This window comes from Ictidomys tridecemlineatus, chromosome 4 (genome assembly GCF_052094955.1).
Source record: "Ictidomys tridecemlineatus isolate mIctTri1 chromosome 4, mIctTri1.hap1, whole genome shotgun sequence".
In the NCBI taxonomy this organism is placed as follows: Eukaryota; Metazoa; Chordata; class Mammalia; order Rodentia; family Sciuridae; genus Ictidomys; species Ictidomys tridecemlineatus.
The window spans coordinates 147,447,986-147,592,164 of record NC_135480.1 but is presented as its reverse complement, the minus strand read 5'-3'; the positions used below and the strand labels follow the sequence as shown (position 1 = coordinate 147,592,164).

Sequence of the window (144,179 nt, the reverse complement as noted above, 5' to 3'; positions counted from 1 at the left end):
ATACTGATAAACTCATTTACTAATAAAAGTTTTATGTACCTTCTATATGGAATTAAAATAAACACTTTAAAACTACAAACAAAATATAATCACAAATTATCAGACTAACAATGTGATCTTTTTAATGAGCAAATAAGTGTATTTAAATTGTTGATTCATGGTAATTTAAAAAATCATGTAAAAGTGGAAAAGTTGAAATAATTAGACCTCTGTATCCATCACTCTTTTCAAATAGCCATTAATATTTCATCTATTCCCTACTTTTTTCCAGGAGTATTTTAAAGCAAATTCCAGACAACATACCATCTCCAGTATGTACATCAATGGATAACATTTTTTCACCACCACATAATGTTGTTTTTGTTTTTTTTTTTAAGAGAGAGAGAAAGAGAATTTTTTTATTATTTAACTTTTAGTTTTCGGAGGACACAACATCTTTGTATGTGGTGCTGAGGATGGAACCCGGGCCGCACGCATGCCAGGTGAGCGCGCTACCGCCTGAGCCACATCCCCAGCCCACCACCTAATGTTAACATATGTAACACAACCAATAAGAATTTCTTCATATCTAATGCTCAGACCATATCCAAATTTTGTGGATTATCTCAAAAGTATATTTTTATAATAGATTTGTTTGAATAAAAGTCTAACAAATGGTCTTCAAATTGCATTTGATTATTTTGTCTCTTGAGATTCTCATTCTGTAACAGTCCACTTAACTATTCTATTTAAAATTCAGGAGATTTTAATATTCATAGAGTTGTATAGCCACTACCACCTCGATTTTAGAATATTTTCACCACTCTCCCACTTCCAAAGTAAACTCTGGGCTTCCAAACCGTCACTATTCACTTTGACATTGGTTTTAACATTAATTTCCAAACATGTTGCTTAGTTCCATAAGAGTTGCAAATCAGGGGCTGGGATTGTGGCTCAGTGGTAGAGCGCTCTCTTAGCAAGGGCAGAACCAGGTTTGATTCTCAGCACCATAAAAATAAAGGCATTGTGTTGTGTCCATCAACAAAAAAAAAAAAGAGGAAAAAAGGTTCTCTCTCTCTCTCTCTCTCTCTCTCTCTCTCTCTCTCTCTCTCTCTCTCTCCTTTAAAAAAAAAGAGTTGCAAATCAGTGATTTTCCCTTTCTACCATTCTTTCTGCATTAGTTGGACTACTTCGTAAAGAACTTCTGTCAATTGTTTGGTTACCCTGAAATATTTATAAATAAATATAAAAGGTAGGATAATGTTTGATTATTTCTTTTTGTTTATTAAAGGTAAGTTAATCCCTTAGCTACCTTCAGTGGTAACTAAAGAAGTTTGTTATGTTTTGCCTTAGTATGAAATTTTACATATCTGATGTGAGTCAATGAACTACAGTTATTGTTCTTTTTCTGATGTCTCTACGTTCCCCATTAGTCTTGGATACCTTGCTTATTTGGGGGGTATGCTTATTTTCAGGCATTTCCTACCCTGAAAGTACAGTCAAGAGCCTGGTTCCAAGGAATGAGGGTTCTGTTTAATTGGAAGTAGAAACCATTTGGATACTAGAGTACTTATTGCTGCTGCATTGTTAAATGTTTTTATATCTTTTCATTGGGCAGGGTTAGAAAACACATACTACAGGAAAAAAACAAAATTACATTGATATTTCCATTTTAAAGTTAAGAGTAGAGGGCATTTACTTCTCTGGTTTAAGTGTGTCTCTTTTCTCCTAAGCTGGAAATATAGGTTTCTAACATTAACAGAATTGTTTCTTTCTTTTGATATAGCTATAACGGTTTTAAAAAAGCAATGTCAATATTATTTAATGTTTTAGACTACTAAATACAATATTGTATTTCTTTGAGGGTTTTCATTCTGGGGTCAACAAAATACTACATTTTAAGATTGGTTCAAGTAATAATTTCTTTATGTGATTTTGATATCACTTGATACACAGTTTTGTTATTTGTTTTCAATTTTTAGAGATTTATCTTTAATGAATCAATTTTTTTTGGTTGTAGATGGACACAATACCTTTATTTTATTTATTTATTTTTATATGGTGCTGAGAATCAAACCTATGCTTCACACATGCCAGGAGCTGGGGTTGTGGCTAGTGAGAGAGTACTTGCTCTCCCACTAGCCACAACCCCAGCTCCTAATTTAATTCTTTAATTTTTGTTTGTTTTTGGTACTGGGGATTGAATTCAGGGGCATTTGGCCACCAAGCCACATCTCCAGCCCTATTTTGTATTTTATTTAGAGACAGGGTCTCACTGAGTTGCTCAGTGTCTCGCTTTTGCTGAGGCTGGCTTTGAACTCTCCATCCTCCGGCCTCAGCCTCCTGAGCCACTGGAATAAAAGGCATTCACCACCACACCCAGCTTAATTTATTTTTTTGTGTAAAACACTTACATGACTCTAAAGCCAAAACTACACAATAAAATTTGGCTTAAGTCTTGGTTCATCCCCATCCATTCCCTCAAACCTTGTTCCTCCCCATAGATATCCAATTTTATTAGCTTTTGACCTATACTTTCAGTGTTTTGAAAGTAGAAATTATATGTATCTATGCCCTCCACACAGTTTCAGAAAGACAGAGTTGTATAAATAGTACTGTGCATCTTTTTTTTTAATATTTTTTTTAAGAGAGAGTGAGAGAGGGGAGAGAGAGAATTTTTAATATTTATTTTTTAGTTCTCGGTGGATACAACATCTTTGTTGGTATGTGGTGCTGAGGATCGAACCCGGGCCGCACGCATGCCAGGCGAGCGCGCTACCGCTTGAGCCACATCCCCAGCCCAGTACTGTGCATCTTATTTTTTTCACTTTAAATATGTCCTAGAGGTAACGCCATATAATGCATAGAAATCTTCCTCAGTCATTTGTACATTTGCATGGTTAGAAAATATTTTATTAAAGCAAAATCCACACTTGCAATTGATCAGCTAAAAAGCTTTTTAAAGTTATTCCATTGTACTCTATAGAACCTAAACTCCTGACTTTAGTTCTCAAAGCCTTATCTTATCTGGACTTGCAAATAGCTCCAAACTGACATCATTCTCTGCTCCCTCTGGCCCAGTGTTTCTCAACCTTATCTGTCATCTTGGCTGCTTAAAAATTTGAGGGAGCTAGGGCTGTAGCTCAGAGATAGAACACTTGCATGTGCAAGTCCCTGGGCTTAATGTCTAGCACTACAACAACAACAACAAAAAATTATTTTTAGCCTCACTCTAGAACAATTAAATCAGAATTTCACGAAGGCAACATAAATTTTTGAAGAGTAGTTCTTGAAGTTTAACATTCATTGGAATAATCTGAAGAGCTAGTAAAACCTAGGTTCTACCCTTAGAGATTCTGATTCAGCAAGTCTGAGCAAGGTTCTGAGAATCACACTTTTAAAAGCTCCTCCCAGAACTGACTCAGCTTACTATCTTCTACTCTACCGTATTTGTTTCTTTTTAAACTATTAATTACAAATTTTGCTAATCTGTCATTCCATGTGTAAGGAACCCGTGTTTATGCTATTTACTGTTCCATGCCCAGCACAGCTCTTTCATAAAGAGCCATAACTACTGAATTATAAAAGAAGATCTGAAGAAGCCTCTTGACAATTTAATAACTCACACAGTCAAAAATGAATAAGACCACTTCATTCACATTCGGATGGCTACAATCAAAGAAACAGAAAATAAGTGTAGAAGTGGAGAAATCAGAACCCACAGACATTGCTGGTAGGAATGTAAAATGGTTCAGGCACTTTGGAAAATAGTTGGGCAATTCCTCAAGACAATTAACAGAATTACCAGATGAAAGCAATTTCACTCTCAAGTATTGTGATGGTTAATTTTATGTGTCAACTTGGCTGGGCCACAGTGCCCATGTATTTGGTCAAACATTATTCTGGATGCTTCTGTAACAGTGTTTGGGGATGACATCAACATTTAAACGGATCACTTGCCTTAACTTTGGGTGGGCCTCATCTAATCAGTCAAATGCCTTAGTAGAACAAAGACTGGCCTGCCCTGACGGGTAGGGGGGAATCTGTTAACACACTGCCTTTGGACTCAAACTATAATTCTTCCTGGGGTATCCAGTTTACTGACCTGGCCTGCAGATTTTGGACTTATCAATTCTCCATAATCATGTTAACTATCTTTCTCTGAAGAACCCTAATGATCACAGAAATGAAAACAGATATCCACATAAGGGCTTGTACACAAGTTTATTATTCGCAATAGCAAAAAAAAAAAAAAAGTGGAAAAGAATGTCAACTTAAGAATAAATAAATAAATGCTGTATATATGCACATTTATACATATATGCATACATATACACACATATATAGTATAAATGTATATATATAAATATATATACTATATGTGTATGTATACACACACACATATACTATAGTATTCTATAGAATTATTCAGCTGTAAAAAGGAATGAAATACTGATACATACCACAGTGTGGATGAACCCGGAAGAAAAAGCAATGGAAATTATCCAATTTGTCAGAAAATATTGGGAAAAAATCCCTCTATTACATGAAGGAATATATCTAGCAGAATAATATAAAACTAAGTCATCATTGAAAAAAACAAAATAAAACAAAAACCACACACACACACACACACACACACACATACACATAACAAAAACTGAGGATTATATAAAAAACCCATTGCAAAAAGACTGTCACTGCAAAAACAAATGTTAAAAGAAGCTCTTCAGGTTGGAAGAAAATGGTATCAGATGGAAAGGTTCACCAGTGGAATTTACCTGAAATAATATCTATGTGGGTACATATAAAAGATGATTATTTTTCCTTCTTTTAAATATTGTAAAAAGGCTAGGGGTACAGTTCGGAGGTAGAGCATTTGCCTAGTATGCACAAGGCCCTGTGTTTGATCCCCAACACTAGGGGAAAAAAAGTTCTATGAAGATAACAGATAATTTGAAGCAGAAATGATGACATTACGTTATAGAATTTATTCCATTAATACATGTAAAATAAATGGCAACAATGGCTCAAAGACTAGGAAATCACTTTTGTAAGAGTCTTACTTTTTAGGTGAAATGGTATCATATTGCTATGATTAAGTTAAAGATGCATCTTTTAATACCTAGAACAATCATTTTAAAAAATGATACAAAGAGCAATAGCTAAAAAGGAATTATAGGAATTCACTATAGGAATTAAGATGGAAAAATAATTTCTTCTAAAGCTAAACAGAGCTGCAAAGTTCCACTTTTAGCTATTTACTCAAGAGAAATTAAAACATATGTCCATCAAAAGATTAGTTTTAAAAATGGCAATAGTTACTTTAATGAATCCTGGAAATAATCTAAAGGACTATCAAAAGGAGAATAGAAAAATGAATTATAGTAAACACGTACAATGGAATTCAGTTTTAACAGACTATTGATATGCAATAACTTGATTGAATCTCAAAAACATTATATTGAACAATAAAATCCAGGTACCAAACATCGTATTATCTCACTTATATGAAACTTAAGTGGTAAAATATCATAACAGGGATGCCAATGGGGATAGAAATTATCCAGAAGGGAATACAAAGGAATTTTTCTGGACAATGGAAATGTTTTTTTTTATCTTGAATTGTATACATTTACAAAACACTTTTGGGTATAAATTTAACATCTGCACATTTCATTGTTCATAAATTTTACCTCAAAATGTCCTTTTAAAATCTACAAAATTCAGCTGGGCATGGTGGCCCATGCCTGTAATCCCAGAGGCTTGGGAGGCTGTGACAGGAGGATCATGAGTTCAAAGCCAGCCTCAGGAAAAAAGCAAAGTGCTAAGCAACTCAGTGAGACCCTGTCTCTAAATAAAATACAAAATAGGGCTAGGGACATGGCTCAGTAGCCTAGTGCTCTTCAGTTCAATCCCTGGTACCCTCCATCCCCCCAAAAAATCTACAAAATTCAATGAATGTAATCCACTATATCAACAAGCTGAAGAAGAAATGTCACATGATCATACCAATTGATGGAGAAAAAAATTTCAGAAGTGGAATTTCCATGATTTGATAAATAATATCTACAAATCTCCTACATCTTTTTTTTTTTGGAGGGGTTGGTTCTTTATTTCAAAAAAACACTTGTCAATATTCAGTATCAAAACAGTTGCACTATTGTTTGTCTTTCTCCCAACTGGCCCCAAAGAGACGACAACAAAGGGGAATACATATTAAGCCAATAAGCTGCAGGATGTACACCTAACAGACCTCACGAAACCTCACCTAAAAAAGTGGGGATTGGGCTGGGAAAGAAACTTTGAAAGATCAGCACACTGCCAGCCCAGACTGCAGGACTCTCACAGCCAGACGAGGTGGCCAGGTACCCCACCCCAAAGATGCAGTTTCAAAATAATATAAAATTCTAAAAGTTGTGTACATAAGCTATTCAAGATTCTCCAGCACTGACTGATAACAAAGCACAATGAGATGGCACTTTTAGATACAGCAGCTTCGGACCCAGAAAAGGGTGATGAGATGAGTTCATATGGCTAAATCAGTGGCCAAAACATAATTTTCTTTCTTTCTTTCTTTCTTTCTTTCTTTCTTTCTTTCTTTCTTTCTTTCTTTCTTTCTTTCTTTCTTTCTTTCTTTCTTTCTTTCTTTCTTTTTTTTTTTCAAGCAAGCAGGAGAGCAATTAAGTGGTCACGCAAGATTAAGGGGCCCAGATCCATTCTGTGAACACTTGGGAAGTGGGTAGAGATGGGAGAAAAATTTGGTCTCAGGGCTAAGAATATGGCTAAGTGGTAGAGCATTTGCCGAACAAGCACGAGGCCCTGGGTTCAATCCCCAGCACCTGAAAAACAAAAAGTCTCAGAGGTCTCACCATGTTAATTTGGTCATTTCTGATGAAACAAAGTAAAAAATAAGAATACAGTTGTCTAAAGATACCTTAAAGCTAAAAATAAAACAAAACCTGAATAGCAAGGTTTTTGTTTTTTTGGCTAACTCCTCTTGGAATCACCTTTCTGGTTTGGCTAGTACTTTGCACAGAGCAATGAGGTTTGCCAGAGTCGAGTCTTTCCCTGGGCTCTGTTTGGCTCTCAGTAAGGCAGGCCCATTCCTCTTTTCCTCCTCTATGGAGAGGGCAATAGGGATTAGGCTGGAAAGTTACCTTCCAAAAGTGAGAAGGGAATTAGATTGCTGCTTCAGAGCTATGAAATTATTTGGAATGTTTTACAAATGGTTACTGTAACAACAAAAAAAGTAATTACAAAATGTGTACATCATAACATGCTTTTAAAGACACTTTGCGTTGTGCTCACATTCCCTTAAATGCTGTTCCCAAAGGTGCTCAGCCTCTAGCCCAGCTGGAATCTCTGGGAAGAAGCAGAGACAGTTTGGTGAAAAAGACAAGGGGGTAGGGGGTTGAGGGGGTGTTGAAAGGAGAAAGCAGCCTTCCAGTTAAGATCAGCCCTGAGTTTCAAGGTCAGCTTCGGGCTGGCTGGCCTCAGGCGGAGTCAGGGTCAGAGGGAGGAGCAGCAGCAGGGCGGGACTGGGGAGCTCTACATCTCATTCAGGTCAAGCAGAGTCCGGTCCAGCATCCTTTGTGTACAGAGGTGCTCCTCTTTGGTGCATTTCAGCTTATCTTCCAAATCATCAATTGTCTTTTCCAGTTTGGCTACCAATCTCTGGGCAAACTCAGCGCTGGTCTCTGCCTCCTTGAGTTTATCAGTGAGAATCTTTATTTCTTCCTCATATTTGTCTTCTTTTTGAGAGTACTTTCCTTCAGCAGCATTCAGACACTTCAGGTTCTAGTCCATCAGTCTGATCTGCTCATCCATCTCTCGGCAACGGGACTCTGCCTGCTCAGCTCGTTCCTCTGTGCGTTCCAAGTCGCCTTCAATAATCACTAACTTAGGAGCCACCTCTTCATACTTCCTATCTGCTTCTTCTGCAATGTGCTTAGCTTCTTTGAGTTGGATTTCCTGGAGTTCCATCTTTTCTTCATCTTTTAGGGCCCGGTTTTCAATAACCTTCATACCTCTCTCACTCTCATCAGCAGCTTTTTCTGCTTCCTCCAGCTTTTGCAGGGCAGTAGCAAGGCGCTGCTGAGCACGGTCCAGCTCCTCTTCAACCAGTTGGATCCTTCGGTTCAAGGAGGCTATCTCAGCCTCAGCCTGTTCCCGGGCCCGCCTTTCTCCCTCAACTTCCCGCTGGAGGTGCTCAGCCCTCTCCTCGGCATCATCCACTTGCTGCTGCAGAACCTGGATGTTGCGCTTCACCGCCTCCACGGTGGTGATCCCCGCCATGGTGCCCACCCAGCGGCTTCTCGTTATCTGCCTACTGCCTCCTCTCAGCGCTGCAGCCGCTTCTCCAAATCCCCTACATCTTAACATCATATTTGTGTTAGTTTTCCATCACTATAACAAAATATCTGATATTATTAACTTATATAGAGAAAAAGTTTCATTTTGACTCACTGATTTAGTTTCCAGTCTATCATGAGGCAAATCCATTGCTTGGGCCCTGGAACAAGGCATTACATGATGGTGGCTATTTAACAAAACTAAACAAGAATAATTTCTGGAGACAGAAAATTATAGACAAATCTAACTTGTGAATATAGATATAAGAATACTTACTAATACTTACTAAGAGACTAGAAAATTGAATCTACTAAAATATTAAAAGAATAACAGAATATTACAACATAAGTAAATTTTATCCTTTTATTAATATATTTTATCCTAAAGTTATTATATTAACAGATTAAAGGAGAAAAAGTACTTTATCATTTCAAAATTTTCCAGCATGTTTTTATAATTTACAACCTCCATACATAATATTTTTTAGTGTTCTCAGTAAGTTAGAGAGAGAATGATATTTCCTTATTTGGTAAAGAGAATCAATCCTATTTAATGTTGAGTCATTAAAAACATGTCTGCTAGAAATGTATCACCACCAATATCTCTCAACATTGTAGGCAATGGAATAAGACAAGAAAATGAAAGCTAAGTATATTATAAGATAAATCCATGATTATTTGCAAATATTTAACTTTTAAAAACTCAGAGAATCAACTAAAAACCCATATGCATTGATAAAATAATTAAGTGACATGACAAATGCTGTGGTTTGTATAAGTGTCCTCCAAAGGCCCATGTGTTAAAAACTTGAACTCTGGAGGCTTAGGATGGAGGCTTACAAGTTTGATGCCAGCCTGTCTCAAAAAATAAAAAGGACTGAGGATGTAGCTCAGTGGCAGAGCACATTTGGGGTTCAATTCCCAGTACCACCAAAAAAGAAAAAGCTTAGCTTTCTGCCCCTGGAGCTATTGAGAGTGGCAGAACCTTTAAGAGGTGGTCCTAGTAGAAGATCTAGGTAATTGGGGGCATGCCTTCAAAGGGGTATGTGTAAATGTATTCATTCATTCCCTGTTTCCCAAGCAGGACATGGGCAGTTTTGCTGTCCCACAGGCTCCCATCATTATAATATGCTGCCACAGGCCTAAACCAACACCACCAACCAATCATGGAATGAAAGTTCTAAAACTATAAGACAAATTAAATCTTTTCCCTTTATAACTTGATTATCTCAGGTATTTGTTATAGTGATGGAAAGCTGGCTAACACAGCAAGATTTAAGACAAACAATGCAGAAATTAATCGTTCTCCTATACAAGCAATAACCAATCAGATTTTAAAAAATAATACCAATTCTCAGAATTCAGAATTGGCCACAGGAAAACAAATAGTGTGAAAATATGGATTTTGAAAATTAATGTTTGAAATGGAGGCACAGAAACCTCTACTTACCTTACCACCACCCACAAAGTCTTTCCCACCTGCCACATTTGTCATCAGAAACTCATGTGAATTAGTTTATTAGATCAGTTTCCCCTTTGATAGAGGGAGATACTTAATAATATCTGTTTGTACCATTATTTCTTGTATCAGATTTATCTATGTATGTATCTTTTTTCCTCCACAATATAAGTAACTTCCTCTTTTTTTAAGAGAGAGAGAGAGAGAGAGAGAAGTTTTTTTAAATATATATATATATATATATATATATATATATAGTTCTCAGCGGACACAACATCTTTTGTTTGTATGTAATGGAACCCGGGCCGCACACATGCCAGGCGAACGCGCTACCGCTTGAGCCACATCCCCAGCCCCATAAGTAACTTCCTCTTTATATTTTATCTCACAGTCTTTGGGCACAGTAAATACACAGTAACTGATCAGCAAGAAGAATAAAGAGGGAAACAGTCATGTGTCAGAAAAGACTGAAGGAGACAAGTTAGTGAGACTCTCTCTTAGTCTTTGCATGAGTAAATTCTCATATGAATACCTTCAATTTCAAAGTGGTAAAAATTCTAAAGAAGAATATTAAGTATCTCAAGAATTTCCAGTGAAAAGACTGAAAGCATCCCCCATATAAAACAACTTAAGTGTGGTGAGTCTTCTGGATTTTTTTTTTGCAGGATTTTTATTTATTCTTTCTATTTCTTTTCCCATAAATTATCCCAAATACCCACTTCTCTTTCCTTAGCCTCATTTCTATTTGTTTCATTTTGGTTTTCCTCTTCTGTTTTCCTCCTCTCCTTCCTTCTTTCTCTCCTAAAACTAGAAGGTCTTTCCTTTCTCTTCAGTTAAATTTTTGCTGGGTTTTATGTCTAACTCAGCCATTGTCCTCTGTGATGTGGGAATGACAGGTTCAGATGTTCAGACATGTACAGAGTATATTCCATATATGTGAAGAGTGAAAATTTCGGAATTAAATAGAACTGGGAGAGGCTCCACATTTCCTTGCCTCATTACTCTCATCAGGAAGATGAGGACAATGGCAGCAGTTACCATAGTGCACTATTATGCAGATTAAATAAGATATTGCTTGTACAATGCCTAATTCAGAGTAGGCACTCAGCAAACAATACTTACTAGGGAACTATGTTTGAAAAGCAAGGAAGGAAGTAGAAAGGCTTACTCCAGCTTTCTCTCCCATTTTCTTCCCCTTTAGCCTAAAATCAGAGAGAGGAAAGATAAGCCTGGGAAGGGCTTGTGGACAAAGCAATACTATATTGTAATTTAAATCTTAATACCCAATTTAGCTAGCAGATTAAAATCAGGGACATTGACATAAGTTTTTCTTTCATATGCCTAACTATAATTTCTTGCAGAAAAAATATCTATGCAACATTGAATTTGGAATAAGAAATTTCACAAGAGAAAAATTTTCAGGGAAAATGTTCTAAGACCAAGACTTCAGTGAAACAGACACATCAAGATTAATCTCTGACTGCTTAAGTTAGGCAAAAATTAAGATATAGTTTCTTCCCTTGCCCACCCTAATATCAATATACTTCCAAGCTCTCAAAAGTTAAGACAAGCTCTTGTGTTTCATACAATAAGTAAATAACAACCCCCCAAAACTCATGGAGATACTGTGGAAGAGGGGGAAGGAAGAGTTTCATCTAATTAGTCGATATTCTGAATATTTGTATCTATTATACATAAAAAACAGAAATGCCTATTGTACACAATTTATTCCTGGTGATAATAAATTATAACTCATTTGCAAAGTGTCTTCAAAGCAGGTAGACACATTTTTTTCAGAATCACAGTCATGTTCATAAGTATTGCTACACTTACACTCATTTCTGATTTTTAAAAAAGGTTCAAAATGGACAAGTTTCAACCATAGTCCTCTAAGAACACGCTTCACTATCCTCTGTGTGCTCTTCGGCCCTGGCCATATCTGATTTCAGTGTAAATGAATCTACTGCACTTTAAGTAATAAAGAACACATTCCAGTTACCACTGAAAAGATATTTCACCAGTCTTCCTGTTAGTATGAGTCACAGCAGAGAATTTGATGATTTGGGAGAAGAAACCACAGTCCACTAATAAGCACTCAAAACATTTATGCAAAAGGGAGTAGAATCAGCAACAAATATTATTCTCAATTTTTCTTTGAGTACCTACTATGTAGTAGCACTAGTTCGGGTTTTGTGGTACTACTTTAAAAAGCATAGGATATAATGCCTGACCTTAAGGAGTGTTTAATCTGTAATTTTCTTTAAAAAGGAGTCAGCATTTTTTTATAGGTACTCTGCTGTTGAGACTTGAAAAAGCAATCCAAAATAGCTTAGTCTTAGAACCAACACAAATGACATTAACATTAATACTCAAATTTTACCAAGTCCAAGCCTCCCACTTTGCTTGACCATAGGAAGTCCAAGTTTTCAGAATATCTCTTTCAAAGCTATTTCCTGGAACCTGCAGAGGTACCTACAAATGCCCACACAAAAGAGCTGCAGAACCCATTCTTGGGTAGAAAAGTTGTTTGAGCCTGGAAGTGCTAAGTGGTTAGTCTAGATAGTTCTTTCATTTGCCTCCTTATTAAGCAGTTTATATACTGACAACATGCAGGGGTCACAACATTCTGTCAATGATGGACATTTAGTTGCCCCCAAAATGACTTTGAAAAATGACAGGTATGTTGCCTGAACCCAGGAGTAGTCAAGATCCAAATCTCCTATTCCAAGAGTCTCCTTGACCACCTTGCAAATCAGTGCCTATGTCATCAGAATCACCTAAGCCCAGCTCTAACCCAGCAAAGTGCTGTTACATCAACCAACCAACACTGGGAATGTAACTACCACTCAATACGAGGTGAGTGGTCATATAATGATGAACCAATGTGACCATAAGCCTGCTGAAAATATAAAAAGTCTTCTTGAAGCAAATTGATATTTTCACTTGTCTGTTACTCAATTAAGGTAGGATGGAAGTTATGTGACCAAAAGACTATTTAAAGTGATCAGCACAAGAGAAAAGTCATATTTGAAGTCTACAAAAAATTAATGTATACATGCAGCTTTTCTTTTCTCAAAAAATTTTTCATTTTAGCATCTTATGTGCCCAGAGTCAGAAACCAGCAGCAATTAACTGGAAATAACCTGCTTAAGGGATTTTAAAGATTGAACATAGCAATTTGAACACAATTTAGTTCTGAAAGGGATGAAATCCTGTAACAATGGAGGAACATTAAAAGGAACATTTTATGAGCAAATGCAATGTGACAAATACTGAGCTGCTTGCTGTGCATGTCTTGTCTCACAGGATCAAACAATGCTGGGAGGTAGGTACTATAATGACCTCCACTCTACAGATGTGAACACAAGGCATCTAAGGCTCACCACCACCCAGGGGGCTTCATCTGGGATTTGACTTCTTTTGAATTTGACCAGTTCTGTTCTTAGAAGATTATTTAACCTTACTACCTTGTCTGTAAAATGGGAAAATGAAACCTACTTCCCAGGATGTGGTGAGGATTCTCCAAGATTTACAAGAGTCCAATACAGTGCTGTCATCCTGTGAGGAGGAGGATCTGTTTGCTGCAGCTTCCATCTCTGGGGCATTGTGGGCAGTGCCACATATGAAGAAGGCCAGTATCTTTATCAGTGATCACATGATTTGGGCATGAAAAGAGTAGGACATCATCACTGACTTCTGAAAAGAAGGTTTGCACAATTAAATTTATTTTAATTACTACCTAGACCATTTTTGCCTTTGTCCAAAATTGGAAAATAATGATTATCTACTGGTTTTCTCTCTCTCCCTCCCTTCCTTCCTTCTTTTTCCCCCCTTGTCATTAGATTATCTCAATAACAGATGCATCCTTCCTTCTTATCATGGTTTCCTGGAACATGTTTTTTCTCTTTGATTCTTTAGTATTGTCATATTCTATCTTTTAATATATTCAAAAAAGTGACTTCTATTCCTTTCTATGCTCAACCTGATTCCATGTATGATAAGAAAACCAACATAATGTATAAACTCACGATATCCACTCTACATGTCATAATTTGTTACTATTTAGGCAAAAATCCTCATGAAATACTTGGTATATGCCTCTGAATCTATTTACTTCATAGCTACATTTTTCTTGTTTGCTCCAATATGACCATTCTGTTTAAAAATCTAATAGCAATCCAGTATCCTAAGTAAACTACCACATCCACCTCTTGATTCATCCATCTCTGTACATTGCTCTGAGGGAAAACTCCATTTCTTTTGGAGCAAGTACCAGACCAGTGTCCTAAGTACAGAGGTCATAGAATTCCAATAGGGTAGGCTGCCAATGGCTTTCTCTAAATAACACTATAATAAATGGATAATGCATTACTGATCTCTAAAAAGATTCCTCTTCAGTGGAAAGGCAGAGGTGAGGTCTTAGGAAGGAGAGAGAAAATGTTGCTTTCCCCAGAGCAGTGTCCAAATGTACCAGAATTCTTGGGGGATCTTGTAAAACATAGAGTCCTGAGCCCCTTAAGTAAATTTTTATATCAGATAGCTATTCTAATTTGGTAGGTCAGAACAGGTTTAAAAATCTATATATCCTTAAGGCTAATTTTAATGATAGTATGCATATAGTTCTAGTAGGATTTTTAATAGCCCCTAGTTGGTAATAACTAAATGTTCATCAATAGACCAGCAATGAGAATGAATAAACTTCACATATAGTGACAACATAAATTTCATGAACATAATGCTGAGCAAAGAAAGTCAAAGTATTATATTGTATAATTATTAGCTTACTGAATGAAGAGTTTCCAAAAGTAATCATACCCAGAAAACTAATAAGATCAAGAAACAGTATGAGCACCCCCCAAATTCCTTTCATATTCTTCTTCCACAGTTTCTTCCCTCAAAGTTAGTCAATATCTTGACTGTTTATAGTATAGACTAATGTTGCTTTAAAAACTTTATATAGGGGCTATTAAAAATAGTGGTGCAATTAACATTCTAGTATTCATTTTGTTCATGTCTTTTGTTCACATATATATGCCTGACCACTGGGTACATATCTAGGAATAAAATTGCTGTGTCAAATAGTAGGCAAATGATTAGTTTTAGTATATCCTGCCAAATGAGTTTCCTTGGTGGTCATATCAAATCCATCTTTGACTCCATGTTGATTCAGATGCCAGGTCTGGTAACCACTAAACTAAAGCAATTTGAAGGTAGCCACCATGTTAGCCTCTTTCTGTTGCTCCCAGTGTATTATTGGTATCTTACACATGGGAAGATATCAACAAATATCTGTTGCATTACGATCAGATTAAATTTTTCACATCTACTCATAAGTGAGAAACAACAAAGTTGTCACTTCATTTTTTTATCACCTTGCAGTTATATAGAATAGAATCCCAAAGGAGATAATGAAGATGAGGCATAAACCCAACCAAACTACTCATCTGTTCTCACTTCATAGAGACCACTTCCCAAATCCCTCAGATCCATTCACAGAAAAATCCTACTAGAACTAATTCTGGCTCAACAACAACAACAATAACAACAACAACACACATACACACACTGAAATTTAACAAGCATTTATTGAGCTTACTGGGTTTGGATATTTTTTTGATAATTTTAACTAGTTCTAAAAGAAAACTGAAGTTGGCTTTCAGAGAGATACCTTAGCACACTGTTTCAAAGCATTTGCTCACTGGTTTCCAGAGAAAGAGACTTCTGACCTTTGCCCTCTTCAGGGAGACAAACCCTTCAGAGCTATGGTTAGGTTGTTCCAAATTCACAAGTTCCAATACCCCAGCATTGGCACTAATACTGGTTTAAAAAGGCAAGGGCTCCCTCAAAAGAAGAATGATTCTCTATAAAAGGCTGAAAATTAGGACTAAATTATCTTTTCAAGGGGAAAAAATTATGTTTATGGCTAAAATTTTCCCAAAAAATAGACAGTATAATCCCAATATTTAAAAAATATACTTATGTATTTGTGATTATACTTACATACACTCAGACCTATTCGTAAGAAAAGAAAAACCACAGAGTCTGAATGACTAAAGGGGAAAGTCTCATATATATCAGTAGGACTGTAAATTGCTTAAGGCTTTATAGAAGGCAGTTTGACAATGGCTGTTATGATTTAGGTATTAGGTGTCCCTCAAAAGTTCACATGTGAGACAATGAAAGAAAGTTTAGAGGTGAAATATTTGGCTTTTGAGAATTTTAACCTAATTAGTGCATTAATCCCCTGATAGGAATTAACTGGGTGATAACTCCAGGCAGGTAGGATGTGACTCCAGGAGCCAGGTTGATGGGAGAGTACCTTTGGGGCTTATATTTTGTCTGTCATGAGGACAGCTCTTTCTCTGCTTCCTGGTGCCATGTCCTGAGCTGCTTTCCTCCACCACACTCTTCTCCTTTGTTCTGCCTTGCCTCGTGCCCCAAAGAATGGAGTCAGCCCTCTATAGACTAAGTCCTCTAAAACCACGAGCCCCTAATAAACTTTTCCTCCTCTAATTGTTCTTGTCAAGTCTTTGGGTCACAGCAGTGAAAAAGTTGAGTAAAACAATGGCTTTCCCATTTTAAACATAAGTGCTCTCTGACCTATAAATTCCACTTCTGTGATGATTAATCTTAAAGATGTTAGTATAGGAGCCCAAGCACAAATGTACAAAGATGCTTATTATAGCATCATTGGTCATATAAAAAATGAAAACATTCTAAATGCTCATGGAGAAAGGAATGGTTAAAAAAAATCATTACATTCATACAATGGAAACCTATGCAGTCTTCAGTAAGAACAAAATAGGTGTTTTATTTTGATTTTATAGGTATTGAAATCTATGATTCACTGTTAAATGAAAAAAGCAAGTCATTTTAGCAATATTTAGAGAATGATCCCACCTGTGTTAACAAGGTAACTCCGTACATAGGACTGTGTACAAAATCATAAGAGGTAAGTCTGGAAGGACAGAGTTGGTATGGTTACCCCTGGGAAAGTAGGATAGAGGACAAAGTATACCGTTTGCTAGGGCTGCCATAAAAGATACAATAGGCTAGGTGGCTTAAATGACAAAAATTTATTTTCTCAGTCTGGAGGCTGGAGTTCAAGATCAAGATGCCCATAGCTTTGGTTTCTTATGAAGCCTCTCTCCTTAGCTTGCAGGTGGCTGCCTTTTCACAATGTCCTCATATGCTTTTTCCTGAGTACACATGCCTAGTGCCTCTTTGTGTACCCAAATTTCTCCTTTTCATAAAGACACCAGTAAGATTAGACTGGATCTATACTAAGAGCCTCGTTTTAACTTAATTACATCCTAAGGTTCTAGGAGTTAGACCTTTAATATGTAAGTTTTAAGGGGATCTGAGTTAGCCCATAACAGGGTGACCTCTACATTTTGTTCTACATTATCACAGTTTTTCATAATGAGCATATGTTTCTTTTGCATTTTTAAAAACAATAAAACAGAAAAATAATTGACTAGAAATCAGAAGTAAACGGTGAAATGTTAACATGAGTTAACCCTAACTAGTATAGGTGAGCCTTACTTTTTCCCCCTGCGTTTTTCAGTTTATTCTCTAATACTTTTCTTTTTTTAAAAAATTATGCATGGACACAGTATCTTTATTTCATTTATTTATTTTTATGTGGTGCTAAGGCTCGAACCAGTGCCTCACATGTGTGAGACAGGCGCTCTGCCACTGAGCCACAACCCCAGCCCCAGTTTATTCTCTAATACTTTTCAATGAACATATATTACTTTTGAATTAGGAAGGAGAATAAATGTTACTCTTTAATTAAATAAATAAATCCAACAGCTCCCTCTACAGCCTAGAAATTAGACACAGTTCCAAGCCTGAAACTTTTGGAGTTGACTAATGATCTTTAACAATCTATAATGATTCCTCCACTTAGAGTAAAGCTATTTAAAATATGCTATCATTCAGAGATGGTGTATGATTCTTAGGGTCTGAAAAATCAATATATCTTCTCTTAGTTTTCCAAGTTAAAATAGTTAAGTGAATCCACTCTTAAGTTAGTAGCCTTTTTAAACAATGTTTCAAACTAAAGATTTTTTTTCAAACAAGGTCTACATTATGCCTATGCTGCTAATTAATTCTGTGAATTGCACTTTTTCTTTATTAACTCAGTTCCATTAAGTAATAAGTTTTAATCCTAATACCAGTAATAATATCCTATATATTAATGGACTATTTCTTCAAGAGATGTACAATATAGTCACTAATGCCATCATATTATGAAATCACTGTGAAGAAATGTGTTAGAATAAGAAAATAAACAGCTTATAACTTTAATACTTACCTACTTGGCCGCAGAGTTAGAACTCAATTGGAAATACCCACGGATTCACGGATTCCTAGGTTCTACAATTCTACCTTGGGGCTCATTTGAGTAAAGTACTATGAGGTGATAGTTTTCAGTTTAACTCTCAGAAGAGTTCTTATCAGTGTGGAGAAACACAGGATGCTTCAAATGTCCTCATAAGAAAATTATTTCACACTGCCCAACTGGTTACTGGAAGGATGGAGATGATTTTTTCCAAACTGGATCTTCTTTTTTCCCCCTATCTTTGGAAATGGCCCTTAGTGCTGGTAAGTGTGGATTTCCCAGAGTTGGAAAGAAGTCTAAAGTAACAAATACTGGAAATTTTGAAATTTTCCTTTCTGTGGTCAGTATTCCCAACAATTTTCTTCTCATTGGAGGAGCCACTCATAACTCCTGATTATTCATGAACCCACTAGACTGCAACAGATTTCAAAATCCCACCTCTTTATCATGCCAAGTCTTATCAATGAAGGTAGTTCGAATTTACCACTGCTTTGAGAAAAAAGAAGGGTCCTTTTCACATTTTTAGTTGTAATAAACCAAAACAAACATTTGGAGAATTACTATGTATAGATGATTGTAGAGGAGTAAACAGCTTCCAGTATTATATCACTGAATGTGATATTCCACAAACTCTTTGGCAATAGCAATACTGTATTCACAAATATTTTCTTCCCATAAATTTTAAACTACATCTTGCACAACTGTATGCAAGCTGCAAAGGTTAACCTTATTTGTTTACCTGCTGGGAAAAGGGTGGGAAAGAGGAAGGAAGAATCAACTGTCAAGTGATTGAGAGCACTGTGTTTGGGGGGGTTTTGTTTTGTTTTATTCAATTCTCTTTCATCTTTCAGGTGTGAAACCTATGCCCTTTTCCCCCAAGAATAAGAAATCAGGTTGTTTGGTCTGACTTCTGAGGAGGCACCTAATTAGCTAGGATGGTTCCAGGTGGCCAAATGATGAGCAACAGTTTAAATGAGAAGGACCCAAAGAGATGGATGAAGAAGAATGAGGAGGCTGCTGGGCTCCTGTTCTTCCCTGGCTCTACCCTGGCAAGAAGTGGGTGAACACCTGCTCACGAACACTGGTGACTCCTTTATGGTTTTCCAAGCACTTGTATGTTCAAATGATTCATTTGGCTTTCTCAACACTTCTTAGGAAGAAATGGCAGGTGTATTCAGTAAGCATTATTTTGTATCAAGTCTTGTTTGATTTTCACACTTTGGGGTCATACCACTGGTATTCAGATCTTAATCACTTCCTGCCTGTATAAACTTAAGTAAAATAATTAACTGCCATGTGCCTCATGTTTCTTATTTAATAATAATAATAACAATAATAATAATAATACCTTTTTCATAGAATTAAAAACAAAATTAGATAACTCAAGTCCTCAAAACATGACCTAGCACTAATCATTTCTCAATTGATGTTAGCTACTATTTTTTTTTCAGATGATGATGGACTTTTATTCATTTATTTATATGCTGTGCTGAGAATCGAACCCAATGTCTCCCAAATGCTAGGCAAGTTCTCTACTACTGAGCCATAACTGTAGCCCTGTTAGGTACCATTTAAAACCAATTTTTTAAAATAGTTTCTTTGTTTGGTACCATCTCTCCCTAAGATTACTTATTTGCTCATATTTCCTCCTAATGTCTTGTACTTTACATTTCAATATTTTATCTACTTGGAATTTATTTGGATATATGGAATAAGGAAGGGGGCTTCGTTTTCTTATTTATTTATTGTTGTTTTTCCAGCTGGCTACAGGGCATAGTACTTTAAACAAAAAAAAAAAAATCACGTAAAGTACACAATGCCCCACAAGAGTCAGGACTAATTCTTTCATAATAAGATAAAGTTCAATTTTAACTTTTTTTTTCATTATGGTATATTCTTTTCTTCTCTAACATATATATATATATATATATAAATATATATATACACACACACATATACATATACATATAGTTATAGGTGTACACAATATCTTTATTTTTATTTTTTGTGGTGCTGAGGATTGAACCTAGTACTTCATTCATGCTAAGTGAGTGCTCTACCTCTGAGACGCAACCCCAGCACTGTGGTATATTCTTTATTTTAATATTTTTTAATTGTTTAATTGTCAATGGACCTTTATTGTATTTATTTATTTGTTTATATGTGGTGCTGAGACTCGAACCCACTGCCTCACACATGCCTGGTGAGCACTCTACCACTGAACCATCATTGTGATACATTCTTTTTTAAATGTTTTTATTAGAGCATTATAGTTATATGTAATAATGGCATTTATTTTGAAATAATCATACGTGCATGGAATATAATTTACTCCACTTCAGTCCCTAGTACTTCCTCCTTCCTTTCCCTCTTCTTTCTCCTGTTCTTCTTCTACCCTACGGTCTATTTATTTATTGTTTTTTAATTGGTACTTCATAGATATACAGAAAGGTGGAATTCACTGTGGTATGCTCATCTATTACACAGGATAATTTGGTCAATTTCATGCTGCAGTTCATCCCTTTTCATGTCCTTCCTCCCTTCCCCTCAATTGCTTTCCTCTAAAATAAAATAAAAATAAACAAATAAATATAAAAATGAAAAAAAAATTCTATAAGGGGTGTTTTTCTCAAAGGCTATGAAATTACTATAGTTCTTCTTGGTTTCTGTCATAAAAAATCACAAAAATTATTTTGTCCTCTCAAATTATAGGGAAAGAATATTCCAAAAGGGTTATTCTTTGGAAATAAGAGAAATAATGGCATGTTGGTTGTACCAAATAACTTCTGTTCACTTATGGCAGGAAGGTGATGTAAGTAATCCACACTTCTATACACTTAACAAAGTAACAGGGAAGGGAGGACGCATACAAAAAGCAGAATATTTATATTTTATTTGCTCATACTTAATTTTTGAATTAATATAGTTTAATGAAACATATAAAAGAATAAATTAGAAATAGACAATTAAAATGAGGCAAAAGAAAAAATAAGAGTAAAACTATAAATAGGAAGTAAGAATAAAGTTAATCTATGGGCTGCAGTTGTGGCTCAGAGGTACAGCGATTGCCTAGAGTGAGGCACTGAGTTCGATTCTCACCATCACATAAAATAAAATAAAGGCATTGTGTCCACATATTTTTTTAAAAAGTCCTTAAAAAAAAGAATAAAGCTAATCTAAAAATACTTACCACTGAATTCTGAGCATTTTCTAAAAATGGGACACAGATTTATCTCTGAGCTTTCAACTATCAATGCAGAGTTAAACATAATCTCACTTATAAAATGCCAACTATCTGTAAGGAAAAAAGAAAGCAATTTCTCAGAAGCTACCGTTGAAGAATAATACACAAAGGTGAATATTATTTATTGTATTCCCAGAATCCATCCTCCCCTTCATCCTAACAGTCTCAGTTTTAGTTTTGCTCAGGTATCTACTCTTTCTTCATGCAGCATTTGTGATTGAAGGGAGTTGATCCCAAATGTGATCAGCTGATTTGTATAAACTTATTATACCGTTAGTATGAGCCAAGCAGTGATTGGTTTAAGAATGAACATATGACTCAACAGCAGCCAATAGGATACAAGGAGGTGGTTGCTGAAGAACTTCTGGGAACATTTTCTTGGCTTTGAGAGATACTAATAAGAATCCAATGTCTCTTACCTGATGTATGTGAAAAGAAGCTGTAATTGCTACTGAAATCCATATGGGAATCATGAGGGAAACTAGATTGAGGACAAACAAAACATACAAGAAGGGAAGAGCCAAACAACTGAAGAGAAATGAATTCTTTTCACTGTACCAGAAGTTATTACTACTGCTAGGCATCCACCCATTTAACATCATTATTTACTGATTTGATTCCAATGTCTGATATCTGTAGTCTCCAAAATGCTGAAGCATATACCTTCCAATGTATAAAAGCATGATCTCTCTCCCAAACTTAACATCTAAGTAAGTATAACTGTATAACACACCCTCTCTTATTCAACTGCACATATCACAAATATTACCTTGAACTTATCTCACATGGCAGTGTACTGTGCAAAGTTCTGGGAATGTAGTGATGTGATGATGATGTAATAAGTGATATGAAAAAGTACTTCATGCCATAGGAAAGAGATATGATCTATTCTGTGACGCAAGCAGGAGGCTTTCTAGGAAGATCCATTTAAATTGAGATAGGAAGGATTAAAATTCAGGAGTCAGTTGCCAGGAGGAAGAAATAAAGGAGGAAGAATATTCTCGGCAAAGGAAACAGCATTTATCTCAGACATAGTGGAACTGAAGTTAATTCAGGAGAGCTGGAACTGAGATAATAAAGTAGAAAATAGGATGAAATGAAGCTGAGGGACAGGCAAGTGCCCCCTAAGCAACATGAAGGATTTGGAGCTTTATCTTCATGATAAAGCTTTATCTTCATGATACCCTAGATGTATTTTAAGCAGGGGTGAGATAACATTTTCAAAAGACTATTCTGACATGGAATGAAAAGGGTCCAAAGTGGATATGGAAAGCCACTTTAGGAGGCTCATGTGGTAATCAATGTGACAGATGATGATGGCTTCGATAGATGGTAGCTACAAGATGAAGACATGCATAGACCAGACAATGTAATTTCCAAGATTTGTTGATAATGTGGATGTGTAGAATGAAGTAAAGAGAGAGGTAAAAAAACAAGCACCAGGTTTGTGTAAGTAAAAGATTAAATGAAGTGCCATTCATTTAATGAATGGTACTTAGTGATGAATGGCATTTAGTCTACAGCAAATAGCAGTAGACTAAAGAGGAGGCTTGAAGGTTGTAGGAAGTAATGAGTTGGATTGGTTAATTTTTTCTAACATTTTATTACTAAAAATGTTCAAGCATACAAAAAAAGCTCAAAGAACTGCATAATTTACTTCCATGTACTCAACATCTAGATTCTATAATTAAGGTTTTACTGAATTTTCTTTATCACATCAAATATTAATCCATTTTATTTATTTATGTATGAATTTCAAAATTGCAGGAGTCAGCACATTTCATCCACTAGACACCTCAGCATACATATCATTAACTATATATTAAATATTAGCTTTTGACTTCTTTTTTATTCCTCTTTAAGGTAAGATTTATATGCACATATCTTGTGTATAATTCTGTCAGTTTTGGCAAGTACAGTCATGCATTTCTTAATTGTGGGGTTACATTCTGAGAAATGTGCTATTAGATAATTTTATCATTATATAAGCATCGAAGCATGTATTTACAAAAACCTGGACAAAAGAACGTACTACACACCTATACTACATGGATCAACCTATTGCTCCTAGGCCACAAAACTGTATAGCATGCTACTGTACTGAATACTATGGCAATTATAATACAAGTGAGTATCAAAACATATCTAAACATAGAAAGGGTATAGCAAAAACATAGTATAAAAGATTAAAACGGTATACCTGTCTAAGGCACTTACCATGGAGCTTGAGAACTGGAGTTGCTTTGGGTAAGTCAATTAATGAATGTGAAGGCCTAGGATATTAACTGTATGCTACTAATAGACTTTACAGATACTTGACACTATAGATACTAATTTTATTTAAAATTCTTCTTCAATAAAATATTAACTTCAGTTTACTGTAACTTTTTTACTTCATAAGCTTTAAATCTTTTGACTCAATAACAGCTTATATATACAGTGTACAGCTATATAAAATATTTTTATCTCTTTTTTCTATAAGCTTTTTTCTATTTTTATAAGTTTTTATTTATTCTTTTTTTTTTTACTTATTTTGTTTAAAACTAAGACATGGGGCTGGGGGTGTAGCTCAGTGATACTGTGCTTGCCTAGCATGCAAGGCTCTGGGTTCAATACCTGGCACTGTAGAAAACAAAAGAAAAGAAACATAAGAAAACAAACACATTCATTATCCTAAGCCCACACAGGGTCAGGAGTGTCAGTACCACTATCTTCCACCTCCACACTTTGTCCCACAGAAAGATCTTGGGGGCAATGACATGCATGGAGCTGTCACCTCTGATAACAGGGCTCCTGGAATCCTGAAGGGCCTGCCTGAGGTTCATTTTGAGGAGGTAGAATTCTTTTCAGAAATATGTCCGTGGTAGTTTGCTTTTTAAAAATTTTCACCATACATTTGCTTGTAACTAGATAATGCATTATGAATATTGCTGTCTATTATTGAAAAAACCTCTTTGTGTCGGTGGGTGGGTGTGTGTTTTTAACCTTTTCAAGGTGCTTGTTTAGGTTTGCAAGAGCTTCGGCTAAGCCCTTCACTGAATTTTTTCTTTTTCTTCTGCAATTTCCTTTTCTTTTGACTTTTCTTCAGCTATGTGTTCACTAGTAATGTTTCAGCTCCATTATAATCTTGGAGGACCTCCATCATATATGCAGTTCTTATTGACCAAAACATCATAATGTAGCACATGACTATATATTCACCTGTGTAACCCAAGCCCCTATTGTGATTAAACATTACCATTCACCTAGAAATTTTCCCAGTGCTAGCTTGTTCCCAATAAATTAACTCCCCAGCACCCAAGAGGAAATCACTTGTGATTTTTTTTCCTATAGTTTGGCTTTTGGTCTTCTAAATTTCCATTTTAAAAAGTGGAATGACTTGCATTTACTCTCCTACGTCTAGCTTCCTTCACTCAGCATGTTCTTGAGACTCATTCAGGTTGGTGAATACCTCAGCACTTCATTCCTCTCCATTGCTAAGTATCATTCCATCATAGGACTATTGCCATTTTATTTTCTGTTTACTCCTTCAGTTTATTATGCCTCTTTTCCTCCATTCCCATCCTCTTTCATGTTAACAAAATTATTTGTAGAATTCCTTTATAATTCATGTGTTGGTGTGTATATGTCTATATTATCAGTTGGTATGTCCCCTCACCTTCCTCCTTGTCCTTAATATCACCATTATCAAATCTTCATCTAAGTTGACAGTTTTCAATTGACACTTTAAAGATATCACTAGCCAAACAGTTTCTGATGAGATGTTCACAGTCATTTGAATCATTTTTTTTATCTGTACATAAAATTCTGTTTTCCTCTGGATGCTTTCAAATTTTTCTCTTCATTGATTTTCAGAACTTTATGCCTAGACAAAGTTTTATTTGTATTTACCCTTGGTAGGGTTCTTCCTGAACCTAGAAATATGTCTTTTACCAAATTTGAGAAAATTTTGGCCATCTGTTTCTTTTTTAAAAAAATTTTATTGGGACATTATGATTATACATAATAGTAGGATTTATTGACATTCATATATGTACATATTATAATTTGATCAACTTAATTCCCCAGGATATCTGTTTCATTAAATAAATTTTATGCCTTGTTTTCTCTTTTCTGTCCTTCTGGAACTCAATTATATGTATTTTAGACCTTTTGGTATTGTTGTATAAGTTCCTGGGAATGTGCTTATTTAAAAAATCTTTTTCCTTTCTTTTCTTCAAATTGGAAAATTTTGATTGCTCTGTTTCAAGTTCACTGGCTCCTATGTTTTTTATGCTATTAAGATCCACAGTAAATTTTTATTTAAAATACTGTATTTTTTAGTTCTAGAATTTCTATTTTGTTCTATTTTATTATTTCTATTTTTCTGTTAAGAGTTACCATTTGTTCTTTTAGTTTGCGCATATTTCCTCATCTTCATAAATTGTTATAATACCTATGAAATCTTTATCTACTAAAATATTTACCTTCTAAATTTACTACCTAAGGAATCTTAAGGTTAGTTTCCATTGATTGCCACCCTTCCTTTGAATATAGAATCACATGTTCAATTTTTTTATGCTTAGAAATTTTGGATTCTGTGTGGACATTGTGAATGATAAATGACAGTGGCTCTTGATTGTTATATTTCCCTAAAGAGCGTTGATTTTTTCTGTTTATTTGCTTATTTTATTCAGTAACTTGGCTGAACTCATTTAAACTCTGCCTCTCTTGGATGGTAGCTGAAGCCTCTGTTAAATACTAGTCTCAGCAGGGCTACTTGGAGTCTGCCCCAAGCAAAAATGTCCAGTGTGTGGTTAGCTAGATACATATATTTGAATTTTGGGAAAGAGATTTGAACTAGAGATAAAGAGATTTTGAGGAATCAGCATATAGACGGCAGATAAAGTCAGTGGAGTAGGTGAAGTCACTGAAGAATAAAGTGAGAAAAAAGGATATTATATTAATTTTCCAGGGCTACTATAATATAGGACCACAGAATAGGTGGTTTAAACATTAAAATTTTATTTTTTTCATAATTCTGGGAGCTTAAAGTCTAAGATCAAGGTGTCAACAGGTTGGTTTCTTCTAAGAATTCATCTTGTTAGTTTTGCATCATTGTGACCAAATACTTGACAAGAACAACTTTGAGACATGTATTGGTAAGCTTTTTCACTGCTGTGACTAAAGGATTTGACCAGCACAACTATAGGGGAGGAAGAGTTTATTTGAAGACTCATGGTTTCAGAGGTCTTCATCCAGAGAAGGCTAGCTCCATTCCTTGGTGCTTGAGGTGAGGCTGAACATCATGGTGGGAGAGGATGGCAGAGGAAAGCAACTCACATCATGGTGATCAAGAAGCAGAGAGACAGACTCCAGTTCCAAATACAAAATATATACTTCATAGCCACGCCCCCAATTAACCACTTCCTCCAGCCACACTCCACTCGCCTCTAGTTACCATCCATCAGGGATTGATTTGCTGATCAAGTTAAGACTCTCACAATCCAATCATTTCTCCTCTGAAACTTCCTGCATTGTCTCACACGTGAGCTTTTGGAGGACACCTCATATCCAAACCATAATAAAGAAGCAAAGTTTATTTTGGCTCACAGTTTCAAGATGTTAGTCCATGGTGAGCTGACTTCTAGCTCAGGGTCCAAAGTGAGGCAGAACATTATGGAAAAAGGGCATGATGAAGGATTGCTGCTCTGTTGTTCATGGCAGCCAGGAAAAAGCAAGGCAGGGCAGTCACTGGAAAGGTGAACCCTTCCAGGGCACACACCAGTTACCCATTATCTCCAGCCATGCCCTACCTGCTTACAGTTACCATCCAGTTAGTCCACTCAAACTAGGATGGACTGATTAGGTTACAGCTATCAATTTTTTTTTTACCTCCTGTATTAATACAGGAGCTTTTAGAGGACATATTATATCCAAATCATAGCACCTTGGCTTACCCATCTTATAAGGACATCAGTCATTTTAGATTAGAGCCCACCCCTAATAATCTCTTGTTAGCTTTACTAGCTCCTTAAAGACTCTAGCCCCCAGGCTGGGGTTGTGGCTCAGAGGTAGAGCACTTGCCTAGCATGCCTGAAGCACTGGGTTCAATCTTCAGCACAAAGTAAAAAATACACAAAGTAAAAAAATAAACACACGTGTCCACCTATAACTAAAAAATAAATACTTAAGACTCAAGCCCCCAAATACAGTCATATTCTGAAGTTCTGGGTATTAGGACTTCAATATATAAATTTGGGGGAGGGAGAAAAATTCAGTCCACAAGAGAAAGCATAAATTAACCAAAGGAACTCTAGCATTTAGGGTCAGAAAGTGAAAGAGAGGCCAGCAAAGGAGGCTTAAAAAAATATGTCATAGAGGGACAGCCAGGAGAACATTCTAGGTGCCAAAGGAAGAATGAGCTCCCAAGAGGAAAAAGTCTACAATGCCAAATGTTCCTGTGAAGTTAAATATGATAAAGACTAAAAGATATCCAATAGGTTTAATGAAAGGAAAATCATTGGTGATCTTGATGAGAATTATTAAAGTGATGATGGGAATTAAACTCTAACTGATAGATTGAGCAGTTAGAAAGAAGGAAATAGAGGCATTTAACTCCCCTGGAGTTGGAAACTAAAAGAAGGCAATAAGAAACAAGTCAGGCAACATTGCAGCACTTACTGTAGATTATTTCATTCAACCCTCACTTCAACCACCTTCACTGTGGTGTACTCACTACTTAATTGAATTTAATACTTGTTAAATGCCTACTATGTGTCACACATTATTTCAAGAGCTTGGAACAAAACAAATATTCCTGCTTTTGTGAAGTTTAATTCTTGTTGAAAGAAACAAAACTATAATCATTAACAACAACAACAATAATAATAACAATAATAATAAATTTTTATTATATAAACAGTAAGCTATAAAATTATATAGCCTATTAGAAGGGATAAGTACTATGAAAAAAAAATAAAAGAAAGAATAAAGAAAATGAGAATTATAGGAAATGGGGAGGGGGAAAAGCTGCAGCATCAAATATTGGGTATAAAATTAATGAAAATATGCAATATTTCTACACTTACAACTACCAAACTAAAAAATTTTAAGAGATCAAATACATGGAAAGATGTACTATATTCATGGATGCCTCTATACAGTTAGTCTATCAGTCCTCTTCAAATTGGTTAATATATTAAAATATTTTTATAGGAATTGGTGATTTAATTTTAAATATATAAAAATTTAAAAATCCTTTTTAAAAATCCCAAGAAAATCTTGAAGAAGAAAAAGTTGGAGGTCTTCAGTACTGATTTTCAGAATATAGTATACAGCAACAGAAACATCCTATCTGCTGGCTTTCCTTGTGTGCAACTAAGATCTGAATACCTGCCCAAGAATCTTTTATGCAGTAAAAGCACATCACAAAATAATCTAAGTTAATTCAAAGTCTTCCCAAAGATATAAATGAACTAAATATACTCCAATGTTAACATTTTGTAATGTTGTCCATGGCAGAGAAAATAGGCAAAGCATTAAGAAAACTCTTTTATCTCAAAAGAAAATTATTAGCTCACTGGAGATTTATTTTCAATTCTGTTTGCCCTAATCCAAAATTTCCCAAAGTTTATGACTTGGTAATGTTATTTTATGAGAATGAAGGGGAATGATTCTTGATCACATAGGGTTGTGCTGAGTTCAACAAACTTTTCTACAGTGATTCTATTGATGCAAAACTTCCCAAAACTTTTAATATGTTAGTATGCTTTATAAGTATCCAAGATAGCAGAGAACAGATATCTGCATTTCAAACCTTCATAAAGTAACTAGTGTTCAATGAAACAACACACTTTCAGAAATTCTACCTTAGGTCAATGAAAAAATGCTGCAAATATTAACTAAATTTTTTCCAACTCAGGAAGAAATAGCTAATCTTAATGCTTATTAGAGAAAATCTTGTATTGTATGAGATATAAGGCATCTACTTTTTTCCAAAAGAACATAGGATTAGAAATCAGGAGATGTGCTCTTGCTGTTGATAAGGTAGAAATTTGGTGATACAGAAAAAGAAAGACTGAATCTCAAAAGAAAAGTACCCAAGAGCCTTTGGAATGCAGGAAACACTTGTGAGTCCAAATGCAAAACAAGCATTCCTGAGCAACCCAGCCTGTGCCCTTGGTTAGTGCCTCTGACCCATGCCCTTTCCTGCAAAAACATTAGGGCAAGAGGCAAACTGGCATGAAATTGTTTAACTACACCCTGACTCCATCTCTATTTTAACCCCTAGCTACTATAAATATTAACACCAGAGACAAGGGGTTTTCTATCTTTTCCTTTGGAGACAGCCTTCTTTCACTTGCCTATTATTTTATATTTAATTGGTTCTTCATGTAATCTATGTTTCCCTCCCACTTTCCTTTCTTTTACTCTAGCTTCCACATATAAGAGAAGACATTTGACCTTTGAGTTTCTGAATTTGGTTAATTTCACTTAACATGATATTCTCTATTTCCATCCATTTACTGGCAAATGCCATGATTTCATTGTTTTTAATGGCTGAGTAGAACTCCATTGTATATATAGCTCAATTTCTTAATCCATTCATCTGTTGACAGGTATCTAGATTGATATAATTTAGCTATTTTGAATTGTGCTACTATAAACATTGCTGTGGTTGTGTCACTGTAGTATGCTGATTTGTGATCTTGTTGAGAAAATATCCAGGAATGGGATGGCTGGGTCATAAGGTGGTCCCATCCCCAATTTTTTTTAAGGAATCTCATACTGCTTTCCAGGGTGGTAATACTACTCTGCAGGCCCACCAACAATGTAAAAGTGTTCCTTTCTCCCCATTACCTTGCCAGCATTTATTATTTGTATTCTTGATCTTTGCCATTCTGACAAGAATGACATGGAATCTTTGTGTAGTTTTGATTTGCATTTTCCTGATTTCTAGAGATGTTGACCATTTTTTTCCTGGGGCAAGACAAATTGATGAAAACAGAATAATACCTCTGAGTGAGAGATGGGAAGGAATGACTGGAAAGGGGCATCATGGAAATGTTCTATATGTTGAACGGGGTGCAGATTGCATGAACACATGCATTTGCAAAACTCATCAAATTGCATGCTTAAAATCTGCATTTTATATGAAAATTATATCACAATTTTTAAAAAGAGATTACAAAAAGCATAAAGAGTTGCTTCTGCCCTCTATGATGGATACTTATATAGGTTCCTTCAAACTATTTCATGTCCTCTGTGGAGAAGTTGGAAATCTGAGCGTATTCTTCCCTACAGTCAGGCTTCTGCATCTGAATTGGATTTGCCAATTAGTATGTCTGTTCAAGACTTGGATAGTGGAAAGAAAGCAACATCACCTTGCCATTTCCATGGATCTTTGGGCAACAAGTAGACTCTGACAAATGATAGTGCTGGCAGTGGTCAGACCCCACACTGCTATAGAGCAGCTGACAGTGAGAGCCTGACAGACATCAGTGACAGAATGAGAGTAGCAAACAAACCTCTGGATCCCAGTTGTGGGAGAATGACCTTGAAACCAAGAGCCCGGGGGCTTTGTCTCCTCCATCCCTTCTAAGGTTTTGTAAGCACCTTATTCCTGTTCTAAATTCTTTTCTGGTTCAAATAGCTGGAATGGTTTCCATTTCCTGCACTGAACCCAGATACAAAGCCCCACCCCAGACCTAACAGAATAATGCTAGAACCAAGTTCAAGGGTGATTGTGAGGCTTACATGAGATCCTACAGTTGAAAGAAAAAAGGGACTTGCAATAGAGTAGATGCTCAGTATATTAGGAATCTACTAAATTATTGGGATTATTGGGTCAAATTATGGAGATTATTACTAGACAAGGTATAAGAGAACATAAAAACTTAGTGGCCTATTACAAAAACACATTCAAAATTTCAACCAACTCATCCTTTCCTAAATTCATATGGATTATGGTATTGCAATTGGAGGAAGTTAAAGATGTTACTTACATGCAGTTGTTTGGACCAGGGACTGGTGACGAAGCCCAAGGATGTCATACTAGGTGTGAACAAAAAGGCCAATTGCCCTAAAGCTGCTGATTGGGGTCAGCCGTTCCCATGTGGTCTCTCACATCTACTCCAAGCCTGTGAAAACACTAGTCTCCATACAGTAGGCATAATGGTCTTCTAAATTTGCAAATCAGATCATATCACTTCCTTTCAATGACTTCCCATTATCCTTCAAATTAAACTCTTGGAAACTTTAGTTAATAATACCCTTGTGGTCTGATCTCTACCTGGTGTTCAGATCTTATCTCACATTATCCTTCCCCTCATATTCATATCTCAGATTAGGCTGTATTCTGAATATTTACATCCCATAAAATTCATAAATTGAAATCCTAGTCCTGATGTGATTGCATTTGAAGAAGAGGCCATTGGGAAGAAATTAGGTCATGAAAGTAGAGTCCTCACATGAGTGATACTGATGCCATAATAACAGCCAGAGATCTAGCTAGCTCTTTTTCTGCAATGTGAGGATACAGTGAAAAATCAGCAGTCAGCAACCCAGGAGAGGGACCTCACAAGAACCAAACATGCTGGCACATGATCTCACTTTCAGCCTCCAGAACTGTAAAAAATAAATTTCTGTTGTTATAAGCCATCCAGTTTATGGTATTTTGTTATAGTCTTATAACACTAAGTTAGACACCAATGGGCTTGGGAAAATATAATTGGTTTCTGGTGGTAAGCATTGCCAAAATACCCACTAAGGAACCACAGATGCAGAAAATCCTGATAAACTGAGTCTTTTGTGTAACCATGCATTTCAATTTTTTTTCATTTATAAGGAAATTTAAGCAGTTTCCATCACTCAGTTTTTTGTCCCAACATAAAAATAAGATGATGATATTATTATTCTTATTATTTTTATTATTATTATTTCAGCTTGAAGCATGCCAGAAAATTACCTTTGCCTTTCTAAAGCTGCTCAGGCAGTGCAGTCTCCTGTGGAAATATCAGACAGTGCTTTCCTACAAATCCCACACATCCCTGCTCTGGAACCAGAGAAAATAAGTATGGTTCTTTTTCCCTCTAGGAGCCTTGACACCTATGACCACCAGCATGTCCAGGCTCTAGGTGCTCAATTGACAGGCACAAAGAAGAACGAGACACAGTACTATCTTTAAGGAACCAAGAATTTGACAGAATGTGTAATGTTCTGCATAGCCAGGCTCAGTGACTATCGTACTAACTCCAAAGAGTTTGTGTGAGAATTAATGAAATTAGTCCTGAGCCTGGCAAATGGTCACTGCTTAAAAATGTTAGCTATTATCATCATAATTGAGGTGAAAACTTAATTCTAAAATAACTTTCATCTCAGAAGCTTTTTTCCTAATCTCTTAGAATTCACAAGATTAAGAAGGCAACTTTCCTCCTACAGAAAAGGTGAAGGTTTAGTTTCTCTTTTTCTTGTTATTCTCTTATTGTTCATTGGTTTTCCTGATAAACATTTGCTGAGCACCTACAATGTTCAAGAAGCATGCTAAATACTGGAGGTAACATACAGTTTTGGACTCTGCACCTTTTGTATCCCAGCTGTTACAGCACACATTTTCACTTAACAATTTAATGAAAAAAAGAAGAGAAAGATTGGAAGAACTGTGAAAAGACAAACTAGGGTAAATACTGACCTAGTCTTGAGGTAAGGAGAGTGGCCTGGAGCAATTCACAGTTGAGCTGAACTTTGAAAGGTAGGTAGAAATTAGCTAAGTCAGGGTTAGGATATGAGAAGTGGGAGGCCCATTTCAGGCAGAGAGAGTAGCAAGAGAAAGGACTGCAAAGGAGCAGGGCAGGTTTCCTGTTTGGCAATGGTGTATATGTGTGGTTATATTTGTTTATTTTTACCTTTCTTCATAGACCAGAACCTCAATGTTATGGTAGGAAGTGAGGTGTTCCCCCAAAAGCTCCTTTGCTGATGCATGAATACTCAGAGGTGAAATTATTAGATTATGAGAACTATAGCCTAATCAGTCCACTCTAGTTTGAATGGTCTGACTGGGTGGTAAGTATAGGCAGGTGAGGTATGGCTGGAGGGCGTAGATCACTGTGGCTCTGGAAGGGTTCATCTTCCCTCAGATCCCTTATCCCTTCTCTCTCTGCTTCCTGGCCACCATGTATGCAGCAGCTTCTCTGCCATGCATTTTCACCATGACGTGCTGCCTCACCTTGGATCCAGAACAAAGAAGTCAGCCAACCATGAACTAAGACTTCTGAAACCATGAGCCAAAATAAACATTTTCCTCCCCTAAGTTGTCCTTTTCAGGTCCACCAGTGGCCTGGACACTTGTTCTAGCAGAGTCATTATCTGGCCTCTGCACATACATATGAGATCTTAAGTCAGTCTAACTTTTGTGGGGGCTTCCATTTCTTTATTTGAAAAATGAGAGTGTTAGGATAAAGTGATCTTTAGGGTGATTCTGATGATCTCTTATACCACTTGGAGATGGTCTGACATATGTTGACATATTTACTGGATCCTCCTTCTCTGGATATGCCATATTTCTGATATATGGCCCCTACCACTCTGAACATGATTGATTTGGGGGTGTGAATTTGACTCAAGCTTGTTTTCTTCTCTGGAATTTTTAAATTAGGCTAATCCTCTGAATAAATTAAATTAAAAACTGGGTGGTTGTTGGGAAATCACTTTCTTCCCATTGGGTAGAATACTTAGGGAAAGGAAGATTTCAGAGGGAGAAGAATGAAGCATGAACCGAAAGTTCTTATCTAAGTTCTTATTCAAGTTCTTATCTAAGGCTTAGGTGTATACTTCTGCTTGTATTCCACTAGACTCCCTTATATCTTTAACAATAAATTCCCCCTTTTCTTTAAGCTAGCTTGAATTACATAGTGGATTGTAGTGTTTTTCTTATGATGTGTTCCCTTACCCACTCCTTTTGGTTTACCTATGGGAATTCTCCCCTTACTTTTCATGGAGTTCTATCTAGAAAGACAAACCATCATCAACACTGCCTTCCAGGATGAGTTCATAATCTATCCTGGCCAATCAGGGCACACTATAGCCCCTAGCCACAATGATTGCTTTGTGTATGGGGCTTAAGACCCAAGCAAGGTTAATAAATGTCTTCCCTAAAATTGATATGATGAGTTGTAAAATGAAGTTCTCTTTCTGCTGAGTGGCAACTGAGATATGTTTAGGATGTTCAGGCACCTTTTTACCTGATTTGTGAAGTAATGCTATCTGCAGAATGAAACCAAGCAGGGACAAGCCAACCTAAAAGATGGAGCGAGAGAGCTCTGAAGACATCATTTATACCTTATATTCTGCCCTGCCTAAAACTAGGTCCACTACTAGACTTTCCTGGTTACATAAGCCAGTTAATGTATTTCATTGTTGCTTTGTTTAACCAGCTAGAATTGGGTTTCAATCGCTTGCAACCTAAATATACTTGATTAATATCAGTTAATTTCTATTACTTGCCACCAAAACCTTAACTGAAACAAATATATACAAATAAAGAGTTTGATGAAGTCTTGTAACTTGAACAGTTTTCCCTGTAGAATTAAGAAAGACCACTGTTTGAGCAAGGGCTCCTGAGTTACTCAGGTAACTCCTTTCAGATGCACTCTCTTGAATCTCTGGTTTCCATCATGGGTTGAATTGTGTGGCCTCTTAACAAAAGTAGTTGAAGTCCTAATCCCAGTATTTCAGAATGTTACCTGACTTGGAATTAGAGCCCATTGAAGTTATAAGTAGATAAGAAGAAATTACACTGAAATGAGGAATGGGGGCCTAATCTAATATAAGCATCTTTATAAGAAGACATCCATTGAAGAAAGAACCCCAAGGAAGGCTACTCCTACAATCCAAGGGACATCTACTCACATCTACAAACCAAGGAATACTTGAAATTTTCAGAAGCTAGGAGAGAAGTGTGAAACAGATAAGATGCTCCCTCAGAGCTCCAAGAAGACAGCAGTCCTACTAACGCCTTGATTTTGGACTTCTAGCTTCCAGAGCTGTGAGACAATAAATTTCTGTTCCTTTAAGCTGTCCAGTTCATAGTTCTTCTGCTATGGCAGTCCTAGAAAAACAAAGCTCCCAAACCATGAAGCACTGCTAGGGTGATGGCTCCAGGTACGTATGCAGTTGCACTTGCTGCCTCCCAGAAGGGTTTTAGTTTTATTTAGGTTAGAACAGCTGTCTTTAGACTACATCCCTACTACACTACTCCCCTTTCATAATTTCTTTCCTTTGGCTCTAAAGAAACTGGAGGCCCAAATGGAAATTCTGATAGAGTAGCCCATGGTCAACCCCAGTGGAATTGATTGAGTTCAGAGCCTGGTTTCCAAGGGACAGAGATATCTAAGGAAGATGGCATTCATGACTGGCAGCAAGGAGGAAGAAAGAAGACAATGAGAACCACATGCTTCAACACAGCTGGTGGCAAGGCAGACACCCACCAGCTAGCATCCAGGGCCCTGTTCCCAGCCTATGTTTGGGCAGTGTGTATGGCAGCCGTGTTGAAAAATGAGGGAATTGTCCTTTTCTTTTCCCAGTAGCCAGTGCCAACCCTCAACACAACCTCTGGGAGAGCCAGCCCAGGGCATGGAAGAGGAAGGGAGTGGAAGGCTGAACAAAAAGTAAAACAAGCACAAAACCTGTGTCTCTGTCCCAAGAAGAGATGTACAGGAAAGAAAGTCCCATTCCAAGTGCCTGACCTCCTTAGCAAGCTAATTAGAAACCAGATATGATGTGGGATAATGCCAGTGCATGATAAAAGGCATCCCCATGCTGAGGGCTACATGGTTCAGCTGGGAAGAGTCTCAAGGAGCTGCAAGTGAGATTCAGAAGATGAGCTGGCAATTGTTACTCAAGCATTGTTCCTCTAGCGTCTTCCTTCTGAGAAGACCTAACCTCCATTCACAAACACCTCACTCCACCTGTAAGAAGGACCTGCCAAACTGGACAGTAGGTACTCATTACAGGAGCAGCTGCTGAGCTGAGTGCTTTTTCAAGCCTCATCAAAGGTAGCATGTGTGGAGGGGAGGGAGTGGAAGCCACTTTCCTATTGAAAAGGATGACCTAAAGGGCACAAGGAGCACCTTGTAGTTTTGGAAGAACAAAAGAATCTCCTCCTTGATATACTTGATATTCTCCTCCATATACTTGATATTCATTGGTTTCCCAGCAACAGCTCCATTAAACTGGGATTTGATTTAATGTTCAAGTGAGGTTAGCACCAACAAGTGGCGCAAACTGCACTGGCCCTTTAAGACAGACAGGTTTTGGTGACCAAGATCCCACAGGTGTGAGTGGATCAGGGTCAGGCTTCTCCATATGGTGCAAGCAGCACTCAGGCAATCAGAAAAAGACAAGCTCAACTCAGTGCCCTCCCCGACCTCACCATGCCCTGCTCATGCCTCACAGCCCTGTCCAGCCTCTGCTTTTATCTTTACCCACTTGATAGCCTTACCAAGTCCTCAGCTTTTGGAAATCTGGGTGTGGGGAAGATGAGGGGGTTGTAGGACAGGATCACACGCACCAAGCTCTTCACTAGTGTTGAAGTTTTATTTTGGAATGTCCTCCAAAGTCTCATATGTTAAAGGCCTGAACCCCAATGCAGCAAAGTTCAGAAGTGGGGATCTAGGGAAGTGATTAGACCATGAAGGCTCTGACCTCATCAGTGGATAAATCCATTGATGGCTGAATGGACTACAGGGAGGTGGTGGAAACAGGGGACAGATAGAGCATGGTTGAGAAAGCAGATCACCGGGGACATGCTGTTGGGGATACATCTGATCTTGGGCCCCTACCTCTCTCTCTGCTTCCCAGCTTCCATGAGCTTAACAGGTTTCCTTCTGCTGTGATGTTTCTGCCTTGGCCAGCTGATCATGGAGTGAAATCTCTGAAATCATGAGTCAAAATAAATCTTTCCTCCTCTAAGTTGTTTCTTTCAGGTATATCACAGTGATGAAAAGCTGAATAACAAAACCAGTTTGAGAAAGTTTTTCTCGCCAAGGCCACCAGAGATGGCTCTTTCACGTAGACTGCCATGGAGGTAGGGGAGAAATGAAATTTTGGGTCTGGGTACCTTTTGCGAGGGATGCGGGTGAAGGAGAAATGCTTTCAGTTTTGCCACTTGGGTGTGTCAAGCTAGAAGTGTTCTTGAGGGCATCCCATTCCCACCCCATACCATGCGCCAACACTTGGGGGTAAAGAGATAAATACAATATGTACCCTTTCAGGACCTTATAATCCAGCAGGTAAGAACCAAGCAGTAAAACACTGTGGGATAAATGCTGTGACACTCCGAGTGAGTTGTGCCTAGGGTACCATGAGGATCCAGCAAAGATGTCCCCATGTATACATATTTTTAAATTAGCTGTTCATCACAATATTGAATGACTACATAGGATGCCATAGGATACATGTAGCTATGACTACATAGGACAAATACCTATTTTTGCTTAAGCCTATTTGAGTTCTTTTCAGTCACACTAAAGAAACAAATCCTAATATAATCTCCAGGGAGAATATTTGAGTCAATATGCATTGGTCAACTATAGGTCTTCAGTTCCCACCCACCCCCCAAAAAAGCACGAAAAATTAGGATGCTGCCTTTTTTATCTTTTTCTCACAGTGTTCATCTTCCTATCTCTAGTTACTGAACAGACTTTTAAAGAATACGCATTTGAAAGGTCACCAAGGTATGACTTGCTAGTGACATTCATATGCAATAGTTTAGAGCTATCGGAACCCAAAATTTAATGTTCATTTAATGTTTCTTCACTAATTGTACAATATAAGTCTCATAGTTTTTCTAAGCCTAAATTTAGCAGTGTCTTTGCGAAAGATATGAGATCATGTTTATAGAAGTGTTTTAAAATCCATAAGGCAGTGAGTGGTACATGTGAGTCAAAGCAGATAGGAACACATTCCTATCTGCTTTGACTCACATGTAATCATGTGAAATCAGCTGCTTAGAGGAGAAAAATACCCTGAGTGGAGGAAGCACTTATCTCAAAGCAGGGAGGTCAATTTGGACATTTTAGTATTAGATCAATGATGCCAATTGGAACTCCCTCCCTCTGATGATTGAGAATGGCTCAAAAAGTGAGCTGACCCTTCTTTTTCCTAACCCTCCCCAATATAGGCAGACAATGTTAGTTCCATGAAGTTCAAAATTCCCAGAACCTTCCAGATTATTCTCATTACCAAGACAGGTAGCCAACTAGAAACTACTACTAGGGAGAAAATCATTTTACAACCTAACAGTCATTCCAACCTTTTCAAAAAAGCATAAGTGGGGGCTGGGGTTGTGGCTCAGTGGTAGAGCACTTGCCTAGTATACAATGAGGTACTGGGCTCAATCCCCAGCACCATAAAAAAAGTAAATAAACAAAGATGTCATGTCCATCTACAACTGAAAATATTAAAAAAAAAAGCACAAGGACCTCTTTTAAATACCTATTATTTCCACAGACCTGTTTCTATATGAAAGAATCTACTAAAAAAATACTGCTGACTTAGAAATTGTATGACTCAGTAATGCTTTAAAGTGGATTTATATGCTATCTACCATCACCATAGTTTTAAACATCTGGAAAGCCAGTCCTACAAGAAGTACGAGGTGTACAATAAGTTCAGTCATCAGATAGTCTTCTTGGGACACACAGATTCCTGGCAAACAGATCAGACAAGTAGGACAGCCCCTGAGGGACTGAGACAGCTGATCCATTCCTATTTCCCCTAAAGCCCCCTTTATTGTTAACAAAGGTTTTTGCCACATACTCCTTTGATCTACCCTTCAGGTAAGTGGACAGGAAGTTCAAGGTCTTGTGATTATTATTATTTTTTTCATAACTTGGGCTACATTCAAAGTTCTGATTGAACCTTCACTGGTCCTTCACCATCTGTACTCCCAAAAGACAAAACTTGGGACTGTGAATAACACTCAGGTTGTCAAGGGAAGAGCTGCGAAAGTGTATCCTTGGCATACAGGATCAACAGCTCTTACACACACCCATGAGGTAAACTCTACATTTTAAAAGACACTTAAGAGTATTGGCCAGGCTCTTTTCCTAAAGAAAATATTGGGGAGGGTTAGGAAAAAGAGAGCCTATCAACAAAGGAGCAGGGCTGGTGGAGATTCAAGACAGGGGCTTGTTGTATGTTCAAGAATCTCTTTTCAAAAGCCCACTTACAAGGCCCAAGCCCTCTCACATTCCCAACACTAGGTGCATCGCCTCCAAAACCACATCTTTGCAACTGAATGAGAGCTACTGCCAGATGGAGCTCTAGTCAGACTTCTCTACAAAAGTAGGTGTTTTGAGGATCATGCTTGAATATGGTCAACCACAGGACTTTGAGGAAACTTACATTTCTCCATGGTTCCCTCCCCCATCCCACAAGGGTTTCTCCCTACATTTTCCTGACCTTTTCTTGCTGAAGATCCAAAGTGGACTCTACTGGTATATGAGCCTCTGAGCTATGAAGAACAGTTAGTGTGACTCTTAAAAAAACAGGGAAATTTTTCTAACACACCTGATCCCTCAACAAAGGAAGGTGGTTTGGATCAGACTGGGGCTGGCAGTCTTTGTTCTGAAATCCATATAGGGAAGGTCAATCAGTACTGGAGGACTGGGCAAGGGTTAAACATAAATCCTGAATTTTCCACCTCAGTTCCCTACAACTGCTTGGCTTCTCACAAATAGCCCAATCAAGAACATTCAGGTTTATATATTTTATTTTTCTAAAAATCCTACTAAGCCAGGAACCTCCAACATAGCATCTGAAGAATAAAAGCACTACTTGATGTTGATATTGTCCCTCCCCCCTACCCAGGGTGGGGAGAGTTCCCTGGTGAAGTAAGTTTGAAAAGCAGTGGGTCAATAGACAGTTTCAACTGCATGACTTCTGGGAACTTTTGCAATGTTAACATACAGTGTGACTCTTCAAACCTGGGTTGGGACTGTGGCATTTTCTAAATCTGTTAATTCGTTCCAGGCAAATCATACTATGATGCTCATATCCTGTTGAACATGCTCTGTAAAGAACTATGCTGGATCTAAAGAGTCCCTAATTTTTAGGCAGAGAATAGTGCTCTAACTCAAATATCCTGCTGCCAGCCCTGGAGAAGAGGCAACAAGCAGGAGCCCATGCCCCTTCCCAGAGGATGTGAAAGGCAGACACATGATGGACAGCATCAACTGAATCTACCTGGAGACTCCTTCTTCCCTTTGCTAGGCTCCTGTCCCTCCTCCTGGCATGGCCACTCCCCACATACTGCTCCACACCCAGGATTGGCCATTACTTTTCCCTCTGGGTTATCATCCAGGGTAGTGCTCCTCTTTCTAGACCAAGAATACCACTGGCTAAAATGCTGACCATTTGCCAAGCTTCCATGTTAGCTTTGGTCTTCTGAATACAAAGATCTTGCCATTGTCAGACATGGATTGTTAAATTGAATCCATCCTTGTCTATCCAATTCTTTACCATAATGGTGGAAGACTCTGGATGGTGAAAGGTGGTGGGAGGCAGGCAGCGGACATCTTTTTGAGGATATCTAGGGAATTCAGCAATGCAGTCCACAGTGCACACCTAGTTTTTGCTTGCCCAATACCCACTTTCTTCATTGTAAAAACATAGATTTTCCTTTGAGAGTCATCTCTTCCTTCCCTCTTAGTCCACACAATTTGAGTGAGGCTGACACCATTACCACTTGAGACAGAAAAATACGCCCCAGTTCCAGTCAAAGAGTACTCTGTAATCAGCAAGAGATGCAATTCTAGGAGATTTTAAAAATTTTTATTTTTATTTTTTGAAGTATGGGCAGAGATGCTCTCTCGGTCTACTAGAGTTGTCTAGCGAACAGAAAACTAAAAATTATGCTGCTGGGAAAAAATACTGAAGAAAGCAGAGCCGAGTGATGGGACAATATCAGTGTGAATTCTGATATTGTCTGAATGCCTGGATCCAGCTACATCTGAAGCCAAATAATCTACTAAATTTCTTAGTTACAAGAGCCTATAAATTCTTTTGAGTCAATTTGTTGGATTTCTCATTTGCAACAATATTCACCCCAATTTCAAAGCCTTCGGATTTACCCAAGTTAAAACTGACTTCCATATCCCTGTCTTAATATCTTGGAGCTCAAAAACCCTTAACTTTTACTCTACCATCCATCAAGAAGGCAACTCAAAGATTATTAACACCTACTGTGTGCCAGGGTTTTTGATTATAGCCTTTTGCAGGTTTTGTTCATATCCTAATGAGACAATTGGGCCTTAAAGACCAAAGCTTGCTCAAGGCTAGATGGAAGACTTTAACACCACCAGAGTCTTAGGCACATCTGACTTTTTCTGTTCCATGTTGTTCCATAGCATGAGAAAGGCTATGAGAAAGGTAGATTGATAGAATATTTCAGGCCAACAACTAGAGGATGATAATTTTTCTTTCTTGATAGGAGAGGGTATACTTCCTTGCAACTGTTTGGTGTACATGTGGTAGGATCTGACAGTCCTAAGTTCAGCCAGGCTTGTCATTCTGCCCTTACTGGATGGATGCTGGCATCTGTGCTGGAACATAGTGAACTTCACTGAGAAGCCTGTGGGCTTTCTTTTTAATTCTGTCACGTTTGTCATGAGGCAGTGTGACCTCAAGCCATGTGCAGGTGCCATAGCTTGTATCTGTTCTTCTAACTGGGCACATTTGAGTACTAGATGTAAAGATAAGCCCTGTGACTCACACTGACATTCACCTCACCGTGAGCTAGAAGGCTGCTTGGAAGAGTCCCCCCAAAGCGAACAACTCAAAGGAACCTAACCACAACCATCATGTTCAAGAGCTCATCTCAATACGAGAGTGGTATGAGTAGCTATTTCCCATTTTCAGATGAAGTAACAGAGGGTCAGGTCAGAAGGATGGAGGGCCAGCCAAATCCTACAGATGGAGCTACGATTCAACCACAGGTCTAATTCCTAAGCGTGAGGTAGTTCCATAATGCTCTTTTAAAATTTGGGAAACCAAAGCTTTCCTAATAACTGACTTTTTTAAAACAAAAGATTTTTTTAATAAAGAACTTTAAAATCATAGCCACACCAAACCTTAAAATATGGACCCAGACCCTACCACCACAACTTACCTGGGAAGATTAAACAACTAACAGTATGGTGAGTGCTGGTAACAAGTAGCAGGGGGTATACTGTGAGGACTGCAGAGATCCCTCAGGAACTGCTGAGGCTTTAAATTTGATGTGTCTTAAACAATGGAGGCATCAGAGGGTTGAATTTCTAGGGCTTTTATGACAGTGTTATCAAACCACATGTAAAAATGTGTGTATCTCAAATCTCTTTTTATAATCTTCCTTTTAAATTGCTTGGTGGTCAGCAACTCATTTAAAATAGAATTAGCTGGTTCATTTTATATCATTGTATGCTTAGAAATCCTTGCGGGGGGGGGGGAACCCTCACCTATAGTGTTCTCAATATTTTACCAATTAAACGGGAGAACATTTATTTCATTGTGTAGATATTTATTTTGTCTCTTTTCTTTGCATAATTTGCAACCAATTTTTTTTTTGTTCCCATGTCTTTTACAAAGCTAACAGACACTAAGCAACAGTGGTCAAAACAGAGATTAAGACTAAGAGAGGAGCATGTGGGAGGCCCAGGACCCAGGTACACTTCAGCACTTAGAACAGCCTGAGATTGGTTGTCACAATTAAGATGGATTCCTTCTTGCAGCAAGCTAGCTACCATTTCAAAATATACGCTCTCCACTAATATTCTGCCTTGAAAACGATAAAGAGCTTCAGAATTTCCTATCATTCCCAGATGCATCAGGAAGAAGCACCTGTGCCCATCATCTCCATTGCAGAGCATCATTTGCTCCCAGGATGAAGACCTAGATGGCAACTAATCAGTCCAGCAGCAGCCTACCACACTCTCCTCACTATGACAACCAGGCCCTCATGAAATCATCATTTGTCATTGTTGTTAGTTCATAAAATTTCATCTTTAACTTGGCCTTTGATTCCTATAAATTTGTCTACCTTTTATTAAAATCTATTAATTTTAAAATTACTACTACAAAAATTTTGGAAATCTACCATTTCTCAAATTGTAGTAGAGAAATTATTTAAAAATTAATAAATTTGAATATTTTTTGATGCAAGGTTCTTTAGAAGGTTGGGAATAGAGAGGAAATATAAAGGAACAATGTCCTGAGCCATCAGAAACTTAAATGTCAGAACACTTAGGGTGTTCTGAAACAGATGCTAACCCAAGGCCCATGCTCAGGGCTAGGGTCAGGCTATCTGCCAGGTATGGGTCAAATATGACAAGGAATTAAAGCAGTCCTACACCCAGGCAGCCCAATAAAATGACAGCTTCTGCTTATTTGTGTAAAGGAATGATGTCACTTGGCCTCTGTTAAATGTCAAACACTGATAAATTCTTTTACTCAAATGGCTTAAGATGTGGTCAACAAAAGAACAAAAAGACTTAGTTGTCTACTGACATTCCCATTAACTATTAGTCACTTCTAAAGAACAAGATAGGGTCATCAGAACAGGGAAGCTGTGACTAAGCCCCAGTTACTTCCGGTAGCTCTGAAGCAGGTAAGGAACAATGGAGGTACAGGTTGGGCCTAGGGTGCTGCGTGCCCATTCACCGTGGCTTGGCTTACCTGACTCACATGTACCTCCACAGGTTTCCAGTAGCACCAACCAAAAAGCAATAGAATACCTACCTTCTTCTCCTGACACACTTGACAAAAACCCCAATAAATCTACTTCTTCAGCCTATCCTGTTGCCCCCCTCAGGTACTACCAAAACTGAAAATTCTGTTTCCCACCTACCTTTGATTTTATTAATTGCTTCAAATCTTCTGGACTCCATCCTGCCTACTTCCTTTCCCCTTCTTTAGCACTCTCAACTCTTGTGTGTGTGTGTGTGTGTGGTGCTGGGGATTGAATCCAGGGCCTTGTGCATGAAGGGCAAGCACTCATACTGAGTTATAGCTCCAGCCCCATACTCAACTCTTTTGCCTAGTGACCATAAATCCAAATGTCAGTTAGTTGATGTTGGCCAGTGTTGGCCTCATCTGGGAGCCTCCCAATCTGACGACCAAGATAGAAATGGCAACCTAAGAGTGACAGTGACAAAGGACAGGTACCATGTTGCAATATAAGTTTCTGTTTTTCATTTTTTTTAAAGTTGCTTCTGTGATTAGACAACCTTTACCACTTTTATTGGAAAATATTTTTAAAAATAAAAAACAAAACCAGTGAGGTTTAGTTGCTCTGATGGGGCAATTTGAATTTCAGCAGGTCCTCCTGTTGTTCTTTCCTAACCGGCATGATGGTATAATACCTTAGTTTCCTCCCACCTCTTACCAAGGTTTTGATAAGTATGATAAAATCATCAGGATATGATGGAAAGAGGCTGATTCTCTCTGCTAAGAGACAGAAGCAGGGTCTGAGGATATACACAATGATTCTACCATGATATCGAACAAATTCACAGGTATACTTGCCTACAAAACTTAATGGTCCCATTGAACAACTACTGCCGTAACTCAGAGCACTCCATTCCTGTCAGCAGAGAGGAGCGGACAGGCCAAGACAGAAAACTAAGCCCCCAAATGCTGGAATCTCTCTCAGCAAACTACCCCAGGTCAGTAGCTAAACCAATCAGGATCAAAGCGGGGAACACAGCAGAAAATGTAGGAATTGAAAGGTTTCCATTATGTACCAGCAAGCAGCAAAGGGTAGCTTCTGCCCGAGGAACAATACTGTTCCTGAGAATTAAAATAGGGGCTGGGAGGAAGCTATTTAAAAAATATTAAGTTTTTCCTTTTCCAAGCATTTCCATCATCACTTCCACCCAATGATCCAAATCCAGAAGCAGGTGTGCCACATGGAGGGCTGCTTCCCCACCACATACTATCAGATTTGTAGGCAGGAGCACATATCATCTTCTCTACTGCTTGGGATGACCTGTCTGGTCTGAACCTGCCACCCTGAATTGACCGGAGGTATCATTTCCAGGTCTTGTGCCAAAGGACAGAAGGTTTTTGTCAGATAACAGACATGTCCAAGCAATGTGGCTACTTCATTCTATATCTGAGTTCTATATGGGTAGGTCTGAGTTAAGATATCAGCGTGGTAGGCAGAATTCTAAGATGGCCATCTGATTTCCAACCCTTTCAAATCATAATCTAGACACTGCTGTGACCAGCTGATGTTAAGACCAGGAGATTATCCAGGGTAGAATTTGGTGCTATGAGTCATCTGAAAGCAATATTTTCTCCAGTTGGCATCACAAGAGGAAGTCAGACTCAAGTTGAGTATGGTGGCACATGCCTATAATCTCAGTGACTCAGGCAGGAGATCCTGTTTCAAAATAATATAAAATGAGCTTGGGATATTGGTCAGTGGTAGAGCACCCCTGGGTTCAACCACTGGTGCCACCAAAAAAAAAAAAAAAAGCAATGTGTAGGATTCAGTTCACCATTGCTGGCTTGAAGATGAAGACAGTCAAGTAAATAGAAATGTGAGGAGTTTCTATATGCTGAGAATTATATTCAGCAGCCAGCCAGCAAGGAAATAGAGATTTAAGCACATATACTGAATTGTCAACAATCTCAATGAGCTCAAAGCACATTCTTTCCTGAAGTCTTCAAATGAGAGTCTGATCCAGCTGACATTCTCACATCAGCTTTGTGAGACCCTATATAGAAAATTCAACAAAACCTACCCAGATTTCCACCCTATAGAACTATGAGATGACAAATGGACATCACTATAAGCTGCTAAGTCTGAGTTCATTTGTTATGCACCAACAGAACACCAATACAATATTTAAAGTTTTCAGTAGAGTGCCTCAGCTTATATGGCCAGGCCTTCCCCAAGGTTAGCTCTCCATCTCCACATCTCCCACATCCCATGCTCACCAGAACACAGCCTTTCATTGGCCTTTTTCACTAACAAAAAAGATTTAAAAAAAAATGGTACCAAGAAACATTGGTAAGGCAAAGACCATTCCTTTCTGCAAAGCCCACCCAGATGGAGAATATCATTAGATCCTTCCCCTGCTACCAACCACAACTCCATACATACCAAAATATGAAATCTATTTGTTGGCAGGGAGAATCTACCATGGATCCTGAGTATTTCTGCACATGGTTACTGGGAAGCCTTTATCAAATCCGTTCTTAGAACTGTGTTTGCAGCAAATATTCTTGGGGGATGAAGTAATGTCTCCAAGTAGAAAAAAGAACAGTCTTGCTAAAAAAAGAGGTGGAGTTTCCAAATTATGCACTGCATTTAGACGGGCCCCTTTATGTTCACTGTGGGACTTGTGAGATAGGTGCTATCAATATAAAAAAGAAGCTCATACTGCTTTCTGTGCTGAGTATAACAGTTCTCTGTTTCTGACCCAGGACTTTCATGTCTTCTTCTAGCATCCATGAAACAGTAATCAACCTTATCAGCTTATGCACAGGTAAAATCCCAGATGCTGACTTCATTATACTTAGACCTTTAAATCAGGAGATCTTACTTTTTTTGTGTGTGTGATTCTTTCACTGCATTTCACCAAAGGTTTGATATTCACTGAACCAATTACAACACTGGGAAGGAGAACTTATGTTTTTACATTATAAATACCAAAGGAACAAAACACGCATTTTGAATCTTCTTCTGGAGATAATAAAATTTATATCATAGGGCTGTTAGAAGAATAAAATATGGTATAGCACACTTGGTATATAGAAGACATCCCAAACACCCAATAACTGCTCAACCCCAACACCCCAGCTACCCATTCCTCATACACACCATGAAGCAGATGAGAAAAAGCATATGTTCATGATAGCAATCCAGTCAGAAGACAAGAGATAAAATGGTCTACTATACCAACTTCAGACATTTGCATGGCACTGCAGGATACATAAAGAGCTCCCACACATATTGTTGCATTTAATCCCTACAATAGATACCACAGTCAAAGAGGTGGGTCCTTGCAGAAAGAAAGGCAACAGATTCCACAGGTCTGGAAGATAGCTGCAGCCCAGAAGTCCATGAATGTGAGCTGAAAAAGTACAGAATGCTTCTGTGATACTGATTTAGAAGCATGATCATGTCTTGAGGACACTGTTCCTCTAGGTCAGCCAGGGAACATGTACTTCCACCAGGCCTCCAAGGAATGTCAATGCCACTGAATAACTGGAATCCACACAGCAGAGAGATGCCTTTTATTTGCATATTGATATTTTAGTAGGAAATCCTTAATATAAGTGGCTATCCTGCTCTGGATCAATACATGTGGACTTGGTCCCTTTGGTGTCTTTGGCAGCTTCTGTAGGCAATGGGGCTTTATCTTGTGACAGTATCACTTGAGAGTCTTGCTAAGGTTGGAGAAGCCAATGCCCACACAGGTCATCAGCACTTTATCCCCACCTTTAAGTTCTTCACCACACGGCTTGGTTTCAATTTTAAACATAATCTGGAAAAAGCTCTTCAAGTGCCGCAAAAATTCTATCCTAAAAACAAACAAACAAAAAAGGACTTATTTTTTTAAATTTCTCCTCTCCCTCCCCATACCTAAAATTCAAATTTTTAATTTTCAGACAAAATACAAAGACTGAAATTAAGAGTTTCTAATCAAGCAGTATTTACTTATAGCCTACTAATTTCCAAAAAAGATTTAGCTTACAGAGATGCACACAAAACAAGTTTAATTGAAAAAACAAAAGTTAATCCATGACATCCACAACATAAACCATTTAGTCCTACATTTTCGTTAGAGTGTGAACATATGGTGATAATTCTGAGTGGTCCATACAGACAGAAACATGTAATTCAATGATTCACAGCATCATGATGTGAAAGACAAGCAAAATGATTCTTTCTGGTGTTTTTAGATAAGTTCTCCCATCATTCCCCAATAATTCCCCTCTGTTTACTCAACAAATATTGAGTGCCTACTACTACATGCAGGCATTGTTCTTGGTGCTAGGGAAGGTCGTGGCCACCTGAAAAGATGAAAATAAAAATTCTTCCCTCATGAAGATTTTGATCTAATAGTACAGAAAAGATAAATAAATTCAATATTTTTGAAAAGTACAATGGTAATTTAAATAAAGCAAACAACACAGATGGGGAAGATATTGGTATAACTGTATTTATGCATATTTGACAGAAGGCAATATTTAATAATATGGTCATGGAAGAGTTCACAGTAAACATGGCAAATAAGATTCAGGAGGTTGTTTCTTATAATCTCACTTAACACAGAGTGTTAACAGCATCCCAAGATGACTTTGGGAATGGCAATTCTGTAGGCAGTGTGGGCATACAGGCCTCTAAAGGGATGCCCTCTATGAGGTGACACTGCAGACTCAGCACTACCTCATTGAGCCTGACTATAAGACTCACCTGGAGAGGTCACTAAACCTGTGTTCTGATCAACTTGCAATCAAAAGGGAGCAGGTGTCCATGTGGAGTCACAAACAGGCAAAAACTTGCCTTCCCCACCCTCCTACCAAGAAAGCTATTATTAGTAAGCATGCCTGGCAATTCTTATCAGGCAAATTTGGGAAACACTGGTTTGGGGAAGAATAGTGGCATTAGCTTCTTTAATGAATATTACAGAAAACCTGTACTATGCTGCCTTCCTATCAAACTACCCAAACTCCATGTCCCATCCAGATAATTCTCAACCTTCACTGTACATGGAATCACTTCAGGGGCTGTAAAAAATGCTGATCCTAGACATGTAGACCAGTGGAACAGAGTCAAGAAAAAAAATACATATTTAAGGGCAATTTGATAATTCAATTGGGAAAGAATGATCTCTTCAAAAACGCTGTGGAAACAACCAGATACCCACAAGCAAAAGAATGAAGTTGACCCTTCCTCATTTCACAGAAAAATAAACTCAAATGGATCAAAGACCAAGCTGTAATTGCTAAAAAGATAAAACTTACCAAAAAGGTGTGGGGGGGAATAAATCTTCATTATTTTTAAAAAAAATTTTTTTAGTATATTTTTAGTTGTAGTTGGACATTTATTTATTCAGTGGTGCTGAGTATCGAACCCAGTGCCTCACACGTGCTAGACGAGCACGCTACTGTTGAGCCACAACCCAAGCCCCTTCATTACTTTTCTTTAAAAATAATTTTTTAGTTGTCAATGGAATTTATTTTTATTTATTCATATGTGGTGCTGAGAATCGAACCCAGTGCCTCACACATGCTAGGCAAGCGCCCTACCACTGAGCCACAACACCAGCCCCGCTTCATTACTTTTTGCTAGGCAACAGTTTCTTAAGTATGACACCAAAAGCACAGCAATAAGAGAAAAAAATAGATGAAATGAATTTCACTGAAATTAAAATCTTCTGTGCACCAAAAGACAATATCAAGAAAGTAGAAAAACAACCTACAGGATGAAAGAAAATATCTGCAAACCATATGTCTGATAGGATCTGGTCCCCAGAATATTCAAGATCTTTTTCAACTCAATAATTTTGTTAAAAAAATTAAAAAATTAAAAACTAAAAGATGGACAAGAGATCTAAATAGATATTTTCTTTAAAAAGACACAGAAATAGCTAGTAAACATATGAAAAGATGCTTAACATCATTTGTCATTAGAGAAATGAAATCAAAACCATTATAAGCTGGGTTCAGTGGCACATACCTCTAATCCCATAGGCTCAAGAGGCTAGGGCAGAAGGATTGCAAGTTCAAACCCAGTCTCAGCAAAAGTAAGGCACTAAGCAATTCAATGAGACCCTATGTCTAAATAAAATACAAAATAGGGCTAGGGATGTGGCTCAGTGGTCAAATGCCCCAGAGTTTAATCCCCAGGACCACCCCACCCCTCGAAAAAAAAAAAATCCATTATGAGATACTACTTATACCAAATAGGACGGGTACACTAAAGCCAGACAATAACAATAATGTGGGTGAGGAAGTAAAGAAATTAGAATCCTCACACACTGCTTGTAGGAATGTAAAATGGTACAGCTACCATGCAAACAAACTGGTTGTTCTTCCAAATGTTAAACAAAAGGCTACCATATGACATAATAATTTCCCTCTGAGGTATGTACCCAAGAGCAATGAAAACAAACCCACTACCTCCCCCACTTTGTCCTAGGGAAAAACAAAAACTCATACACAAACGTTTATATCAGCATTAGTTACAACAATCAAAAAGTAGAAACGCAAAAGCTCATCAGTTGATCAATAGAAAAATAAAGTGTGACTATTATTCACATTTTAAAAATTTTATTTAAATGTTTTTATTCAGATAAAAATGTTTTTTTATTTCAATAAAATGTTTAAATGATTTATTTTAAATAAAATGGAATATTATTCAGCCATAAAAAGAAACAGTACTAACACATGCTCAACATGGATGAACGTGAAAGTATGTTAAGCAAAAAAAGCCAATCAAAAAGGACCACATACTGTATGGTTCTATTTATATAAAATGACCACAACAGGCAAATCTATTACAAAGGCAGAAAGTAGATTAGTGACTGCTTGGGGTTGGGAAGAGTGTAAGGTTGACAAGTGACCACAATTGGGCACATGGTTTTTTTCTGGGAGTGATGAAAATGTCTAAATTTAGGTTGTGGTTATACAACTCTGAATCTGCTTTAAAAAAAAAGAAAGAAAAAAAGACCTAATTAATTATACACTTTAAGTGTAAACTGCATTGTATGTATATTTCAATAAAGTTGTTAATAAATAAATACACATCAGGCTGGGGTTGTGGCTCAGTGGTAGAGTGCTTGCATAGCACATGTGAGGCACTGGGTTCGATCCTCAGCACCACATAGAATAAATGAAAAAAATTAATAAATAAATACATATTTATGAAGTAAAAAAAAATACTGATTCTGGTTCTCAACCCTACTCAGTCTATACCAAACTAAATATAAGTCTACTGCAATTATTTTTTCCTCCCTCTCTGCCTCTGATCTAGTCAAAGGAAGCAAAAGGCAACAAGGAGGAAAGAATGTCATCCTATCTGGCTGAAAATGACCAGTGTGTTGGGGCAAAGGGACAAACCAGCAACTACGCTGGAACACCAGAGCTCAGGTGAGTGTACAAGCCCACAGAAAGCGCTCCACCTCTTTTCATTCCCTTCCACCCAGGAATGTACAGCCTCACCTTCATCTTTAAAATAGCATCAACTCTTCCTATGAAGCATTCCTTAGTCAATAATGCCTACCCTACGGGATTTCCCCTCCCCTCTGGGGTTTCTCCAGCATTCTGTTTCTGGTGTCTAATTAAATGCTTACATACAGTTCTGTCCATAACTGTCCCCTCTCCCTTTGTAAATTATATAAAAGCATCAATGACCTACTCTATAGATGGAATCCATTATACCTGCTAGGCACTTTCTAAGTCCTCAAAAAAAAGGCACTGAATAGAATTTAGGAGTCATGGGTGATTTTGAGAAATGACTTCCAACATTTTTGGCAATTAAAGGAAACCCGTTCTCCCCCTGCTGGCTTTTCTGTCTTCCTAACCAACTGAAATTTCTCCCCACTCTCCATTCATTCCATCACCTCCCTCACCCTGTCCTAGGGAAAAAGAAAACAAACACATCAAACCCATACATAAACAGGACACATCTGTGGGCCAAGCTTCCAGCTGGCAGCAACACAGAAAAAGCCAGCCATTTCACCCACTCATCTGTATTCCAAGGAGAAAACAGCTTGTTCTCTCTTTCACTGCTGCTATGGACTAACATAGGCCCGGGGCTCTCTCTGCTCCGAGGGCCTTACCCAGCCTACTTTACTCTGAATCATTTAACTGTGCTTGAAAAGCCAGACACCTTCCCCAGCTGGCAGAACTCCTGAGGGGCCTCAGCTTGCTTGATCTCTTGGAGGAGGATGGGAGAAACAGGCTTGGGTATGCAGGACTATGTATTTACAGCTCTGGGGTATTTGTAGCCTTTGGAACAGTTAGAGAAAGCAAAGTCAGTTTGACTTTTTACATAATGTTCTGCCAACCTCTCTGCCTGTCTAAGGAAGGCTGTAGAAGAAACTGGATTAAGGTACACTTCAGAATGTCTTTCCCCCCATCTCCAATCCATTTTCCCTAAATCTCCAGTAGCTGGAATATTACACAGCAAAAATGCTTAGAAGCTGAGAAATGACCAGGGATGATGGTAAATTCCAACAAACAGCCTTCTTAGGAAAATGGAAACCAAGAGAAGGGACAAACTCACCCAGATCTGCATGCAGATGAACAAAGCCTGAACGGTGCTGCTCCCAAACCCTTCTCCACAGCCCCAGGCTGCCTCCCCATTCACAACACTTCTTTTTCCTTTGCTCTCACAGCACACACTGCAGACTCAACAGTGTTCGTAGGTACAACCACATGGCAGGACAAAGGGACCTACAACACACTGTGGGCAACACTGCCCTTTAACTGATGACCACCTGCACAGTGCAGCTGGTAGCCTTTCAGTAGAGCCATTTTAGGCAACTGGAACTCTTATGAAACTCCTGGGTGAAGGATTTTACTCCTGACTCGGAGAACTATGTCTGGAAAGAGGCTTTATTTTTTTCAGAGGTGATTTATTTTCAGAAAATAAAAAATGAACTTTTCTATGCAAATCTCCAATCCATCTAACCAGCAGATTTTAGAGAATTCTGGAGCACAGACATAAATTTTCACATATTTTCAAAATGTGGGTTGTTCCCATTGCCATTACCACTGCTGGTCAACAGGCAAGGGCCATCAGACTCATGACCATTAGTCCACTGAATCCCAATTACCCAAGACTTGCCAGGTCCTGCCCCTTAGAAACAACCCCTCTTACCAGGACCCCTTTCTGAAGCATGTTAGCAAAGGGAAAGCAATCATGGGCTCAGCTTTTTCTTTGGCAGTTCCATAGACACAAACCATGACAGAAGGCCCTGTCTCTTGCTCCACCAAACCACTCAGTTTCCATGATACTTGGATATAGGACAGACAAGAGTTGGGGTTAGCCACAACACAGGTATGTAAGGCATTATTCAAGGTTAAGGAGAAAGAACTGGGAGTAGGAAAAGAAATTTGCTGTAGTCATTACATGGCAGCTTTTAAATATATTGGTGGTGTGTTTCTGAAGCTTATCTAACATCAACTCCAAGAATGAAATGATTACTTCAGGAAACAGAACAAGGCAGGCTGCATTGTCGAGACTCACAATTCCAAGCAGAGTTTGGCCAGGATCAGGCCACGATGTCTCCTTTTTCATCTGAAAAGTAAGGGCATTACTTGTTTTTTACTACATGCCAAATATGTTCTGAGGCTCAAACATTAACAAAGGTGATAGAGCATCACAACATTTGTAAAGCACTTCATAATGTAAGGGAAAGGGTACTGTGTGAGCACCCAGGAACAGTGAAGCTTCTCAATCTGTTGATCTTCATTTGCTGTGCTTCGTTCTGGGCGGGTCAAGCAGCCTGATCCCAAGAGTTTAAAAATGATGAGGGGCTCGAGCTCCCTAGAACTTCCACAAGTAATGGGAAGAAGTTATTTGTCAGAGTTAAGAAAAAAACTAAGCAGCATGATCTATTTTAGACTTCCAACTAAAGATAGGATATAGTTTTACAGCAGAATTTGAAACGAAGACTCTCATGGCACCCTGCCTCAGGCAAAGAGCTGGGAGTCCAATAATGGAGAGAATCCCAGCTCTTACATAAGAGCACAGTGATTAAAGGAAACAGAAACTCCAGATAGAGCTGTTCTGATCTGAACCCCACTTCCTGTCTGTGTGACCCTGGCACATGACATGACCTCTGTGTGCCTCAATCCCATCACTTGTAAGATGATGCATATAGTAGCAGTACCTATTGTTGTTGTTGTTGTTTTAACCCACCCCCATAGGATTATGCTGAGAACTGAGTGAGTAAAACATTATTTGAAGGCTGGGGATTTAAGTGGTATACTGTTTCTCTACAATGCACAACCCTGGGTTCAATCCCCAGCACCACAAAGAAAAAAGAAACAAAACAGTATCTGGCTCACAGTAAGCGCTGTTTTTTTGTTTTGTTTTGGTTTGGTTTTTTTTTTTTTTTTTAATAAACCTCTACTTTTCAGAATTCGTGGGAATAGTAAATAAGATACACATAATTTGCTTAGTAAGAGGACTACAGGAAGTTACTCATGTTTAAAAATCAATGGATATAGATTTGTAGGTAGATGAGTAGACAATTTGCTGCTGACTTCAGTCCTGGGATTGCCCAAAGCAAGTTTACCTCCTAGTGTTCAAAGTGACCTGACTAGGAGAATGGACTAGGGTAGGGCGAGGAGGTGCCCAAGCAGGAACCTTGGTAATAGAACTGACTATCTCCTCAGGAATGTTGCCAGGAGCACTAGCTACCTGACCTCACTTAGGCCTCACTCCCTTTCCATGAGCCCAGGATTTCAGAACCATTCTTCTTATCTACAGAGCCTGGCTTATAGATGCTGAACACCACACCAACGGTCCCCCAAACACTCTGTGGCAAATCCAGAACTTGTGGCTGGACTCCAAGGTCTGGCATAGGCATTCACAGAGAACTCTGGTAACCTCAGTCACCTGTCACAATTTCTAAAAGTACTAATTAAGATGTTTATTGGTATGTATTTTTCTTGCTGCTAATCCAACTTTTAAATTAAGTATAAATCTTCCCCTAAACTACAAAACGAAGCTTTTTAAGTACAAGAGTAGAACCAGTGTCACCAATTTTAAACTACATTTTAAAAAACAAAAACCAACAACAACAACAAATTTAACACAAATAGATTCTCCATATACCAGTGTGTGATCCAGTACTATTTTACTCTGATGAAAAATAATCTCTCTTGCCTTCCTTGAGAATTTCACACGTAGACTTACTTTTTGGACTAGCACAATAAAACTATCAACAGCAACCTCCCAGAGCAAGAGAGTAAGAAAAGAAAACAGGAGGGATACAGATATCTTACTTTCCAGGAAGGAACTGAAAGTAGCACTGAAAGAAAAAATACCCTTCTTAATCCCAGTGTTCTGTAAATAGACATTTAAAAAAACTACTTAAACAAAGCAAAATATATGCAAACTGCCAGAAGAAATACATTTTTTTAAACCAATGAAGATGTTGCTTCTGGTTTTCTTTAGAATTGTCAGGTTTCCCCAAACTGATTTCTATAACTTTAACTGAACATAAAAATCTATATGAACTAGGGAACACCGTAATCCCAGCTACTCTGAAAGCAGAGTCAAGTTCAAGGCCGGCCTGGGTAACTTGGGGAAGACTCTGTCTCAAAATTAAAAATAAAAAGGCTGGGCATGTGGTCCAGTGGAAAAGCACCCCTGAGTTCAACCTCAAGTACTGCAAAAGAGAAAAAATGAATGAATGAGAGAGATACAAAATTGGTCTCCAAAACTTTTGACTCTAACTAGAATAATCTGTTCCCTCTACCATGATGGTACTAACAATGGATTCCCCTATTGGTACTGAAAATGGGCTCTGCCCCATTTTACCCTTGACTGTCCTCATAAGTAGGATGTTGACTATGCCAATAGGGTTCTACCTTTACCATTCATCACTATGGGCCACTGGAGCCTTCCACAGTAATTAAGGGCAAAAAGTATCCAAACACAAACAGAGCTTTCTTGAAAATAAATTCTCTATTCCCTCTCTGTACTAGCTTATCAAAAAGAAGAGAGGCTGGGCTGGGGATGTGGCTCAAGCGGTAGCGCGCTCGCTTGGTATGCGTGCGGCCCAGGTTCGATCCTCAGCACCACATACCAACAAAGATGTTGTGTCCGCCAAAGAACTAAAATAAATAAATAAATATTAAAAAATTCTCTCTCTCTCCTCTCTCACTCTCTCTTTAAAAAAAAAAAAAAAGAAGAAGAAGAGAGGCTGCCGTTCCTACCCCAAAACAGAGCCCTCTGCATGAATCCCTGGGAGGCAGGTAAAGCAGAGGAATAAGAATGTGTCCAAGTCACAGGCCAGGTCTCAAAACATATAATCTTACAATCTGTCATACTCCTTTCAGAGCAGACCATTGTCTTCCTGAACATGCAGTAATTTAGGCAAGATTTCTGGAAGACAAGACACTGCAATTAATGTTTGGTGAAGGATGTGCTGAGAAGGATGCAGGAACCTTTAAAAATGTCTAGTCACATCCTGGCCATCTCCAATGGTCTTAAAAAGATTGTTTAATCTCTGGAGCCAAACTGAAAAAAATCTCCAAAAGGAAAAAAACAATTTTTTTTTTTAGAAAAAAAATAAATAAAAACATATATTCCATTTTCACATAGTGTTCTGCCAAAACCCATGCACAAGGACCACATGCATTTGGGGACAAAAACTCTTTGCTGTGTAAGCTGTGAGGCCTTCTGCTGCCCCTGAAGCAGAGCCTGGGAAAGCAGCAAAGACGCTATCTAAAAAGTGGATTGGGCTTGGGGCAGTCACACAGCTATGTACCACTTCTAGCAAAATTTTGATGAAAAGTGAATATCTGCATTTAGGGTGCTATATTCCCAGCCTTCACCTCCTCTTCAATGCTTCACCATGTCTATTTTAGCAATGTTGACAACTGGTGTTAGTATGTCGTTTAGGATTACTCAATTTCAGGTTTCCTGTCCCATGAAATACTTTACACAAGTTATCAGGAGATAACGTGCTGCTCACCAGTTCCCTTTTGTTAGTCATCCCCCACTGCTAACAGAATGCACTCTCTTCTATTTTCTTGATCCAAAAAGACCTTCCATCACTAACCCAAAAAATAAAAATAAAGCCTCCAAAAGAATCTCAGTCCCTTGGCTGTCATGCTCCCAAAGCAAGGACTCACTGCTGCACTGCCCTGTTATAGTTCTTGCCCTTTTCTCAACGTGATGGCACCACCATTCTTCAGTTATCACAGTACTGTACCTTTCAGATATACAGCATCGGTACCATGATAACCGAAAAAGGACAGTTCAGTCTCATATCTAGCTGAGTATTCTCCCAACTTATCACCCACAGATGGACATATAATCATCATGAAGTACATAAGCACATGAGTATGCCAATTGAAGTCAAGTACTCCAACAGGATGTTTTCAGCAATCTCACTATTGATGGAAAATGCTTCTGGTACTGTGCTCTTCATAATTAGTCTTCTGACTAGCTTCTCTTTTTGTTTGCTTTCTTACCTCAGCAGTCAATTTCTGCTAGCATCCAACTGCCAAACTCCCCACTACAAGTTCCCTACTAGTCTAGTAATATTACTATAAACTTTGCCTTTCTTCATCATTTCTAGCCAGCTAATACCTACCATTTTGGAGAGAAGGACAGCCCATTTGAAGGACTTAAACTAAGAACAAAACCCAAACTATATAGAACCAGAAATTAACCTCTAAAATTAAAGCAAAATCTAAAGCACAGACAAAAGAAGAAGTACTCAATAAATATCTTGTAACTTCCGTTACATGGAAATAAGTGGGTAAGGAGAGGAAGGCAGCAATCCTTGTACGTAAAAAAAAAAAAAAAAAAAATCAGGTCATGAGCAGCAACTACCAGTTCATTTAAGCAGGTGGTCATATGATGGGCTATGCGCAGGGCAACATTTCTATCATTTCTACAATTAGAAAATTAAACTGGACAGAATAATGAAGTTGAAAGAAAACAACTTACGTATAAGGAGAGAGTGGTCCTAGCAGAACTTTGGAAACATCCTGCTGTCCAAGGGTCATTAGCAGTAGAGCCAGACTTTGATTTGTCGAGTCCACACATCCACCCTGTAAACACAAACACTTTAATGATTAATCATTATACAAACCAGAAAATGGAAAACTAGCAAAAGAAGGAATGAGGGAAAACCCAGAAACACTCAGAATGTTAGAGTGTACTAAATAGGAGACTACAACGTTCAAGTAATAATAAAACAGATCACAGGTCTTATAAGAGTAAACCCTGTATCAACTAACATGAAGAAGTTAAACTAACAATTCAGCAAAGCAATTATAAAGCTGAGACAATCAGAATGGATAACATTCAAATTTCCTGAAGTCAATCTAGTGAAAAATGAAACTTTCCCTTGGTAACTGAATAGCAGTGAGACATCATTTTATTAAGTATAAGGAAAAAAAAAGGCAAATGTTCAGTTAATTTCAGAGTTAAGTGCATTATGTTTATATTTCTTCAATCTGTCACAAAACAACACAGTCAACCTGACATAAAAGCAGCTTTCCCTTTAAAGAACCCTACTCCTACACTTATTCCGACCACTCAGAATCTGCTGGTCATGCTCTTAATTCTCTTCTTCACTTCTTCCTGAGTGCCTTGAAACTGGAGAACTGTTACTGTCACATCCCTCCATACTTATTACTTATACATTATTTCCTCCCCATTTTCTTTCTTTTTTCTTCCAAATCAATAAGCAGAACAGGAATCTCTTCAAAAATTTCCTCCCAAGACACAGCTGCTTTGGTTGCCTTTCTTCTTTTGTTCATTTTCTCAATCACTTCAGTCAATTTGCTTCTAGGCATTACTGCTATCTAAACTTGTCTTAAAAATGTCTTTATTTCAGATCATTCTTTCAGGTTAACTTTAGTTGCAACAATTTAAACCTTATATTGTACACAGGGCATGTAGGATGACCTAGAATTTCTACCTATTTTGCACAGGTCACAAGTGGTATGCTGCTGTCCCAGGTTAGACTCTGAATAGAATAAGTGGCCAGTCAGTACTGTTCATGGGGGACATTCCCTTCCTTTTTAATGCATGCAGGGTAAGAAATAAATCAGTTCTCAGGTACAAACACTCATTTTCTGGCTGTCAGATTTCATTTAGTAACCTTGACAAGAACATAGGAAATAAGGGGTATCCTACTGGTAGTGTTAATTAAAATTTATTGCTCTTCCTCAATTACCTAATAAAGAATAGGGATCTATGTTTATCTCACTCAGCAAAATTTAGGACAAAAGTTCCTTTTCCAAACAAAATCAGAAATCTCACCAACAAAATTAATTCTGTTTTACGGATCTTGCGCCCTTTCATAATACTGCCTAAAATCAAACTGTTCTCTTCAAGCTCTGCTTCCTATCACTATGCTGTTATTGCACCATTCTCAACTGATTCTTATTAGATACTGGACCAATATTTTAATGCAATAAATATGTTAGGGTCCCTTGCAGGATACCAAGGAGGAAGTTGTGGGAGCTACAAGATGCCAAGGCATGAGATAGGTTGCCTGCCACTTACCCAATACCAGAGGGAGGCTTTGATAAACAGGGACTTGAACTGTCCCTGAACAGATGAATAGGCTTTGGAGAGGGAGAGCAGGACAATGGGAAATAATGAGCCAGGGCCAGTATGGAACAACCGTAGGAGAAAGGTGGGGTAGCCAGACTGAGGAAAGGCTTTCCTAACTGGGTTAAGAGTACTGATTTTATCTCAGGAAAGTGAGAAGCCAGGGAAGGTTCCTGAACATAGAAGCAAAGTGTTTGGAGGGATATTTAGACTGCAAAGGAGGCTGGAGAGGATTTGGAAAAGACTTCTCTGGGCCAGTGTCCATGTATAATCCAGGTCTGAGGTGAGGTGAGGTGAGGTGGGATGGGATGGGATGGGCAGGACAGGAGGGAAGTTTCTGGAAGTCTGGTACAGAATCTAGGGGCTTAACAATCAATAAACAAAGGAATTGGGTCAGAGGCTTAAAATTTTGGTAAAAATAAGGAGTACCTTTAAAAGGGGTGGATTTTTATTACTCATTCAAATCATGTTGCATCACAGATCTGTAAAGAATTACTTTAAAAAGCATGAAGTATACTCTTTTACCAAGTAAAGATTATAGTCACACAAAGAAGTTTTCTTAATGATTAAAACAAAACAAATTTGGTCAAAAAATAACAAAATGGTTTAATAAAGCTCTTAAGTAGAGTAAAGGGAAAAAAAAGGGGGGGAGGGCCTAATCCAGATTGTTTGTTTTTCCTCTTGTGGACTGGTGGGCTGTGCTTTCACCCTGAGGCTCATAATTCATTCCAGCTGTGCCTGTGGGCTCCCTGAGACTGCTCTAAAATGTGACGCTTTCAATTCTCCTAAGGTCTACTACAAAGGAAGAGAAAAGGGCCCATGGTCCAAGGGAGGGCTGGTCAGCCACCACAGCATCAGGTAAAGTAACCCTAAATAATTCAACAACGAGCTTGGGTACACATGTATTACATGCATCTTTTTACCTCTCACAATGTATAAATGGCAAATGTCATGAATTAATTAATTGGAAGATCAACCTCTTCATCACTGACTTTCAAACTTTTAGCTACTACCCATCTTTCAAAACTATCACCAAAGCTAGTATCAAAAACTGAACTGATTTAGCACCAAAAATCTTGCAGCAGATCTTGACTGCATGAGACCTGTAACAGGACACTTCCTCCTTGAGGAGAATTTTACCTCCTTCCTTCACTATGGTCCCACTGTGAGGCAAGAAGAGGGGGTGGAGCTGCTGTCCACAGGGTACAGCTATAATGCTTTGTCTTCCATTTTTAATTAGATGAACATTATTACATAAATCCACTTAGGACTTGGAAATTTTAATTAATTCTGAAATAGTTCATTCTCATTTATCTCACCTTGTGACCAATGAGATATTTTCAAGAACACTGGCATAATCAGGGAAGCAGACTATGACAGTAAACTGTCTTTCACTGTAAGGCCTTTCAAGGGAGCAATACCCAGAATCCAGGCTCCTCTGCACTATACTATAGAGATTAATAAACTGAACCAGTGGCAAAAGGTAGGATTACAAAACCACCAGTGTACCCACTTAACCCATTTTATTTCACTGGCTCAGATGTGATTTTTGCTACTTTAAACAGGATACAACTTCCTTGGAGACCACAAAGATGACTAAAAATCAGAAAGAAATACATAAACAGTAAGATGGAAGCTCCTTAGATGGAAAAGAGAGAGAATTTACAAATATTCAACACCCTCCAACAGATTTTATATTCAAGATTTCTTGAAAATTTTGAGTGCAATCAGTCTCTATTCCTACATGGCAACAACTAAGGGAGATGACAGCCAAGCCATCTGGATTATGTTCTTACTAGTGTCTAGCCCAAAAATGTGGAGCCTACCATCCCTCAGAACCTGGCCTATACTCTGCACATGTTGGGAAGGGTTTTGTCTTTGAGGCAGAACCAAGGCAAAAGAGAGTACAACTGATCAAAATTCTGGTACTAGGTTTATGACACTCTTCTAACCTAGTACATGGCATTTTGGAGAATGTACTTTCAGACAGCTGCTTCTTATTCCTACTGCCATCATCTTCTCTTCCCTCACAATTTCTTCCCTTACTTCAGGTCGCCTCAGCTATTTTGGGGAATCAATAAAAGTATATGCATGCTTATGTGCATATTGCATGCATGGATTAACGTAGAAAGATGGTCACTAAGGCAGGTTGATCTGAGCTGTGTCCCATCAGCAGAGGTGCAGAAGCAAAGTGATAATCAGCTGAAGTCTGTCCTCAACATTGTATTGTCTTTTCTTTGCCCCAGGTTCTCGCGCTTTCCAAAGCCCACCATGGTATGACACTGGCCTGCTTTCCCTAGACATTCATCTATGCTCTAGAATAGATTGTAAAATCCAACCTGCTGGCATTAATTTATACTGAATCAATGGTCACATGCAAAGCCAGATTTCCACTTTTTCTTGAAAATCCTGAATGCAAGGAGTCCCCATTCCCACATGGCAACAACTAAGGGAGATGATAGAATCTGTCTAGTCAGGGCAGTATACTAGTCACTAGTCTCACCTTACCTGCTTTATTTTTTTAACCTTCACTCTTTTGCCTATTCCAGTTCTTTCTCTGCCCCCATTAAAACTTCTTTGCTGTAGTTAATGCTAAACTGTTTGATAAATAGGTACAGATTAACTCCTTGGCTTAAGCCCTTGGAGAACATCAAGAATGGGTGACACCAAACTGCTTTTCCCTTATTACTCATCTCCTAGCACCCACAGAGGCTGAGGACATACCCTGTAGATTTCTTCGAGCAGAAGCCTGGCACAGTTCTTGCCAAGGTCCTCTGGAAGCACAGCTGCTCCCTGGCCCTGTGGGTTGGAGGCCAGTTCAGCACTGAGGAAGGTGCCATTGGTGGTCTCAGCAACCAGTGACAACCCAAAACCTGGAGACCTAGGGATTCAAAGACACAGACACTTAGTTGGTAAAGGTACATGGGCCAGCAAATAGAGAACAGAAACATCTTTTGGATGGCACTGTGTCTGTCCTAAGGCTTCCTTCTGTTTGCATGAAGCATTAGAGTGCCTGTGGCTTACACTGGAAATAACAGATGACATAGTGAGGTCACACAAAGCAGAACTAGCAGAGGTGTAAGTTTGCATTGCTTTACCTCTTAGCCCTCCACTCCCTCCCCTCCTTGGCTGCAAAAGCTCTTACTGTGAGAGTTTGTAACAATCAACAGTACCTGATAACCTCAAGGGCTATCAAGTATTGAGTACCTACTTTCCGCCAGTTATGGAGCTAGGGGCTTTGCAAATAATATTTGTGATACTACAAACACTGCATATGAGCTATTATTATTTTAATTTTACAAATAATAAAAATATTGAGATTAAGCAGTCTGAACCAAGTCCACATATCTATACAGTGACTGAAATGAGTTCCAAATGCCCATCTTACAGACCCAAAAGCACACAGAAGTTCTCCACCACAGCACTCACTCCAACCTATCACCAGCAGCCCAGGAGGCATATAGGCCCTGGAGACCACTGATCAAAACTTTCCTTGAGAAACATCAGGCGTTTTTCCCAAAATGAAAATCATGACACAAACCAGACCGGGCCTAAATAAGACATACCTTTACATTTTTGTCCTCATAGGATAGCACTAAACTCAGAATTCAATTAATATAACCAAAGAGCTTGCACTATGTTCTCTCTCATAATGTTTCTACCACCCAACAGCCAAACTCTAACATAACACCCTGCTTGTTCTGGACCACAGCAGACTCTTTCACTCATGTATCCAACAAGCATCTGAGGGAAAGCACCCACAGGCCAGGAACTGGGGGTACTGTGGTAAACACAAGAGTAGCAACCAGGTTAAACACACACACACACACATACACACACACACACAAAGCCAATGAAAACAACATTCTATAAACAATAAAAAAAAAACCTTTTCTCAAAATTTTAAGATTTGGTACCTCAAATCTACTTTGCCTTTTAAGTAAAAGTGTTATCAAGAAAGATATAGTTCTCCCAACAGCAGTCACATATGACTTGCAATCACAACAAATGACCTGCTTTCTTTAACACAACTCAACATTGCTCATGAAGTACCTTCTGTTTGTCCAACAGAAAACTAGCCAAAATTATTTTTGAGAAAAACTATTTATGACATTAATAAGGTTTTAAGTATACATGAGATCACGATGTAGAAGAACTATACTGACCAGTTATTTGAAAATTAAATTGTCACCAGGAGTGGTGGTGCATCCCTGTAATCCTGGGTATTCAGGAGATTGGGGCAGGAGGATCACAAGATCAAATCCAGCCTGAATAATTTACCTCAAAATAAAATTTAAAAAAGAACTAGGGATGTAGCTCAGTGTTTGCCTAGGGTGTGTGAGGTCTTGAGTTCAATCCCCAGTTCCATAGGGGGAAAAAAAAGAAACAAATAATTTCAATTAATTCAATCATCTAATCAGTCAATATTTAGTAACATCTGCTAAGAGAAAGGGGCACAATAACTTACCCACTTAAGCAAAGGCTCAGGGCACTCTGACTCATGTTTAACAAGCCAACATTACCCACCATCAGAAATGCCTAAAAATTCTAGCACGACCCCAAGTTGCCTTTGAGTCACTTGACAGCGTGAAGAAGCATGCAAAAAAACAAAACAAAACAAAACAAAAAAACAGAAAAGAGAGGAAGGGAGACCCAGAAGACAGGCTGATACTGCTGCTTTAACCCACTGACCTGCATTTTCAAATTTTCCTTTCCATGTGAATTTTTTAAGGTGGTTAAATCAGTACTGTTCCTCTTAGTTGTTTTCTTTGTTGATACTGGGAATTGAACCCTAGGTTAACCACTGAGCCACATCCCCAGCCCTTTTCATTTTTTATTTTGAGACAGGGTCTCGTTAATTTGGTTAGGGCCTTGCTAAGTTGTAAGTCGCTTTGAACTTGCGATCCTTCTTGCTTCAGCTTCCCAAGTGCTAGGATTACAGGTATACACCACTTCACTCAGCTCACATAGTATATTAGGCAACTTTTAGAGAAAATAAAGAATATATTAAGAATATACATTAAGCTTTATGTATATTACTCTTATTTTCCCCTCAATTTGGGGTGGGTACATTATTGGGCCTAATTTAAGTTAGGTTGACAACGCAGCAAGCCATCAGGTGACCTGATTATCTGCATTGGTATAGATGAAAAGGAGAGCCTCCAAATGGGAAAGGGCTAAGAAACAAAGTATTTACTCTGAGAGTGAAAATGGGTCACAGTGAACTGATACGCATGCTAATCATAGCACTGACACAGACCACCAAAAATTGCCAGCCCTCTAGGTCCTGGACCATAGCCACAGAATAAATTCTCACTCATCTCTAATGGTAGGTGATGTTAAATAAACTCACTCCTATATTTGAACAAGCCAACTTGTGGATATTTCACTGAATTAGAAGAGAAAAATACACATCCATGACTTCATTGATTTTAAAACCAGAGAAAAAAGATCAGCATTTGTTATCTCTAACTGGAAATTTAGAAAATCAAACACAAACTTAACTCATACATTGGTTTTATGTCATTTTGCCACAATGACCCATGGATCTATATCATGTCCACATCTTGATTCATATGTAGTAAGGCTTCTTTCTACTCACTGTTAGTAAGCATGAAACTTGATCATGCACTAGGGTCAGGTGAGTCAGAGGCATTATTAAAAACTCCACTATAGCTGGTAGCAGTCAGCATGGACTTCAGGCCTGCTCTGCTTCATTCCTGCCCACTTACTGCTAAAGCTATCAACCAGATTAAAAAAAAAAAAAAAAAGGACTATCAGGATCAGGCCACTTGGACAGCTTCTGCAGCTACCAATCCTTCCCTAGCCCTCTGCAATCCTTCTCCAGAAAACATCTTGACAACATAATTCCAGACTTATAGCCAAGATGGGAGTGGGGAAGGGACAGCAATAGCAGGCAGGCACTGTTTCTGTAGCAACTACCTTCAATGTGTAAGTAAAGAAAATACTATTGATACTTGAGTAATAAATCAAAGTTTTGAAGACATCGTTGACTTTCCTAACCCCCAGCTTTGCACAGAAATCCTTTCCCAACTCTGACCTCTGACACCACCACCTTTGTTGCTTTGAACTATGAGCCAACATCATATTTCTGAAATCACCTTCACCAAGGTCAAAGATCTTCACTCACACTTAACCCCTTTCCCCACTGTTCCTCTTTTCTTTTTGCTAAGTTAAAATAGACCTTGGGTGGAAAAACTGTGAAAAGGATCAACTATGGTACCACTTAAGAAAAAGTTAACTTTGACCCACAATAACCAACTTCACACTATTTTTAGGAGACCCAACCTAAAAACTTCAGATTCAAAATGTAATGACACCATCGCTCACACTAAAATGATTCAGCAAAACAGAAAAACAAAACCCACAAAGAAATAAAGTAAATGTGGCAAAACACTCCTTGCTAACTATAAGCAATACGAAGCTATGCAGGTATTCACTGTACTATTCCTTGAATTTCTTGTAGGCAATAAACAAAAATGGATTCAATTGCTTCCCTACCTTCCCAGTTTCTAAATATACAAACAAAACCCAAAACAGGCATTACGCAGATCATTTTTTTTCTCTATTTTCATTTTAATTTTCAATTTTTTTTCTATTTTTTAAAATTTCAGTTTATATTTAGTTTTTTTAATTTTTTACCAAAGGCTTTAAGTAAACTCAATTCAAATCTGCAATAACAACTTTCTCTGGATCTAGGTGTGTTGTTATTACAAATGGAGAAAGAAGCTGACTTGCAGGTAAATGACAGAGAATTTTTCCCCCTGTACTGTAATTTGTTCAGGGTGTAAGAATCTGTTCATTTTAAATTTTTGTTGGGCTAGAGTGTAGATGGAATTAAAGCTTAAGTCACTTTTTATTAATAGATAGGTTTAATCCCCAACGGTTAAGAACTAGACCCTAAGCTCCTAGTCCTGGCCACTGGGATGTTTTCCAAGTGACAGTGACTCAGAAGTGCCTATTGGTGATAGCAGCAATAAGTTGGAAGGAAATTAATTCTGAAATAATTCTTCCCCTGCTACCCAACCTCAGAGCTAGCAGTTTTAACTTTACCCAGAAGAGACATGTAGCTACGAAAGGTAGCTACAAAAGTAGATTCCAACTTACTTCCCAGAGTTGACTCCTTTCATGTGATCTGTGTAAATATAGATATCAGGTATGAATTTGTTGAGGATGCCCCTTGCAGAATCCACGATCCGGTTTGCCATCTGAGGTGATACACGTACAGAGTACCTGCAATCTGGAGTTAAGGGTGTCATGTTCCTTGGGCTCCAGGATAGAAGAAAGTCAGTTCTAAAGCAGACAAAGTGTTTTGGAACTGTAATAACATACAGTTGTAACAGAGTTTTCCAACTGTGTTTCATTGTTTAACTTTATAGTACCATAACTCAATTTTTTTCATTATAATTATAAAAGGCTTAATTGGTCAAAATTAAAAAACATAAATTCAGGGCTGGGGCTGTAGCTCAGTGGTAAAGCGTTTGCCTTGCATGCATGAAGCACTGTGTTCAATACTCAGTACCAAAATTACTTATTTTTATGTGGTATGTGGCTCAAGCAGTAGTGTGCTCGCTTGGCATGTGCAGGGTGCTGGGTTCGATTCTCAGCACCACATAAAAATAAAATAAAGATGTTGTGTCTGCTGAGAACTAAAAATAAATAAATATTGAAAAATTATTTTTCTCTCTTTAAAAAAAAATAAGTAAAATAAAGGTCTATCATACTATAAAAACACCATACTATAGGGACACAGCCACATCAATGTTTATAGCAGCACAATTCACAATAGCTAAAGTGTGGAGCCAATTTAGATGTCCTTCAGTGGATAAATGGATTAAAAAAATGTGGCATATATATACAATAGAACTTTACTCAGCATTAAAAAAGAACAAAATCATGGCATTTGCAGGTAAATGGGGGATGACACTGGAGAAGATAATGCTAAGTGAAGTTAGCCAATTCCAAAAAAACAAATGCTGAATGTTTTCTCTGATATAAGGAGGCTGACTCATAGTGGGGTAGGGAGGGGGAACATGGGAGGAATAGATGAATTCTAAATAGGGAAGAGGGGTGGGAGGGAAAAGGAGGGGGGAGGGGATTAGCAAGGATGGAGGAATGTGATGGACATCATTATCCAAAGTACTTGTGTGAAGACCCGAATTGGGTGTCAACATACTTTATTTACAGAGATATGAAAAATTGTGGTATATATGTGTATTAAGAATTATAATGCAAAAGAAGTACATGTATAAAGCATAAATTGGCATGAACAAACTTTATATACAGAGATATGAAAAATTGTGCTCTATATGTGTAATAAGAATTGCAATGCATTCCACTGCTGTTGTGTATTTGAAAAAAATAAATCAATAAAAGATTAAAAAATATCTATCAACTTATATAAAATAAATAAATATATATATTTTTAAATAAAAACATAAATTCAGAGACTGGAAAATATAAAACATGAGCTCTTCCATCCCTGCCCTCACCCTATTTTCTATTCACACCCCTCTATCTAGAAATGGCTCAACTCTAGGAGTGAAGACAATTGCCTCTCTGCAAGTCATGGGCCAGGTTCTCTTCAAGCTCAACACCTGAGAACACTTTTCTATTCTCTATCCATTCCCACTTCTGTAAGCAAGAAGTCTTTCTCTTAAGAAACTCAGGTCAGGACAGACACCACACTGAGGCACACCGGGGCCAATCCCAACCCACCTCCTATATGCTGACAGGGAAAGCAAAAAATGTTTAATCAAAGAGCCAGATTAGTACTGTTTTTTTCAAACTTACAGATCCTATTGTTTCTCTTATTTAAGAACTAATTATTCCATTTATGTATGATACAGCCTCCTGCATCTGCTATGTTATGGTCAAAAATACTGATTCCTAGCACTTCCCAAAGGAGGCACCCCGAAAAGAAAGGAGGAAGATATTACTAAAGCAAGTAAAAGGCTGGTGCTTGAGGATGTGGAAACTGTTAGCTAAAATCAGACTTTATTACAGAGACTGGTTCTTCCCAACCCCACATGTCAAATTAAAAGTATTAAGCACTTTCAGGTGCAATATGTGGTCAAAAGCTGACTATATATGTAGGACTAAAGAAATTGAAAAATAATGTCACTTTCCCACCCTGATATGAACCACATGGCAAGTCCAACACAAAAAGCAAGGTGCCATTTCAGCCTAGCTGTTCAAGAATTACTGTCAATAACACATTTAATTTTCATTTGAACTGTAAAAACAAAATGCTATACAAAGAACCCGACCTGGCGTTTACATCCCCCACCTCCAACATCTGATTCATCCTGAACATTTTACTAACAGAGCAATCTCCCTTAGGCTAGTGAGTCTCCCAGTGACTCCTAACTCTTCAGGGTCCTTTGTAAGACTTTTCAATCTGCTCAGTATGTTCATCCCCAGCTTTGCACTATCACTCCCTACACCCCCCACACACACATTCAAACTGTCAAAATTCTTCAGTGTGAACTGCCTTCTACCATTTTTCAGTCCAGAGTCCTCTCTCCTTCTCTCCCTCTCTCTCCTATAATCCTCCAGTCAGCACCCACCTGTGTTTTTCCCCTGAACTCACCATGTACCTCCTTTCACATGCACACATCTTGCTCTTGTTCTTCAGAAAGACCACATATTCCATAAGGCAGGAACTTTGATTCTGTATCCCTTACAACTCTCCAATACACTACTTTTGTACCCAGAAATACCCAATAAATATTTGACTAGACAAAAAGGACAAACCTGAAATGAGGAAAGAGCAAAGAAGGATTTTTCAATACACACACAGTCCAGTTACATCACCCCCGCTCCTGTCCAGAACATACTTCTAACCGCAGACAGTTTAGACAAATTGTCCCAAGTCTCATACCCTTTGGACTGAGTGGGTGCCACCCTGAAGGCTTAAACCTACCTACCCTCCCCAGGACTGATGATGTATCCTAATACATAATCTACAGCACTCATGGCTCCCAACGTCTTTGGCGTCGTATCACCTTTTTTTTATAATTTTTTTTTTTTTAGTTGTAGATGGACAGCATGCCTTTATTTTATTTGTTTATTTTTATGTGGTGCTGAGGATCAAACCCAGTGCCTCACACGTGCTAGGCAAGCGCTCTGCCGCTGAGCTACAGCCCCAGCCCCATATCACCTTATTTTATGCTCACAGCAACCCTGTGGCAAGGGCCATGATGCCTAGTTCTAGGGCTCACCTTAAGAAACAGAACTAAGACACTTGCTCAATATTAAACAGATCTGACTTCCAAAAAAATCTTCCTCTTACCCCTCCAAAAACATGGAAACCAGGAGGATAAGAAGGGTGTGTTTTTTAAGTGAAAAGAGATGAACACTTTCTCAAGGAAAGGAAAAAAGATTACTCCACAAATTCCAATTCATTCCCAATTCATCTATAAGCTACTTCATTTAATTTTTATGTACCAAATCATGAGCTCTGGGACAACATGATAAAATTAAAACAGTGTTCCTTTCTTTCTTGCCTCACATCAGGCAGAGGGAGAACCACAGTGGGTGGCATTCAATAAAAGGTAACTACTGTCTATTCACAGTATTGGCAGGAATCAAACCAGCATCCTCCCAGGCCCTGGCTGGTTGGTCATCATTCTGCAGAATGCAAGAGAAAAAAAGATGCATTGGGAAGGAACTCAGTTAAAACCACAGTTCTCCCAACCACATCTCTCCCAACTCAGCCCTCCTGTGAGGAAAACCACCAGCGAGCTCAGTCCTACAGCCAACCAGCCCTACAAGTAAACAAACCACAAATTTAAAGCTTTTTCCAAAAGCAGTTCTTTTTTCCCAGGCTCCAAAACTGGCAAAGAAGATGATAATTCAAACCTACATTCCTTTGAGGTGTTTGTTAAATGGGCAGTTCTGGAGACCAGTGGCTGGAATGTTTGATCCATAGACAGTAGACAGTAATCTGAGAAAGGGTGCTGTGTTGACTTTCCTGGGGAGTTGAGAGAAAGCCTCTGCTAGTCAGAGATACACTGGGGATGGTTTAGGTATTCTTTATCTCCCTTAAGACAGAGACAAACATGAGACCTTGCAAGTGTTTTCCTGATTCTAAACAGGGAAGGTTCAAGGAACGCTAACAGAAAAAAGCCAGGGAAAAACAAATTTGCATCCAGCGGGGGCGCCAGGGCACCAGCAACTCTTCCGGCTTTTATGTTCTCTGTAAACCCTCGAGGCTTCCCACATCCCACTACCACCACCAAAGGAACACTCGCCAGGCTTTGAATACTCACAACAGAGAGCACAGGGGCACCCCAGTATGATGCCTCCATGAAACCTAAGGGATTATGACAAGACCATATCAAAACAAACAGAGCGCACTGCCGGAAATCACAGTTATGGACCACAGACTGGATTCCAAGCAGAGTTCACTGCCACAATACAACATTAAAGAAACACATCTCAAAAAAGGAAAAGCAACAAAACTCAAAATATTCCTGAAAGTGTATAGCATTTCATGTACAAGGCCATTTAACTACAGCACTTTGGACAACAATGAAAAATGCAAAACAATTCAAGGGCCGTAAATAAGATTTGACTTTTTGGAGTCCTTTATATGGCAGAATACATTGTGTTTATTAATAAGATCCCTGTATAAGTGATTGACATGGATCAGTAGAAAAGGAATTTTTGGTTTTAAAAAACATGCATACCTAGCCAGGCACAGTGACACACGCCTGTTATCCCAGCAGCTTGGGAAGCAGAGGCAGGAGGATCAGCAAAAGTGAGGCACTAAGCAATTCAGTGAGACCCTGTCTCTAAATAAAATACAAAATAGGGCTAGAGATGTGGCTCAGTGGTTAAATGCTTCTGAGTTCAATCCCTGGGACCCAAAAACAAAAAAACACACACCTAGTCACACTGTATTTCATTTCTTTATAACCTTCTCTGTAGCCTTTTTTTTCCAGCTCCTCAGAATCCAAGAATATCAAAATTGAACAATCTTAGGAAATCACTCAACCAATTTAACTATCAATCAAGTTGGGGGCTTCCAGGACAGGAACCATTTCTCCTCAATTTGCCCGTGTTCTCACACATATAAGGTTTGGCCCTTAGGTGGTTCCCAGGACAGCCAAGCAAAAACAGACAATAAACCAGTGAAATTCTGTTATATATTCCTCTGTTCTTTTTTATTTTTCCTTTTTTCCCATTTGTGGCACTGGGGAGTGAACAAACCGAGGGCCTTGGATATGTAGACTAGTGCCCTACCACTGAACTATACCAGCAGCCCTTTTTATTTTATTTTGAGATAACGATCTTGATAAGTTGCCCAATCTGACCTTGAACTCATCATCTCCTATCTCAGCTTCCCAGGTAACTGGAAGTATGAGCCCCCATCCTTGGCTATTCCTCTGCTCTTGATGATTCTTACAAAGAACTTCAGGCAGCACCACAAGTTTGATCTTTTAGGTAACAATTACTCTCTCCATCTTGTGGCTATGCAGCCCACCCTATACCATGTACTTCACCACTTTTTATTCAGGTTAATCAAGGCCTCTGAAAAGTTAATCCACACCATACCTCTTTTCCTCCAAGTAAGACCATCCCTGTTTCTCAGTAAAAATTCCCGAGAAATGCAAAACATTAAGCACACACCTTGCCCTGGGAAGCAGGCATCCTGGCCTACCTTCTTCCTCTACTTCCAGGAAAGTCACTGTCCAACACATCCACCTCCTCTGCCTCCAACACCTAGCTCTCTTGACTGCTCCTAGAATCTCAACTCTTTTAATAACTAAAACATCAAAACAGAATTCCCTAAACATAATTCCTACCCCTCCACACAGCATACATATCTACTTCTGTTACACCTGATCTTCAAATCTATTAAGATCTCCAATCCCTTGACTTCCTGCCTTCTCCAGGACAGTGAGTCCTGCTACCTTACCGAGTAAGTCGCATACTGGCAATTGTTTCAATGACGTAACTGTCCACTCTACCTCTTTCCACCTGTCGTCCTGCACTGCTCACCCCCCTGGTTAAGTGTATTCATCCCCTGGGTGAAACTAGCCTTCCTGCATTCTCTACTCTTCCCTCTAGGATGCCACCATGACAAAATTTCAACTTAAGCTGAGCCCTTATTGCTGTTCCCCAAACCTTTTTATTATCTTCAGTTACTACATAACTGGAATAGCACACCTTTACCAACTTTGTCACTCTCCTTGTCCTACCATGCTGCTCCTCTTATCTTCGATACCATCCTATCTCAATAAAAACTAAAAATTCACCCCATCTCCTTCTACTCACCTCCACACAGTTCTATCTTCAGCCATCCTTACTATATGCCTATAGACTTGAATCCCTCAAATAAGAGTAAAAATAACAGCAGCCACCATCTACCAGTAACTTACCTGTACCTCTTACTGTGTATCTCCTGCCTCATTTAACCTCACTGCAAACCCACGCAGTAGGCACAATAGACCCACTGATATATGAGTCAACCAGGGCTTGAAGCCAAAGTGCTATCATCAGCAAACAACAAAACATAGAACCCAGACCTGTCTTACTCCAGCCCCTGGCCTTTTACTCACACCTTGTTACGTTAATTCTTCAATCGCCCTCTTTCCTACTTACATCCACTTTATCCAATCTACAAAACACTCAAATAATTACCAACATTTTCTTAAAAGGGAGGGCATTCTACACTCTCTCCTCATCAAATTACCACCTCATCTTTTTTCCTCTTCTCTTACCTGTTAAGATTCTGAAGAGAGCATGGTAGCACACGCCTGAAATCACATACTGAGGCCAAAGAATTGTAAGTTTGAAGCCAGCTTGGGTAACAAAGCAAAACCCAGTCTCACAATAAAATTTTTTAAAAAGGACTGGGGATGTAGCTCTGAGGTAGAGTGCTCTTGGGTTCAATCTCCAGTACCATGAAGTAAATAAGTTTCCGAAAAGAGAAGTTCCAACACATCACCATTTGGTGCACGCACCACTCTCTGGAAATAGCTCTTCCCAAAGACCTCAGCTCTTTCCCCACCCTAACACGGTCTCTTTGGGGGCCTTTGCAATGCTGACCTGGACTTCCCAAAGGCTGTACTCTCCTCTTTACTTTGCTTTTACTTTCCAGTTTTGGTGGCCTCTCAGGGTTCCACTCTCCTCTCTTCTCGTTCTACCTGGTAACTGACTCCAAATCACTCTTTCTAGCCCCCTCCTTGCCCAAGTTAGAGAGCTACATTTCTAATTTCCTTTTATACTTACCACCCTGTAGTTCTCTTGAAGGACCCACAAACTCAACATGTATAAAACCAAACTCAATCCCACCTTCACCCAACTCCACCCCAAATTTTGTAGCTACTATCAGAACACACATATCTACTTGGGTGTCTCAGTGAGAAACATCAAAATCATCCTCAATAACTCCCTATTCCTCTATCACTGACCAGGTCATCCCGCTGTCATACCCACACAGCCTCTATAGCCTCTCAATAGCACGTCTTACCTGTCCTCTGGCCACTACCCTCACTGCCTCTCTTTTAGGCCCGACAATAATCCCATTACCTTTGCCTCTAAGTGTTGACATTAGGTGGTATTTTTAAAATCTGATTTTCAAAAATGTCCACAGTGAGCCAAAGTTCTTACATTATCACCAAAGGTGTTCTCTTGATATACAAATTCATTCCCCAGATGAAAGTTACTGATTTTCGAATAAAGGTCAACTCCTCAACATGCCCTTCAGCTATTTACTGACTCCTACCTGTCTTGAAGTCCCGTCTTCCCCATCATCTTCCCCATCAAATGCCACTGACTCACCTGACTGCCAGCCACACCACAGCCACACTGCCTTGCTTGTTACTCCCCTCTACAGAGGTGCACTGCTCTGTCTGAAGCACTCCCCCTTTCTATTTACATTTCACAAGCCTCAGTCCTTCAGGGCTCTATTCGAATGGCCTCTCCTTTCTGTGGGATAAAGAGGATAAAAGCCTGGGCTCCAGAGTTTAAATTCCAGCTCTGCTATTATTGGCCTTGTGATGGTATTAACAAATTCCTTAAGCTTCTGAAGCCTCAGTTTCCCCATCTGTAAAACAAGATGTGAGTAAACTCAGTTCTTCTTCTGAGTTTAAAAATAAGGTATATAGGGGGCTGGGGATGTGGCTCAAGCGGTAGCGCGCTCGCCTGGCATGCGTGTGGCCCAGGTTCGATCCTCAGCACCACATACCAACAAAGATGTTGTGCCCGCCGAGAACTAAAAAATAAATGTTGGAAATTCTCTCTCTCTCTCTCTCTCCTCTCTCCTCTCACTCTCTCTTTAAAAAAAAAAAAAATAAGGTATATAAAACGATTGTCAAAATACACACAGTAAACACATAAATAGTAGATACTATTTATTATTCCAGCCCTCCAAATCCTCTAGACAAAAGTGGAGAATCCCTACTCTCAATTCCCCAAGCCCACTGCATACCCTCCTATATACCATTTTGCAAGTTATATTAGAACTATAAGGTTGTATCGTTTGTTTCCTTTACCAGATGATGAGCTCCTCTGAGGGAGGGAAGGGACTGCAGTTCCTCTGTGACTCTCAAACCAAACCCTCAGGAGAAGACCTCATACCCCAGGGTCATATGCTTAAACATTAACTGAAAAAAACTGAACAAATCAATCTAGCATGGTGAGGCAGATAATAAAACATCGTATCTCAACTAACAAGTATGATTTAACTAAAATCTTTCCCTAGGCTGTTGCCTAAAATGTAAATAATCCTTGGAAGAAGTAAAGCTATTAGTAATTCTTATCTTAGTAAAGCAATAAAAAAAAATAAGGAATCTAAGCTCAAAGCAAAAGGATACGCCATTCCTCTGATACGTTTAATTTTTCCTGGATCTGTGAGCTGGATAGGCTTCAGGGCCTTCTTTACAGGACATGAGAAAATCACTTCACCTCCTCCCCCAGGGGGCATTCCTCGACGCACAATCTGCACAAAATGATGAAGAGTGATGAAGCAAGGATGCAGCAAAGCAGTGAATTACTCTGACACCTAATCCAGAGAGGTTTCATTTTTCCAGTAAGCCCTTCCTCAAGGCAGATGGTCCTTTCATATTCAGTGTCAATCCCTTCAAAACCAACAACACCTTGTGTTACCTGCAAGAGGGTATGTACTGTTGGCAGCATGTCCAAGTCAAAGTCAAAGTGGGCTTTGCTTCATCTATCTACAGCCCTAGGTAAGTCATTTCATCAATGTGACCTATTTTTTTCTTCCCAATTCATCAGCTGATCCCATTTCTTAGCTATCAAGAATCCCTTTCTCGGGCTGGGGATGTGGCTCAAGTGGTAGCACGCTCGCCTGGTATGTGTGCCGCCCGGGTTTGATCCTCAGCACCACACACAAACAAAGATGTTGTATCGGCCAAATACTAAAAAATTAATATTAAAAAAAAAAAAGAATCCCTTTCTCTCCTATGCAAATACCTGATCTATCAAGCCCAAAAGAAATCATTGTCCCTGTTTAAAAAGATCAATTTTAAAAAATAAATGTGCTAAACAGCTTAAGATATCCAGTATTACCACATTAGATTGATATAACTCTTAAAGTTTGGATATACAGTATCTCCAAAAAGATACTGCAAGAATATTAACAAGTAAAATGATTAGATTATGAGCACTGTAGGCTAATCAGTCCCTTCTCGTTTAAAGGGCCTGAGTGGGTGGTAACTATAGGCAGGTGGGGAGTGGCTGAAGTGATGGATCACTGGGGCCATGTCCTGGAAATGTTCATCTTCCCTGTGGTCCCTTCCCCACTTTCCTCTGTCTGCTCCCTGGCTTCCATGAATGGGGCAGCTTCCCTGCATTGTGCCCTTCCAACATGATGTTCTGCCTCACTGTGCCCAGAGTAATGGACTTGGCCAACCATTGGCTAAACCTCTGAATCGTGAGCTAAAATAAACTTTTCCTCCTCTAAGTTGTTCTTGTAGAGTATTTTGGTTAGCTGACTAACACAAATTCCTTTAAATAGGAAACAGATTCTTAAATCACTTATACTATGTTTTAGAAATACTGAAAAATCTGAGGGACACTCACATTGGGGGTTCCTGAACACAAACTATATCGAGATTAGACTGGCAATAGGAACAGAATCCTTACTGCTCTCCTAACTGCTATGGAGAGGGCTGTGTGAGGAATACAGGAGTTAATACATGTAGAATGTTTACTACAGCACCTACCATAATGTACAACATGACTGTTGGACACTACTATCATTACTAGCAAGTCCCTTTCAGTTCAAAGTTTATAGTGTTTGGTTCATGAGCCCTTGGGACATCTTAAAGATGATAACTTCAATTGTGACACACATACACACTGAGTCACAGAGCTCTTCCAAGGAATTGATAACATACATACAGCCAACAGTTCAATATATTCTTACCTTTAGTTCAAACGATTCACCATCAATCCCAAACTGTTTCAACAGAGGGAGAGCTGTTGCCTTAAGAACATCAACCTATAAAGTATTTGAAAGGAAAAAAAGTTTAATTAAACTTTGGGCAGATAGAAAGAGTTCAAAAAACAGGCAAGGGTTAGCAACAAGGTAGGTGGTAAAGTTTGGTGAAGAGAAAATGCTGGCCTACAACTGCTCTATCCAAGTTAAGTCTCTAATTTTGCAAATCACTGGGCTTCTCTGAGCTTTGCTTTCCTCACTGATGAAATGGAGACCTACACCTACCTTGTAGTCTCCTTTAGCATTACATGCAATAGGCATGAAGAAACTGCAGGGCTCATAGAACAAACAAACTGGGATCTCTGCTCGTTTTTATAGGTATACACACTGTGAAAGAAACTATCATTCTCTTTCAGTAATCTTTTTAATGTTTAGAGCTGGTGGCACTCAGAGTAAAAGCAAACCAAATGAACTATTCAATATTAACCTAAGAGTCCAGATGAAGGTGCTGATTCTACATGGGAGGGGAGAGTAGTGAGGGAATTATAGTCTCAAAACCCATGAGGCGAGGACGGTGGCCCGCTAGGCTCGTCGCAGACAACGCGGCGGCGATGTCCGCGAGCTAGGCGATCCGCGGCGGCAGCGGCGGCAGGGCGGCCTGGGTTTTGGCCTCCCCCCCCCCCCCCCCCCCCCCCCCCCGTTCCCTGGAAGCGGGCCGGTGGCCAGTGCCGGAATGGCAGCGGCAGCAGAGGCGGAGGCTTCGGTGCATCTCTCTACCCTTTAGCCTGAGCCAAGGGAGGCCAGGCAGCCCGGGTGGCTGGAGGGGGTCCGCTTCCCCGAGAATGGGAATTCTCTTCACCAGGATATGGAGACTGTTCAATCACCAGGAGCACAAAGTTATCATTGTTGGATTGGATAATGCAGGAAAAACTACCATCCTTTACCAATTTTCTGTGAATGAAGTTGTACATACATCCCCTACAATAGGAAGTAATGTAGAAGAGATAGTGATTAATAATACACGTTTCCTAATGTGGGATATTGGTGGCCAAGAGTCTCTTCGTTCTTCCTGGAATACTTATTATACTAACACGGAGTTTGTAATAGTAGTTGTGGACAGTACAGACAGAGAGAGGATTTCTGTAACTAGAGAAGAACTCTACAAAATGTTAGCACATGAGGACCTAAGAAAAGCTGGATTACTGATTTTTGCTAATAAACAAGACGTTAAAGAATGCATGAGTGTAGCAGAAATCTCCCAGTTTTTGAAGCTAACTTCTATTAAAGATCATCAGTGGCATATCCAGGCATGCTGTGCTCTTACTGGAGAGGGATTATGCCAAGGACTTGAATGGATGATGTCATGACTTAAGATTAGATGATCTCTACTGACCTCTTCTCATAGACTTTGTATAAACAAAGTGCTGGACTTCACCTGAAAGCTGCAAAAATTAATGGTTTAGATATATTTATAATAAACTGATTTCAATTTTTTTCTATAAGAAGAAAAATTAAGACCACTTATTTGAAAACAAGATGAAGTCTCATCTTCCAATTTGCTTTCTCATTAGTTCCTTCCAAAGTACTTTATTAAAGCTGTGATTGACATTTTTCTCAATGAATCCTCTCAGGACAATGTATAGCCTGTGGTAAGTACAAAGGGAGAGGAAGATGTTTTGAACTTTAATAGCTTTATTATCAGTATACCCCTCCCCAACTGAATGTTATTCTCTTTTTGTTCCACTAAGTCAAAGTACAAATCAGCACATATACTGTTTCCAATATTTTAAATGTCATGTTAGTTATGAAAAAAAAGTATTTTACTTAAGGTTGTGTATGTATTATGTATATACCTCAAGTTCAAGTTAATGGCTTTGATTTGTGTTCTAAAGAAAAGCAAATAACGCAAAAATTAGTAATAACCTTAGTTATTGCCCTAATGAGATAAGTACTGGCATTGGTATTAAGTGCCATTTTATACTTTTCCTGTATGTTTTCTGTATTGTACTAATCAAACGTCCCCTCTCCCCCAATCATTGAGCTGCTCTTAAGAAAAAAAAAGATACAGGAAAAAACTTGACATTGTATATCCATTTTTGTTGATCAGTAACACACATAGAAATGTGTAATCCAACTAAGTGAAATATCTGTCAAATTTTTGGCTTACCCAGTTGACAGAATTGCACAGTGGAGCATTGATCAGATTAATCCTTGTATTGGTCTAAATTATTGAATAGATTATTAATCCACTTATAAATCAATCATAAATTGCGATTAAAACTATCAAGTGATTTCTTCTTAATTAAAATCTATTGTGTGAAACATGTCTACCCAAAGAGGTAACATTCTATAAATATTATTAAACAATTAGTTAGAGTCTTTTTAAGTATAAAAGTATATATGTCAAGCTGTTAAAATGAGAGTACAAGTAATGCATAAAAAATTTCTGAGCAACATTTGAAATTTTTTAATTTGCAGATTTCTTATTTTAGGATTTGGAATCCTTGTGAGGTTTTTTTGTTGTTCTTAGGTTTTCTTTGATCTTTCACCTTGTAAATGCATTGTTTAACAATTAATAGTGGTAAATTTTTAATGCTGTTGGCTGGAAAACTGATTGGTGTATGATATATTATTTGTACTAAGAAATAACTTGCCCCAAAATACCTTTTGTTTGCTTAGGTTTCTTTCTTTCTTTCTTTCTTTTTAATGTCTGAAAATTGAAGGTATTTTTGTCATAATTGTAAACAGAATTATCCTGTATTAAAATATATACTCTATTTGTATATCTTTTATGCCCTGAAAATTTGAAGGTTAATCCATACTGGCATGTTTTAGAACATTCGAAAAAAGAAATTACTTTTAATACCAACCTTTTAAATTTCATGAAGATTTTGGTAGGAATAATAGTATATACTATAAGCATTGACAAAACTGAAAATTTCTTTCTATGAAATATAAAATGCTCAGTATCTAAATCCAAGTTGGGTGTGGTATATCAGTGTTAACTTTGGATGTTTTGTGTTTTATATTTATGTTGCAGTGTTCAAAATGCAAATATAACATTTAATATTTGTCATGCTTTTACAAAAGTGAATCCTAAATTACTAAGCTTTGTCCATATGTACTCATACTTTTGGAATTACTTGTTGTATATTAAAAATTCCCTTAAACCCCCCCCCCAAAAAAAAAAACCCATGAGGCAACACAGACCCCAAATTACAATTATAAAACCATTCACAGTTAACGGCAAGACTTTTGCCAAGTGTTATTCTTATCTCTTCCCTATTCAGAGCTCTGAGGTCTTCCTTATCAATTTGTGGATTTCTCATAGGATATCAGGATAGCATCCAAATTATGTATATCTAAAAATCAGCAAATGTTGCTCAATTGTAACATGCGCAATATATCTTGGCTATGAGGTATCCCCCAAAAGTTCCTGTGTTGATATTCAGAGGTGAAATGATTAGATGATGAGAGCTGTATCCTAATCAGTGGACTGATCCATTTGATAAATTAAAAATACTGAGCAGTAACTATAGGCAAGTGGGTCATGACTAGAGGAAATAGGTCACTGGGAGCATACAGTAGAGATTTTATATTTTGTCCCTGGTTCCTTGCACACCCTCTGCTTCCTAGCCACCATAAGCTGATTAACTTTCTTCCCTCACACCCTTCTACCATGAAGTCCTGCTTCACCTCAGGCCAAGAGCAACAGAGTTGGCCAAACATGAACTGAACCTCTGAAAATAATGTGCCAAAATAAACTTTTCCTCTTCTGAGTTGTTCTTATAGGGTATTTTGGTTACAGCAACAAAAAAGACTACTAACATGATGGGAAAGAGAATCATTCCCTACTAGTTCCTAATGGAATCAGGGACTGGGGATATAGCTCAGTTGATAAGAGTGCTTGCCTCACATGCAGGAGGCCCTGGGTCCAAGCCCCAGCACCACAGGGGGTAGGGAGAACCTCTAATGGAAACAGGTATTCCTCCTTGATCCTGACTGACCCTATCAGGGGACAGCGAGGGAAGGTAGCACAAACAGAGGATATAGGAGAAAGCCCTCATCCTGGTCTTGGCTCTGCCTCTAATTAGCTGCATAGCCACAAATGAGAAAAATCACAACCATCTCAATTTCTTGTCTCTAGATAAGAACTTTATGCTGGTTCGTCTCCAAGCTGCTAACAATTTTCACAGGCTGATTTGACAGAATGATCTCCAAGGAGGCTTTATAGCAGAAGATATGCTCTAACTAAATATCTGGGTATTAGAAAATTAACCAGAAGTAGAAATAACCTGTAAAGCCTGGGAACGTGTTCAGAATGGATCAGGTGTGGCAGGGGCAGTGACGAGGAAAACCTATTAAAGATTAGCTTATTTTAATTAAATATTAAAGCTAAACATACCCAAAAACGCAATTCAGTCATGCATCACTTAACAATAGGGATATTTTCTGAGAAACACGTCATTAGGTGATTTTGTCCCTGTGCAAACATCACAGAGTGTTCTTACCAACTTTTTTTTTTTTGAGATGGGGGTGTTGCTAAGTTGCCCAGTTGCTCAATCCTCCCATTTCAGCCTCCAAGTGGCTTGGATTACAGATGCACACCACCCCTCCAGCTAAGTGTGCATATATAAATCTAGATGGTGCAGACAAGTACACTCGTAGGCTATACGGTATGGTTGATTTTTAAATTTGTCATTTTTATTTTTTGTTTAAACTTTTTTGTTCAAAACTAAAACACAGTCTGGGTGCAGTGGCGCACACCTGTAATCCCAGCAGCTCAGCAGGCTGAGGCAGGAGGGATCACTAGTTCAAAGACAGCCTCAGCAACTTGATGAGTCCCTGAGTAGCTTAGCAAGATGTTGTCTCAAAATGAAATACAAAATAGGGCTGGGGATGTGGCTCAGTAGTTAAGCACCCCTGGGTTCAATCCCTGGTACAAGAAAAAGAAAAAAAATAAAAAACCCTAGGGCACAAACACAGAGCTTAGGTCTATGCAGGATCAAGATCATCAATATCGCTATCTTCTACCTCCAAATCTTGTCCCACAGGAAGGTTTTCAGGAGCAATAACATGCATGGGGTTGTCATCTCCTCTGAGAACAATGCCTTCTTCTGGAATTCCCTTCTGAAGGGGCCTTTGTGGGGTTGTTTTACAATTAGCTTTTTCATAAGTAGAAGGAATAAACTCTAAAATAACAAGAAAACTATAATAAATACATATACCAATAACATTTATTTTTATCAAGTACTACGAACTGGATGGGTACAGTGGTTTACATCTGTAATCCCAGGCTGAGGAAGGAGGATCTAGGCAGTCTAGGCAATTTAGTGAGACCTCAGGAACTCAGTAGAACAGTGTCTCAAAATAAAAAATTAAAAGGGTTAGGAATCTAATTCAGTGATAACCTGTCCCTTGGGTTCAATCCCCAATCCCCAGAAAAAAGTATTATGTCCTGTACATAACTGTATATACTAGCATCACATGTGACAGAAGCTTTGCACTATGACATAAGGACAGTTGTGGGGTATTTTGTTTTTGTTTTTTTATCAGGGATTGATCCCAGGGGCACTTAACCACTAAGCCATATCCACAGTCCTTTTTTGCATTCCATTTACAGACAGAGTCTCCCTAAACTGCTTAGAGTCTCACTAAGTTGCTGAGGCTGGCTTTGAACTTGTGATCTTTCTGCCTCTGTCTGAGCCTCTAGGCTTACAGGTATGCACCACCACACTCAGCTAGATGCAACATTCTGACAGCTACGATGTCAATAGGTGACATCTTATGGGTCCACTGGTATACACATAATCTGTCATTGATGGAAACACTATTATGTGGCACATGACTATATACTCATATGGGATTGCCAGAACCCGGAAGAGTCTGTCTAGGATAGAATTAAGGGTGGCTGGGGAAAGGACGAAGCCAAATCTTAAAGACTTGGTAAGTGCTAGGATACAGGTTACTCTGAAACTAGGCAGCCACCACCTCTCCTGGGGAAAAAAGGTAAGAAAGTAGAGCATCCTTTCTGGCTCATTCTACTTATACCCTAAGTCACAAAGGACAAAGTCAAATAAACTTATTTCCAAAGTCAGCCAGAAGCAAAAGTGTAATTTCAAGTACTGTCCTGTCTCCTAATCACTCTCCACCAGACACACTTGGTATTGTGACACAAGGGTTGGAAAGCTAAAGAGGGCTTAAGCCTCAATCTGCCTCTTACTAGCTGTGAAATCTGGGATACTTCCCTAAATCTCTGAAGCCTTAGTTTCTTCTGTATGAAATAAGAAGCTAGCCTGAACACATTATCTTCTCCAGCTCTGCATGTTCTAGCTAAAGCAGAATAAGGCCTGCGAGCTCTGCTTCAGGGAAACTGAGCTGTCCCTCTATGGTCAGAGAGAAAAGGCAAGGGTCTGACCTAAAAAATGGTAACTCAGGGTACCTTTCTCAGAGGTCAACAACACTTCTCACTACCAAACCTCACTGCTCAATCTTAACCTGACTCCTGCAAACAGTAACTCTGGATCATTCCCAGCTACTTACAATTTGACTGCTGCTTGGTTTCTCCAAATTTCTTTTCTATTTCCAGCTACTTTTTTCTCTCTCATATCTTAAACACTCACTTCCCCTCACTCTTCTATTCTCAGTTCCTTGCTCCACAGGGCAAAAAACAATAAACAAACAAACAAACAAAAAAAAAACTCTATGACTCACAAAGTCTAGAAAGGAAATTGAAATGAATAAGGAGGTCAACTGAGAATTGTGTCCAGCTGGAAAGCTCATGTCTTACTAGAGGGCAGCTGCCACATAGCTCTAACTGATGGCCATCATGTAGGAACAGCCTTCCACTGCTCTTGCATTGCCCTACTCATGCAAAAGCTGGGATTTTGACATGAACAACAAATTCATTCTCTCTCTTTCTCTCTCTCTTACTCCCCTCCGCCAACACACACACACCACTGCCATCATCACATTATATAGGCCAAAGCAAAGACAGCTAGGACCAATTCAGCTAAAATGCTACTAGTGTTCAACCATAGCTGGTCAATCTCATTGACCAGACTTATCTCAGTAGGTAAGATCCTGAGGACCTGCTTTGAATTTCCAGACAGTAGTTTCTAACTGCCATATGGACATCCCCATGTAGTTATGCTGCCAAAAGCTCAGAGTACAGTAACAAAATCAAACATTTCATCCATTATCCTACCACAATTTTCCCTTACTGTGTCAAACACTATCTAAACATTATCCTTAAAGTCAATCAGGACAAAAAAAATTATGAAGTCACTTTTGGCCATTCCTCTCAGTCCATCTCCAAGTAGTTGTCAAGTCATTAAGTCACTCTTGCCATCATGCCCTTCTCCTTATTTTCTACTTCCAGCTTTATAAAGCCCAAGCTAGTCTATCACTTCTCCAATTCACTGTTCACTCAACATCCAGGATTATCCTCCAAAAAGGCATATTTAACGCGTTAAGAGGTAGGACCATGGAAGACCTAAAGATACGCAATTCTGTCTTCCTGTTTTCTATTGCTATAATAAAATGCCTGAGACCAATTTTTAAAAAAAGAAAGAAAAAAAGTTGATTAACTCATGAGGACATCACTTTCGCAAATGGACTAAGGATATTATCACAGAAGTGGGCTTGTGAGAAAAGGATACATTTAGCCCAATTTCTCTGTGTTGCCATCTGATGCCTACACCATTTTATGATACAAGACAAAGGCCCTCACCAGAAGCCAGCACCATGTTCTTGGACTTCCCAGCCTACAGAAATGTAAGAAATAAACCTCTGTTCTTTATAAATTATTCAGTCTAGGTATTATGTTACAGCAATGCAAAATGGACTAAGGTACTGACGATCAGCACTTTGCTTGTACCTCTATCAGGGACCAAGGGGATTCAGTCTTTTCATCTCCCTAGCCATGCGCACAGGTGTCTACCCCATGAGAATGAGAGCTCCGTGACAGCAGAGTCACTCATGGTATTCATACTTGCATGACATGAGTAAATGGAGACAGGCTAAAGAAGTTACTCCTTACCTAGGATTAGGAGTATTTATTTTAACCTGGGCTAAGCCAAGTATATCAACCACCATCATTTAGTCATGCTGCTGTCAAAAGGAGATAGTCTTGTCATATATGAAAATAGATTTGTTTTTAATATGCTGCATAAAAGAATTAAGTACCATTTCTGTGGAAGTTATCAACTACACTGAGAACAGCTTTTAAAAATAGTAATTATAGAAAAGGAGTACAAAATTGGGATACACAGCATTAAAGTCCCAAGTATACTTTAGAAACTTTCCCCATAATTTGACACACTTTGCCTCCTTACATCTCAAAATATAGATGCCTCCTCTCACACTTTTAACAAAGGGCCCATTTCCTAGCATCTTCTTAAAAATGCAGATTTTCTTCTTGAAAATCTTCTCAAAATGCTTCTTGAAAAGCAATCACTTAAATTAAAATTCTTATCAGTTTATATAACATTCATTTACAGGTAAGAATTTCAGATCTTGCACTGTACACTGTATTTAGCATGCTAGAAAAAGAGTTTACACAGCTGAATTCCCAAGGATTGAGAAATAAGTCTTCCATTGCCTAAGAACACATTAACCCAGATGCTGGAAGGTATTCTGGTGGATACCAGCCTCCAATTTGGAGCTCAATACACCACTAACTGGTCTTTTCCAGTTAGGAATGTTGCACACACTTCAGAGTTGGCCTTAGAAACTGCTCATTCAAGGCTGCGGTCTATGTCTGTAACAGTGAAGACAAGTCAGGCCTCTTGGTCATCAGCTTTAACACCTTCTCTGGACAGTTAAGTATCCAAAAGCAGCAACTTTTCCCTCTGAGCACACTGGCATTAAGAGAACTGTACTGATCAAAATGAAGGTTTCAATTGTATATCAACTGTTCTCTCCACAAATGCAGAAAAACTGGAGAGTTTAGTAAGAAGTTTACTGGTATCCACAAACTATCACACATTCCTTCCCTGCCCTTATGCTTTTTTCTAAATCTGCAAATTTTGCAGATAAAGAAAGTTCCTGATTTTATGGTTGAAGACTGGATAAGTCAAGACTCTGCTGAGGCAATGCCAAGAGATATTTTCTGCCTAAAACTTTGATCTGCTGCCCTCTAGCCTCAGCTCTCAGATGACCTTACAAAACTCCACTCTCATACACTTCAGCCAACAGAAGCATATTTCATGTCAAACACTATGAGACATCAAGCATCTGTTTTGAAGATTCCTAGACATAACAATGAAAGGCACCTTGATGAATGTTAGTAATCATCCTGAATGTGATGATCACAAGTTTTGGTTCATCTGCCTCCTGGAGTAAATTAACCACTAAATCTCAGATAAATAACAACAACAACAATAACAACAACAACAACAAAAAAACCCACTCAAAAATAAAAGCGTGCTTATGAGAAACTTTTTTCTTAGTAATTGAGTAATAATGAGAAACAAAAGAAAAATCACACCATGGTTTGACCTCGATACTCACCGAAGGGTCAACTTGGTCATTGGTCACTCCTCGCAGTACTATTTTTAATGGGTGCTTCATAAATGGTGCCAGGCAGAGAAGACCCTCCAGATAATAGCCAATGCCACGAAGGACACTACAGTCATGTTCCAAGGATCCACCATATAGGAGGCCAGGTTGATAATATAAGGTTGTTCCTTAAACCAGAGGGAAAAAAAACAGCCAGATGCAGCAGGAACAAAACCAGTGTCACAAGACAACGAATGCAGTAAGTCCCAAGGGGAAAACATGGCAAGGGCATCCAAGGGAGTTCAAAATGCCATTCCTGAGAGTCTGCACTTCACTCCAAAAGCTGAGTCACTACTGACAAGCCTCTGTAACAATAATAAACTGTGAGTGTAATTTAATAAATAGTAATAAATTAAACCCTTCTCTAAGCCATCTGAGTTTCCAAAGTCATGGCAGGGCACAGAAGAGGGCTCTTCATAGGCACCCTAGCCTCTTAGATGAACACTCTCAGACTGTGCTGACTGTAGGTTAATGAACAATAGCCTTATCCTCTAGTATCCTCTAGGCCCCTTGAAGTGAGATTTCTCATACAGTTCATAAACCAAAAAAAGATGCCTAGAAAAGCAAGTACTTTGTGTCACTCAATGCCAAGAGTGGCAGCAATTTTAAATTAATACTAATAAATAGAACTATCTAAAATTATGGTATGGCTCTTGGTGAACACTCTTCTTCATTTTCTTTACTCATTTTTTCACATATATTTATAACATCCCCAAATTTTCTTACTAAATGTTATATCAGAGGAAAAACATTGTAAAACACCCTAGATGATTTGGGACAGTAGGGTAAACTAAGCACTTCTACTGCTCAAAATCTTTTGCAATGTCTTCTGGCACAATTTATCAAAAATAAATAAAGGAAAATAGCTCTTGAGAGTTTATAAAATAAAACACAAAAATCTAAATAATCACAATCATGATTATATTCTCATCAAAGTGACCAACACTTCTCAAAGGGTATGATTCTAGGTCATTTATCCTCAACAGTGTTAAGATCAAGAAGCCAGAGAAAGAGTATATAACCACAAAATCCTTCAATTCCACCTACTTATGCCAGAAATTAACCAAATGAGAAACTGACGAGATAAGGATGATGGCTTTTATTCTAAAGGGGGGAATGAACAGGGTCACATAAATAAATGTCTTTCCAAACTACACTATGGACATGAATAGAGAATAAAATTATCTGCCTTCTGAATCTCCAATAATTTTTTCATTGCTGAAAAAAATCTCCAGCAATTTCAAAGTAAACAAGGTAAGAAGACTGAAGGAATTACAGCTGGCAAAGAGCATCTAAACATTTCAGGTCTGAACCTTGTTCTCTGCCAGGTATGGGTAAATGCAGCTACAGATCAACATAACTCACATGGTACAAGGCCATGTATGAATCCAAGCTTGTCTTTCTTTAGAGAGTCAACATGGTGGTAACTGGGCATGGTGGCCAACACCTATAGTCCCAGCTATTCAGGAGGCTGAAGTGAAGATCACCTGAGCCCAGAAGTTCAAGTCCAGCCTGGGCAACACAGGAAAACTCTGTTTCAAAATTAATAAAATTTTTTAAAAAAGAAAGCCAACATATGAAAAGTCAGCAATTCCTTTGTGGAATATGTGTATAGAATTCACAAAGCCAGTCAAAGGATATTTGCCATGACTCGTTACACAAAGCAGATAAAGATTCTAATAGAAAAAAAGAAGAAGGGGGAAAAAAGCTAGAAACAACCTAAGTATTTATCAGTAGAGAGCATTAAATAAATTATCACCCATCCATACAATGGAATACAATACTAGTGCCCACAGAAATATGGAGGTGGACCTGCATGTGCCAGTAAGGAAAGCTCTATGAGACATCTGTGCAAGTGAAAAAAAAAAAAAAAATACTAGCGCAGAACTGTGAAGAACATGACCCTGTTGATGGTCTGGGTTACATAAGTGCTCATGTAAGCAAGTGTGGTGACTGTGGCTACCCCAGGAGTAGGGACTGAAAGAGGAAAGTGGTAAAAGGGATTTTACTTTTTTTTTTGCACATATTTGTATAAACTTATTTTAAAAGACAAAATTTTAAAATAGATTTCAACACGTACAACTACTCAGAGTTTACTTTAAGAATAATATAATGATATATGTAAATGGACTTTGAAAAGATTTATGTAAATGTTAGGTATAAAACATGCTTGCTTGCTCATTTGAAACTCTCAGTTCTCTACCTTCCTTAAATCAAGTGTATGCCCCTTAAGTTGACAGATTTCACATACACCTCTGGAAATTTTTATCAAACACAGGAAACTGGGTCTATTTGAACTATTTTAATGATCTAGAATGATGTTTTTATTACAATCTTCACTCACAGATTCGTCTTGTTAAATCCAAAAGAGAGCCTCTAAACATTCTAACCTAATGAAGACACAAAGTGATTAGTAAAGTTTTAAACACAATATAGTATTTATACCATTAAAAAGAGAGAGGGCTGGGGTTGTGGCTTAGTGGTAGGGCACTTGCTTAGCATGTGTGAGGCACTCACTGGATTCGATCCTCAGCATCACATATAAATAAATTAAAAAAATAAAGATCCATCAACAACTAATAAAAATATTTTTAAAAAGAGTGAGAAACAGAGGAATGTTTAGGTAATATACATAGGTCCTTTCAGGAATGGACAAAAAAGGAGCTCACCTGTTTGGTTTATTTCAATTCGAGAACCATTAGTTATTTTGTCCAATAGCCTTATGAAGCTGGCTTCAAAATCTGTGGGGAAAAGAGAAAGATTGGCCTCATGTTAGGACACATCATCTGACCCTGGTACTATAGTAGACAACAGGTTATTTCCAGCACCATACGCAAGCTTTCCTCATGAGCTGTGTGAGTGGATGAGTTGAGGAACCTGAAGCAGTGGGAAAAGCACTAAGTAGTATATATGGTTAGCAGAACGGTTAGAAACAACTCAGCCTTCACATTCCACAAAAATCAGCAACTCTATACCAGCAATGTAATGGGATATTAATTTCAACTGCATAAAACCCATAAAAGTCCTTTTTTTGACCTCAGGAGGACAAATCAAATAAGAGAAATGGCAGAAAGCAAGCAAGGGTTTTGACTTCAATTCTTCCAGATTCTGAGAGGGGAGATTAAAATTATGGGCCACTCTCCAGTCTCACAGATAGAAAGAGTTCACAGTTTCTCTCTGGCACTCCTGCCAAAAAAAAGTGTCCCTTCTCCCTTCCTATCCCTTTCTGATCCATAATCATCTAACCAGTTCAGTTTTTATTAGATTAAAAAGGTGCTTGGGGACTGAGGTTGTGGCTCAGTAATAGAGCACTTGCCTCGCATGCGTGAAGGCACTGGATTCGATCCTCAATACCACATAAAAATAAATAAATAAAATAAAGATATTGTGTCTATCTACAACTAAAATATATATAAAAGGTACTTGAACATACAGTACAACTGGCACCTACTTTTAAATGTATAAAAAAGACTTGAAAAATGTTAATGGGTTTCTCTTGATAGGATGATAGGATAGTATATAAATTTTATTCTAAAAGCTTATGTTTTTATATTTGAATTTGCTTTAATTCATTTTATGAACAGATTGTTTGTAAAAGCTAGTCATTCTTGAAACGAAAGACTGGAAGGAAAGAAGAGTGCAAGGAAATGAGAACAGATTTTAAATGTGAAATTATGGAAGAAGGGGAGTGATGAGTAAAGGAAGAGAATATGTCCCCTGGCCTTCCCTGAAGCTTCTCTTACACAAACCCTTTAGCCGTAACCTGTCCATGGACAAGAACAGGAAGACCAACTCTTCTGCCATGGAAGGCACTGGAACAGCTTAGCACTTTTAGACAGTTCCCACTTCTGTAATCAACAAGCAGTATGGGGAAGAGATCCCAGCAGTCCTCTAAATTGATCCCAAAGGGTGACGAGATTAACTAAACAATTCTCATTTACCTGGTCTATAACTTAACCCTGTCCTATAACTCCTGTCATAGTAGGTTCTGCAATCTGTATAAAGAACACTAGGCTAAAAGTCATCAGAAACTCCACTAAAATCCTGAAACAAATAAAAATAGTTAATAACAGCTGCTGTGTATAGAACACTTACTTAACACATTATATTCTGTCATTTCATTCTCATGACCCTGAGACAAGTGTCATTCCCATTTTACAGAAGGTTGAGTTACACCAAGATTGTCAACTGGTCTAACTTGGTCAAATGACCAGTGAGTGGCTGAGCCAGGATTTGAGCCCAAGCCTCTCTTTCTCCAAAGTCTGTGCTCAACACCACACCATCATACTTGTTTGCCTCTACTCTGTTGAATCACTCAAAGCCAAGTTCTTTTGCTAGAAAATCATGGCAACTTTTTAACTACAGGCAGTGTCCCATTGAAGGATCTGGCAGTCAATTTAATGAGGCCCAATCAATATTTCTTTGTAACATAATTAGAACAGAATGGACTACAGTAACTGCCTCCTATCTACAGTTTTACTTTCCACAGTTTGTTCAACCCATAGTTACCCACAGTCTGAAAATATTAAATGGAAATTTCCAGAAATAAACAATTCATTAGTTTCAAACTGCATGTCATTCCAAGTAGCTCGATGAAGGCTCATGACATACCCTTCTGTTCTGTAAGAGATATGATATGAATCATCCTTTTGTCTAGCATATCCAAACCATATATACAACCCACCAAGCCAGGCACGGTGGCGCATGCCTGTAATCCCAGCGACTCAGGAGGCTGAAATAGGAGAATCTTGAGTTCAAAGCAAGCCTCAGCAACTAAGCAACTCAGTGAGACTCTGTCTCTAAATAAAATACAAAATAGGGCTGGAGATGTGGCTCAGTTGTTGAGTGCCCCTGAGTTCAATCCCCAGTACTAAAAAAAAAAAAAAAAAAAAAAGCCTCAGCAACCCACTAGTTAGTCAATTAGCAGACCTCTCAGTTAACAGATCTGTTGGGAATCGCCCTGGCTCCAAAGACTAACTTCCCCATCCCCCAAGAAGAGCTGTCCAATGGTGAGCCCTGCTAGCTCACATGATCCTTACCCACCAATCAGAGCCCTGCTGGCTCACATGATCCTTATCCACCAATCAGAGCCCTGCTGGCTCACATGATCCTTACCCACTAATCAGAGCCCTGCTGGCTTACATGATCAGTTTCCTCCTTTCATGGGTAATGTGTCCTCTCTGCTGGTCAACTACTCAGCTGTTAGAGAGACACTTACCCTCCCCTTCCTCTCCCCTCTTTCCGGCCCTGGGAGTATCCGGCCTCTCCAGGAGGGGTCCCGAAAAGCCTTGGCCAAGGTCTCCGATGGCTCCAGCTATGTCCAGGATGAGAGCTTCCACTGTCAGGATTCGGTGACAACCAATCTCTGCAGCTCGAACCTGCCACTTAGGCACTCCTGATTTTTTGGCTCTAGTGGAAATGCCCCTTTTGCCAATAAATCAGTTTCCTCCTTCTCTGTGTCCTCTTCCCTCCTCCTTACATGGGTAATGTGTCCTCTCTACCGGTCAACTCTCCCCTACAATGCCTCTTGGATCAAATATAGCACCCAGGCCTGGCCCACTATCCCTTAGACAACCAAAGCAGATGGCCCCTTTTTGGGTCCCTGGATCCCTCCATTCTAAGGGATATCTTCCAGGCTTTCTTCTTGCTGCTCTCTGCACCTGTCGCAAACAAATCCTTCTAGCCGTCCAAAGGGAGCTCAATAGACGACAGAGTTTTCCTACTTAATTTCTTGGCCTTAAAGGGATATTGGCCTCTCCACAAAAGGCCCAAATAGCATGTATCTAGGGTTCTCTATCTCTCAAGGGAAAAAGGCCATTATAGTTAACAGAAAACAGCTTATTGTGTCTATACCTACACCAAAGACCAAAGATGACTCTCCTTCTTGGGTTTGGCTGGGTACTTCAGGGCCTGGAATCTGGCCAAGGGCCCCCAAGATGAACCCCTACTCAGCGGTAGGGAAGCCTTTTAAAAAGGCCCTCCTCTGGGCACCCACCCTGCATCTCCCTGACCTCTCCCGATCCTTCACCCTCCATGTACATGAAAAACAGGGTCAAAATCTGGGTGTTCTGGGTTAGGAATATGGTCCCACATTTGCACCAGTGTCCTACCTATCCAAACAGCTCGACCCCACTGTCAAGGGCTGACCCCCATGCCTCAGAGCCCTAGCACGGCCCATGACAATTTTACCCTGCCCTACCCACCATTTCCTAACACCAAGCTGAACTCATAGCTGCCACAAGGGCATGCAAGCTAGCAGAGGGAAAAACCCTCTCCCTATATATCAATCTCCCACGCAGCCTTTTGGAAGAAAAGGAGCTATTGACCACCAGAGGGACGGCAGTCATTAATTCCACACTTATATCTGGCCTACTACGAGCCTCCAGGCTGCCTTCCCAACTGGGAATAATCCATTGCAAGGCCCACCAAACTGACTCCTCCCTTACTACTATGGGGAATTCCAAGGCCAATCAAGTGGCTCGATCAGCCGCCATACAGAGCTTTACCTCCTCTCCGCTACTCGTTACCACCAGGGATTGGCCCAAAGATCCCCAGCAACTCTTCCAGTTTCTTCACTCTCTATTCCATTCTAGTCCACAGAGTCTTACTACATTCCTTCACTCCTTTTTCACCCTTTCCCACGCAATAAGACCCTCCTACAACAGATCACTTCCACTTGTCAGATCTGCCAGAGAACCAATACCAATACTCCATTAAAACCTAAACCTTTCCCTTCTCATCAGGCCCGCGGTCATACCCCAGCTGCAGACTGGCAGATTGATTTCACCAATATGACCCGAGTAAAAAACATAAAATATCTTCTTGTATTGGTAGATACTTTTTCAGGATGAGTTGAAGTCTTTCCCACTTCCAATAAATGGGCCTCTATGGTAGTTGATCTATTGCTTACTCACATAATCCCCTGTTTTGGGATGCCCACTTCTATCCAATCAGACAATGGCCCAGAATTCACCTCACAGATAACTCAGGGACTGGCTCACACGCTATCACTCCCTTGGCACTTCCATTGCCCTTACCGCCCCCAGGGTTCCAGAAAGGTTGAAAGGACCAATTGGTCCCTAAAAGAGCCCCTCACCAAGCTCACCATGGAATTAAGCCTGGACTGGGTAAAGGTGCTCCCCTTGGCTTTATTGCGCATTAGGCCCCTGCCAAAAAAGCCTTCTAATCTTTCACTTTCGAAGTCATGTATGGCCATCCCCTCATTCCTCCCGGACTGCCTACAGAACCCCTACCCATCCGAAACCTATGCCCTGCCCCTTCTCTTTCATCTATGCTCTGAACTCTGGCGCTATCAAGCCTGGCTCCTTCCTGACCCCAGTCTCTCTCAAAACCCTACCTCCTTAATACCTGGTCCACCATGGCAGAGAACTGACGTCACCAGAGATCAGGGGATGGGATAGCTCCACCGCAGGTGACTGAAAGTGTGTGACCCTCGGCCCCGCCTCTCCACACAGCGGGGAAATCTCAAGGGACCCTCCCCAGCTCTCCGTGAACGTGATTGTCGGACCCGAGGGAGTCAGGCAGGGCGCCTGAACCCCGGCTACCGCTCCCACCAACGCTGACAACCGAGGTCACTTTCACCACCTCCCCGAGGTGTGGCTACCAGAGGGAAGCAGGCAAAATAAGCTGATGGTACCCAGCCCCATGAATAGCAAACAGAGAGAGTGCCCAGTCGTTCAAGAAAATAGGGCACCCAGGAAGCAGCAGGCCTGGTGTATAGCTAGTTCTATGGAGAATGACACGGGTAAATGGGGCCTGGCTAGCAGGAGAAGCGGAGAGGTGGCTGGAGACCAGGAAAGGCCCTGGGCGACCAGGATTGGAGAGCCGCCCAGTGGGGGAGGAAAAGCCGCCTCACAGGGATCATTTCCTGGTATTGAGAGGAGAAGCTTGGCCGGTGGGCACAGCTCCACCTACTGGAAGAGAAGTTAATCGAACTTTAAGAATGCATTTATCCTTTTTTTTTCTTTTCAATTTCCTTTTTCCCCTTTTCTTATATTCTACCTATTTTCTCCTTTGTCTGATTCTCTTTAGTGACTTCTTCCTTACCCTTCTCATACCTTTCCTCCCAAGCATTACAACTCCGTTTATGTGTAATTTACTAAATATATATAGGTAAATGTTCCTTGGCGATTTATAGTGCTCCCAAGTCCCTAACTACCCCCAAATACTCCAGACTATTCTCCTGTTAATATCCCCCTTCAGTAGAGAAATCTTCCAAGGTTGCCAAGATATACCAACCCCTATATCATCACATCACCCAACCTAAACATAAAGTCCCAAGACCAAACCGCAGATCGCTATATGCCATTAGAATCCATACGCATTTTATGAAATGAATGAATCTGCTTTAAAATACAAAAAAACTCAAGAACTCTAGACACAGTCTCCCATCGCAAAGGAGAGACCCTGGAGATATATACAAAACCAAAATAAATATATGGGAGTAAACAGTAACTGAGCAGTCAAACAGAGCCGGAAATAACATGAGTATCATGAAAAAACAAGGAAGAAAAGGAGTGCAAACAATGCAAGACAGCCTAAATCTACAGGAGAATGTAGAGGCATCAGAAAAATGGTCAGATAAAGAACTCAAGGAATATGTTACTCAGATGGAATGGAATCTTAAAGAGGTCATTAGACAGCAAATGCAAACAATGAAAGAACACATTGAAAACGAATTACATAAACAGATTCAAGAAGCAAATTATCAACTCTACCAGGAGATAGAGATTATAAAAAAAGTCAAACAATAATCCTAGAAATGAAGGAAACTACAAACCAAATTAAAAACTCAAATGAGAGTATCATTAGTAGAGTAGATCAAGTAGAAGTAGGAAAGTCAGACAATGAAGACAAAATACATCATCTCGAAAAGAGTCTAGCCAACTCAGAAAGGCTGGTAAGAAACCACGAACAAAACATCCAAGAGATATGGGATAACATAAAAAAATAAACTTAAGGGCTGGGGATGTGGCTCAAGCGGTAGTGGGCCCGTCTGGCATGCGTGCGGCCCGGGTTCGATACTCAGCACCACATACCAACAAAGATGTTGTGTCTGCCGAAAACTAAAAAGTTAAATGAATAAATAAATAAATAAAAATAAACTTAAGAGTCATCAGGATAGAGGAAGGTATAGAGGTCCAAACCAAAGGAATGAGCAATCTGTTGAATGAAAAAATCTTAGAAAACTTTCCAGACATGAAAAAGGAAACGGATATCCAAATCCTAGATGCATACAGGATACTGAGCATATAAAACCACAGTAGACCAACTCCAAGACACATTGTTATGAAGATATCCAATATACAGAACAAAGACAGAATATTAAAAACTACAAGATAAAGGAGGCAGATTACATCCAGGGGTAAACCAATTAGATTAACAGCTGATTCTTAATCACAGATACTGAAAACAAGAAGATCCTGGAACAATGTATTTCAAACACTGAAAGATAATGGGTGCCAACCAAGAATTTTGTATCCAGCAAAATTAAGCTTCAGGTTCGACAACGAAATAAAAATCTTTCATAATAAACAAAAGTTAAAAGAATTCGCAGCCAGAAAACCAGCATTGCAAAGCATCTTGAGCAAAACACTACACGAGGAAGAAATGAAAAACAACAACCAAAACAAAAGTGGGAAGTACCTCAGTAAAGCGAGGGTGGGGAAAAACTAATCAAAGAGGTAAACAAACCAAATTAAAAATAAATGAATAAATAATCAAACATAACTGGAAGTACAAACCATATATCAATAGTAACGCTAAATGTTAATGGCTTAAACTCACCAATAAAGGGACATAAGCTGGGAACCTGGATTGAAAAAAAAGATCCAACAATATGCTGCCTTCAGGAGACTCATCTGATTAGAAAAGACATACACAGGCTGAAGGTAAAAGGTTGGGAAAAATCTTACCACTCACACGGTCCTCGGAAGCAAGCAGGGGTGGCCATCCTCATATCGAATAAAATCAACTTCAAGCCTAGGTTAATCAAAAGGGATAAGGAAGGACACTATATACTGTTAAAGGGAACCATTCACCAACAAGACATAACAATTTTCAATATTTATGCACCAAACAATGGTGCTGCTACGTTCATAAAACAAACTCTCCTCAAGTTCAAGAGTCAAATAGACCACAACACAATAATTATGGGTGACTTCAACACACCTCTCTCACCACTGGACAGATCTTCCAAACAAAAGTTGAATAAAGAAACTATAGAACTCAATAACCCAACTAATAACCTAGACTTAACCGACATATATAGAATATATCAACCATTATCAAGCGGATATACTTTTTTTTTCAGCAGCACAAGGATCCTTTCCAAAAATAGACTATATATTATGCCATAGAGCAACCCTTAGAAATTATAAAGATGTGGAGATAATACCATGCATCTTATCTGATCATAATGGAATGAAACTGGAAATCGACGATAAAAGAAGGAAGGAAAAATCCTGCATCACCTGGAAAATGAACAATGTTACTGAATGATCAATGGGTTACAGAAGACATAAAGGAGGAAATCAAAAAATTCTTAGAGATAAATGAAAATACAGACACAACATATCGGAATCTATGGGATACAATGAAAGTAATTTTAACAGGGAAATTAATTGCCTGGAGTTCATTCCTCAAAAAAAAAAAAAAGAAAAGAAAAAAAACAACAAATAAATGATCTCACACTTCATCTCAAAACCCTAGAAAAAAAAAGAGCAAAACAGCAAATGTAGCAGAAGGCAAGAAATAATTAAAATCAGAGCTGAAATCAATGAAATTGAAACAAAAAAAAACTATTGAAAAATTGACAAAACTAAAAGTTGATTCTTTGAAAAAATAAATAAGATCGACAGACCCTTAGCCATGCTAACGAAGGAAAGAAGAGAACTCAAATTACTAGCATACAGGATGAAAAAGGCAATATCACAACAGACGCTACAGAAATACAGAAGATAATTAGAAATTATTTTGAAATAATATTTTGAAATAATAATATTCCAATAAAATAGAAGATAGTGAAGACATCAATAAATTTCTTAAGTCATACGATTTGCCCAGATTGAGTCAGGAAGATACACACAACTTAAACAGACCAACATCAATGCAAGAAATAGAAGAAGCCATCAAAAGACTACCAACAAAGAAAAGCCCAGGACCGGATGGGTATACAGCAGAGTTTTACAAAACCTTTAAAGAAGAAGTAATACCAGTACTTTTCAAGTTACTTCAGGAAATAGAAAAAGAGGGAGCTCTTCCAAATTCATTCTACGAGGCCAACATCACCCTGATACTGAAACCAGACAAAGACACTTCAAAGAAAGAAAACTACAGACCAATATCTCCAATGAACCTAGATGCAAAAATCCTCAATAAAATTCTCGCAAATCAGATACAAAAACATATCAAAAAAAATTGTGCACCATGATCATGTAGGATTCATCCCTGGGATGCAAGGCTGGTTCAATATACGGAAATCAATAAATGTTATACACCACATCGATAGACTTAAAGATAAGAACCATATGATCATCTTGATAAATGCAGAAAAAGCATTTGACAAAGTACAGTGTCCCTTTATGTTCAAAACACTAGAAAAACTAGGGATAACAAGAACTTACCTCATTATTGTAAAAGCTGTCTATGCTAAGCCTCAGGCTAGCATCATTCTAAACAAAGAAAAATTGAAGGCATTCCCTCTAAAATCTGGAACAAGACAGGGATGCCCTCTCTCACCACTTCTATTCAATATAGTTCTTGAAACACTGGCCAGAGCAATTAGACAGACAAAAGAAATTAAAGGCATAAAGATAGGAAAAGAAGAACTTAAATTATCACTATTTGCAGATGACATGATCCTATACCTAGCACTCCAAAAGGTTCTACAAAGTAACTTCTAGAGCTAGTAAATGAATTCAGCAAAGTAGCAGGATACAAAATCAACATGAATAAATCAAAGGCATTCCTGTATATCAGTAACAAATCCTGAAATGGAAATGAGGACAACCACCCCATTCACAATATCCTCAAAAAAAGTAAAATATTTGGGAATCAACCTAACAAAAGAGGTGAAAGATTTATACAATGAAAACTACATAACCCTAAAGAGAGAAATAGAAAAAGATCTTAGAAAATGGAAAAATATACCCTGTTCATGGATAGGCAGAACTAACATCATCAAAATAGCGATATTACCAAAAGTACTCTATAGGTTTAATACAATGCCAATCAAAATCCCAATGGCATTTCTTGTAGAAATAGATAAAGCAATCATGAAATTCATCTGGAAAAATAAAGACCCAGAATAGCAAAAGCAATTCTAAACAGGAAGAGTGAAACAGGAGGTATAGCAATACCAGACTTTAAACTATACTACAGAGCAATAGTAACAAAAATAGCATGGTACTGGTACCAAAACAGGCGGGTGGACCAATGGTACAGAATAGAGGACACAGAGACCAATCCACAAAATTAAAACTACCTTATATTTGACAAAGGTGCAAAAGCATGCAATGAAGAAAGGATAGCATCTTTAACAAATGGTGCTGGGAAAACTGGAAATCCATATGCAACAAAATGAAACTGAATCCCTTTCTCTCACCATGCACAAAAGTTAACTCAAAATGGATCAAGGAGCTAGGTATCAAACCAAAAACTCTGCATCTGATAGAAGAAAAAGTTGGCTCTAATCTCCATCTCGTGGGGTCGGGCTCCAAATTCCTTAATAGGACACCTATAGCACAAGAGTTAAAATCAAGAATCAACAAATGGGACACACTCAAACTGAAAAGTTTTTTCTCAGCAAAAGAAACAATAAGAGAGATAAATAGGGAGCCTACATCCTGGGAACAAATTTTTACTCCTCACACTTCAGATAGAGTCCTAATATCCAGAGTATACAAAGAACTCAAAAAATTAAACAATAAGAAAACAAATAACCCAATCAACAAATGGGCCAAGGACCTGAACAGACACTTCTCAGAGAAGGGTATACAATTAATCAACAAATACACGAAAAAATGCTTACCATCGCTAGCAATCAGAGAAATGCAAATTAAAACCACACTAAGATACCATCTCACTCCAATAAGAATGGCAGCCATTATGAAGTCAAACAACAACAAGTGATGGCGAGGATGTGGGGGAAAGAGTACACTTATACATTGCTGGTGGGACTGCAAATTGGTGCAGCCAATCTGGAAAGCAGTATGGAGATTCCTTGGAAAGCTGAGAATGGAACCACCATTCAACCCAGCCATTCCCCTTCTCGAACTATTCCCCAAAGACCTAAAAAGAGTGTACTATAGGGATACAGCTACATCGACATTCATAGCAGCAAATTCACAATAGCTAGACTGTGGAACCAACCTAGATGCCCTTCAATAGATGAATGGATAAAAAAAAATGTGGCATTTATACACAATGAAATATTACTCAGCACTAAAAAATAACAAAATCATGGCATTTGCAGGGAAATGGATGACATTAGAGCCGATTATGCTAAGTGAAGCTAGCCCATCCCTAAAAAACAAATGCTGAATGTCTTCTTTGATATAAAGAGGGCAACTCAAAACAGAACAGGAAGGAAGAGCATGAGAAGAAGATTACCATTAAACAGGGATGAGAGGTGGGAGGGAATGGAAGAGAGAAGGGGAATTGCATGGAAATGGAAGGAGACCCACATTGTTATACAAAATTACATATAAGAGGAGGTGAGGGGAAAGGGGGGGAAAAAACAAGAAAGAGAAATGAATTACAGTAGATGGGGTAGAGAGAGAAGATGGGAGGGGAGAGGAGAGGGGATAGGAAGGGGATAGGAAAGGCAGCAAAATACAACAGAAACTAGTATGGCAATATGTATAAACGTGGATGTGTAACCAATGTGATTCTGCAATCTGTACACGTGGTAAAAATGGGAGTTCATAACCCACTTGAATCAAATGTATGAAATATGTCAAGAGCATTGTAATGTTTTGAGCAACCAATAAAAATAAATAAAAAGCAGACATAATGTGTATCATTATGCCACTTTGTAGCTAGGTTTATAGCAAATGCAAGGTACTCAGCACCCCCCCCAAAAAAGAGAGAGAGAGAGAGAGAGAGAGAGAGAGAGAGAGAAGAGGGTGGGGCCTTGATTTACTCAAGCTTTCCAGGTGCCTTAATATTAAAACCCTATGGTTTTTATAGATTAGGAAAGAGAAGAAGAAAGTATGACTTTAGAAATGTTGTTTTGTGATCCACGGGAGCTGTTGAGCATAAATAATCAGAAATGCCCCACCCCAACATGAACAGAAAAAGACAGGACACCTAAAGACACCTCCAGACGAGATCATCCCAGGACATAGCAAACAGGTGCTTCAAAAGCAATATTTCAAAGAACTAGACATGAGCTAGCTCATCCTGGCAACAGTGAAGACACAGCTCCATCACCTGGTATAAAAAAAATCTCAAGTTCACCTAATAGTAAGACAGACGTTCTCAAACTTCATTAAGCCAAGATGTATAGGATTCCGTACCATTTACCTTCTGGACACCTTGACTCTTCCCCCTTTAAGACTGCTCCTGGGGGACAAAATTTCAGCTATCTAAAAACCTTAAAGGAAAAGTCCCCAAAGCAAGTATAATTTTACTACATTGTTTAGGAATACATAATAAAGTTATAAATCTATAAAGAGAATTGAAGCAAATGCCATATTAGTCAGGATGTGCCTACCACTAAGAACAATGTAGTTAGCTATGAATGGCAAGAAGTAAATGGCAAGAAGTGCATAGATGTTGGCAAGGTTCTACTTCTTGAACTGGATGAGGGTCACCCAGATGTTCATTTTACAATCCCTTAAGCACTATTTTATGTCTTGGCTATTTCTCATGTTCTTATATTTCATAGTTAAAATAAAATTTTAACTGTTAGGATAATTAATCTTGGGGTTCCTTAAATACCACCTGCCATGCCTAATCCCCTCCCATTCCTTATCCCCAGAGTTACTCCTCTGGTGAGTGAACTCATCATTTCTTTCATGTGTGTATATGTGCCCTATAAGACAGAAAGGCAAAAGCATGTCTCAAAGAAGCATGTAGGGGGAACATAACTGAAGATCTGTACTTTAAAAACAAGGACCTGACCTGGAAATAGAGGTCTATGGCACCTGCCTGGCATGCCTAACCGTGGGTTCAAGCCCCAGCACTGCAAAAAGTAAAATTAAATACCACCAGGAGCAAATTTCAATAAAGCTTCAACTTCAAAGAATACTAACTCAAATGTGTACAAATATTGAGCTGATTAAATAAATTATGGCACATCCATGTACCATATCACTCTGCAGTCTTATAAGATTTTAAAATACACTGATATAAATCATCTCCAAGGTACACTCAGTGGGGGGAAAAAAGATGACCATTTATGTAAAAAAGTAAATTATATATTATAAATATTGCTTATATAATTTATATAACTTGCTTATATACATATATATAATTTGTTTTGAGAAAAGAGTTCCAAAGAGAAACAAAACAAATTAATAATACTGCTTGCTTAACAGGGAGTGGGACTGGAAGAAAGTCAAAAGAAAGACTTTATAAACTCCCTTTGAATTTTGGGTCATGTGCACATATTTTGACAAATAGTTTCATTAAAAATACAAATAAAGTTACTGCCCTATAATTTAAAAAGACAATAAAAGAGTTTTAATCAAATAGCTTAAGACATATCTTTATGATACTATGTAGCCATTAATATGTTTAAGTTGTTTATTTACAAAAGGACATGCTAAAACTATATTAAGGGAAAGTTAAAAAGGAACATATGCAATGTGATTGCAATTTCTTTAAAGAATAACTGGAAGACAAGGCAATAAACTGTAAAAAAATTAAACTGAATCATTATTTTCCTCATTAAATTCAAGACAGAAATTACAAACACATACCCAACTATTAGAATTAAAAGATGTCCACACACTTGAAAATAATATGCTTTATTTATTTATGCACATGTGATTATATACAATGTGATAAAAAATTATATTTTAATGTAAAGAAATATATAACAACTCTCCTCAATTACAACCAGGTCAAGGGAAAATTACAGGACATAATAAAATACCTTAAACAGATATATAAATTTAATCAAAATATATGGTAGTCTACCCAAAAAAAAGTTGCAACTCTAAAGATTATAATTTGATTTGATTACCGTTAATAGCCAAGGAAAAAAGGCAAAAATAGCTGACAGTTTAGAAATGAAACAAAATTAAAAGTTAAAAAAGTAAATGAAAACAATAATCCCCCTAGAAAATAAACAAAATTTAAAAATAAGTGTTAAAAAAAATCAGGCTAATTCACTGAGAAAACACACACAAAATAATAACCTCACTTATTTAAAAAAAACACCTCTAAACAAGAAAATTACAGGTTAATCTCATCCAGTGAGAACCGATTTTAAAATCCTAAATAACATCTTAGAAAAGAGATTATAACATATTTTTTAAACTATTCTTTATTAAGAAGGGTGCTTCCCAAAAATGGATGGCAGATGAAGCATAAGAAAAACTACAGTATAATTAAATATCATTCCAAATACATAAATGGAGAAAAAGATCAAGCAGGATAATTACTACTGAATATGTGTTTGATAAAATTTAAATCAGTGGGGCTGGGGATGTGGCTCAAGCGGTAATGTGCTTACCTGGCATGCATGGAGTGCTGGGTTCGATCCTCAGCACCACATAAAAATAAATAAAGATGTTGTGTCCACCGAAAACTGAAAAATAAATATTTAAAAATTCTCTCTCTCTCTCTCTTCTCTCTCTTTTTAAAAAAAAAATTAAATTAGTTACTGAACTAAGGATATAGCTCAGTGGTAGAGCACTTACCTAGCACATGCAAGGCCCTGAGTTCAATCCCCAGCACCAAAAAAAGAAAATTCAAATCTGTAAAATTTTTTTAAAAGGTATAGAAGTTAATTTATTAAATGTAATTAAGAGTTTATATTTTTAAATGGAAGACTCTGAAGTTCAAGGAGAGTACAAAAGTCCTCCGTTCTTCATGGGGGATTCATTCTAAGATCCCCAGTGGATACCTGAAACTACAGAGACTACTGAATCCTATTCTTTCCCACACAGACTTACCTATATATTTACTTTATAAATTAGGCCAACTAAGAAATTAACAATTAATAATAAAATATAGTGATTATAATATACTATAATGAAAGTTATGTGAATGAGAATTCTCAAAACATTTTATTATACTGTATATTTGCCCTTCATTTTAAGAAGATGGGAGGTGATATACTGCCTGTGTGATGAGATGAAATAAGGTAAATGACAGACGCATTGTGATATATTAATGTTAGACTATTTATCAGGTTAATTTGAACACAGCACTGTGATATACCATCACAGTAGATCTAATAACTGAGAGAGATACCAAGTAACTAGTCAGTAGGTAGAGCAGACAGCATATACAACATGAATATGCTGGACAAAGGAATGATCCACATAGTAGGCAGGATGGAGCAAGACAATGTTGAGATTTCATCATGCTGCTTAGAACTGCATGCAATTTAAAACTTATAAACAGTTTAATTCTGAAATTTTCCATGTAATATTCTCAGACCCCAATTAATTACTGATAACCACAAATATGGAAAACAAAACTGCATATAAAGGGGGACTACTATTTTTCATAACTTTGGCATAATCAAAAGTTCTTTTAAATTTTTTTAAAATTACAAACTGGACATTAAACTAGAAACTACTGCCTATAAAAAAGATATTAGATTAAAAATGTGAAAAGAAAATCACAAGAACAAGATATTTACAATACTTTTACATATTCAGAATATATTAATAGCATAAATCAATTTTAAAAAGACAATCTCAAACAAAAATGAGCAAAAGATCTGAACAGACATTTCACAAGAGGGTATCCAAATAACCAAAACATCAAAGAAAAGGTTCAACCCCATTAGTATTAGGGAAATGCAAATTAAAACCATAATTAACTACTTACACATCACTGCAAAACTGGTTGAGATGAGATGAAACAAACTGACCATAGCAAACAATTAAAAGGATGTGCAGTAACTGGAACTCTCATATACTGATGATGGAAGTATAAATTCACCCCCACTTTGGAAAACTGAGCCTAAGTACACCCCTGTAATACAAAATACACTCAAGAAAAATACATACTTATGTGCACCAAAAGACTGTACAAGAATATCCTTAGTATCACTATTTGTAATAGCTGAAAACTAGGGGAAAAAAACAAGTGTACATTAGAATAGACTATATAGATTGTGGCATATTAATAAAACAATATCATGATACAGCAAAGAAAGTCAACAAAATACTGCTGTTACAATATAGATGAATATCCCAAGCAAAATACATAGCTGAAGAAGCCAGCCACAAACAGAAAACATACTATATGGCTCCATTTATATATATTATAGTTCATTTTTAGAAACTTAATCTAGTTTGTTAAAAGTCAGTTAATGCTTACCTTGGGATGTGAGGGAATGAGGTGAATAGCAGTAAGCATGAGGGGGTTGTGGAGAAGTATGTTATGTTCTATTTCTTAACATGGGTAATGGCCATGTGAATGTCCACTTGCTTATAATTCACCAAGCTTCACATTTATCATTTGTATATTTTTTCCTATGCTTGGTACACTTTATTAAAAGATGACTTTAAAAACAAAAAATAGCTGGGCACAGTGGTGCATGCCTATAATCCCCAAAGCTTGGGAAGCTGCGGCTGGAAGATCTCCAGTTCAAAGTCAACCTTACAACTTAGCAAGGCCCTAAGCAATTCAGTGAGACCTCATCTCTAAAAAAATACCAAAAGGGTGGGGGGGACACGGCTGGGCTGAGTATGTGTGATGTGTGTGGCTCAGTGGTTGAGTGTCCCTGAGTTTAATCCCTGGGAGGGAGGAAGAGAGAAAGGGAGGGAGGGAGAGAAGGAAAGAAGGGAAGGAGGGAGGTGGGGAGTAAAGGAATAAAGAGAAAGAAGGAGGGAAGGGGAGGAGAGGAGAGGGAAAAAGATAAAAAGTAGAATTCAAAGAAAAAAATGCCTTTTAAAAACAGGAAAAGAGCAAAAAAAAGAATCTGAAGAAAATTAAAAAGCAAAAGATGTTAATAAAGGAAGAAATATCAATGAAAGAAAAGGCTAACTTACTAATTATGCAAAAGAACTTCACATACCTTGATTTGGAATTATATTCCATTTTTGTTTTTGTTATGTTATTCATCATCTCTGCCTCTCTCTGAGTCATCTTTGACACAGTAATTTCAGGTCTAAGACTCTATCTTATGGAAACAGAAGTATGTTAGGATATATGTACAAAAACTTTACTGTTGCTTCAATTATAACAACATGCTGGAGATTTCATAAATATCTATAGTTAAAGGAAAGGTTAAGTAACCTGGATATGTCTATCTATATGGAATACTCTTTGTCTCTCTTTTTAAAGCATGTTACAAAGCTCATGGAATAATGTCCATGATGTGTTCATATGCTTATGAATGCTTATGTTCATATGTTATGGAATGCCTAGCAATATTTTTGTGTACACCATGGAATAGGTTCTAGAAGACTGCTTCTTGAGAGTATGACTGATGAGAGATGTGGTTTAGTAGTCTGGACAATAAGGTACATAATCTGCATGGATGATTTCAAATTTCAAATCATAAGAGTTTGTTTCCTCAAACATACATTACTTTTATAATGTAAAATGAAATCAAAAATTTTGGTTATACCTTCAAAATTTCTTATTTTAAGTGCTTATGTAAATTCTGTAAGAGAAATAAAATCAATAAAGGACAAAATAATTATCTGATTTATACTGTCTTTAAAGTTTCCTACTTAATATCCAAACTCTCCAGTTCTAGTCCTTTCCTTCCTGAACAGAGAGCATTTCATTCACCTCATTAAATAATAACAAAAGTCAATGCACCAAGATGGCAAACCAATCCTAGATGCATCAAACAACAAAGCTGCAAAAACTGATCAAATTGAAAGGTAAAAGATAAATCCATAATTATTGTTGGAGATTTCAACACCTTTCTCTTAACGATCAAGAGAAAAACTGGACAGAAAATCTTTAAGGACAGAGTAACTGCAGGTTCTAAGATTAAACCCAACACTAGGTATAGAGTACTCTAACCCAACAAAAGGAATACAGATTTGTTCTATCTGACCATGGACTATATACCAAAATAGGACATTAAAATTTTTAAAAAATTGAACTCAATCAGAACATGTTCTCCTGTGATAATGTAATCAAATTAAAATCAATAACAGAAAATTAACAGGAAATATTCAAACAGTTGGAAACTAAACAATAACTTATAAATAATCATGGGTCAAAAAGAAAGTCTCAAAGAACATAAAAAATACATTGAACTGAGTGAAAATTAAAATATAATACACCAAGTCAAGCACAGTGTCATGTGGCTGTAATCCCAGCCACTCAGAATACAGGACCACAAGTTGAAGATAAGCCTAGGCAATACAGTGAGACTCTACCTCAAAAAAATAAATAATAAAACACAACATACTAAAATCTGTGGGACACTGTTAAAAAAGTATTGAGAAGAAAGTTTATTGTACTAAGTGCATATATTAGAAACGTGAATTTTTTTCCAATAATCTGAGCTCTACTGAAGAATTTAGGAAGAAAAAAAAAAGCAAAATAAATCTAAACCAAGTAAAGGATGGAAGTAATAAAGATACAAGCAGAAATAATGAAATTGGAAACAAAAACTAGAGAAAACTCACTAAAACAAAGAGCCAATTCTTTATTTTACTTGTTTATTTAATTTACTCCTTTTTTGCTGGGGAGGGTAACAGTGCTGGAGATTGAACCTAGAGCCATGTGCATGCTAGGCAAGCATCTATCCACTAAGTTACACCCCTAGACAAGTATTGGTTCTTTAAAGAGAGCAATAAGATCAATAAAAATTACACATACACACACACACACACACACACACACACACACACACACACACACAGAATAAGAGAGACAGGGAATAGAGAAGACAATTACCAATATCAAGAATGAAACAAGGTAAGTCACTGCAGGCATCCAAAAGATAATAACAGAACACCAAGAACAACTCTACATATATAAATTTGACGAGTTAGATAAAAATGTACTACATCTTCAAAAAATACAAATGACTACAACTCAACCAATATGAAGTGCATAATTTTAATAGCCCTATAGGTATACAGGAAACTGAGTTTAAAATAATACTAAAACTTCCAAAAAATAACCCTCTAATCCTATATGCTTTCATTGGAGAATTCTATCCAATGTTTAAAGAAAGTTAGAATCAATTCTGCACAATCTCTTCCAGAAAAAAAAAGAAGAAAAAACATTTCCATTTTAAATAAATATGACCCTGATACTAAAACTAGAACAAGAGAACACAAAAGAAAAAAAACAACAGACTAATATCACTCATGATTATACACATAAAAATCCTTCATAAAGTATGAGCAAACATATGAAATTATTTTACATATTCAGTAATACATAAAAGAATATACACTATGACCAAGAGGGATGATTTCCAGGAATGAAATGCTAGTTCAATATCTGAAAATCAATCAATGTAATAGACTGCACTACCAGGCCAAAGAAGAAAAATCACACAATCACATCAATTGTTGAAGAAAAATCACTTGATAAACTAAAACACCCATTCATAATGAAAAACTCAGGAAAAAAAATGGTAATAAAAGAAAACTTCCTCAATTTGATTTAAAAAAACCAACAAAATAATATATAGCTAACGTATTTAACAGTGTTTTTCATATTTAACTAGGTGCTTCCAACTTGAGACAGGGAGCAAGGTAAGAATATTTGCTTTAACCACTCTTATTTAACATAATGCTGGAAGTTCCAACCAGTGTAATAAGGTAGAAGAAAGAAATAAAAGCACACAAATCAGAGAAACAAGTTATTTGTTTTCATAAATGTAGGAAATAGTAAATAAATCTACAAAAGCCTCCTACAACTAATAGGAAAATAAAGCAAAGTTGCAGGATACAAGATGAATAGATCAAAAATATTTTTGTATTTTTTTATACTAACAACACATGGAGACCAAAATTCAAATACTACTAATTTCAACTGATTTAATTTAAAAAAAATAAGTACACAATCACAAAAATACAGTTATCTCATCCTAGACAAAGGCACCACAAACGTACATTGGAGAAAAGATAGCCTCTTCAACAAATGGTGCTGGAAAAACTGGAAATTCATATGTAATAGAATAAAATTAAACCCCTATGTCTCTCCCTGCACAAAACTAAACTCTAAGTGGATCAAAGACCTAGACATTAGTTCAGAGATCCTGCATTTACTTAGAAAAAAAAGTAGGCCCAACTCTCAAACACGTCAGTTCTTCATTTTACCTTTTGCACTTTACGAGTATTCGTAAAAGTGCAAAAGGTAAAATCAAGAATCAATAAATGGGATGATATCAAACTAAAAAGCTTCCTTACAGCAAAGAAGATGTACAGAGAAAATCTTCACCACTAGTACCTCAGAAGGCACTAACTGCCAAAAAAGTACTCAGAAAACTTATCAGAAAAATAAATGACCCAATCAAAAAGAGGCAAAGGAACTGAACAGGCACTTCACAGAAGAAAAAATACAAATAGTTGTGGCTCAGTAGTAGAGCGCTCACCCAGCACGTGTAAGGTATCGGGTTCAATCTTCAGCACCACATAAAAACAAGTAAAATACAGTCATTGTATCCTTCTACAACTAAAAGAAAAATATTTTTAAAAAATACAAAAAAAATTTTCAACATCTCTAGCAATCAGAGAAATGCAAATTAAAACTACATTGATATTCCATCTCACTACAATCAGAATGGCAGTTATAAAGAATACAAGTAACTGGGGCTGAGGCTATAGCTCAGTGGTAAAATGCTTGCCTCCCATGAGTGAGGCACTGGGTTCAATCCTCAGCACCACCTAAAAATACATAAAGATACTATGTGTTCATCTACAGCTAAATAAGTATTTAAAAAAGAATACAAGTATATTAAAAAAGAATACAAGTAACAATAAATGTTGATAAGGATATGGAGAGAAAGGTATTCTTATAGTTTGTTGGTAGAACTGCAAATTACTGCAACCTCTATGGAAAGCAGTGTGGAGATTCCTTAGAAAACTTGGAATGGAACCACCATCTGACCCAGTTATCCCACTCCTCAGTCTATACCCCAAAAACTTAAAAAACAGCATAGTGCAATGATGCAGCCACATCTATGTTTATAGCAGCTCAACTCACAAAAGCCAAGCTATGGAAAACAACCTAGGTGTCCTTCAACGGATGAATGGATGAAGAAAATATGGTACATATACACAATGGACTATCACTCAGACATAAAGAAAAATGAAATTATGGCATTTGCTGGCAAATGAATGGAACTAGAGATTATCATGCTAAGTGAAATAAGCCCAAAACACCAAAGGCCAAATGTACTTTCTGACTTGTGGATGCTAACTCAAAACAAGAGAGGTTGGGGAAGGAAATAGTAGAAACAGATTGCACTAGACAAAATGTAAGGAAGAGAAGGGAAGGGAAGGGGGAGGGGAATAGGAAAGACAGTAGAATTAATTGGTCATAACTTTCCTAGCCTTATATTTGTATACACAACCAGGGTAACTCTATATTGAGCATGAGCACAAGAGTGAGAACCTAGCCAAGGCACGGTGGCGTACACCTGTAATCTCAGTGGTTCAGGAGGCTGAGGCAGGAGGATCACAGTTCAAAGCCAGCCTCAGCAAAAGCAAGGTACTAAGCAATTCAGTGAGACACTGTCTCTAAATAAAGTACAAATAGGGCTGGGATGTGGCTCGGTGGTCGAGTGCCCCTGAGTTAAATCCCTAGTACCCCCCCGGAAAAAAAAAAAAAACAGTGGGGACTCTAATAGAGTAAGTTATACTTTATTTATGTATATTCTGCCAAAATACATTTTACCATCATGTATAACTAAAAAACAAAATAAAAATTTAGGTAAAATCTAAAAACACACGTACGGGTCTTATATGCTAAAAACTATATCATCCTGATGAAAGAAATTTTTAAAAATCTAGATAAATGGAAAAACAATCTGTTCCTGAATTAAAAAACTGAAGTTATGAAAAAATATTCCAGGAACTCGGGGTGTGGCTCAAGCCGTAGGGCAGGGCGCTTGGGTTCGACCCTCAACACCACATAAAAATAAAAAATAAAGATTTTACATATATATATATATATCCCAAATAACTCCCCAAACTGACATATAGTTTAATATATATAGTTCTTATCAAAATCCCAACAAGATTTTTGGAGCTTAGACAAAATTATTCTAAAATTTATATAAAAAGCCAATTTACATGGAACTAAAATAAGTAAAGTGATTTTGAACAATAAAAATGTTGGAGGAATCAGTCTGATTTCAAAAAATTATAAAACTACAGTAATCAAGATTCAGTGGTTAGACACACAGACCCAAAGAACAGAATGGAGAGCCCTAAAAGAGAACCACACAAATAATCTTATTGATTCTCTACAAAGGTACAAAAGCAATTAAGAAGAAAGATTACCATTTCAATAAACAGTGCTGAGCAACTGGAGATGCATGGAGGAAAAATTAACTTTCATCTAATAAGCTTTACATGTCATACAAAAATTAATTATAATACTTTAGAAAAAACATACAGGTTGAGTATCATTTATTTAAAGTGCTTGCGACCAGAAGTGTTTCAGACCGTGAATCTTTTTGGATTTTGGAAAATTTGTATATGTATAATAAGATATTGTGGGGGATAGGACTCAAGTCCAAATATGAAATTCTTTTACATTCCTTATGTGCATAGCTTGAAGGTAACTGTATACATTTTTAATGCTCTTGTGTTTTAACTGTGACCTGTCACATGAAGTCAAATGTTCCAGTTGTCAATGCTCAAAAAGTTTTGGATTATGGATGGAGAATTTCAGATTTTCAGATAAGGAATGTTCCAATTTGTGGTAGAAAATCTTCAAGATCTAAAGCAAGGCAGGGTTCTCTGATGTGAAATCAAAAACCACAGAACATAATAAGATAAATTGTTAAATTCCACCTCATTAATATCAAAATCTTTTCTGCACAAGACTGAAAATTCATAATATAGAGTGGGTGAAATATTAGCAAACCACATATCTGACAAAAGACTAGAATAAGTAAAGAACACTCAAAACTCAGGAATGGGATTATAATTCAGTGAGAAAGTACATAGCTAGCCTGAGCAAGGCCCTGGGTTTAATCCCTAGTACCAAACCAAACCAATCCAAACTCCCAAAATGCAACAATAAATACAAACAATCCTATTAGAAAATGCACAATAACAAGAAAATATATTTTACTGAAGACATCATTAGTCATATGGAATACACAAATTAAAACTACAATGAGACATCACTACACATGTATCAAGATGATTAAAATTAGTGACAATATCAAGTGTTGGTAAGGATGCAGAGAAACTGATACTGAAATTCATATGCTGCTATGAACTGTTAATGGGAATAAAAATAGTATGGGCACATTTAGAAAGAATTAGACATTTTTTTAAAAAAATTGAACATGCAACAACCATAAAACAAAGCAAATGTCCTCCTGACATTTTTCCCAGAGAAAGGAAGACTTGTGTGCACATAAAGGCCCATACACAAATTTTTATAACAGTCTTATTCATAATAGCCAAAAATTAGATATGACCCAGGCCAGGTGCAGTGGCACACTCTTATAATCCCAGCAAGTTAGAAGCCTGACACAAGGATTTCAAGTTAAAGGCCAACCTCAGCAGCTCAGCAAGACTGTCTCAAAATAAAATATAAAGAAAGGGCCAGGGATGTAGTTCAGTGGTAGAGTGCACAAGGCCCTGCTGGGTTCACTTTCCAGTAAAGCAAAAAACAAAGGAAAGGAGGGAAAGAAAGAAGGAACACAGATGTCCTTCAACAGGTAATGGTTTAAAAAAAAAAAAATGTGGTACTTTCATATCATGGCATCCTTCTCAGCAATAAAAAGGAACAATCTTGATAAAAACAACAGTAAGTGAAAAAGGTCAATTCCAAAAGGTTACACACTGTCTAATTCCATTCATGTAACATTTTTCAAATGACAAAACTGTAGAAGTGAAGAAAAGATAAGTGGTTGCCAATCCTTAAAAACACAGTGGCGGAGGGAAGACAAGAGAATGCAGCTATAATGGACAATATGAGGAATCCTTGTAGTGGTAGAAATTTTCTGTATCTCCATTCTATCAGTGTGAATATCCTGGTTGTAATACTGTAGGTATTATGGTTTTTTCAGATATTCCCACTAGGAAAAACTGGATAAAGTATAAATAGCATCTCTTTGTATTAGTTATTGTAACTGTATGTGAATCTATGATTATCTCAAAATGGAAAGTTTGAAATAAACAGATGATGGACAGTTCCACGTGAAATAGCACTTTACAACCTCCCAGCAGCAGCAGCAGATCTGAAAACCTTAGGATCCTTAGCTTTAAAAAATAAGTCTTATTTGGGGCAGTCAAAAATCATTAAAATAAGTCAATAGAAGGACAAGGGGCTGCTAATCAATGGGACAATATTTAATCTATAGTTATCATTATTATAGTCATCCAGCTTCCCTCAAATCCAGGTGACTATCAACAATCCTGAATCCTAGACCATGAAGGGGGGTGGGGATGGTATGCAGGTACATTTTCATTTGGAAGATCCAATTTATGAAAACATAGATTTGTCCCCAAAACAATGCATCAGTTTCAGTTATCCAAGAAATGTTTTACATTTCAAATAATCTCTATACAACATGTTTCCTCAGCACATTTTAAAAGATTCTTTTAATTAAAACTCCCCTTAGCCTTCCTTTTTCAGAATCTTATCTACTTAAGCTATATGTAGCACTTCTATGGCACCAATTAACTCCTCTTATTTCCCAGGGGAAGACAGTCATGTGACCTGCTGGGTAAAAGTAGTTTTGTCTCCTAACTCCTAACTCTTGCCCAAGTCCATCATTTCTGCTATTATCTTTCTCATAAAATTATTTTCTATTCAGACCTGACATTACACAGAAATTGTTGAGTCAACCGAACTCTACAAGACACAACGCTAGTGAGACCCTGACAAAGTTGGGAGGTGCTTTCCAACACTGATGAGGAAGACGCAAGTCCATCATGCAGTTGGACAGCGAAACAGGCCCTCTAGGCTAGAGATGGCTGCATTCTCCTTCCAGCTATTAATCAGTGGATGTTCAATTTTACCAGCTCTTACTGAATTATATCTTGGCTCTTTTTATTTTTTTAACCAAAAAAGCAACAAAAAAACTTTTTTATACTCAATGACAGAAAGTATAATGATACAACAAAATTGGTTATGTTCCTCCAGAAATGAACTATAAATTACTCATGTGGTTGAATAATTATTAAAACCACTCCAGTATCATCTTTATATGGGGTTCAAATTTTTATTATTTACAACCTCTGCATAGAAGGAGACAGCCTGAAGTCTCAGAGATGACCTATCCACTTATTAATCCTGTGCAGTTTTCTGTGTACCACATGCTGCTATTCCTAATCATGAGGGATATGGGAAAAAGAAAAGCCTTAATTATTAAAGTCCAATATGCCAGAATTTTTCCAATATCAACACTACTGACAATGTGGGAAGAACAATTTCTTGATGGGGGGAGGGGGGCCCTGTCTTGTGCATTATAGCATATTTAGCAGCATCCTTGGGCTCTAGCCACTAAATACCAATAGTACCCACATCCCAACCCAGTTGTGACAACCAAAAATGTCTAAGCACTGACAAATGTCCTCTGGGGAACAAAATTGCCCCTGATTAAGAAACCAGTACATTATATAACAAAGAAATACTTGTAAATGATCACCTGATAGGAAAATGGAAAAAGAAGATACAGAGAAGGCATCATTATAATTCTCTTAAAGTATCTGAAAATTTTCCAAAAAATAAACTGGAACAGATTTTTGATACCAGACAGCTCAACTTTACCTAGTGAATTTTAAAGGATTCTTTAAAATTCTAAAACTAACATTTATTCGTCTTCTAATAAAACTAACATTTATTCTTCTTCTGTGTCAGGCACCTTTCACTACACTTGTATTATTTAATCCTTACAACAATACTGTGGGGAAGGTAGCATTGACTCTTATTTACAGGTGAAAAAAGTTGAGGTTTAGAAATATTAACAAACTTGCCCAAAGTCTAAGAGCTAACAGCAAAAATGCAGAACCAGGACTCAAACCAAGGTCTAACACTGAAGCTACTATGACCATGACAATTAAGAATTTTTTCCTCAGCAAAAAAAGAAAGAAAAAGAAATGTTTCTATCACTAATAACTAATAACTCCATCCTATCAGAACAGAATCAATCTAGAAAGACTTTTTTCACAACTTTCAGGGAAATGGCTGCTCTGAACTCCATTGAGCCTCTCTGCCAGAGCCTCTCTGCCATACTCACCTATTCCCACTACTCCTCTCAAGTTCTTCCAACTTAGATGGCAAGCTCCTTTAAGAACAGCAGCAGCAATCAGTTTCTCACATTTACATCCTCCACGAAAACATGTATATAATGGGTCTCGAAAAAGTTTTTCTGAAAGAATGGTCCTGAAACAGAAGGCCTCCCATACCATCCCCATCCTCTCAAAGCCCATTCCACAAGATATTATTCTTGCAATTTGATTTGAAGATTTTACAAGATATGCTAAGTTTTTTCCAACTCTCATGAGTCAGGAAGAGACAGAAAAAGATAGATGACTGGATACACTGGCTATACCTTCAATCAATCCACAAAAAAATTCACTTGACTATGATCATAAGCAATGTGTCAAGGGCTACCGGTATTTATGTATATCTATGTTTATATGCACATAAACTTACATGTGCGTGTACACAAATGCAATAAATCTACAAATGTGTACATATATGTGTATCACAGTTCCCTCTTTAAGAAATTAAGCATACAAATATCTATCTATCTACCAGGCTTCTGAAGCTTTGAAGTCAGCACAAAGAGGTCTAAAATAAAGGTCTCTTTTTGTCCCTTGGTATATTAATGAGGTAAAGCAAATAATGCTCTACTGTGGTGCTCCCCCGTAAAAAAATCAGCGTATCTGCCAACTAGTTCTATCTGCTCCAGGTACCAGTCTGGTACCATTTCAGGAAAATGCCAGTGGCTAAGTCCTGTTCTTTTTTTTTTTTTTTTTTTTTTTTTAAGAGAGAGTGAGAGATGGATGGAGGGAGGGAGGGAGAGAGAGAGAGAGAGAGAATTTTAATATTTATTTTTTAGTTTTTGGTGGACACAACATCTTTGTATGTGGTGCTGAGGATCGAACCCAGGCCGCACGCATGCCAGGCGAGCACACTACCACTTGAGCCACATCCCCAGCCCCTAAGTCCTGTTCTTGAAAGAAACGGGAACTCATATTTGTGTGGCACTGAAGAGATGTTCACAGTGTAGTGGGGAAGACAGGAAAAGCATCCTTTGGAAAATTAAATATTAGACTGGAGGCTACCTGTCAAGAGACAAAACTCTGAATTCCATCTTTTAGGCACTATATTTCTGTTAGAAAGCCCACATCTCCAGGTTAAAGTACTTTGAAGGAGGAAAAAATTACCCAGTGTTCATAGAAAGTGAAAGCTAGGAGAAAGGGCTTCAGGCTTGAAAAATGCCAGAGCAGAGGAATCAAGCAATCAAGGGGCAGAGTTAAATTAAGAAGAACAGATGTTGAAGAGAAGAGCCCTGGCATAAACAATTTAGTGGTCTCTCCTTAACTTCCTCAGTTGCTTTCACACAGTAGATGGAGGACAGGAACCGTGCATAACCTTTTCCTTAGTCACCAGGTTGCTCACTATTGTTCCTGAGGTCTTCAGGTTCTTTCCTTCCTAACTTGTCTCCATCAATAACATGATATTTCCCACCACCATGTGCAGTCACCATCCAAGAGAGGCAGAAATGTTAACTATTAAAAAAAAAAAAAAAAAAAAAAAACCACATTCATCCAGATTATGAAATAGGCTAGCACCCTTAGACAGGAGCCAGTGCAAAATTAAACAAATGAACATGACCCAGGAGGCTTCCAGGACTAAACCAAAACCATCAACTTTCTCCTTCAATTTGCAGACTTGTTTTTTTTTTTTTTTTTTTTCTTTACCTGTTTCTCCTAATTTGGGACAATCAGACACAAGCTTTTAAATGCATACCTTTCACCAGGGGACCAGGTGAAAACCGAAGCCACTCCATGCCAGGTGTTTGAATTAGGTCCATTTTTAATCTACCTATCTTTGTGGGGCAAAAAGTAAGCTTTGAAACCTGCAGTTTTAATCGCTTGTAACCAAACCTTTATTGAATCAAGGCAATTGGGCCTTTTTTACTGTTTAAAAAAAAAAAAAAAAGAAACTATCTCAAAGCTCCTGTCATGCACACATCAGTTACAGTTACATCTGAAAACAGATTTTTTTTTTTAATCCACACCCAAGAAGAGATGTGAGGGCAGCTGAGAAATAATGGCGACAGAGACAGCAGGGGGGGGTCTGAGGGAGGCAGCTGCTTCAGAGACCAGTATTGGTATGGGGCAGGGAACCAACCAGTGGCACTTTTCTCTCCAAATCTCCCGAGGGCTCATTCACCCTTTCAGTCCAACAAACTGTTTTTCTCCTTTGAGACGTTTATTACAGAGGAATAGGGACTGAAGGAAAGCGAGAGGAAGATGCCTGGGATTTGCTACAACACGTAATGCTGGAAAACGTGTAGCTGTTTACTTACTACTAGCGCCTGGGAGACGCTGAGCGCAGCGCACAGCTAAGCGCACCCCTTGGGGTCCCACCCCCCTCCGCCACCACACTGGCGCTTGCGGGCACCGGGGCCACGTGCCACCAGCCCTTTCGACGCGACCGCGGGACCCTGAGGACCCCTGCGGCGCGCCGCCCCCCCCCCAAGTCATAAGCTCCGGCTTCCCTCGGCCCTGCACTCACACCGCGGCGCAGCCCTCCCCAAGTTACCTCGGAGGCCTGGGTTGTCATCTCGGGCCCGAATCTTTCGGATTTTGACTGGGCGCCCGCTCAGAGTAGACAGGACCAGACGCTGGCGCAAGAAGTTGCACCCCGCGTAGCTGAGGGAGTGTGTCTGGGTCGCCATGTGCGCGCCCTTTGCAGAGGCACGGGCAGGCGGAACGCGGCTATTTGGATGGGCCAGAGGGTCTTGACCCCACCCCCGTGACAGCGGCGGCAGCGGCCCTAGCTGCCTCTCTCAGCCCCACAGCCCCGCAGCCCCTGGCGCGTCCACGTGGTTTGGAACAGGAAGACGGAGAGACAAGACACCGGGTCAGAGGGGAGTGGGGTGGAGCCAGTGGCCACCTCCCCGCCTCCCCACCCGACTGGGGGCGGCCCCTGAGCCGGGCCATGCTGCTATTGGCCAATGCACAATCAGGGCGGTGCCCGTACGCCGACACCATAGGTTCGTGCTCGAACTAGGCGGAGTCTATACCGCACTGCCATTGGCCGGTAGTGGAGCTGGGTGGTGCCCGGGCCCCGGCAACAGAGCGCGGCGGGAGGGAGTGTGCTGGCGCGGCATAGGAACCCAGGTGCTGGAGTCGCCTGTTCTTTAAGTCACTGTGGGGTTTCTCCCGATATAAGAGTCCAGGGATAGCGACAGACCTCGACTGGGAACCTACTACGCTCAGGTGGCTTAGCATCGCTGCTTAGAGCAACTGAGGAGTGAGGATGGCATTATCTTCCCTGCTTTTTCCCTAATAGAAGAGAAAACCAAGGTTGGGGTCCCTCTCCTGCTATCCGCGCAGTGCTAAGAGCATTGCCAGCACAGTTCTTTCCTTCCACTGTCACCCTGGAAGGTAGTGCCTTCCGACTTACTACAAGGAGAAGGACCCCAGGAAAACTACGAAGCTAGACGTGGTAGCCTGTATTAGGATATGCCCTTCGACACCAAGTTATTATTTTGAGATAGCTCGTTGTGGCCCTTAATTATTTGTTCTTTATATTCACTGTGTGTTTTATGTCAAAACAAGCCCTTCACCTCACATACTTCATAATGGATAGTTGTAATAACTTCAATGCTGCTTTTTTGTCCTCCAATCCTGCACACTAAAATCTTAATGAATCTTGGAGTTTTTCACTCTTTTTCCTAAAAACCTTCAAAGATGCACAGTCGACTATCAAATGACTCCAAACTTAGGAGACAGCTCTGAGATAATAGATTCTACAGTGTTTCCCCAAGATTCCCCAATGAATTTAAGCTTCACATGCCCACAGTGGTAATTTCCTTGGTTAAGAATCTTTCCTTTCCCTGTATCACTTACCAACACCCTTATGATGTTTCCTAGAATTAAATCACAAATAAATTAATTTCACTCAAATTCTTTCCTTGGGGTCTTCTTCTGGGCAACCCCAAAATAAATCCTGACCTTAGATTTGTGAACTGAGATTCAGAAAAAAAAAAAACATAATTTATTTAAAGTGGTACCAGTAAATGGTAAAATCAAAACAAAATATCCATCTAAGTTCTGAATATTTAATAAAAAGCCTAGCATAAGTCTGATGGTGATGAAGTTGTAATGTTAAAGGAACCAGACAGAGAGAGGGAGAGAGAGCACACTGCTCCTGTAGACACCCAGCATCAACTGCCAGACAGGGTAATAAGCAAGCCCTCAGATGATTCCATTCCCCAGCCAGCTTCTGACCAGCCTTTGCAGCCATCCTAGCTGAGGCCATCTGGAGCACAGATGAGCTATTCCTTATGGGCCCTGTCCAAATTGCATATCCATAAACTAAACCAATTATTGTTACCATATTAAAATATGTTTTAGGAGTGGTTTTTTATACAGTAATAAATAATTGAAAAAGATTCACTGTGGCACATTTGTATTGTTTCAGTTTTGATTCAGTATAACTATATACTCTCCATTTAGTTAGGGTTTTTTGTGGCTGTGACCTAAACACTTGACCTGAACAATATAGAGGAGGAGAAGTTTATTTTAGCTCACAGTTTCAGAAGTAAGGTCTATGGTCAGCTGACTCCATAACTCTAGGTCCAAGGTGAGACAGGTCAATGGCTAAGAGTGCAGTAGAGGAAAGCAGCTTAGGACATGGCAACTAGGAAACAGGACTCTGCTCACCAGAGATAAAATATAAATCACAAAGGAGTACCCCCAGTGACCTACTTATTCCAGCCACACCCCAGTTGCTTATAGTTGCTGCCCAATTAATCTATATCAATGGATTAATCCACTGATTAGGTTACAACTCTGATACTCATTTTACTTCTGAACATTCTTGCATTGTCTCACATATGAGTTTTTGAGGAACAAACACCTCACATCCAAACCATAACAAACCCTGCATAGTTCTATCTCAGCAAGCCACAAGAAATATCTTGGATAAGATTATTGAAGGCCCACTGGGAGTGAGGCTGTATGCTAAAGGTTTCACCAAGGTAATCTTATTTATCCTCATACCAATTAGTTCAAATGTTATATTAAAGATAAATAGAGGTTTGGGGGGTAGGAAAGATGGTGAAATGAGACAGACATCATTACCCTAGGTACATGTATGATTGCATGAATGGTGTGATCCTACTTTGGGTACAACAAGAGAAATCAAAAGTTGTGCTAGCACAACTCCATTGTGTACAATGAGTCAAAGAGCATTCTGCTATCATGTATAACTGACAAGAACAAACAAATAATTTTTTAAAAGATAAATACAGGTTAATGATACAACTCTGTTGATCTTTGCTTATATATGAAATTATCCATTACAATTTTTTACATCTGTTCATAGACTCTTCTTTCATACTAAATGATAAATGACATATTCCTTGCCTTGTACTTGCTTCCACATTTCCATGTTCACAAGGATAAAAGTCTACTTGGCTCAACCACAGGCCCTCTGATGTAAGGGCCACGGTAGAAGTTAGCTCCTCCCAGTTCACAGAGAACTTGCTCAAGACCACACTTATTCCCACCCTGCTATTTCATTATGTCCTTTGTTTTAATCATCATGAACCTGAGAGCTTTTTTCCACATCAGCCTGGAACTAATACTAACACTGCTCTAGTTTCAGGATAAATGTTTATGTTCAATGCTCCTCCTTTGAGATCCCATAATAACTATTCACAAATGCACACATAACCTTGTATAATATATGTAGTAGCCTCTTGAACAACATTCTGTAATCCAGTGATGGAAAGCCTATGTCCTATTGTTTAGAGAAGAAGTAGTATCTTATCATTATATCCCCAGTGCTTAGCACCAAGTAGGAATTTTTAAAAGTGTGAAAGAATGGCTAGGCTAAATCAGTAAGGTCAAAATGTCAACATTCTAGATTCTCAAACTTTAGCATGCATCAAAATTCCTAGGTGGCTTGTTAAAACACAGATTGCTGGGTCTCCTATCCAGAAATTTTTTCAATATAGGGTAGAGCCTTGAGAATTTACATTTCCAATGATTTCCTGGGAGATACTGATGCTTCTGGCCTAAGGACCACATTTTGAGAAGTTTTTTAAAAGTTTAGAAAAAAGGACCTGTGATATACCTTTAAGTGTACCAACATAAAAATAATGGGAGTCCTGAGAAAGGAGAGAGATAAAGGGGAAGAAGAAATATCTGAAAAAATACTGAGAGCAAAATATCTCCAATTTTTATTAAATTCATGAGTCTACACATCTAAGAAGCTCAAGAAATTTCAAGGAAGATAGAAAGATCCACACCAAGATATGACATAAGCAAACTGTTGAAAGACAAAGAATACTGAAAGCAGCAAGAGAGAAGCCATTTATTGCACATAAGAGAGACAAAAAAAAATAGATCAACAGCTGATTTCTCATTGGGAAGCATGGAGGACAACAGGAAGTGGGAAGAGATAGTCAAAGTACTAAGAGATTAAAAAAAAAAAAAAAGCTGTCACCAAAAATACTATATCTAACAAAATTACCAGAACTAAGAGCACAATAACAGGAGAATTTGTTACTAGTAGACTTAAGCTACAAAAAAAAAAAAAAAAAAAAAGCCAAAGAGAGTCTTTCAGGCTAAAATAAAATGACACCAGACAGTTATTCAAAACTATATGAAAAAAGAAGAACACCTGCAAAGGTAAGGATGTAGGTAAATATATATGACCATTTCAATGCATTTTTGTTCACAACCTATTTTCCTATCTTCTTTCAAAGATAGCTGCATAAAACAGTACTTATGAATCTATGTTGATTGGCATATAATAAATAAAGGTGTAGTTTCTAACAACAGCACAGGGGAGACAGAAGGAGCTATATAGGAGTAAAACTTTTACGTACTACTGAAACTAAAATGGGATTAATTTTTTGAATATTTTTTAGTTGGTACTACTGAAACTAAAATGGGATTAATTTTTTGAATATTTTTTAGTTGGTACTACTGAAACTAAAATGAGATTAATTTTTTGAATATTTTTTAGTTGTAGACAGACACAATATCTTTATTTTATTTGTTTTTATGTGGTGCTGAGGATCAAACCCAGTGCTTCACACGTGCCAAACAAGTACTCTGCCACTGAGCCACAACCCCAGCCCTAAGATGGGATTAATTTGAACTGCTTTATTATAAATTAAGATGTCAATCCCAAGGGCAACCACTAAGAAAATGTAAAAAATATGTAGTAAAATAAATAAAGGGGCTGGGGTTGTAGCTCAGTGGTAGAGCATTTGCTTGCACAAGCAAAGTACTGGGTTTAATCCTAAGCACCACATAAAAATAAATAAATAAAATAAAGGTATTATGTCCATCTACAACTGATTTTTTTTCTAGTTTAAAAAATAACAAAAGAATTAAACTAAGGAAGTGGATAACTCTTTTCCTTTAGCAATCCCTTCTTCTATTTATTTATTGTCCTTAGGGATATTGCTGCTGCTGTTGTTGTTCTTGTCTATAGTACTAGGGAGGAAATTCAGGACCTTATATATGCCAGGAAAGTGCTTTAACATGGAGATATTTCCCCTGCCCGTTTTATTTTATTTTATTTTGAGACAGGATTGTGCTAAATTGCTGAGGCTGGCCTTGAACCTGGGTTCCTTGAACCTCCCGAGTCCCTGAGATTATAGGCATGCACCTCTGTCCTCAGAAGGCCTTATGTTTTTAAAAAGTTCCAAAACACTTTGGTACCATCTATATTCTATATTTTAAAAACTATTCCTCCTTTGTCTAAATTTATTTGTGGAGAATTACATTGCAACATAAATTTTAATTGTTTTGACTGCCATTAAAGTCAAAATAACAATGGTTCAAGCATAAGCAATCTAGAATTGCTATGCAGATATAGTATATTATATTATTCTTCCCAATTAGCATTCCAAACGTAAAACATATATTCTCACCATTATATATATATATATATATATATATATATATATATATATATATATATCCCTGCCTTATTAGTATTGGGCTTTGCCATGTGACTTGTTTGATTGATAACACAGAACTCTTAAGAGTTTTGTGTGCTTCCATCAACTTCCTTTTCTTTTTCCTACTACAGTGAGACTATGTCCAGATTGGGAAATGCTTCTCCAGCATTCTAAAATGGAGATACATAGAAAACATCCATGCCCAACCCACAGCAGCAGTCACCTTACATGTTCTATAAATGAAAAAAAATTCTTTCTATAATCCTCTGGAAATTTGTAATTGGTTGTTACTGCAGCAAACTGCCCAGTTGGGTGGCTCCATCTTTCTATCTTCTTTCTCTTTAATTATAATAATGCAGCTTCCAACTTGTGGTATGAAACAACTTCTCCCAATAGCATCACACACTGCCCTGTAGGAAGACAGAATGGAAAATAAACAGCACGTATACTCTTTTTCTAAAGTCACTACCCAAAAATTGCACACACCTCTCCACTCAATCCCATATCCCTACTAACCATAGCCCACAAGAAGCAGTAAAATACAATCTTCAGCTGAGCAGTCATGTGCCAAACTAAACAGGTTGCTCTATTTTTCTGCCATTTACAGATCACAGTGGTCCCCTATCTTCCCCATATATAAACTTCAATTGTTATAATAGTAAGAAAGAAAATATAAATTCTTGGATTTTCATGAGAAGAGAAACTAATATGTACTGAATTCCTAATACTAAACCAATACTAGGTATGATTATTGGGTGCTGGGAAGACAAGAAACAATCTAATAAGGTCCCTACAGCCACAGAGATTTACATTGTAGTTAGGGGAGAAAGACAATGAATAAGTACTCAAACAATTAAGATAATTTCAAATTGTAATAATGTGCCATAATAAGAAATGTATATTTGGTCTCTGCCTCTGTTTCCTGACATGGAAACCCTAAAACCTCGTACTTTCCTAAGAAACACTGGTGCTAGGAATATCTTTTGTTCTAATATGTGATCTTTGAACTTGATTCCTGATACAGAGCTCTTAAATCCGCTAGGATTTTCTTGTTGCTGGAATGTCTTTTGTTCTTGGTAAGTTCCTAAATGGGAGGTGAGACAGAAAGACCATTCCACAACCAAAAACTTGGAATGGTTAGCCTTATCCCCTATTCTTCAAAAAGGAAAGAGGTAATGGATATTTAGTTAATAAACAATCAAGCCTATACGATGAAGCCTCCATAAAAATTCCTAAACTATAGTGTCAGAGAGTATCCTAGTTGCTGAACACATCCACATGCCAGGAGGGTGCCAACTTCAACTTCTTAAAGACAAAAGGTCCCTTGCGTGGGACCCTCTTGACAACATTCTATTTACCTCTTTTTCAGAGTGTTCATCTATGTCCTTTGAAATACCTTTATAATAAATTATTAAACGTTAATACATGTTTTTCTGAGTACTGTGAACTATTCTGATAAACAGTTGAAACTGAGGAGGATGAATTTCATGATTGCTTTTCTATTTCTATGAGGAATGCCACTGGGATTTTGATCGGAATTGCATTAAATCTGTATATTGTTTTTGGTAGTGTAGTCATTTTGATAATCTTAATTCTGCCTATCCAAGAGCAAGATAGATCTTTCCATCTTCTAATGTCTTCTTTGATCTCTCCCTTTAGGATTCTGTAGTTTTCATTGTATAGATCTTTTACCTCTTTTGTTAAGTGGATTCCCAAGTATCTTTTTTTTTTTTTAGGTTATTGTGAATGGGGTAGTTTTCCTCATTTACTTCTCAGAGTATTTGTTACTGATATACAAAAATGCCTTTGATTTATGGGTGTTAATTTTATATCCTGCTACTTTGCTGAATTCATTTACTAGCTCTAGAAGTTTTCTGGTGGAATTTTTTGGGTCTTCTAGGTATCGAATCATATTGTTAGCAAATAGTGCTAATTTAAGTTCTTCTTTTCCTATACATATCCCTTTAATTTCTTTTGTCTGTCTAATTGCTCTGGCCAGTGTTTCAAGAACTATGTTGAATAGAAATGGTGAACAAGGGCATTCCTGTCTTGTTCCAGTTTTTAGATCTGGGAATGGAACCACCATTTGACCCAGCTATCCCTCTCCTTGCTGTTTACCCAAAGGACTTAAAAGCAGGGGCACAGCCACATCAATGTTTATAGCAGCACAATTCACAATAGCTAAACTGTGGGGCCAACCTAGATGCCCTTCAGTGGATGAATGGATTAAAAAAATGTGGCATATATATACAATGGAATTTTATTCAGCAATAAAAGACAATAAAATCATGGCATTTGCAGGTAAATGGATGGCATTGAAGAAGATAGTGCTAAGTGAAGTTAGCCAACCCCCCCAAAAAAAATGCAGAATGTTTTCTCTGATATAAAGAGGCTGACTCATAATGGGGTAGGGAGGGGGAACATGGGAGGAATAGATGAATTCTAGATAGAGAAGAGGGGTGAGAGGGAAAAGGAGGAGGCAGGAGATTAGCAAGGATGGTGGAATGTGGATGGACATCATTATCCAAAGTACATGTATGAAGACATGAATTGAGTGTCAACATACTTTATATACAAACAGAAATATGAAAAATTGTGGTATATATGTGTAATAAGAATTGTAATGCATTCTGCTGACATTTTTTAAAAATCAACAAAAAGAGAGAGAGAAAGAAAGAAAGAAAGAAAGGAGAGAAAGAAAGAAAGAAAGAAAGAAAGAAAGAAAGAAAGAAAGAAAGAAAGAAAGAAAGAAAGAAAGAAAGAAAGAAAGAAAGAAAGACTAACTGAGGAGGAGGTCGTGGGAACTTCCAATGCATAGCCAAGTTGGACAGAGGTTGTGAGTGACTTGGAAACGCACCATGTGATTGGCATCTGAAATGGGAGAGCAATCTTGCAGGTCTGAGCCCTTAAGTGTGAGGTCTGTTAACTTGAGATAGTTAATGTAGTATAGAATTGAACTGAATTGTGAGACACCCAGTTGGTGTCCACAGAGAACTGAAAAACCCATACACGTCTGGCATTAGAAGTGGTATGAGTGTAGAGAAGAAATCAGTTTGTTTTTTTCCAAATAAATAAGTTCTAAGAGAGTGGTGAATGGTTGGTTGGCAGATTGGTTAGAGAGGACCGTGTTAGAGAGGTAATATTTGAGAAAATGCCACCCTTGAAAAACTCTAGAATACAGCATTTCAAGAAAAGGAATTTCAAATTCAAAGGCCATGAGGCAGGCATAGTTCTGGTGTAATGAAACAGAGTAGGTAAATGGTAAGAAATAAAGTTGGAGGGGTAGGTTTGTGCAAAGCCTTGAAGACTATGAGGAGGAGGTCAGGTTTCATTCTAAATGAGACGTGGAGCCTTTGGAGGGTTATAGGTAAAGAAGTTGCATGGTCTGACTTAAATATTAACTAAATCACTGTGGCCATGGGGAATTCCTCCAGGACCTGTGCTATATGATATACAGATATTAGTCACTTAACACTACAAAAATTAATTTTTAATAATTTTAATAATAGCAATTATTATTTCTCAAGGAGGCTATATACATGTCAAAGTTCATATAATTCAAAGAAGATGCAATCAACATGGCAAACAGATCATCTTTAACTCCTGATAATTACACCCATGTCTAATTTCCTCCACTTGAGTGTTGATGGGACCTGTAACTTGTTTCAAACCAATAGAATATGGCAAGAGTAATAGGATGTTGCTACCTTGACTTTTGCATAAAAGTCTGTCTTGGTAGTAGACTTACTTAGTCTCTTGTTGTTGCAAGCCGCTATGAATCCTATAGCTATAAGAAACTGAATGCTACCGACAACCTCATTGAATGAGAGAGTGGACCCTTTCCTGATTGAGCCTCCAGATGAAAACTTAATCCTGGCCAACAACTTGATTACAACCTTACAAGACCCTGAAACACAGAACCCAGAGAAACTATGACTGAACTTCTGACCCACAGCAATTGCCACATGTGTAGTATGTTTAAGCCAATAAATTTGTGAAAAATTGTTACTCACAACAAGAAAATAATATGCCAGGTTTCAAAACCTGGTCTGTTTGGGCTCCAAATTCTGTGCTCCCTCTCCTACATCTGATCAGTTGAATTTATAGAGGAGTTGACAGAAGTTATAGACTGTCAAAATTTGCAGAAGTTCACAGGTCATATAGTCCATCCCTCTATGACAAACAAATCCCCCTCTCCCAAGGGAATGTCTAAGGCTAGAATATATGTATGTAGTGTGTGTGTGTGTGTGTGTGTGTGTGTGTGTGTAGCATAGGGGACAAAACCCATGACCTTGTGCATGCTAGGCAAGCGTTCTCCTACTGAGTTACATCCTCAGCCCAGAAGGTTAGGATATTGAGCTAGAAGATAGCATTTATATTTATATGGCAAGGAATAACAAGGATAACTAATAATTTTTTTAAATTTATCAATCTGAAAGAACCATTGATTGTGATAGTAATCTTTTTTTTCCTAGAGTTGTAAACAGTAGAAACACTCACAACATTTGAAAAGGTTTGTGTATTTATTTCAGAGAGAGGGGCAGTATAAAAAACCAACAGTCTTGGTACACAGATAGTCATAAACTCTATTAGCTGTGAAAGTAAAAGATGTGGACCACCAACAGGTGATGGAAATCTCAGAGCAGGATTTTGTTGGTTCCTTCACAGCGTTGGGAATTAAACCCAGGCTGTTATGCATGCTAGGTAAAGATCTATACCCACAGTCCTCAGAGCAGAATTTTAATCACAAAAATCAGTCTTGGAGCCATTTTATCATAATTAGAAAACATTATGACTTGAAATTATGAAACTTCAAATGTGAACTGAAACTTAATAAGCAAATGTGGAATTGGATTGTCAATAGTTACATAAATAATACATTACATATTTCTTAGGGCTGTGTTAAATTCCTGTATTTATCCACTGTCTCCATTAATACATCTGTAATTGTCAAACCACATTTTCTATTATCTGATTCAGACCCACATAGTACAATTCTTTTATCATTAAAGACACTTTGACCTGAAAAGGATAGTATTGATTTATTAAACTCAAGAGGTATCCAAATTTCCATCAACTAATTGATGGATAATCAATATGTGGTACACAGAAGAATATTTTTCAACAATAAAAAGGAATGGTGTGCTGATGTATGCTAAATCATGGATAAATGTTGAAAACAGTATGCTAACTGAAAGAAGCCACTCCCCGCCACACACACACACAAAAGCCACATACTGCAGAATTCCATTTAAATGAAGCATTCAAAATAAGCAAATAGAGAAGAAAGTAGATTAGATAAAATAAAAGGTCCTTTGAAAATCCAGACAATTCTTAACCAATCTATTAGGAAGAAGCCACCTCTTTTCCTATAGCACTAGCAAATCTAGAGTAGGACTTTCATTGGTCCTGCTTGGGTAGCATGCCATTTCTGAACCAATCACTGTAATCGAGGGGGATGCAGTATTGTGACTGACCAAGCCTGGATCTCATATTCACCCCCTCTTTGAAGAAAACAGTATCAGTGCTTCTCAAACCACAAGAATAGAGCCTGAGTGCTATCTCTCCTAAGGAAGATTAAAGTGCTGTTATGGTAAGAAGAGAGAACAGAAGCTTTACAGGCCAAAACAATAGATGAACACTTTATCAAACCCACACAAGGCCCAAGAGAATCTCATCACGTAGAATCTCTTCATGACTTTGTGGAGCTAAAACTTCATAAAACATGGCTACTTCTCCAATTCAATTCAATCCCATATTTATCTGAAACTGGTTAGTGTTAGAGTACAAGAGTCATCTGTGCTTGGAAAGCAACAAGGATGCAGGGTGAGGGACTGTGATAGTAGAGTTGAACAAGACTCTGTTCTCAGGAAGTTTACTGGCTAATCCAGGAGTTCTTAGATTTTACCATACAAAAAAAAAAAATCACCAGGGGGGATTTTATTAAAGATGCATATTCCTAGGCCCCAAAGTTAGATTTAGAAAGTGTGTGACGTCAGCTCCAGAAATATGTGTGTTTGTAAATAAGCTCCCCAAGAGATTGTGTTCCAGGGGGATCAAAAACTCCCTTGAAGATTCTTTAAGGGGTGGGCATGCAAAAAGAAAGATACAGGGCACCTAAGATATTCTATAAAACCATTGCAACTGAAAGGTGGCACAGAGGAAACAGTGTCCTTGTTTAGCTTATTTCATGAATTTTACATAAGGTATGGTTTATTATAAAGAAAACTAGAGCATTTTATCTAGTCTACTACAAATGTTTCTGATTTTGATGAGCCTGGGGATGTTTGAGAGATGAGAAGCTAAGAGCTGGCCTTTATTCATTTGCTTAGAACAATCCTATACATTTCATCTCCTTTAATCCTTTGAGAATTTTGTAATGCAAATGAATTTACCCTTCATAATTTATTCTACTCATTTGTATTTTCTTAGCTAAAAAACATTATCCTTCTATGTTTCATCCAAATTATTCAATAAGTCATTTGAACTTTTCTTTCTTTCTTTCTTTTCTTTTCTTTTTTTTTTTTTTGTATTGGGGATTCAACTCAGGGATGTTTTACCACTGAGCTATATACCCAACCCCTTTTTTATTTTATTTTTTTGAGACAGGGTCTAAGTAGGTTGATTTGGACCTTGCTAAGTTGCTGAGGCTGGTCTTGAACTTGCCAGCCTCCTGCCTCAGACTCTCAAGTCGCTAGAATTACTGACATGCACCACTACACCCAGCCCTGAACTTTTTCGAACTAATTTACTATTAGATACTATTAAGGTTCCATTTAGATTGACTCTCCTGAATAAATAAAGTTGACTCTCCTTAACCTCATGAGTAAATTGTAGGCATGGTCCCTCAGAATATTGAAAATCAACTCTGCAGGCTATTTTTTATACTGGAATAAGTTTCTGATATTAGATTATCAATTGAGAATGTCACAGACAAATAAAACAAAAAGGAGACCAATTGTGCTTATTTTATGTCCACAAGTTCTTATATAATCTCATAAATGTATGCTAATATCCTTTTCTTTGAGTTATTAGTTGGACTTACAGGTTCATTTTTAATAATAGAATATAGCAGAATTGACAATATAACTTTTAAGATTAGGTCACAAAAGGTATTTCACCTTCTTGCTTGAATTGTTCACTGTGAGAGAAGCTGGCTGTCATACCATTAGAATGCTTCAGTAACTGTGGAGAGGTCCATGTGACAAAGAACTGAAGTCTTTAGCCATGTGAGTGAACCATCTTGAAAGAGGATCATCCAAGTTCATTCAAGCTATCAGGTGGCTATAGCCCCAGTTAAAATTTTGACTGCAACCTTATAAGATAAAGAGCTAGACCTACCCAGCTAACTGACTTTCAGAGTTCTGACACTCAGAAATTGTAAGAGAGTACATTTTTGTTGGTGGTACCCACTATGTTTTAGAATAACTTGTTACACAGAAGTAGATTGCTAATCCACTGACAAAATGTGTCACTTTTTTATTTTAAAATAAAGGATATTTTTTTAAAACTACTATCATTGGCTAAAATAAATGACTTTATTTATCTTTAACTTTTTATTGAGTACAGTTTTATATATGCCAAAGTTAAAGAGTAAACCCTCATGTACTTGTTTAAATTCAACAAGTATTAACTCATGACCAATTTTATTTCATGTATACCCACATCCGTTCATGCATATTCATCTTAAATTATTTTGAAGGGAATTCCAGATAGCAAATTATTTCATTTGTAAATATTTTAGTATATATTTATATATATACATTATGTAGATAGATAGATATAGATATTTCTAAAAGATAAGTGTCTTTTTATACCTAACCACAATAAGCTTATTATACCTGAAAACATATTCTTTAATATTGCTGAATATTCAGTGCTATAGTTTGGATATAGTTTGAGACTATCTGCTTAAGATTCATGTGCTAGAAGCTTTGTTCTCAATGTAACAGTGTTGAGGTTTTTAGGACTTTTAAGAGATAATTATACCATGGAAGCATCATGTTTGGAGGGATTAATATAGTTCTCCAGAGTTGATTAGTTCCCTCAAGAGCAGGTTGTAATAAAGAAATAAGCCTAGCCCTCTCTAATGCTCTAGGTTACTGGCTCATCATGTAACCTCTTTCTCTCAGTACTACTGAAAAGTAATGCCATCTACCTACCATTTTATGACTCAATAGGAGGCGCTCACCAGAAACTGATGCCAGTGCTTTGCTCTTGGTTCTCCAGAATGTGAGCTTAATAAACGATTTTTCTTTTTATTTTATACAGTTCCAATGTATTTTACCATAGCAGCACAAAATGGACCAGAACATCCAAGTATTGGAAGGTTTTAAAACTTTCTTATACTTTATATGAATCAGGATCAATTGCTTGATCTGTTTTATACATTTCTTCTCATTCAAGTGTTCCCACATTTCTCAAAGTACATAATGTCTAGATGTCTCCTTTTTGTGTTGCTAGCCATTGATGATCATTTCTAGATCCATTAATATTCTATAGATAGAAAAATAGTAATATTTAATTTAATTATTTTTCATTTATTAGCTGGAATACTCTTCATACAAGAATACTGGAATACTCTTCATACAAGAGAAACTTTCATCAACTCTTTTAGTTGCCTAAGCTACAGTTCATGGAGAAACAATAAGATCTCTGTTTATTCCTTTTTTTAAAAAAAACTATCAGTTTTCAAAATAAAGTTTTGCAGAAGTGTTCCTACAGAATTTTGGGGTATATAAATATATTTAGTGTTTCAGTGCATTGCATTTGGTATTCTCTTTTTCCCCCTGGTGCTGAGGATGTTTGACAAGTGCTCTACCACTGAGCTACATTCCCAATTTTTTTTTTTTTTAAATCTTAAGACAGGTTTTTGCTAAGTTGCCCAGGCTGGCCTGGAGCTTGTGAACCTCTTGCCTCAGTCTCCCAGATTGCTGGAATTACAGGTGTGTACCACCATATCTGGCTATTATTTGTAATAATGCTCAAATTATCCTCCTTCTCCAGGAGATACTTCATCCTGGATCCTAAGCCTTTTTGCATGGTTCTAATATTCCCTGGTAATTTCTTGCTTTTTTGAATGGAATGATGTTCCAGGCACAAGTTTTATATTTTCTGCCACTAATCTGGAATCGTTTTCCCCAGAAGCTCTGATTTTTATTAATGGGAAGTAGTTATTAAAAGCCATAATCTGGGCACTCTCTGCTACTTAGTCCTTTTTTCAAGAATTTTTCAGTAGAAAGAGATTGAAAATACTTTCTCTTTTTAAAATTAAAATACACTGAAAAAAGATAAAAATAAATACATTGTGAATTCATAGTGGTACTTCTAATTTAAATTTGGGATTTAAGATATTTAAATTAATTTCATTGTTTTTACATTTGTCTTTGTTTTTATACCAAAAATCTTTGCTTCCCAATGACCCTTGCATAATTACTCATTTGCTTTAATTTATAAGACACAAAATATAGTCTCAGAAAAATATACTATTGCCAACAATATGATCACAGAAAACAGTTTACAATTTTTTGTTGTTTTTGTCCTTAGGATATAGTTCCCAAGTGATATATTAGTGAAATTACTGTTTTAAAGCATTTGACACAGTCCTTTCTGTGTGGTTATATCATGTATTCAATTTATAATTAGATTGATGCATTTCATTTTACTTCTGATTTTTAGGGACTTTAAAAATCTTTTTTTTAAGTTTGTTTCATAATTATATAAACTTTATAAATCATATTTATAAAACATAATACATCCAGAGAAGTCTAGCTACTATCCCCACCTGTATTCACTGTCCTTTCTTCCTCCTAGAGAGGACTGATTTTTTTAAGAAACGTTTTTGGATTAGCCTTATTTTTAAAAAATATAACCATTAACCTATTAATTTTTCTTTTCTCCCTTCAGCTTTCATAGACAAGTAGTATCAGATCACACATGATTTTCTTCATATTGGTTTTTAACTAACAAATATATTCTATAAATCATTCCATAGAACTGAATAGTTAGTTATTGCTTATTTCTATTTACAGTTTTCTTTATTTGAGTAGACTGTATCTTATTTGACGGCCCATTACAAAAAGTAATATTTCCAATGTTTTTCTACTGTAGTACTTTAGCAATCAATTGCTTACCTCAAATATATTTTCATATAACTTTGAGATATATTTATAAAAGTGGGATTGGTGGATCAAAGTTAAATACAAATGTAATTTCACTAGATATTGTCAAATTCCGTTTCATATGTGAATTAGTCTGGGTTTGCCCCAAAAACTGAATCAATGACATACACGCGCGTCCACACACACACACACACATGCAGAAAGAAATTTTACTATGAGAATTGGCTTACACAATTATAGAGGTCAGTAAGCCTATCACATGCAGTCTGCAAGTTGGAGTGTTAGAAAAGTCAATGCTATCCTTCAGTTCAAGTCTGAATCCCTGAGGCACAGGGTCTTCAATGTTTAAAAGTAGGAGACTAAGATTTAATTTGCCTTTCCTCTGCCTTTTTGTTCTCAAAATTTTGGCCCTTACCTGATTAGATGGCCCTGCACTGCTAAGGACAATCTTCTTTACTCAGTCTAATTCAAATGCTAATCTCTTCTAGAAACACCCTCATAGACAGATTCAGAAGTAATGTTTTTCCAGGTACCTGGGCATCCATTAGCCCAGGCAATTTGACACATAAAATTGGTGATCATAATGTGCATTATATCATTTTGCATTCTCATCTACAGCATATGAAAATGCCCATTGGCTCACAGTCCAACTGAGAATATTTCACTTTCACTTCCATGGTTTCAGCTACATGCAGTCAACCATACTCAGAAAATATTAAGTGGAAAATCTTAAGGATAGAAGCTGGGGTTGTGGCTCAGTGGTAGAGTGCTTGCCTAGCATGTGTGAGGTCCTGGATTCCATTCAATAAAGGTCCATAGACAATGAAAAAATACATATTGTAAAAAATCCTAAGGATAAACAATTTATATTTAAAATAATTTTTATTAGAGTATATTGTGATAATTATTCTAATATTATTTAATGTTGTTAATCTCATTATGCCTAAATTATACATTAAACATTATCATAGGTATGTATAAGAAAAAGGCATATATAGGATTCAGTACTATCTCTGGTTTCAAACACTCCCTGGGGGTCTCAGAAAAAATCCCTTTTTATAAGGGACAACTGTATTGTTAAATTTCCAGATTCTTGCCAGTATGACAAATGATAACACGTATTTTGTGTATTTTTAATTAATAATTTTTTTTCTCTTAAAAACAAGGGAGACAAGATCCACCCACACCAGGCCATGGGGGATCCAGGCTCACAGTAGGCCCAGGTCTACCCGTCCACCTGCTGGGCAGACACCTGCCAGAGCCTAGCCTCTGGCACAGGACTGCCCCTTCTGACCAGCAGACTACCACAGGAGGTCAAGCCTGATGGCCCAGATCCACCCACACCAGCCTGCACAGGACCCAGGCTCACAGTAGGTCCAGTTCCACCCCTCCACCAGCAGTCACCCACCAGAGCCCAGCCTCTGTCACAAGACTGCCTCTTCTGACACGACCCAGCCCCAGATTCGTCCACACCAACTTACAGAGGACCCAGGTCCAGGGTAGGTCAAGCTTGCTCCCACCATGTGGGAGCCTAAGCCTAACCTACTTTCATCTTAGGACACTGCAGTCATCATCATAGCCTTCCCCACACAGTAGCCCCTAACTTTTTGACAACAGACAGGGCCTAGAAGCAGCTGCATCTCAGAGCAGGCATCCCAAAGGGAGTGAGAGGCCCACCTTTTCAGCCCCATCTCTGTAAGACGTTGCTTCCAACTTGGGGCACCTTAACTATTATCTCAAGTTACCTCGGCTATTGCTGCCACCACCTTTAGATGCAGTAGCATCCATTGAGGGACACCAGCAGGGTCTGGAAGCCCAACATCAAGGTGAGGTACAGACACTCTGCATGGGTACTCCAAGAATATAGCGAAGAAACTGTAATATCTCAGATCCACACTGCAAGAAAGGAAGACACATAGACAACATGAAAAAAAGAAGGGAAAAAAGTGCCCCAAACAAACCAGGACACTATAATAACAGAACACATGGACAGCGAAGTTGAATAAATGTCAGAGAAGGAGTTCAGAAGGTTCATAATTAAAATGATCTGTGAATTAAAGAAAGACATAAATGAACAAATACAGGCAAAAATTGATCACTCCAACAAAGAGATAAGAGAGCAAATATAGGTAGCAAAAGATTATTTCAAGAGACAGAGAATCTGGAAAAAATAAAATAAACAGATATCCTTGAAGCGAAAGACACAATGAATCAAATAAAAAAAAACTCAATAGAAAGCATAATAAACAGACTATATCACTTGGAAGAAAGAACATCAGATAATGAAGACAAAGTATACAATCTGGAAAATAAAGTTGATCACACAGTGAAGTTAGTAAGAAACCATGAACAGAACATCCAAGAATTATGGACAGCATCAAAAGACCACATCCAAGAGTTATTGGGATAGAGGAAGGCACAGAGTTTCAAACCAAAGGAATGCACAATCTCTTCAATGGGATAATATCAGAAAATTTCCCAAGCATGAAGAACAAATTAGAAAAACAAATACAAGAGGCTTACAGGACACCAAATGTACAAAGTTACAACGGATCTACACCAAGTCACATTATAATGAAAATGCCTAGCATACAGAATAAGGATAGAATCTTAAAAGTCACAAGAGAGAGGAATCAGAACACATATAGGAGGAGACCAATTCATATCTCAGCAGATTTTTTCAATCCAGACCCTCAAATCCAGGAGATTGTGGAACAACATATACCAAGCTCTGAAAGAAAATGGATGCCAACCAAGAATCTTATATCCAGCAAAACTAAGCTTTAGATTTGATGATGAAATAAAGACCTTCCATGATAAACAAAAGTTAAAAGAATTTACAACTAGAAAGCCTGCACTACAGAACATCCTCAGCAAAATATTCCACAAAGAGAAAATAAAAAATAATGATGAAAATCAGCAGAGGGAGGGATTACACAAAAGGAAAATCTAATCAGAGGAAAACCAATTGATCTTAAATATCAAAAATGAACAAAAATGGCTGGGAATACAAATCATGTCTCAATAATAACCCTGAATGTTAATGGCCTAAACTCACCAATCAAAAGACATAGACTGGCAGATTGGATTAAAAAAATATGCTGCCTCCACAGACTGAAAGTGAAAGGTTGGGAAAAATCATACCACTCACATGGACTGCAGAAGCAAGCAAGGGTTTCCATCTTCATAACGAATGAAGTGGACATCAAGCTAAAGTCAATTAAAAAGGATAAAGAAGGACACTACATATTGCTCAAGGGAACCATACACCAACAAGACTTAACAATTATAAATATATATGCCCCAAACAATGGAGCGTCTATGTTCATCAAACAAACCCTTCTCAAGTTCAAGAGTCAAATAGACCACAACACAATAATTTTGGGTGACTTATACACACCTCTTTCATCACTAGATACTTCCTCTAAATAAAAGCTTGAAAGAAACTATAGAACTCAATAATACAATCAATAACTTAAACTTAACTGACATATCTAGAATATTGGAATTAAATTAGAAATCAATGGTAAAATAAGAAATAAAAGCCACTCCAACACCTGGAGACCAAATAATATGCTACTGAATGAATAATGGGTTGCAGAAGATATCAAGGAGAAGATTTAAAAAATTTTAGAGGTGAATGAGAACACAGATACTATATATCAAAATCTCTGGGACACCATAAAAGCAGTTCTAAGAGGAAAGTTCATTGCATGGAGTTCATTCTTTAAAAGAAAAAAAAAGTCAACAAATAAATGACTTAACATTACATCTCAAAGCCCTAGAAAAAGGACAAATAAACACCAAAAGCAGCAAAAGACAGGAAATAATTAAAATCAGAGCTAAAATCAATGAAATTGAAATGAAAGAAACAATTGAAAAATTTGACAAAACAAAAAATTGCTTCTTTGAAAAACTAAATAAAATTGACAGACCCTTAGCCATGTTAACAAAGAGAAGGAGAGAGAAAACTCATTTACTAACATAAGTGATGAAAAAGGAAATATCACAGCAGACACTACAGAAATACAAAGATAATTATAAATTATTTTGAAAACTTGTACTCCAATAAAATAGAAAATATCAAAGGCATCGACAAATTTCTAGAGTCATATAATTTGCCCAAATTGAATCAGGATGATATACACAATTTAAACAGATCAATTTCAAGTGATGAAATAGAAGACACCATCAAATGTCTACCCACCAAGAAAAGCCCAGGACCGGATAGATACACAGCCGAGTTCTACAGGACCTTTAAAGAAGAACTAATACCAATACTCTTCAATTTATTTCAGGAAATAGAAAAAGAGATAGCACTTCCAAACTCATTCTATGAGGCCAATATCACCCTATTTCCAAAACCAGGCAAAGACACATCAAAAAAAGAAAACTTCAGACCAATATCTCTAATGAACATAGATGCAAAAATTCTTAATAAAATTCTGGCAAATTGAATATAAAAACATATCAAAAAGACCATGCACCATGATCAAGTGGGATTCATCCCAAGGATGCAAGGTTGGTTCAACATAAGGAAATCAATAAATGTAATTCACCAGATCAATAGTCTTAAAGCATCATATGATCATCTCAATAGATGCAGAAAAAGCATTTGACAAAATACAACACCCCTTTATGTTCAAAACACTAAAAAAATTAGGGGTAACAAGAACATGTCTCAACATCATAAAGGCTATCTATGCTAAGCCTCAGGCCAACATCATTCTAAATGGAGAAAAATAAAGACATTCCCTCTAAAAATGGAACAAGACAGGGATGCTCTCTTTCACCTCTTCTATTTAACATAGTTCTTGAAACACTGGCCAGAACAATTAGATAGACAAAATAAATTAAGGAATACACATAGGAAAAGAAGAGCTCAAATTGGCACTATTTACTGATAGTATGATTTTATACCTAGAAGACCCTAAAAGTTCCACCAGAAAACTTCTAGAACTAGTAAATGAAGTCAGCAAAGTAGCAGGATATAAAATCAATACCCATAAATCAAAGGCATTTCTGTATATCAGTGACACATCCTCAGAAAGGGAAATGAGGAAAACTACCCCATTTACAATAGCCTGAATAAATAAATAAATAAATAAAATACTTGGGAATCAACTTAATGAAAAAGGTGAAAGATCTATATAATGAAAATTACAGAACCCTAAAGAAATAAGTCAAAGAAGACCTTAGAAGTTGGAAAGATCTACCTTGCTCTTGGATAGGCAGAATTAATATTATAAAAATGACTGTACACCCAAAAGCACTATACAAATTTAATGCAATTCTGATCAAAATCCCAATGGCATTCCTCATATAAATAGATAAAGCAGTCATGAAATTCAACTGGAAAAATAAGAGACCCAGAATAGCTAAAGTAATCCTTAGCAGGAAGAGTGAAACAGGTGGCACTATACCAAACCTTAAACTATACTACAGAGCAATAGTAACAAAAACAGCATGGTATTGGCACCAAAACAGACTGGTAGATTCAATAGTACAGGATAGAGGACACAGAGACTAACCCACAAAATTATAATTATCTTATATTAAACAAAGGATCCAAAAATATGCATTGGAGAAAAGATAGCCTCTTCAAAAAATGGTGCTGGGAAAACTGGAAATCCATATGCAACAAAATGAAATTAAACTCCTATCTCTCACCATGCAAAAAATTCAACTCAAAATGGATTAAGGATTTAGGAATTAATCCAGAAACTCTGCATCTAATAGAAGAAAACGTAAACCCTAATCTCCATCATGTGGGATTGGGCCACAACTTCCTTTAAAAGACTCCTTTGGTGCAAGAATTAAAATAAAAAATCAATAAATGGGATGGACTTAAACTAAAAAGTTTCTTTTCAGCAAAAGAAACAATCTGTGAGGTGACTAGAAAGCCTACATCTTGGGAGCAAATCTTTACCCTTCACACATCAAATAGAGCACTAATCTCTAGGGTTTACAAAGAACTCAAAGAGCTAAACACCAAAAAAACAAATAACCCAATCACAAATAGGCCAAGGACCTGAACAGACATTTCTCAGAAGATGATATACAATCAGTCAACAGATATATGAAAAAATGTTCATCATCACTAGCAATTAGAGAAATGCAAATCAAAACTCCTCTAAAATTTCATCTCACTCCAGTCAGAATGGCAGTTATTATGAAGACAAACAACAATAAGTATTGGCGAGGATGTGGGGAAAAAAGTATACTCATACACTGCTGGTGTAACTGCAAATTGATGCAGCCAATATGGAAAGCAGTATGGAGATTTCTTGGAAAATTGGGAATGGAACCACCATTTGACCCAGCCATCCCTCTCCTTGCTCTGTACCCAAAGGACTTAAAAACAGCATACTACAGGGACACAGGAACATCAATGTTTTTAGCCACACAATTTACAATAGCTAAGCTGTGGAACCAACCTAGATGCCCTTCAATAGATGAATGATTAAAAATGAGGCATATATACACAATGGAATATTACTCAGCAATAAAAGAGAATAAAATCATGACATTTTCAGGTAAATGGATGGAGTTAGAGAAGATAATACTAAGTGGAAGTTAGCCAGTCCCCAAAAACCCAATGCTGAATGTTTCCTCTAATATAAGGAGGTTGATTCATAGTGGGGTAGTGTTGGAACCTTTTACCTCCTTTCGGACCATGGCCATTATTGGGTGTTGGCTGAGGCGGCCTCATGGGTTAGCATTTCCGTATATGTGACCTGGCTGGATTGGCATTCACGGGCTTTTAGCCCGAGCCCGGCTTTTGACTTTAGTCCCGCCTAATGGTTTAATCTGAAATCTGCCTAGGCCCCTTAGTGATAGTGATGTAACTGCCCCTTATTGGTTCTTGCTACTGTCTCTTCTTACTCCCTCCTTCTTTCACTAAATAACCTTGTCCCTGACACAATAAAGTTGAGATTGCTGCACCTCTATAGTTGACTCAACTCGGTGTGATTCTTGGCCAGGCTGGGTGACAGGCCGGGTCGCGACACTCATCATCTCGCTCAGCCCCAGAGACACTAGCTGGTCTAGGGTGCTTCACTACCTCTGTCACAGGGCAGTTCAAACAGGGTAGGGAGAGGGAGCATAGGAGGAATAGGGGAACTCTAGATAAGGCAGAGGGGTAGGAGGGAAAGGGAGGGGCATGGGATTAGAAATGATGGTGGAATGTGATGGACATTATTATCCAAAGTACATATAAGAAGACACGAATTGGTGTGATTATACTTTGTATACAATCAGAGATATGAAAAAATTGTGCTCTATATGTGTAATAAGAATTATAACACATTCTGCTGTCATATTTAAATTAAAAAATTAACTAAAAAACAAGACAGACATAATTTCAAACCAAATGTATCTCTTTGAATTGTATACAATTAGATTCTCAAACTCACTACATGTTCTTGTTTGTGCTCATTTTTCTCTAGGTTGGTGAATACTTGCTCACAGTTCAGTATCAGTGTGCAGAATATAGAAACCATTGCTCTGGCCAATGCTTTTTCATCTATACGTATAAAATAATAATATTTGTACACTCTCTGGAGTGGAAGGGTGAGCCTTCTCATCAACAAGGACAGCAGGCTCTGGGAGTCTGAACATCCAAAGACTTTGCCCAGATTCCCAAGGAAAAGACCCTTAATAGTTACACACACCTGGAATCCATGTGTTATGGTTTAGATATTATTTTAGTAAGCTTTTTTGCTGCTGTGACTAAAGGACCCAACCAGAACAATTTTAGGAACGGGAAAGTTTATTTGAGGGCTGATAGTTTGAGAGATCTCAGTCCACAGAAGATCAGCTCCATTCCTTAGGGCTCGAGGTGTGGCAGGACATCATGGCTGAAAAAGAGTGTGGCAGATGGAAACTGTTCACATGAAGATCAAAAAGCAGAAAGAAAGAGAGAGATCTCCACTTGCCAGATACAAATATATATATCCCCAAACCTTATTCCAGTTCCCACCTCCTCCAGCCACACCCTACCACTTCATTTAGCACTCAATTAATCCCAATCAGGGGATTAATTTGCTGATTGGGTTAAGACTCTTACAACCCAATCATTTCTCCTCTGAACCTTCTTTCATTGTCTCATATGTGAGCTTTTGGGAGACACCTCACACCCAAACGATATTAGAAGTGTCCCTAAAAAGCTCATGTCTGAGATAATACAAGAATATTCAGAGGTGAAAATGATTAGATTATGAGAACTGTAATTTATTCAGTGGATTAATCCACTGATAAGGACTAAGTGGTATGTGTAGGCAGGTGGGGTGTTGCGGGAGGAGATGGGGGACTGGGGTGTACCTTTGGGGTTTACATCTTGTCCTTAGTAAGCAGATATCTCTCTCTCTCTCTCTCTCTCTCTCTCTCTCTCTCTCTCTCTCTCTCTCTCTCTCTCTCTTTCTCTCTCCTGGTTGTCATGTCCTCAGCTGCTTTCCTCTGCCATTTCCTTTCCCTTCCACCATAATGTTCTGCCTCACTCAGAGCTGTGGAATCCATTGACCAGAAATTGAACCTCAGAATCTGTGAGACAAAATAAGCTTTTCCTTTTCTACATTGTTTTTGTCAGGTCTTTAGTCACAGAAATGGAAAAGCTAACGACAACACCATACCTGTTGGAAATCTCTGTATTAAAAAACTAACTCCATTCATGATATATGGATTCTTATTAGTTTTCACCTCGGAAGTTTGCCTTTGTCTAGGCATAACTATTAATTTAGGACTAGATTTTCCTCTGAGGATTATAACCCTCTGTCCTCTAACTAAAATAAAAGTTGAAATTAATTAAGAAAACAAAGAACAAATAGTTTCCAAGCCCAATGAAGTATTTCAAAAGTTCTATTCACTCTGTTTTTTAAATTATAAATCATATGCTATTTATATTATAAATCTTTTTAATCTTTTTATTTGTCTATTAAAATTAGGCACATGCATTTCACTGCTATTATGGTTTAGACCTGGAATGTACCCAAAGGCTCATGTGTTGAAGGCTTGGTCCCCAGTTCAGCAATGTTCAGAAGTGGGGCTTTCAGGACATGTTTGGATCTCTAACCTCATCGGAGGCTCAATCCACTGATGGGATCATAATTTGAAGGGACTATTGGACATGAAGGAAGTGGGTCCTGGGTGGCATGCCCTTGGAACTATATCTTACTCCTGATCTCTTCCTCCCCCCCCCCTCTCTCTCTTCTTTCTCTCCCCTTCCTAGCTGCCATAACACAGGAAACTCTACTCTACCACATCCTTTTGGCCAAAGAGTAGACTCAGACCCAAAGCAAAAGAGCCAGCCATACATGGACTGAAATTATGAGCCAAAATAAATCTTCCCTTCTTTAAGTTGTTTTCCTCAGGTATTTTGTAACAATAATGAAAAGCTGACTAATAATAACTGCCTGATTAATTTAGAGTATGAGCATGCATTTTGCTTTGGCCAATAAAATGTGAGCAGAAGTTACTTGTGTTGCCTTCAGGCTGAAACCCCTCTTTCCCTTTGCTGTGGCAATCAGTATTTTTCCAATTAGCAACTGCTCCATCAGGTTGAGTCCTGGACTAAGACCCACTAAGATGAAGCAACCAACCCACCATGGACATGAACCTGAGTGAGAAATAAACCTCGGTTGTTCCAAGCTATTGAAATTTGGGGTTTGCTCATTCCTATAACATAACTTGGCCTATCCTCACTAATAAAGTACTCTTGTGTGGCTTTGTATTATGAAGACCTGAGATTTCAATAAAGTTGAAAATATGGTAAAAGACATTGAAATAGATCAGAGATATCAAATGATCACTCCATAATTGAAAAAATAACATGTATCATCTGCCAAATTGATATCTGCTTACAGGTCAATTAAGTTATTATTCATGCAATCACAGATTCTCAGACTTAAAGGATCTTGGAGATGACAAAATCCAATACTCTTTCCAACACACAGCTCCTCTGTGCAACATCCCCAGAGAGTGGTCTTTCAGGATCTTCTTGTAAACCCCCATAAATAGAGAGCTTAGGTATATCCTATGAGTCAATGTATTCCAATTCTTAATAACTCTTAGACTTGTTTAAAAGTGCTTTATTATATGTCAAGTCAACTTTCTTTCTCTTACTTCAAACCATTGGTTATATGAGTAAATTTAATTCCTCATATCAAAAAAATTCTAACATGCCTTCTTCTCTTGGTGAAATATACCCAAATTTTGTAATTTCTCAAAGTCACTATTTCAGACCATTCTCTTCACACTCCCTCACCTTGGGTCTCTCTGTGAATCTGGTAGACCATTCTTCAGTCTAATAACCAAAAAGACTCTGCATTCATCATTCACTATTCACTACCCCCATCTCCAACTCTACCACCTCCCAAGATGGTTGCTGGTGGAATGGAATCCCTACCACAGTCACCCATAAAAGACACCTTTGATGTGACAGTCCTCCAAGAAATGAAAACCACATGGAGAAGAATGGCTAATAGTTAAGTGTGGAATTATAATAACAGAAAAGGCTGAATCCCTGCATTTTGCCTTCAGGGAGCATTGGAACAATGGACTTATTGTATAATTCCAGCTGAGTGATTTTTGGGACCAAGGCAGTCTGAAACCAGAGAAGGGAAACCAGCTGCAATGGATTCCAAGAAATATAAATGTGTGTGTACTTTTTGGAGGGAAATTTCCAGGGATTTCTGGGAACATTTAGTAACTTCTGTGCTTACATATGTTTAGTTGTATAAGGCAAGGGCTTATTCCAAAAGTAATCATTCAGAAATCAACATAATTTTATTTTTAAGTATCCAACTGGCTGTTTCTCTAACTCAGTAGTGGACTGATTGTCTAGCATATACAAGGCCCTGAATTCAATACACTGCACACACACATACACACATACACACAC

At 37.9% G+C, this 144,179-nt stretch overlaps 2 protein-coding genes and 1 pseudogene across 9 annotated transcripts; 1 reads left to right on the top strand and 2 right to left on the bottom strand.

The window, feature by feature from the left end:
* Positions 1-6,954: 6,954 nt before the first annotated feature.
* On the bottom strand, positions 6,955-8,249 carry LOC101977735 (tropomyosin-1). Its single transcript, XM_021725646.3, is given in 2 exon segments — positions 6,955-8,011; positions 8,146-8,249. Coding segments are annotated over 2 exon segments (549 nt in total). The 5' UTR covers positions 8,214-8,249; the 3' UTR covers positions 6,955-7,530.
* Positions 8,250-47,630: 39,381 nt separating this feature from the next.
* On the bottom strand, positions 47,631-118,094 carry Rcl1 (RNA terminal phosphate cyclase like 1). 8 transcript variants are annotated; one of them, XM_078047604.1, is made up of 10 exons: positions 117,773-118,094; positions 89,338-89,409; positions 86,621-86,796; positions 77,096-77,170; positions 75,522-75,646; positions 66,802-66,927; positions 62,398-62,554; positions 58,057-58,160; positions 53,611-53,661; positions 47,739-47,933 (listed from the first exon to the last, which is right to left on the bottom strand). In XM_078047604.1, exons 1-9 carry the CDS (start codon positions 117,906-117,908, stop codon positions 53,658-53,660), a joined length of 975 nt encoding a protein of 324 aa, XP_077903730.1. In that variant the 5' UTR covers positions 117,909-118,094; the 3' UTR covers positions 47,739-47,933; positions 53,611-53,657. The 8 variants fall into 8 exon arrangements, with proteins under 8 accessions (XP_005324117.1, XP_040141658.1, XP_040141660.1 ...); XM_005324060.4 differs by lacking the exon at positions 53,611-53,661 and having other exon boundaries at positions 47,631-47,933; positions 117,773-118,088; XM_040285724.2 differs by lacking the exons at positions 53,611-53,661; positions 89,338-89,409; positions 117,773-118,094 and adding an exon at positions 88,034-88,058 and having other exon boundaries at positions 47,631-47,933.
* LOC144377276 (ADP-ribosylation factor-like protein 5A pseudogene) lies at positions 77,913-79,770 on the top strand (annotated as a pseudogene).
* Positions 118,095-144,179: the final 26,085 nt, after the last annotated feature.

What these genes read in the sequence shown, in the direction of transcription:
- Rcl1 (XM_005324060.4), bottom strand. Translation starts at nt 117,908, where the DNA reads ATGGCGACCCAGACACACTCCCTCAGCTACGCGGGGTGCAACTTCTTG. An exon ending in ATGACCAAGTTGACCCTTCG is followed by an intron (nt 77,171 to 86,620) that starts GTGAGTATCGAG and finishes AATACTTTATAG; the next exon opens with GTTGATGTTCTTAAGGCAAC. An exon ending in GTGAATCGTTTGAACTAAAG is followed by an intron (nt 75,647 to 77,095) that starts GTAAGAATATAT and finishes CATTTTGTGCAG; the next exon opens with ATTGTGCGTCGAGGAATGCC.